This window comes from Tenrec ecaudatus, unplaced genomic scaffold (assembly GCF_050624435.1).
Source record: "Tenrec ecaudatus isolate mTenEca1 unplaced genomic scaffold, mTenEca1.hap1 Scaffold_180, whole genome shotgun sequence".
Lineage (NCBI taxonomy): Eukaryota > Metazoa > Chordata > Mammalia > Afrosoricida > Tenrecidae > Tenrec > Tenrec ecaudatus.
The window spans coordinates 5,240-149,418 of record NW_027458078.1 but is presented as its reverse complement, the minus strand read 5'-3'; the positions used below and the strand labels follow the sequence as shown (position 1 = coordinate 149,418).

Genomic DNA, 144,179 nt, shown 5'->3' with positions numbered 1-144,179 from the left:
TAACTAGAAGTGTGTGTGTGTGTGTGTGTGTGTGTGTGTGTGTGTGTGTGTGTGTGTGTGTCAAAAACCAAGGTAGAGAAAAATAAAAGAGAAGCTAATCAAAACATAAAAAAGGAAAGGAAGGGAACTGGAAAAGTAAATTAAAATGGAAAGAATAGAAGTAGAAGCAGAAATAAAGAAGAAAGCAGAGTGCAGAAGTGATTAAAATAAATAAAAGGAAGTGAAGGAAAAGGAAAAACAAAGAGAAAACGTGGGGTGAGGACCTTTTTGTATAGGTCACAGCCTCTAGGGGGTTGAATATTGATTCCAGATGGAGCTTGGCAGGCCTATCTGTTTTCTGTGGTCCACGCACCTGATCCAGTAGGGTGTTTTTACAGCTTAGGTGATAGCTGAGGGGAATCTTTCTGGTAAGAGAAGCAGCTGGGTCAGAATGGCTAATCATGGGGGAACTTTCCACGTGTCCAAGAGCAGCGAGGGATCCAGCATTGTATTTTTTGCTAGTGCTATGAGGAGAATCTCAAGCATTTCTGGGCATGGGGGTGATAATCCATCTCTAGACATGGGGATGTTAAACCATGAGGGCATAGCTTTGTCTTCAAGCAGAAATGGACTTACAAGGATATCTCTGTCTGGTGTATGGGTGAAGGTAGGGGCTGGCAATTGTGATATCAGGAGGGTGTGGGAAACAAGTGAGGATCCTTTCTTAGTGCCAGCTACCAATGTGCCAGGCTTCTGTCTGGATGGAATGCGTCAGGCTAGCTGACAATTCACCTGTCTGTTCTTGCACCACTTTTGTTTCCCTTCATCTTCTAGTTAGTTTTCAGTCCACTTTTCTATAATTTCTTCTGAAGCTCAAGGTTCCAAGATTACCTAGTTTTACTAGATCTCTTGTATCTTTGTTGTAAGTTGTCTGTATAGTTATTCATTATACCTGATATCCTTAATACATAAGTTCTTCTTTTTTAAAAAAAAAATATATACTAGTTACACTCCTGGAAAATTCAGGGTTTATTAAAGTTGGGCAAAAAACCACTTCTGTGTTTACAAGTTTCTTATTGAATTTAATTTAAACTATACAATTCATTTAAGTAATTCTGATTAAAATACCAATAGCTTTAACAAAATTTGAATAAAGCAATAAATATAGTAAAGTTAACTTAATTCCTTATTAACTACTTGTTACTGTTGAGTTGATTATGATCTATCACTGTTGGAATTTTAAAATAAGCTATTAGTTTGTTTTTTATTGATGTAAAATATAATCCAAGAGGTTATTTTCCAATAATTTCTTTTCTGTGTCCCTTTTTTCCCTCAGCATTTTTTACCTCGTTGGAAGTGTGAACAGTTAATCAGACAAGGAATTCTGGAACATGTGCTGTCATAGCTTCACATTTAGACAGAGTCCAGCTCTTGGAGACATCTGTACATCTTTCCATCTACCTGACACCACTGTTTAATTGTTAAAATTACAGGCATTCTTTATGTAAAACCAGAATTACTTGACTACATAGTTTTAGTGCTCATTTCTAAGAATTTATTAGAATCCTAAGAATTCTCATCCTTGCAGTAATCTCTATCCATATATATAACATTTTATATTAGTGGTTTGTTAATTACCTTTGAGTCTTTTTCCTCTTTTCCCCCCAAACACAGTTGCATTTGGCTGTACAAGAAGAAGGCAGACCCTCATGGGTCTTACATTCGGCAGGGATGCTGTAGCATTCCTGGTGAAGCCAAGAAGCCCAAGATTCTTGAATATTTATTAATGTTTCACACAAGCAAGTTACGATGATGTGTAAGACCTCTTGCTATATTTAATGTGTAACCACAATTGTTTATCATCTGATTTGCGAAGGCAGACAGTAATGGCTAGCCTGGCACATGACTATCAATAAACTTGTGCATCAGCAACAACTAAATGCCATAAGCAAGGTAGCTTAAAACAAAGGGAAGTTTATTCTCGGTTCTGGAGGCCAGAAATCTGAAGGCAAGTGTTGACAGCACCTTGTTCTCTCTCTGAAATAAGGGAGGTCCGTATATCGTTTTTCTCAGCTTTTGGGAACTGCCAGCAATTCTTAGAGTTGCTTAGCTTGTAGTCAATCATTCATTATCTATTTACTTGTGTTTTTGGATTCAAATGCCTTTTAAAGATACCAATCACCATTTTGAAATAACAGTGAAAGCAAATAATAATTTATAAGTGTATGTATATATATAGGTAGATATGAGTTGAACCGGTGGTCTGTGGGAGTATACCTGTGTGGCAGGGACTATTTTGATATACTTATTTGTACTGTAAATATGTCAATATGTCCACGTATGTGATAGAGCATACAGGGTACAAAGTTATGAAAACTTATTCATGTCCAAAAACACCTTCAAGTTCTGAGGCACTGGACTGGAAGGGTAAAGACCATAGTTTGGAGACTGTCTAGGTCAATTGGTGTAACAGTCTTTAAACCAAATGTTTTGCATTTTATTTGGATGAGTAGCAGTTACAGGGAGTCTTATAAGCTTGCGTGGTGACCAGTTAAGTTCCAACTGTTAGTCTCTTTCCATTTGGAAAAGAGTTGAAATCAAAGACCCAAACAATTAGGTTAAAGAACTATTGGACCACATGAACTCCTACCTCCTGAGGGGTACCAACTCCCACAATCAAACGGGTCCAGTTGTGTAATTGAGGGGTAAAATTAAAGAGACAACAGACAAAATAAAGTATACAATTGCTCACCTTCAGGACGGCCATGATCTCAACAGCCAGGTCCACACACAGAGAGAAAATGTATCATATTTCTAATCATGCTGTATATACATTTTGAGGACATTCAAGCCCCCTAGTGACAGGTAACCATATGCGTAACAGGAAGGGGCTGTACAATAGGTTTATGCGTGACAGAAAGGGGACGAGCTAGGAATACACACACAATAGGAAGGGGGAAACACTGGGGATACACCTGTGACAAGATACCCGCTAAGCAGCTGACCTCCAAGTGTACAGTCATTTACCATGTGTCATAATAAGGTTGTGACAACCTGGGGAAAACCTTTCTGTATCCCACAACCTCTCTAACCTTAAGACGAGGAGAACTGGAAGGTTCCTGGCTACCACTCTAGTAAAAATCGAAGATCCTGAACAGAGTAGGAGAGAAAAGACCAGCTTCACTGGTCTGATAAAGACAGGTAGAGAATCCCCTCTCCCCCTAAGACTATAACCCTTAAACATCCGTCAAACCTGAAAATGAACCTATTCCCAGAGATCATTTTTATACCATACTGGACAGACCTGTAAAATAGTAACACTTGTGAGGACTCATGAGAACAAAGTATACTGACAATCATATGAGAAGAAATGTTGCTAAAAGCCAAGTTCAGAAGGCAGGAAGAGGTTGAAATGGGAACCCAAAAAGGATGTTTAAGGGATTACAACTAATGTCACAAAAGAAACAAATTAAGAATTGTTGAATGCGAAACTAATTCTGTAAACAGGTACAATGATGAAGTGTTCTTTAATTAAATAAAAACTTAGTATTAGATTGTTGTTGCTGTGCATGTTGGGTGCTGTTTAAGATTTTCAACTCAGCAACCCCATAAGTGTTTGTTGGGACTGTAGTTTTGGTCATCTCTACTATATTTTAAATTATGAAATGATGAAATGTTAAGTAAGTGAGTAAAGCTTTTCCAAAAAGTCATGTGGAAATAGAACTAAAAGATAATCAAGAAGGACTTCTGCCAAGATTAAATAGACACCGAGAGATTGAGACAGAGTCACAGAACAGAGGCAGGGTTCAGACAAAAATGAGTGAAAGAGAAAGATTTTATTGAGGGAAAAGAACTCCCAGATGGATTCCGCAACCCAACAAGAATAGGTTAAGGAAGTCGCGCATGGTGCTAGGGTGGCAGGATATATACATATTATATGAGCTTAAAGGCATATGGGCCGGTAAGGGGAAGGGAGGTTCTTTGTACTGCGGCTGCAAGTTTCGGAGCAGGAGATGACCTATCCATAAATCATCTTGTTCTCAGCAAACTTGCTTCCTGGCACGCTGGGGGGGAGTCTGTGTTCTGCCCGGGGGTAAGCTTTGTGACATGCTGGAGGCAGCTGCTTTGAAGTTCAGCAGGTCATTTGTCTTCTTGAGAGGCTGGTGCAAGGGGCTGCCTGGTCCGGACCTGGCCCAAACAGACACACTACCAAGATCCTGTACAAGAAATATGTGAAAGACCAAATAAAACACGAATGAAAATCCAGGGACCCTCAGTTTTAGAGGAGAGGATAGAGAGATTATTTGAATGCTGACTACAAGAAGCTGAATAAAATCTAAATATGAAGACACGAGACTAGTAAATTCTCAACTGACATTACAGCACATCCATTATGAAATTTGTGTTTAATGTGAAATCATCACTATAATCAACATTGGAAGATTTTCTTCTTGTACCCATTGCTGTTGAACATTATGAAGTTTTGTGAACAGGGTTTGATCAGAACAATGAGCTGACAACTGCCCCATATCAATAGCTGGCAGCCCAGGTGCCCAGCCCTCCCCCTCCCCCCACCCATTTACCATAGGAGTTCTACCTACAGGTGGGGGCCACTTTTTGACTAATGATAGTGGCCAACATCTTCTAAATCTGTTCTCAACTGCACTCCGCAGTGAACTGAGAATTATAGTCATTCCCGTTCTGTGTCACACCCATAAGGAGACAGGTGCTTAGCACCTAACAACATATAATCACCAATTAAGTACAAATAGTACCATTACAGTACACTGAAAAATTCAATTTCATTTCACCCAAAGAAACAATTCACCAAAATAAAGATCTAGAAACCCTTTCTAAGGAAGAAATGTCATGGGAACTTCCTAATAGTTAATAATTGGGCATTTTACATAGAGAATATTGCAAGGCAAACAAAACTTTGGGAAAATTCAGGGACGACTACAATAACAAAATTAATGAAACATTAGAAATTATACCAACACAGCAAATTAAAATCCAAAAGATTACAGAAGTAGGTAGCATTGAAGGTAAGTCAATGAAATGTAATCAAGAAGAAACATTCATCAAGAGAAGACAAAGCTCATTAAGCTGATCATTTTTAGGTGCTATTTAGTTGGTTCCTCATAGCAACCCAGTGTACAAAAGAGCAAAATACTACCGTCCTGTGCCTCTTCACAATTAGGTTTGAACTTGTAACCATTTTATCAGTCCATTGTGAGAATCTTTTTTACTACCCTATTTTAACAAGTCTGATGTCCAACATCTTGAGACAATATGTTCAAAGTATGTGAAATGAAATCTTGTCATCTTTACCATTAAGGATCATTCTAGCTGTATTTGTTCTAGAATACTTGTTCTGCCTGTCCCTGGTCTTCTCACTGTTCTTCATCAATACCATGATTCAAATGTATCCATTCTTCTCTGGTCTTAATGCCCAAATGCCACACTCTCTTGGGTCAGACAGGTCTCAGTCTCAAAGTGACTCCCTTGCTCTTCAACACTAAAATGTCTTGTGCAGCAGATTTGCCCAGTGCAATACTGTTTGTTTTCTTGACTGCTCCTTCCATGGGCATTGCTTGTCAATCCAAGCAGAATGACATTTTAGATAATATTAGTCTTTACCATAATGTTGACTACTGATTATAAGGGTTTTGGTTTCCTTTGCATTGAGTTGTATTCCATACTGAAGATTGCAACCCTTGATCTTCATCAGCAAGTGTTTCAGGTCCTCACCTGTAGCAGTTGAGGTGTCATCTGTATATTGTAAGTTGTTAATAAACACTCTCTCCAATCCTGGGCCTGTCTTCATATGTTCTTAGATTATTATTTCACCATATATTTTGATTAAATATGGCGAAAGAAAGCAGCTCTGACATGAATATTAGCTGCTTTTAAACAGCCCCATATTGTTCTATTCCAATGAATGCCTCAAATACCACTTGGTTTGTACAGGGATGATCAAGGGTTGAGGAATTCCCATTTTTCCAAATGTGATCAATAGTTATGATCTATGTACCCTGTTACCTTTACAACGCAAGTAGCAACAGTTGTTATCTTTGTTCAGCCAAGATCCATCTCATATAATCAATGATAAATCCTTTGTTCCACATCCTCTCCTGAATCTGACTTGAATTTCTGGCAGCACTCTGTTGATTGTAACCATTGATGAATTTTTTTCAGCAAAAGTTTATTTAACAGATATTAATATAAGAAGTTTGATAACTTCTGCAGTCTGTTGTGTCACCTTTCTTTGACGTAGGCACAGATTTTCAGTTGGCCTTGTAACCTTGTGCCAAATTTCTTAGGCATAGACGAGCCTGTATATTACTTCGCTGAAGAAACATTTCCATTGACCAATTGCAGGAACTTTATTTTTTGCGAATGCCTTTGATAGGGCTTGGACTTCTTCCTTCAATACCATTGGTTTTTGATCAGAAGTTACCTCTTAAAATAGCTGAATGTACTTTTCAGTACAGTGAGTGTTCTTCCCATCATCTTTGGGTACTTCCTGCTTTGTTCAATATTTTGCCCATAGGAATCCTTAATGTTTAACTCAAGGCTTGGATTTTTTTTCTCAGTCCTTCAGCATGAGATATGTTGAGTGTGTTCTTCCTTTTTGGTTTTCTAACTTCAAGTCTGCATATTTGATACTTTGTCTCATTAATCTGCCCTTTGTGATTTTCTGTGAACTTCATTTCTTAAATTTATTACAGTTGATCTATGATCAACTGCAAGTTTTAGGGTCTCTTCTGATATCTGCTTTATTTTCTTTTTATTGGCATATTGCTTTCTTATTATATAACCTTGTCATTTATTTCATCCCACAGCATATCAGTTGTCATCAGTGTTGTTAATATTTAATGCTGTTCTTGATGTGTCTATAAAATTGAGGTGGGATATATGCAAGGTCATATTGGGGCTTTTGTGGGCATGTTTTAATTTTCAACATCAACCTGAACTTTTATGTGAGCAATTGATGTTCTGTTTCACAGTCAGCCTTTCGGCTGCTATTACTGAGCTTCTCTGTCATCTCTTCCCATGGAGGTAGTCAGTATGAGACCTATCTATACATTCTGTATGCTGTCTATCCAAGTACACATTATGTTGTTGAAAAAGGTATTGCATTTAAGTCCATCTCAGTAAATTCTATCATGCAATCAGCAACTTTTGTTTCTCTGAAGCCATAGTTTCAAACTATTGTCCCTCTTTGTTCCAGCTCTCATTCCAATTATCAATAATGCATCTTGATTATATTTGTGATCAGTTCAGACTGAAGTTGGTAGAATTCAATTTCTTTATTCTTAAATTAGAATAATAGTCATACTAATTGGGCTTCCTTGTAGGTATATAGATATTTTCATATTACAGAAAGCATTGTACTTTAAGTTTTGAAATTCTCTTTAATCCACATTCACACAATTCAATAGTTCAGTCATATCAAGAAGAATTGTACAATCATTACCACAATTTCAGAATATTTTCTCTATACCCCCCCACTCCCATGGTTAAATCATCTTTAAATTGAGTTGTGTAATCACCTTGAGTCCTAGTACTCACTCCCCCTCCCACCTTCATTGTTTACTTCCGAAATAGCCTCACCCTCCCCAATCCCTGCTCACCCACCCCTATATCTCCTAGAAACCCTTTCATCAGTTAACTATATTTATCCACTCCTGTGCTTCAACTGGTAAATCCAACAGAAATAATAACAAAAAATAAAATGATATGGATAAGACAATAATATATAAAGACAAATAAAAAGCACCACCATCATTTTTTTTTTTTCCTAACCCACCACCATCAATATTTTAAAGGCCAGGGAAGAAGTTTTTATCATGGAGTAAGCAAGAGATCCTTACACCTAGAACAAATTCAGGATGGATCTAGAAGGTCAACTGATCAAATCCCAAGTTTGATCCAGCATAATCAGGATGACAATGATTTTTGTTTGGTAGTAAGTATTTCAGACCTTTGCCTGTAACTAGAGATCTGCCAGTGGCTTAATTTGTCTTGATATTCTGCAGATGGATTTTGGGCTCCCACTGTCCTCCATAGCCTTCCACAAATTGGGTGTTCATAATTTTAGGTCTGATATTACTTCTTTCATCATATTTGAGTTTATTGTCATCTTTGACTCATACGAGCTGGTTTTCTTCCATGTTGGCTTAGTGGACTCCTTACTTAGATGGCTTTTTATTTGAATACACACCTTAAAACCACAAACACGATTCCACTTGAGAGCCAGGCACCATCTGCTTTCTCACCACAATGCGTAGGACACTCTTCAGTGATCTTTTCATGTGAGTGAGTATTGAGCAGGGCCATGTTTTCAGAACTGACTATTCTTGGGCTGGAGCTAGACTTCATTTGGGGCCCATAATCTAGCTGCTTCTCCCGGGGATATTCATGACTCAGGTTTACTGTGGTGGTTGTGTGTGTTAGTCCAGGTAGAGAGATCCAGGGAGACACTCGTGTATAAAAAAGAACTTTATATAAAAGAGCAACTGTATATTGAGAAAACATCCCTGCCCAGTCCAGATCAAGTCCATAAGTCTGATATTTATAAGTCTATAAATTCCTCTTCAGACTCAAGCAACACATGCAATGATGTTGAATGAGGAAAATCACAGGCCAGTGGGTGAAAAATCCGGATCCAGTGGTGGTGGAAGCATCTGAGCGATGTCATGGGTCTCCATATGACTCCTCCATCTCCAGGGCCCTGGCTCCATCAGTGTAGCTCCCAGTGGCTTGTCAACAGGAATGTCTCACAGGGAGACAAACAGAGTGAATCAGATACATAAAACCTTAAGAGTAGAAACAACATTGTCAGAGATGGTGCCAGAAGATGAGCCTTCAGTCCAGAAGACACTCAGTATGACTCCAGGAGAACTGCCTTCACAAAGTAGAGTCTATTGTGATGTGGGTGGAATACACCCTACATGAGTAAAGCCTTCAGGACCTTCATTTACTGATGGGACATGACTCAAAAGGAGAAGAGATAGCTGAAAACACCAATTACCATATATGCTTGAGTGTAAGCCACGTTTTTTGTTTTTTAATTTTAACAATTTATTAGGGGCTCATACAATTCTTATCACAGTTCATACATATACATAAATCAATTGTATAAAGCACATCTGTACAGTCTTTGCCCTAATCATTTTTTCTCCTCTTTTCTTTTTTTACATTTTATTAGGGACTCATACAACTCTTATCACCATCCATACATATACATACATCAATTGTATAAAGTACATCCATACATTCCCTGCCCCAATCATTCTCAAGGCATTTGCTCTCCACTTAAGCCCCTTGCATCAGGTCCTCTTTTTTTTCCCCCCTCCCTCCCCTTTCTCCCATCCCTCATGTGCCCTTGGTAATTTATACATCGTTATTTTGTCATATCTTGCCATATCCGGAGTCTCCCTTCCCCCCTTCTCTGCTGTCCCTCTCCCAGGGAAGAGGTCACATGTGGATCCTTGTAATCAGTTCCCCCTTTCCAACCCACTCACCCTCCACTCTCCCAGCATCGTCCCTCACACCCTTGGTCCTGAAGGTATCATCCACCCTGGATTCCCTGTACCTCCAGCCCTCATATGTACCAGTGTACAGCCTCTGTCCTATCCAGGCCTGCAAGTTAGAATTTGGATCATGGTAGTTGGGGGGGGGGGAAGCATCCAGGATCTGGGGGAAAGCTGTGTTCTTCATCGGTACTACCTCGCACCCTAATTAACCCATCTCCTCTCCTAAACGCCTCTATGAGGGGATCTCCATTGGCCGACACTTGGGCCTTGGGTCTCCACTCTGCACTTCCCCCTTCATTTAATATGGTATATATATACATATACATATACACATATATACACATACATACACACTCTTATATCGTTGTTTGGTTTTTTTTGCATGATGCCTTATACCTGGTCCCTTGGCACCTCGTGATCGCACTGGCCGGTGTGCTTCTTCCATGTGGGTAAGCCACGTTTTTCAGTACATTTTAATGTAATTTTTGTGGTAAAATTAGGTGCTTCGGCAGATATTCAGGTCATATACTTGAGTATATACAGTAATGGAACTTAGAATGTAGGGATTTAGGAAAATTGAGAGTTGTAAAAAATGAAATGGAAGATAGAAATAGATATTCGTGGTGTTAGTGAACCAAAATGGACTAGCATTGGCCATTCTGAATCTAAATGTAGCTTGCTGAGAATGATAGATTCAAGAGGAATAGTGTTTCATGCATTGTCAAAAAGGACATTTCAAGATCTAGAGTATAATGCTGTCTGTGATGCAAAATCTATCCTCATATATGGAAATCCAAACAATTGTGATTATTCAAATTTACATAACAACCGTTCAAGCTAGTGATACAGAAATTGAAAATTTCTACCTATGTACCTATGTCTCCATTCTGTAATTTATCAAACATGGGAATACTGCATAGTTTAAAATCATGAAAGGTGTTAGTCAGGTTTATACTGTCTTACCATACTTACTCAATCTGTATGATTAGCTCGATTATATGAAGAATGTGACACCAGAATTGGAGGAAGGCATATTAACAAACTGCAATATGCGGATGACACAACCTTGCTTGCTGAAAATGAAGAGAAATGGAAGCACTTGCTGATTAAGGTCAAGGATTGCAGCCTTCAGTATGGGTTACTACTCTATAAGGTAAACCAAAATACAACTGGACCAGTAGGTAACAGCATGATAAATGGAGAAAAGGTTGAAGTTGTCAAGGATTTTGTCTTGATTGGATCCACAATCAATGCTCATGGATGCAGCAGTCAAAGAAATCAGAAGACATGTATTTGGGTAATTGAATATTTTGAGTACCAAGTTGCGCCTGACCATGCCGTGGCATTTTTTTTCTTTTTTTACATTTTATTAGGGACTCATACAACTCTTATCACCATCCATACATATACATACATTAATTGTATAAAGTACATCCATACATTCCCTGCCCCAATCATTCTCAAGGCATTTGCTCTCCACTTAAGCCCCTTGCATCAGGTCCTCTTTTTTTTCCCCCACTCCCTCCCCTTTCTCCCCTCCCTCATGTGCCCTTGGTAATTTATACATCGTTATGTTGTCATATCTTGCCCTATCAGGAGTCTCCCTTCCCCCCTTCTCTGCTGTCCCTCTCCCAGGGAAGAGGTCACATGTGGATCCTTGTAATCAGTTCCCCCTTTCCAACCCACTCACCCTCCACTCTCCCAGCATCGTCCCTCACACCCTTGGTCCTGAAGGTATCATCCACCCTGGATTCCCTGTGCCTCCAGCCCTCATATGTACCAGTGTACAGCCTCTGTCCTATCCAGGCCTGCAAGGTAGAATTCGGATCATGGTAGTTGGGGTGAGGAAGCATCTAGGATCTGGGGGAAAGCTGTGTTCTTCATCGGTACTACCTCACACCCTAATTAACCCATCTCCTCGCCTAAACGCCTCTATGAGGGGATCTCCATTGGCTGACACTTGGGCCTTGGGTCTCCACTCTGCACTTCCCCCTTCATTTAATATGGTATATATATACATATATACACATACATATACACATATATACACATACATACACACACTTACATCTTTTTTTTGCATGATGCCTTATACCTGGTCCCTTGGCACCTCGTGATCGCACTGGCCGGTGTGCTTCTTCCATGTGGGCTTTTTTGCTTCTGAGCTAGATGGCCGCTTGTTCACCAAGCCTTTAAGACCCCAGACACTATCTCTTTTGATAGCTGGGCACCATCAGCTTTCTTCACCACATTTACTTATGCACCCATTTGTCTTCAGCGATCCTATCATGGAGGTGTGCAATCAATGATATGATTTTTTGTTCTTTGATGCCTGGTAACTGACCCCTTTGGGACCCCTCGATCACACAGGCTGGTGTGTTCTTCCATGTGGACTTTGTTGCTTCTGAGCTAGATGGCCACTTGTTTATCTTCAAGCCTTTAAGACCCCAGTCACTACCTCTTTTGATAGCCGGGCACCATCAGCTTTCTTCACCACATTTACTTGTTCACCCACTTTGACTTCAGCCGTTGTGTCGGGAGAGTGCGCATCATAGCATTCCAATTTAATAAAAGAAGGTATTCATGCATTGAGGGAGTGTTTGAGTAGAGGCCCAAGGTCCTTCCGCCACCTTAATACTTGACTTATAAATATAGACACATAGATCTATTTCCCTATCCTCCTATATATATTTGCATATACATGTATTTATCTAGACCTCCATGAATGCCCTTTGACTCCTAGCTCTTTCCTCCATCTCCCTTGACTTTCCTCCTGCCCTACTACCATGCTTCATCGCCACCTGGGCTAGAGTATACCTCTTCTCTAAGCAACCTTACCCTTGATCATTTCCCACCAGGCCTGCCACTCCCCCTTCTCTACCATTTGGGGTCCCATGTTTTTCCCTTGTCCCTGGGTTTGTTAACACCACTTCCTTATACCCCTCTACCCCCCCACCCCAAGTCCCCCCGGAACTGTCGGTCCCGTTGTTTTTCCTCCAGATAGTTCATCCAGCCTGTCCTATTCAGACAGACCTGTGGAGACACTAACATGCACGAAAACAAGACAGAGGAAAACAAAACAACAGTATACAACCAGGCAACAAAACAACAAAAACAAACCACTGACAAAGAACAGAACAAAACAGTTCACAAGAGAAAAGCTTGTAGTTAGTTCAGGGATCGTTTGCTGGCCCTTAGGAGCGTTTTCCAGTCCAGTCTTTTGGGGGCCATGGCATTTTTAATCATCTCATTCACATGTAAAAATTGGACATTGATTAAGGAAGATCAATGTAGAATCGATGTATTTGAATTATGGTGCTTGTGAAAAATATTGGAAGTAATTGGACTGCCAAAAAACAACAACAAATCTGTCTTGGAAGAAGTACAGCCGGAATGCTCCTTAGATACAAGGATGGCAAGATGTTGGACATTGGACAGGTTTTCAGGAGAGACCAGTCCCTGAAAGAATGCTTGTTACAGAAAAGGCACAGCAAAAAAGATGGATTGACATGACTGAAATCATAGGCTCAAAGAGAAAACGTGTGTAAGGATGACACAAAAAACAAGCACTGTTTCCTTATGTTGTCGATAGGGTCACCGAGTCTGAACTGACTGGGTGGCACCTAACAAAACAAGATTGAATATATGCCATCAGTTATATCTATTTTTTATGTTCAAATAAATCTTTATTTTTTTAAATCATTTTATTGGGGGCTCATACAACTCTTATCACAATCCATAGCACATCAATTGTGTCAAGCACATTTGTACATTCGTTGCCCACATCATTCTCAAAACATTTGCTCTCCACTTAAGCCCTTGGCATCAGCTCCTCATTCCCCCCCCCCAACCCGTCGCTGCCCTCTCTCTCATTAACCCTTGGCAATGTATTATTTTGTAATATCTTGCACTGTCCAACATCGCCCTCCACCAACTTTTCTGTTGTCCATTCCCCAGGGAGGAGGTTATATGTACATCCTTGTAATCGGTTTCCCCTCCCCTCCCCTCCTTCCACCCTCCTGGTATCCCCACTCTCACCACTGGTCCTGAAGGGATCATCTGTCCTGGATTCCCTGTTTTTCCAGTTCCTATCTGTACCAGTGTACATCCTCTCATCTAGCCAGATTTGTAAATTAGAATTGGGATCATGATAGTGGTGGGGAAGGAAGCATTAAAGAACTAGAAGAAAGTTGTAAGTTTCATTGTTGCTACAATGCACCCTGATTGGCTGTCTCGCCCCACCCCCCAACCCTTCTGTAAGGGGATGTCCAGTTGTCTACAGATGAGTCTCTCTTGGTTCCCTAATCTGCACCCCCCTCGTTCACAATGATAATATTTTTTGTTCTTTGATGGCTCCTACCTCATCCCTTTGACACCTCATAATCCCACAGGCTGGTGTGCTTCTTCCATGTGGGCTTTGTTGCTCCTCAGCTAGATGGTCGCTTGTTTACCTTGAGTCTTTAAGACCTTAGATACTATATCTTTTGCCACCATCAGTTTTCTTCACCACATTTGCTTATGCACTCATTTGTCTTCATCGATTGTGTTGGGAAGGTGAGCATCATGGAATGCCAGTTTAATAGAACACAGTGTTGCATTGAGGCAGTACTTGAATGGAGGCCCAATGTCTATCTACTACCTTAATACTAAACTTTGAGGGCCCCCCAGTCCCTTCAAACCTTGTGGATCTGTGCCTACTTATCTTTATGATGCGCCTCCTGCGACCCAGCAGTGTTGAATTTCCCTCTTACTAGCTCTCCTGGGTTGATTTCTGTGGAGTCCCTCTGGTATGTGTTACTCAGTCACCATCTTCCCTCCAAGATAGTTTTTTTAAAAAACATTTTATTAGGGGCTCATACATCCAAGATAGTTTTTATTGATTGTGTTATTAAACTTTTTTTGGTCTTCATTGCCTTTTTTCTTGACATTTTTTTTTCTTTGAGAGTGGTGTATTGAAGTCTTCTGTTCTTACTGTCGATGTGTCTTGGTCCTTTTTCAATTCTATGAGGATCTGATGTATTTCAAAGGTATTTCATTGAGTGCATAGATGACTATTAAAGTTATGGTTTTCTGAGCTATTTTTCCCTTTATCAGTATGTAGTATTCAATCTTTTCTCGTTATGTTGTTTACCTTGAAGTTTATCTTCTTGGAGATTAATATTGTTACCCCTGCTGAGTTTTGTTGCTGTTTGCTGGGTATGCTTTTGTTCCACCTCTGATTTTTAATGTCTTCAAGTCTCTGTTTGTGAGGTGTTTTTCTTGTAGGCAGCATATTGATGGGGCTTGCTTTCTTATCCATTCAGCTTCTCTCTGTCTCTGTACTGGTGTATTTAGTACATTAACATTCAGTGAAATTATTGACATGTATGTGTATTTGTTTCCACCATTTTGGTTTATATATGCGTGTGTTGTGTGTTTGGATGTGTATTGTGTTCAGTTTCTTTGTTCTTCCTGTGTCGTTCCCTTGCTCTGGGTGTTGTTCCGTGTGTGCTGGTTTTTGTGAGGAATTGTCTTGAATGTTGGTTTCAGGTTTGTGTGTTGTTGCTGTTGGTTTTTTTGGCCACAGTACTTCATTGAGTATTTTTTGTAATGGTGGTCTTGCTTTTGGCTTTTCTTGTCTTGAAATAATTGTATTATACCACCATATTTAGTTGCTGAACCTTTGTGTGTAATTGATCTTTTTCTCTAGGTGCTTTTAGATTGTTTGTTGTTTCCGTTCTGATGTTTGACATCTTGACTACAATATGCCGTGGAGTTTGCCTTTTAGAATCTCTCCTGGCTGGGGTTCTTTTGGCTTCCTAAATAATCGTCTTTTTCTCTTTTAGACATTGAGCAAAGTTCTTTGGCTGGCGCTCTTGGACTATTCTCTGTGTGGATGTAACTTTGTTTGTTTCTTCCTCTTCTGGAATTCCTACAAGATGCAGGTTGTTCCTCTTAATGGTGTCCCACATTATTATCAAGCTTTTCTCAGTCTCTTTTGCATTTTTTGGTTATTTGTCCTTCCTTTAGATTGGAATCTATAGATTTGTCTTTCAGTTCACTAATTTGGGTTTCTATCTCTTCAATTCTGTATCTCTATTTTTTTTTACAGCCTCCCGCTTTTCCTTTATAGCAGGGGTGTCAATCTGGCCCTGTCGGCCGCATGTAGCCCCTGAGGAGATTTTTTTGTGGCCTGCGATGCTCTGAAATAAAATGAAAATAGAAAAAAATTGTTATGAAGAAAATAGCACTTAGGGGAGATCGAGGCAATACCGTACACACAATTCCCTCATTAACCCTTTATCTGAAGATGAGTATACATGTGGCCCAGTGCTTTTTGGGGGGCCTGTGGATGTGTATAAATGCACTGACTTAGTTCCAGTGATGATTGGAAGCGATCTGTCTGCCACTCTCAGTGTCACATAATGTAAAGAGATCCCAATAGTGAAAAGGTGAAAAATAGCACTCTGGGTTGTGCTGTTATGATCATACCTAGCAGCAGTGCTAGTGACCATTTTTAGAGGGAAGCCATTACAATTGTGCATCACGTTTGTCAGCTGCCCAAATCTTGGTGTTTTTTATTAGTTACCTTGTTATATTTTCCGGTCACAACATAAGACGTAGTGAAAACTAGTAGGAAAGCACTGTCAAGTTAAGGGTAAAACAATAATTTTAGTTTTATAAATACATTAAATAAAATAAATATTTAAATAAAAGCTATTATAGTATTTTAATTATCCTATCCATATTCCTGAATCCTCACTTCTAAATAGAAATTGAACAAAATTTGTAAATGTGATGTGGCCCATGTGAATCTTGCCTGTTGCACCAAATGGCCCGCTTTTTAATTGAGTTTGACACCCCTGCTTTGTAATTCTGCTATTTATTGTAGTGTTTGATTTTTGTGTTTCTGTTTGTTTCTCTAATGAGGTTATAGCTTTTCTATTGTTTTATTTTTCCTTTCAGACTTCTTTCAGCTGTTGCATGAGCACAAACATCATTCTTTGCATTCTTTTTCTGGGAAATCCATAACTTGTACAGTTTCAGGTATTACATTTAAGTCTGATTGCTATTTGGTTATTTGTTTATGTTTCTCTTGTTTTGTGTGTGTGTGTGTGTGTGACTAATATCTTCTGTTGTTTCCTTGTCATCTTGGAGTCTATTGGGAGTGTTATGTAGGCGATGTTATTTGGAACTGGTTAACTCTATTAGGTGGTGCAGTAGAGGGCTAATGGATAGTTTGTATTAAGTGTCTGAGGGAGGTTGCTAATTTATGTGTTAAGGGAGTCATATGAAATTTGGGGAGGAAATGTTATGAGTGTTGGGAGAGTGAAAGAAGCAGTAGGTTAAAAAAGAGGGTGGAGGATCAGGTAGTGTTATATAGTAGGTTAAAGGAAGGGGTATTTGGCCCTGAAATGCCTCATTTGCAACGATGGATCAATGGGTACTAGTATTTGAGAGCAAAAACAATTTTAAATATTGTGATAGTAGTATTAGTCTTTGGTTTTATGAGTCTGAAAATGTAAGAAAAATTTTGATGATCAGTACAGTGAAACTAAAAGACAGGTTAATGATGTTATGAAGTAAAACTTTGGATATTTAGACTAAATAAAGGAAAATGAAAGAAAAGGGGTAAGAGATGACAGTTTTAATAATAGTAATAGGAAAAATCATACTAGCATAAGATGCAGGAGAGCTGTTAATGTATGTTTGTCCGGGACACTAAGCTTCACACAGAGCTTAGTCTCTGTTGTGGGTGCGAACTAGTAGGTAGATGGGGTGTTAGGGGTCTAGGAAATAAACCAATGAGATCGGAAGGAAAAAACATAAAGTAATATATCATACAAATGATATATATAAACTCCCTTATATAAATTCCTTGCCTGGGCTTGTAAAACCTGTTCTGCCTGCCAAACCTGCTCCAGCTTCTTGTTTTGTGATGCAAATACTTAGTCAATGAGTCAGGTGTATGCAATCCAGGTATGTGTAACAAGTAATATGAAAATAAATCCTCAGAGTGGCCCAATTATTTAAGGTACCAGGCCTTTGGGGTGTCTTCCGATCAGGGGTTGTGCTGAGTGGTACCTCAGGAGGGGGCTGGAGCTCTTGGTGTTAATCACTTAACACCTGCTTTCAGCTGCCCTGTTCTCAGCCCTGTGAGGCTCAGTAAGCTGTGAAGTACCCACTACTAGGAGTGAGTCCTAGATGGGGGATCTCCACTGGCAGTCTTCTGGTCTTGGCAGGAAGCCAAAGAAATTTATATTTTTATTTTCCCTGGTCCCAGTCTGGTCACTTCGAATTATGATCCTTTTGCTCCATCACACCCCACTGGCACGTACCCCCCACCCCCTCAGCTAGCTTCCCAATTCAAAGACCCGGGAATCTCCCCTCAGGCGGCCGAGGAGTTGCCCTAAGCGGTTCTAATTGGCTGGTGTTTCTGCTCTCTCGTTGTACTCTATTTGTGTCTACCTATCTTTATGGTGACAATCCTGTGGTCTGGAAGTGCTATCCCTTTCAGTAACTCTTTTGCGCTGTTCTCTGCAGTGTGTGCTGCTTGGTCATCCTCCTCCTCCCAGCTGCCCCTCAATCCCCTCTCAGGTGCTGCTTATCTCCTCTTGCTGCTCTCATTGTCTTTCTTATTTGAAAGTTCATATCCCCTAGGAGGAGTCATCAGGCTGTAACCTGTTTGATAGGTGGGACTAGTGCTACAGTTTCCCACAGGGTCACGTTGACATAACATCTAACTGCCACAACAGCTAAAGGCAAACTGCTTGTGCTGCTCCTTTAAAACTGGAATTGAGAAAAACACATTTGCCCAATTAGTAGCTGCTATCAGATACTAGAAGAGATATTAATCTACTCAAGCAATAAAACCATTTCTGGGACAGCAGCTGCAATTGGAGTCACCACCTGGATAAGTTTCCAGGCACCCCCTGCCATTCTCAAAGATCCATCTGTTTTTTGCACTGACCAAATTGACAGGGACAGAAGAGGCATTTTCTGCCTGCAATATGGGAATTAACAGAAGACCTTGTGAGAACAGGTTAGTAAGCAGGTCAACCTTGAAGCTAGGCCCTAATGAATGTCCTCACACAGCAGTGCTGCTGGAGATAAATCTGACAGCATACTGATCCAGAGACAAAAGCTGAGATTGCAATTTAAAGAGCCTCAAGGGTGGTCTAAATAACTAATTAGAAAGCTAATTGTACATCTGTGGAGTGGCAAACTCCTCCCCTTTAAAACTGTCTTTTAGAAACTAGGAGTCTTCCCCTAGACAATGAATGACCCTTCTTAATTTGTGAAAGGGGCCCCCACTACATTCCGGGAGCAAAGCATATTTTATCTATGCTTAAGGTATCCTTTTCACCATGCCAGAAGGACTCACATACTTTCTTTGGAAATGATTCTATCTATGCTTTAATAAAATTGTTGCCCAGCCTGTGTGATCACAAGGTGTAGATGGGATCAGAAAGTGTTAGGGAGCTAGAGGCAGAAACCTCTACCTCTACCTGCCAAGGCCTCCCTCCACCCTTACAGACTGTGGGAAGCTGCTCCAGGCTGGATGGCATGAATAAATTCAGGCAGTTGAGACGAAGCCAGTACTCTCGGGAGGACCTCAATCTAGGCCAGGTGAGCTTAATTGAGTCAATGGAGTCAACCAGTACTGTCAACCACGCCTCCCAGTGGAGGGCCCTGAAAAGTCAGAATTGCAAGGAGATGACAAGCAATTCTCCAGGTCTCCAGACCCCATATGCTAATTGCCATACATTCCTCACTACCCCTGTAAAAACCCTCGCCCCCAGCTGCTGAATGGGACTTCCCTGACCTGTCCGCCTAGGTCACGAAACCTCGGCAGGGAGCCGCAGGAGCCGCCCTACTGCCCCACCTAATAAAGCTATTTCTGTTTCTGCTTTCCTTGTCCTGTCAGTATGTCTGTCTTCCTCCCTGTACCTCAGTTTCACCTTTACACTTCTATCCTTTATAAAAATTCACTTGGATCACAAACCAGGCTTCGGTGTGAATTCATTCTCATGGGAAGCCAATGACCCAGGTATTTCCACCTGAGGAATCTAACAGTATCAGACATCAGGAGACCCCAAACCATCATATGATGTGAATGAAGGGAGTCGGATGGAGACTCAAAGCCCATCTGTAGACAATTGGACATCCCTCACAGGAGGGACAAGTCAGCCAGAGTGCAGTACAGCACCAACGAGACACACATTTCTTTAGTTCTTTAGTGCTTCCCGCACCCCACCCCACCCACCTATCATGACCCCACTTCTACTTTACAAATCCCAGTTCTAGCTTACAAATCTAGCTAGACCAGATGGTACAGATAAGAGCTCTTGTCACACGGGATCCAGGACAGATAAACACATCAGGAACAGTAATGGGAGTAGCAATACTATCAGCGTAGGCCACTTAGGGGGAATGTAGGGGGAGAAGGGGGAGAAACAGAGAATTGATTACAATGATGATGTAGACATAACCCCCACACCCTGAGGGGGACAAACAACAGCAATGTGGGTGAAGGGAGACAGAAGATGGTGTAAGATAGGAAAACGATAATAATTTATCAAGGGTCTTGAGGGTGGGAGGGTGGGTGAGGGAGGGAAAAAAGGAGCTGATATCAAGGGCTCAAGTAGAAAGAAAATGTTTTGAAAATGATGATGGCAACATATGTACAAATATGCTTGACTCCACTGATGTATGGATTGTTATAAAAGAGATGTAAGAGCTCCTAATAAAGTGATTAAAAAACCCCACACTAAAAACTGGCTTAACCGCTGCTGGTGCTTGTGTGTGTGTAAGCACAGCTTATACCTGGACCCTTACAAACCACATAGGTCTAGAGTTTGCTAGTCCCCCCATAGACAACAGCTCAGTTTGGAAGTAATGGTCTCCAGCCCTATATTCTTCAATTCCTTGATGGTGCAATCTTTGCACCCTGATCTTTGCAATCCCTCCAGGAAAACATAATTGCGTTGGCTTTACCATTTTCCTAAGTAGAGGTAGCTTTACTAGCTTCCACTCCTGCCCCTGCCATAGTAGTCCATGTTCTAGAGTCAGGTAGCCATATGGGGTACTGGCAGTCAGTGAGTCTGTCTATTCCATTTATGTGTTCTAGAACAGGGAAATTACTATAGGATAGGTTTGGGCTCATACTGGATCCCCTGTGAGATCAACCTGAGCTAAGACTCCATTATAACTTGACCTTTATATGCTCCTAGTCTGATTGTGGGACCTTAAAATTTAGGGTCACTTAGATTAATGTCAGTTTGGAGCCAATGTCCAGTAACCATCCCCAACGTCTGATTATTTCCTTTCTCCAATGAATTGTCACTTATAAAAGGCGCAGTTTCCACTGGGCAGGCCTGGGAGAAAGGCTAACTATGCATTTTTTTTATTAGTGTAGTGGGTGCCTTCCTCAAAGGGACCTGGCTTCCCCGTAAATGAAGGGTTTGTGAACTGGCTCAATTTTTGGGAATTGATCGAGCATTTGCGACTCTATATCTGGCTATTTGAATTAGACTGCTATTCAACTGGCCTAGAATTTTTCAACTTGTACAGATCAATGATAGATTTGGTAGGTTTCTCATTTATTTCACTCCTAGGGACACTCTGCTTAGGTATCCAATGCCATACAAATCAGGCTATTCTGTTACTACTTTGACTCTGCTAACCATTTGGCAACCACACCCACCTTGTCTCTGTTAAATGCTACTGCTTACCGCCTACTACCATGGGACCCAATCAGCCATGTTATGTGCAAACGTCTTAATTAGGGTATTTTCCACTGTCAAAACTGGCTCAAAATAAAATATCAATCACAGCAGTCTTTAGAGATACTTAAGATCCCTTCAGAAATTTGTTTCCCACTGAGAGAAAAGGTGTGTCCTCAGTGCATTCCATTTGTGAGTCTATGGGTCTGCCCTGAAACACGCCCATTCCCTTAATCCTCTAAAGTATACCAAGCTAGGTCTGGTACTTCAACTTAACTTGCTCTAAGCCACTGCAGAAGCTTTGCTTCAGTAAACCAAACAGATAAACTATTAGATTCTGTCCTAACGTCTGGTGCTGAAACACTGACTGAAGGATCAGTGCTTAGTTGGTCCACGTCAACACATTCAGAGTGATGCAACCGTTCGCTCCTTGCATCATCATCTCACTCCCGCACACATTCCTCGGGTCTCTGCCTGTACATACTAGAAAATGCTAGCAGTCCTTTAAGAGGATAGCACAGCTCTTTCTGGATCAATATTTGGAGGTCACCTTTGGGATTACTGAGACAAGTTTAGAGGCAGTGTCGAAGCAGGCATGAGTGTCGAAGGTGTTTCCCAGCAAGTGTCAGCATTATCTTGCAAGGCATCTGCTGCAGGGAATGCTCCAGATACAACTCGAGGTTCCCTATCAGCAGGGAAAGTTGGGCTAAGCTCAAGTGCAGGTGGAGGGGACAATGGCTTTACTAATGACGGATTAAACTCTTCAGATGTGAGTGGTAGTGTTGTTGGCTGAAGTAACTCAATGGCATGTCAAGGATCCATGTTCTGATATTTCTGAGAATAATCTTTCCATGTGTCCCTATGATGGTTCGATTTTATATCAGTTTGATGCATCTGTGTGAAAGTATGGGTAGAGTTCAATCTCAATAAGGCCCTCTCCTTGGAGGAGGTGCCCAATTTAGAGAGATGCCATGGACAACTTTCCTTCCCTCTCCCTCCATCCTGCTTACCTTGATTCTGCATCTCTAGGATTCATGGCCGAGCCGGCCTGCTGATCATAGGAGCTGCAGTGCCCTGCCCTCTTCCTGCTGACCTTACATCCAGATGCTCTTGCCCCTACTGGCCTGTGATTTTCCCGATTCCTGCTTTGCCTTTGCTTCATTGGCTGGAAGCTGGGTGAGTCTAAAGGGGACTTCATCTAGCATCTGACCCATGGACTTGAGTTGAACTGGGCTGGGCTTCCTGATGTAAATTTATTTTTGCTATAAAGTTATTTGAGTGTAGTTTGATTTATTTCTCTAGAAAACTCAGCGTAGCACAGTCCTCTCCACCGTAACTTTCAGGTTCCCATTTAGTCCCAATCCATGCTCTCCTGTTAACATCAGAAATCATTCTAAGTAGAGGGTTCAGTTAGTGTTGTAATTCAGCCACTCTTTTTTTTTTAGATTTAGTACTTTTTAAAAAAACATTTTATTAGGGGTTCATACAACTCTTATCACAACCCATACATATACATACATCAATTGTATAAAGCACATCTATACATTATTTGCCCTAATCATTTTCAAAGCATTTGCTCTCCACTTAAGCCCTCTGCATCAGGTCCTCTTTTTTCCCCCCTCCATCCCCGCTCCTCCCTCCCTCATGAGCCCTTGATAATTTATAGATTGTTATTTTGTCATATCTTGCCCTATCCAGAGTCTACCGCCCCCCACCCTTCTCTGCCGTCCATCTCCCAGGGAGGAGGTCACATGTGGATCCTTGTAATCAGTTCCCCCTTTCCAACCCACTCACCCTCCACTCTCCCAGCATTGGCCCTCACACCCCTGGTCCTGAAGGTATCATCCACCCTGGATTCCCTGTGCCTCCAGCTCCCATATGCACCAGTGTACAACCTCTGCCCTATCCAGTCCTGCAAGGTAGAATTCGGATCATGGTAGGTGGCGGGAGGAAGCATCCAGGATCTGGGGGAAAGCTGTGTTCTTCATCGGTACTACATCGCACCCTGACTGACCCATCTCCTCTCCTAAACCCCTCTATGAGGGGATCTCCAGTGGCCGACAAATTGGCTTTGGGTCTCCACTCTGCACTTCCCCCTTCATTCACTATGGTGTGTGTGTGTGTGTGTGTGTGTGTGTATATATATATATATATATATATTGCATGATGCCTTATACCTGGTCCCTTTGGCACCTCGTGATTGCACAGGCTGGTGTGCTTCTTCCATGTGGCCTTTATTGCTTCTGAGCTAGATGGCCGCTTGTTCACCTTCAAGCCTTTAAGACCCCAGACACTATCTCTTTCGATAGTCGGGCACCATCAGCTCTCTTCGCCACATTTGCTTATGCACCTGTTTGTCTTCGGTGATTGTATCATGGAGGTGTGCAGCCAATGATATGATTTTTTGTTCTTTGATATCTGTTCCCTTCAGGACCATGCAATCACACAGGCTGGTGTGTTCTTCCATGTGGGCTTTGTTGCTTCTGAGCTAGACGGCCGCTTGTATATCTTCAAGCCTTTAAGACCCCAGACACTATCTCTTTTGATAGCCAGACACCATCAGCTTTCTTCACATTTACTTGTTCACCCGCTTTGGCTTCAGCAGTTGTGTCGGGAGGGTGAGCATCATAGAGTGCCAATTTAATAAAAGAAAGTATTCATGCATTGAGTGAGTGCTACTATCTACTTTTTTGCGACACTTCGCTGTAGTACCTTTATCTTCAGTGATCATTTCATGAAGGTGAGTACTGAGCAGGGCCATGATAATTCTTTTTAAGTGTGAGCCCCCAAACCATTCCTGAATCTATGCTTTTTAAAAAATTTGCTAACTTAGGAGTTAATACAAATGTCATATTATTCCATAGTTCAATCACATCAAACAGAATTGTAAAATTGCTGCCACAATCAGTCTCCACACATACATTTCCCTCCTAGACTACTTGACATCATCTCCCTCTTACTTCCCCCAACCCTCTTTATCCTCGCCCCCCCACAAACTATTGTTATATTTTCTTTCTCAAAGTCTCTGGGTCTCATTTACTAAAAAGCAGAAACAAATAACAGCTTCAAGAAAGTGACCCCCATGGTGCTGCACCCCTGAGACACACCTTAATATACCCAAGCACATGCAACACACAGTAGAGGGGCTGTCACAAGATTTCCAGAATAATAGATATCTTAACCTAGCATAAAGGGGGTTGATGTAACATGACCTTATTTGTCCACCAACCATCAGTACACCACTCTTGGTACAGCTGTTTTCTGCTTCCTCAGGCACCATGTATTTCCAGCTTACGTCCTCATGTTACAAGTGTGTCTGAGGTAGAGTCTAGTTCACCCAGTGGGATTCCCATATGGGGCTCACTGATGTAGCCTCTGGAGCATGCATGCACCCCAAAGATCCAGGATTTGGTGTCCCAGCATTTTATGGCACCTGGTCTGCTTTCCTGGGATACCCCCCCCCCAGATGCCCTACACCAGTTCTGCCCACCCATTGCATGCCACTGAAGACACCTCCCATTTATTGTTGCCAAGAGCATCCTCAGTCTTTTGTCCCCCACCTGGAGGTTAGCTCTCCCTCCCCTCCCTGCAACAGGCATGCACCTATGTACCCCCAAATTTGACCATTCCCTTTCATCTCCTGTGCGGCACCTCTCATCAGTAAACCCCATTCCTCCGACGGGGCTACCTCCCTCTCTGGGAGACCTCACCACAGATCTAAATGGCTACTATTCAGCGAACAGCCACTACCCCCTCGCACCCTCCATTTGATCCCAGCTGTCGTGAGGTGACCTCCGGCCAAGTGACCTACACTATACTCACCAGGAGCAGATGAGTGGAGGTCATTGGCACTGGTCCAGCTCGTTAGCGGCCTGTCTGACCCCAGCCAGACGACTGCATGGCCTGCACGCTTGAGCTTGCGCCCCTTCTGCTGCTTGTTCCTGCTGCTCTGGACTCACACAGTGTTTGTCCTTTCGTGCTTCACTCGCTTCCCTCAGCATGTCTTCCAGAGCCCTCCACGACGTGAGGGGTCTCATTGCTATTCTTCAGGCATGCGCAGTACTCATCATGTTTATGTACCAGAGGTTTTTTATCCATTGTTGGGAATGGAGGCCGCTTCTAGCAATTGTGAGCTGTGCTGTGATGAACATGGGGGAGCAAATGTCTGCTTATGATGTTTTTTATTTCTTTGGGGTATATGTTCAGTAATGGTATTGCTGGATCATATGGTAGTTCAGTTGCCATCTGTTCTAGGTATCGCCATACTGCCTTCCTGAGTGTCTGTACATATTTACAAGTCCACCAGCAGAGGATAAGAGTTCCTATCTCACCACACACTCTCCAACATTTGCTGTTCTCAGCTTTTTTACTTTAACTGGGCTACAGTTATGGGTGTTAGGTGGTATCTCATGGTTGCTTTGACTTGCATTTCCTGGATAGCTAATGACTGAGAGAACTTACTCATATGTTTATTAGTTATTCGCGTATCATCCTTTGTGAATCATCTGCTCCGGTCCTTTGCCCACTTTTTCATAGGGCTACTAGTTTGTTTTTCTTGCCACCTTGTAAATTCTGTAGATTTTAGTAATTAGTCCTTTGTTATGTCATTACTAAATATCTTTTCCCAGTCTATGGGTCTTTTTACTCTTTCAATGAAGTCTTTTAATGTATGCAAGTTTTTTATTTTTTAATATGTCCCACTATTTTGTTTTCTATGGATTGTGTCAGCTTTGTTATTTCTGATAGCCCATCTACTGCACTAGGGTTCCTAGTTTTGTCCCAGTTTTCTGATCCTGAGAGCTTTGGGTTTTACATTTAGGAATTTGATCCATCTTGAGTTTGTTTATGTGCATGGGTGAGGCAGTGGTCTTTTTTTGTTCTTCTGCAAGTGGATAGCCAGTATTTCCAATAGCATTTATTGAAGAGGTGTCTGCTTCCCATTTAATGTTTTTTAGGCCTTTGTCAACAATAAGTTCTCTGTCTGTGGAAGCTAGAGGGTAGACAGGTGTTATTTTTGTGAAGGGAAGACAATATAAAACAAGAGATTGGCAAAAAATATTGGAAATGAAAAGACAATGGTAGATTTAACGAGTTATTTAATGTAAAACTGATGTCTGCTCTATAAACCTTCACCTAAGTAACAATAGAAAATATTTTTAAAAACTTAAAAAAATTCTCTGTCTCTGAATTCTATTCTTTAATGACTATTTTAACACAGACACACACACGTTCTATTTTGTTACCATTAGACTCACAGTTTAATGATAAAAATTACATTAAAACAGAACAGAAAAGTTGGTGAAGGGAGACGTCGGACAGTACAAAAAAAATAAAAGGAATTTTTTTAAATTTAAGTTTTTTAACAATTTATTGGGGCTGATACAATTCTCTTCACAGTTCATACATATACATACATCAATTGTATAAAGCACATCTGTACAGTCTTTGCCCTAATCATTTTTTTCTCTTTTCTTCTTTTACATTTTATTAGGGACTCAAACAACTCTTACCACAATCCATACATATACATACATCAATTGTATAAAGCACATCCATACATTCCCTGCCCCAATCATTCTCAAGGCATTTGCTCTCCACTTAAGCCCCTTGCATCAGGTCCTCTTTTGAAAATTTTGTTTTTTAAAAAAGTGACTTAAATAAGAAAACTGTGCATGAGCAGCCAGTAGTAACTATTGGTCTCTCTGCACTCGGAGGAAACAAGAGTGAAGTCAAAAGACATGTTGAATACAATTATTACAATAGAATGATGAACAACCCAAACATTAGTCTCTATAATCTTGAGCTTGGAAAACCTAAATGGTGCCTGACTCCCGCTACCTATTACTCTGAACACAATCACATTAGAAGGTCCTCAATGGAATGGGGGTAAAATGTGGAACAGAACTCATGATCATAAAACAGACTGGGTTTACTGGTTGAATGGAGTCTAGTAGCATACCCCAAGAATATAACCAATGTCCTCTAGGCGTGGAACTGAAATGACCTTTTTTAAAACCATCAACAGCTTAAAACCCAAAGGGCAGCATTTACCCAATGACAAAGTCCAGAGGGTTACTAAAGAAGGAGTGATGGTTAGAGAAAGCCCAGTGGGGAAGTAGGATGGCACATGGAAGGTATTGGAGTGGATGTGCAAAATCAATGTGTATGAATTTTTCGATGTAAAACTGATGAACTTCTCTGTAAACCTTCACTTAATTGGTAATAAGTATACTTCCCTTCCGCCACCCTAACAGTTTCAGAGTCTCAAATGTTTTCGTGTGTTGTATCTTCATTTTCATTTGACTCTAAATATTCACTGGTTGTTTGTATAATGGTTTAATTTCCATATAATTGTGTATTTCAGTTTCATTGTGTTACCAAATTCTGTTTACATTCAATTGTGATCAAGAAATATACTTTGTCGCAGTCTGCTCCAGCAAGGGGACAGCATGCCACCAGCTGTTGTCAGTTGTCCAGTTCCCTCTGTGTCCCATTAGCTTCCCCCAGGGACGTCATCCTCCGAGCCTGGCGTGCCAGCGTGGGGTCTAGTCCCGCTCTCTTTCTCTTCCTCTCTCCTGGCTTGCCTCTGTGTGGGTGTGGCATGCTGGCTCCTCTCCCTAGCCTGTAGCTCTCTCTCTTCATGCATCCTTCCATGTGACCATGCTGTCCTCATGGTTTGGTGCTTCATAGTAGGGTCTACATGCACTCCAGGCTGGGAAAGGCAGCTCCTGGACAGTCTTGAAGGCCAGCGAAGAGACCCAGGATTTTTGTATAGTTCTTTTCTCTTTTTAAAAAATTTTTCTTATTGATTTACTATTTTTATTTTAAAAAATCATTTTGGGCTATGTCATAGTCGGTGTACCTACCTATATAGGTTAGGTATGGGAGGCATGCTTGAGGTGAGAGCATTGGGACCAACGGTTCCAGGGAGACCTGGGAGGTCAGAGTGGTGGAGGAAGGGGGTGCTGAGCAGGCTGCGCCATGGACAGGGGAACAACTGGGGTGTCAGAGCCAGTAATGAGGATATAGGGATCCAAGGTGGGGGTGGTGGTAATGTTGGAGCAACAGCAGACTAGCTAAGGGGGTTACCAAGAGGCAGAAATAAGGGGAAAGTGGCAGTGGGACATGAGGAAGGTAAAAGGCAACAGAGGAAGGACCAAGGAAGCAAAGCAATGGATAGAGGTATAAACATAGTGGTGTGCATATGTAAATACATTAATCTACAAAAATAGAGGTATTGGCCCATGTACATATATTTATATGGCAATACCCTGAGGTAGGGGATGGACTTTGGGCATCCACTCATATCCTCCTTCCATTCAAGAACACTTTGTTCTATGGGGACCCAATGCCCATCTGTAGACAACTGGACATCCAGTTGCAGAGCGGTAGTGGGGAGATGAGTCACTCAGGCTTCAGTGTAGCAATAACGAAACTCACAACTTTCCTCTAGTTCTTAAACACTTTCTCCCCCCAACTATCATGATCCCACTTCTACCTTGCAAACCTGGTTAGACCAGAGGATGCACAGCGGTACAGTTGGGATTTGGAAACAGGGAATCTAGGACAGATGAACCCCCTCAGGACCAACAGTGAAAGTGGTGATACCGGGAGGGAAGGAGGGGTAGAAAGGGGAAACCAATCACGGGGATCTATATATAACCTCCTCTCTGGGGAATGGGCAACAGGAAAGTGGGTGAAGGGAGACGCCTGGCAGTGTAAGATAAGATAAAATAATAATTTATAAATTATCAAGGGTTCATGAGGGAGAGGGGAGCGGGGAGGGAGAGGGAGAGAAAAAAGGAAAATGAGGAGCTTATTCCAGGAACCAAAGCGGAATGCGAAGTTTGAGAATGATGAGGGAAATGAATGTATAAGTGTGCTTTACACAATTGATGTATGTGTGGATTGTGATAAGAATTGCATGAGCCCCAATACATAAATTTTTTAAAAAAGAGAAAGTTTTGTTCTAACCAGTCAGCAGCATGAGATGTTTACCCTCCTGACACAATCGCTGAAGACAAAATAGGTGCATAAACAAATGTGGTGAAGAGGGCAAATGGTGCCCGGTTATTAAAAGATATAGTGTCTGGGGTCTAAAAGGCTTGATGTCACACAAGCTGCCATTCAGCAGTGAAGCAACAAGTCCACATGGAAGAAGCACATCGCTGGTGCGATCATGAGGAGTCATAGGAACTGGGCATCAGCAGACACGTAACAAATAAAAACGAGAGGGCTGGAGCAGAGATCCAAAGCTCATCTGTAGATAGTGGAACAATCTCCCCACAGAGGGACCACAGGGAAGGATGAGTCAACTTTCCTCTAGTTCTTAAATATTTCCTCCCCACCACTATCATGATCCCAATTCTATCTTAAAATCTGGCTAGACCAGAGGATGTACACGGGTACAGAAAGAAACACAGGGGATCCAGGACAGATGAACCCCTCAGGACTAGTGGTGAGAGTGGCGATAATTCAAGGGTGGAGGAAAGGTGGGATAGAATGGAGGAACCGATTACAAGGATCTACAATATAAGCCCCTCCCTGAGGAACAGGCAACAGAAAAGTGGGTGAAAGGAGATGTTGGACAGTGTAAGACATAACAAAATAATAGTAATTTATAAATTGTCAAGGGTTCATGAGGGAAGGGGGTGGGGAGGGAGGGGAAAATGAGGAGCTGATACCAAGGCCTCAAGTAGAAAGAAAGTATTTTGAGAATGATGATGGAAATAAATGTACACATGTGCTTGACACAATGGGTGTAGATATGGATTGTGGTAAAATGATTAGAAAAGAGAGAAAGGAATATAGTCATTGTACAAAAAATAAGAAAAGAATATAAGCCAGGTGACATTCCACCATTTCCAGATCTAGCTCTTTCTTTTTTATTAAATCAGTTTTTGGGGGGCTCGTACAACTTAAAAAATAGTTTTATTGGGGGCTTGTATAACTCTTATCACAATCCATAAATATATCAATTTTCAAGCACATTTGTACATTTGTTCTCATCATTTTCCCTTTTGTGTTCAACTTTGAGTGACTTTCTAGTATCATTCCTTCACATTTCTCACGTTGGAGGACTGGCTTTAAGTTTTCTTGTATGGGAGTCTAATAGCTATGAACGCTCAGCTTTTATCTTGGAATACTTAACTTTTTTTTGAAGGACAATTTTTACAGTCCTTAATTTTTGAAGGACCGCTTTACAACTTGTACAGTGTGAGCATTTTTCATAAAACAAGTATGGATAGATATAATCATATTTATCATATGAGCAAGGGGAACACTGCGGAGCATGTTTGGGAACATGGCAGGGCTGAAAGAGACAGGTTTTGTGCTACATTTTATTCATTCCTAAACAGTGTTATATGAAAAAAGAAACTTTTAATTAAAAATATCTTTTGAAAGAAGGGCTTGGCTCCCCTCCTTGACCCCAGTGAAAAAGCCTATCACTCATACCTGGCCTGCCCTCAAAAGATCAGGTGATATTTTTACATCATTTACCACAATTCATATGCATTCTGATTCAACCCAATAATTGCAGCAATACCGTCAATGTACCATTTGAGTTCAGTTCCCAATCTGCAGGGGGAGAGTGCAAATCTTGGAGGTCCTGCCTATCTCTGTTCGATCAGTAAACCTGGCATCCTTTAGGGTTATGTTCTTAACTTCTCCCCCACTCTAGACAGAACCTTCTGTTGTGATCCTTTTCATAACACTTGGTCATGGTAGCTGGGTGCCGAACAATGTTTTCAATTTCTAGGTTGTGAAGACTGACGTTTTCCTGGTCCTTCAGTCTGGGCACTTAATTCGGAGACCTGGGTTTGCTGACCTGGGTTTGACCAGAGCCTGAGCTGAATGTCTTTGGGTTGAGGCTCATAGCAGAGTTGTATGCCACTTCGGGTGTTTATTAGCATACCTGAAACTCTGTAATGTGTCCTGTTAAACACCTACCCTGAGCATTTCTCTTGGCACTATAACTTATTGAGTTATTAAATTCTTTCATCACGCATTTTGTCTGTGAGTTTCTGTTTAGCCGTTGCAATGGATACATGCAAAAGTAAAAGAGTGGACACTAATCAAGACTATATAATGCATATATAATAAATGTACAAAGAGACCAGGAGACTTACTTACCATCTTTGGGATAGTGCGTGCCTTTAGGACGAGTAAAAGGTTGCAATCAATAGAATACGACCTTCACCTCTATCTAAAATATTTTATATCTTTTAAAAAGAAAAATTTCAAAATATTATATTAAATGTATCTAGTTGATGGGTATATGGGTTTTCTCCTAAAACTGTATTTTCTAATTATTTGAGATATTTTATAATTGAAGAACAAAGGACAAAATTGAAATATAGATATTTTTTAATTGAAAAACTGCAAATACAGTGACTCATTTCACATTACAGTAGTACATTCAGATAAACAAATGACCATCAATTTTGGTATAAAACTATATTTTTATCTTTTTTTAACATATAGTTCAATTCCCAGTGCAAAAACACTCCAATGAAAAAAAGATTAATGTACAATAAATACAAGCCTACAGGTGTAACCACAGTACCAATATTTACATGTGGTAAAGTGGTTCCAAACGAACAAGAGTCCTCTCCTTTATTGTCTAGAGGACACTCTGCTTACAGAGGGAAGCCCTTCTGGAAAGTCTGCACTCAGCAGCCATTGGGAAGTGTAACAGAGGACAGAGCTGAATAACCAGACAGTAAAGCTCTTAGGTTCAGGGTAATGGTTTCATGGGACATACCATTAGTTGGCTTATTAACATGTTTGGTGCTTCTGTTCTACCTCCTCCTTCAGTTGTCAGGCACAGTTGGTGTCGATTCATGTGGAACAACAGAATCGAATAGAGTAGGATTCTGGAATGCATGGCTAATTAGCTGCCTCCATAAACAATGCCCTCCTTTGTCACGAGTCCAAATGAACTGCATGGTGCCTGGCTACCACTGCTGAGCATTTTGATCAAAGAGTTCAGAGAAGGATCCTGAACAAAATGGGGCAAAAATACAGACAAGAATAGAAAATTCTCATAATTCCCAACTTTCTGGAGCCATGGAGGGTGGCTGAACTCCTAAAACTATTGCCTTAAACCAGAAATGTACCATAATGTCTTCTTGAAACCAAGTAATAGTTTGGCTTAACTAGTAAAAAAAAAAGTCTGCTTTGAGCTTGATGATCTTTTAACAACTATGTATGTGGAATAAAATGGAAAACAACTTGAAGTATTTGCCTGGGACTTTAAACAAAAAACAAAGCCAACCACACTGCCATGAAATCAATTCTGATTCACAATGACCTTACAGGACCGAGTAGACCTGCCTCTGTGCGTTTCTGAGACCGCAACTCTTCATGGGAGCAGACAGCCATGTCTTTCTCCCAAGTCTGTTGGATTTAAAGTGCTGCTTTTGTGGCTAGCAGCCCAGCGCTGTCATCACCATGCCACCTGGACTCCCCTGGAACTCTAAGGGGAGTGAATTTATGCTAACAGATGAGCAACAACTCAAAAATGCTGAAAATGGCTACAGACCGGAGGAATATAATCCGTATCAGCAAACTGTATACATTAAAAACTGCTGAAGTGATGTATGTTTTGTTGTGTGTCTGCTTAAGAAAACATAAATGAAATTTAAAAGGAAAAATATGATAAAGCTGTCTAGAGCCCTACTTTACATTTTAATCTTTGAAGCCAAAGTCACTACGAATTGTAATTGACTCGATGGCAATGAGAGCTTAAGTCGAAAATGCAGTATTGGAACTGCATTATCTTAACCCACTTTCTCTGTCAGGCCTGACCAAGTGTTTCCATCATGTTTTCCCAGTGGTAAAATTGGGAGTTTTATAAAAATGTGCTCTTGTCCAACACGTGTATGTTCCCAGGATCTGGCACAGAGCAGATGCTGCTGGAACGAGCCAGACACCACAGTCGCCCTGTTTCTGAGGACCATGGCCAATAAGCTGCAAGTGATTAAGGCATCACAGTGGCTCAGGTTTTAAGATTTCCTTTTCAGAATGAATTCCAAGAAAGCAAGCAGTCTTTACACACAGAGGGATGCCGGAGAAATCTTACTGATTAATTTGTTGAGAGCTCTGAGTTTTTCTTCCAAGATGAGGCTGTTTTTCTCAGCTCCTCTTTGTTTCTCTTCAGTAACCTGGAGGGCTTTTAGCAGGTGTGCGTTCTCCACATAAAGCTCCTTGAGCAGCAAATTGGACTTCACGCTGTTTTCAAACTAGAGAGGGAAGAGAGCCACCCATTACTGTGAGTGCAGGGAAGGGGTACATGCTCCCGACCCTGTTCATTCCACGGTCGTTGAAATGATAACTTTAGGTTCTTAAGGATATAACAAAAATATTGCGTGTATGACACTTCTTGTTACCCTGAAGTGAGACCTCCAACTGAGGGTGTGATGAATTATGTACTGGAGAAAATTTAAGGGAAATTGTGGGAATCAGTTTAACCGGAAGACCCAAGAGTCACAAATCAACAGTTCTCAGAAAGGCTATTGTACGATACAATAATGAATTGCAAAGAATGACAACAATTATTGGTTCTTTACTGCCCTTTGCCCTAGGAATCACTGTGGCCCTGACCCCCACTGCTGTTTCCTGGGTCTGAGCTTTCTGCCAAACCCATACGGTTTCACAGATGTGAATGACAGGAAACACTAGCAATGACCTCATTCAAAATACAAGGGCACAAGAATCCCAGCATGGGGTTCAGTCAACACCAAATATCACTTGTAGAACATAGTCAGTAAGCGCCCACATGCCAGGTCTTGCTCTAGCACTAGCGAAGCAGTGGTGAACGTAGTCTCTGGGCTGTGCGCCACATATGCTAATGAGAACCAAACTTAGTATGCCATATGGGGGAAGTGCTGAGAAAACCAAGCAAGGAGCAAGAGGGGGGCAGCTAGTTGGTTGAGGGAACTGTAACGACTAATGTAAACCTCAATTTGACTAGACTATGATTCTCATCAGTCTGACAGGTGCTTTTTCATAATGGAATCAACTTTCATTTTTGTGATCTGATATGAACAGCCAATCAGTTGAAAGGGAAATTGCCTCGGGAGTGTGGCCAGCTTCCTTTATCGAAGTGGAAGTTGTGGCAAAGTTTGCTCTCTTTCTTGACCTGCACTCTAGTTGCCTGATCTGCAGTTCCTGTGTTATAAACCTGAAGAAGTCTCCAGCCTAACCAGCAGGTCGTGGATTCACCAGTCCTACAACCCCACAAGTCATCAGAAATCCTTAGCTTCCACTGGACACATACGGTAGGTTTGGGACTTGCCAACCTCTACAACTGCATAAACCCCTACCATGCAGCAAATCTCTTTATATGTATGTATGTGTGCATCTCACTGATGCACCCCTCTCGAGAACTCAGACTTAGCTATTTGGCACCAAGAGTGATTCTAGAAGAACAAAACTCAAAGAATAAGTGGTAGTTACATCATTTCATGTCAACTTGAAGATATATGAAAGTGTAAGGGTAGAGTTTAGTCTGTCAATCAGGTCACACCCTGATGGTGACTCTCTGTGGGCGAGACGTTCTCATAAGCAGGGTCCTGGGCACCTCCCCCACTCTCTGTGCCTTCACTTTCCTGGCTGCTGCAAGCACTACGATACGGTCAGTTGGATCCACATAACTACACCCACTGGCCTGTGATTGTCCTGCATTCTGCATCATTGCATGTGACTTAATGAGTCTGAAGAGCGACTTATAGACTGAAGAGCTGGACTGGGATGGAATGTTTTATTGATCCATAATTACTTCTTGAGATAAAACTTTTTCTTATACATATATGAGTATCTCTGGATTTGTTTCTCTAGTCAACCCGGCCCAACACAGAATGCTTTCTTTCTTTTTTAGTTATATACTTTCCTTGGGAACTCTTACATCTCTTATCACAATCCACACAATCATCCATTGTGTCAAGCACATTTGTACATCTGTTGCCATCATCATTCTCAAACATTTGCTTTCTACTTGAGCCCTTGGCATCAGTTCCTTGTTTCCCCCCTCTCCCCAGTCCCCCTCTCTTATGAACCTTTGATAATTTATAAATTGTTATTTTGTCATGTCTTACACTGTCCGACATCTTCCTTCACCCACTTTTCTGTTGTCTGTCCCCCAGGGAGGGGGTTTTATGTAAATCCTTGTGACTGGTTCCCCCTTTCTATTCTACATTCCCTTGACACTCCCGGTATCACCACTCGTCCTGAGGAGTTCATCCATCCTGGATTCCCTGTGTTTCCATTTCCTATCTGTATCAGTCTACATCCTCTGGCCAGATTTGTAAGGTAGCATTGGGATCATGATGGCGGGGGAGGGAGAGGAAGCATTTAAGAACTAGAGGAAAGTTGTATGTTTCATCATTGCTACACTGCACCCTGACTGGCTTGTCTCCTCCCCATGATCCTTCTGTGAGGGGATCTCCAGTTGCCTAAAGATGGGCTTTGTGTCCCTACTCTGCACTTCCCCTCATTCACCATGATAGGATTTTTTGTTCTTTGATGCCTGATATCTGATCCCTTCGACACCTCATGATCACACAGGTTGTTGTGCTTTTTCTATGTGGGTTTTGTTGCTTCTGAGCTAGATGGCCAATTGTTTACCTTCAAGCCTTTAAGACCCCAGATACTATATCTTTTGATAGCTGGGCACCATCAGCTTTCTTCACCACATTTGCTTATGTACCCATTTGTCTTCAGCGATCATGTCAGGAAGGTGAGCTTCATGGAATACCAGCTTAATAGAACAAAGTGTTCTGACATTGAGGGAGTACTTGAGTGGAGGCCCAATGTCCATCTGCTACCTTAATACTAAATCTATAACTATATGCACATAGATCTATTTCCCAATCATCATATATAAATATATTTACATATGTACACACCTGTACTTAGACCTCTATAAATGCCCTTTGCCTTGTAGTTCTTTCCTCTTTTTCCATTTACTTTTCTCTTGTCCCACTATCATGCTCAGCCTTCATTTGAGTTTCAGTAATTCCGCTCAGTTACATTGTCCTTGATCAAGCCCTACTAGGCCTCTTACACCATCCTCGTCACTGATTTTGGAGCACTTGTTGTTCTCTTGTCCCTGGGTTTGTTAACTCCACTACAGCATGCTTTCTGAACTTATTCTCAAGTCTGGCTGGATTTAAAAGTACTAATTGCTCGACTTCCAATAGTAAAGAGGCATAGTAATCCATGGCATGAGGTGGCAATAAAGACAAGCATAATATCCCCACCATTAGATCAAACATCTGTGAGAGACAATGCTGTGAGTGACTACTATTTCATTATTATCTTTCAACATTTTTGTTACACCCACAAGCATAGTGAAGCTGGCTGGTTCAGCTTTCAGATACACAACGCGGAAAGAGAAAATGATGAGTCCAGAGCTTCAAAGTCCTGGCTCAAGCAGTACATAAAGGACCTGAAAGTTGCTATTTGGGTCTTGAAATAAAGTCTTATTTCTTGTAGCAGTGTTGAGATTGCTGAAAACCCATCCAGAGTCTTATCCTCACTACCACTGAGTTGGCTGCAATGCACAGTGACTGCACAAGCCAAAATCGAATGTCCTCGAGGGCTCTGGGGGCTATAAATATTTATCGGAGCACAAACTTCATCTTTTACCTGGGGCATGGCTGGTGCTTTTAAAATCGCTGACCTTTAGCTAACAGTCCAGTTTGTAACCCACACACCACCATCATTCCTGAGTCCTAGCTGAAGAATAGTTAATTACACCATCAACTGAATCCCTTATGTTGAAAGGTTTGACGGGGAAGATGTGAGATCCTGAAAATTGAGATGGGAAAATGTGGACAATAAAAGGATCAAGCTAGGGACATGGAGCCCTTATTGTTGAATTACCTTTTTTTATTTTCAGAAGGACCAGCCTCCTGCCCCCATCTGAAGGGATTAACCCACCTTCTTTGCCTGAATCACCTTCGAGAGTAAAATCAGCCCTCTTATCCTCATCTGACCATAGTCCCACAGCTGTGTCCCAGGAATCTTTGTATGAGGCAAATGCTTTGCAAGATGCACTTTTTGCTTTTAGAGCAATAACTAGTGTGAAGTCCACTGTCCCGTGACACGACTTCTTTGAGGCATAAAGTGTGGCCCAGGAGGAGGTATGGCATACTCCAGACAGAGACTGCTTGCTTTTCCTACTGAACACAAGGAGAAACAAAGGCCTCGGGATTAGGTGTGGGAACTGTGTCAGTCTGAGTGTAGTGCTATGAGCCTGCCAAGTGGCAAGTCTTCATTCGATGTTTCAGCTCACGGCGTCAGAAAAGTACCTAGTAGTTACATTGTTGCGGGACGACAATGAGGACTATGAAGTGGCCTACACTGAATGAAGTTGAATTGCTTTTATATACTGGAAAAGGGATCTAAAAGCTGAAGTAAATTGGAATGTTAGAGTAGATTTATCAAGATGGACATACCCACACATGCAGGGGATGCTTAGAGGGCTCTATCAATTCCAAGATGAGCAAGTGTATAGGCCCACAACTCCTATGAATCCTCTGAGGTAGAAATCCACTACACTGTCAGAATATAGATAGTTAATATTTCTCAAAGGATCCCTATGGCACTAAACTGACACTCATTCTAGGAGGCCCAAATGTCAGCTCATGCCTATCCAACAGTGGGTACAGTGGTCTCTGAAATAATCCTGTAATAATCTCTCCAGGTCCAGAATATGCAATTGGCAGAATTTTGGATCCCTGACACATGGAGAAAGGGTTATTACAGTAAGAAAGGCCAAGTGGAAGCCATTAGAACTTTCCTCAAAGAAATATTAGACCAAAAGCAGTATTACATTGCTGGAGAACCTGCAGAGATTAATGTCACCATAAAGACTTGAAGAATGGAGGGGGATGATTTCCACCACAATCTCATTCAACTTACCTATCTGTCTTGTGCAAAAAAAAAAAAAAAAAAAAAAGGATCTTAAGAGAGTGACAGTGAATTGATATAAACTTAACCAGTGGTGGCTCTGATTGTAACTGCTAATCCAGATGTGGTTTCACTGCTTGAGCACATTAGTACATTTCCTGGAAGACAGCACATAGCTATTGCTTTAATCAATGTCTTTTTCTTGATACCTGTCAGAAGCAGTGTACCTTTAGCTATCAAGGTCAAGAATACAAGGGGGCTTCAAAAAGTTCTTGAATGAGATCAGGTCCCTTAAGGGTAGCATTGGTGAAGAAATTAGATGGTGCCCCACTAATCAGACAGAACAGCATCTGGGATCTTAAAGGCTTGTTTCCAAACAAGCAGCCATCTAAGTGAGATGTCAACTAATCCACATGGAAGAAGCACACCAACATCTGTTATCCATGGATTGTAAATTATATAATCCAAATCGGAAGAAGGGAATAGTATCAAAGCTTAGCAGGCGAGATTCTGGTTTTCAGAAGGGAATGGATGAGAGCGGAAGGCCAAAATACATTTGCAGGAGCTACTCAGCGAATAAGTCTCCAGTGATTTTCCGATGAAACTGAGGAATGGGAAGAACCTGGTTACCAGATGAGAGTACTGAAGATGACTATAGGAAATTAAAATGATAACTCTGACTTGAATAGCTAAAATCTCGAACAGTTAAAACTATGGGGGTTTATTTCTGTTGTATTTTGTCATCGTGGTTAGCCGTCTCGATTCTTTGTTATGTTTTTGCTTAACGCCTGGCCTGCAGTTCTAGTTCATAAACCTGCAGACATCTGTTCCTCTGCTACCCCATGAACCAGCAGAGGTCTCCAAGTTGCCACTGGACCCACGGATATGGGACGTGCTAACCCCCCCATGTGTGTGAGTCACGAAGTACAATTTTCTCAATATATTTACATACATGTTTTACTGGTTTTGCTTGTCTACAGAAACCCCGAGGCTGTTCCTGTAAGATGACATGTGAACGGAGTTCTGAGTAAAATGAGAGTCCAGAGACTATCCCAGTTTTTCCCAAAGGGGGCGGTACTGCCCGTTGGGTAGCAGTGAAACAGTCCAGTGACGATGTCTGGGCCTCAAAGCATCCAGGGGCGCTACACAAGCAGACACCCAAACCGTATCCTGAATTAGGGGCAATAGTACAAAAGATTTTAATGGTCAGGTGGACAATGAGTGATTTTTTTTTCCTGTAAAAAGGGGTGGTAGGCCAAGTAAGTTTAGGAATCTAGGGGCTATGTGAACACCAGGTAGCAAGAAGAGAGATTACAAAGACCTTGCAGCTGGTCAGGGCCTCGGGTGACTAGGTAGCAGCAGGCAGCCACCATAGCTGAAGGTGTGTGCTCCTGAGGAAACATAGACAGGAAGTCAGGGCAGGAGTGGACACTAAATCTAAGAGAGCCTTAAAGGACACCGTGACAAGGTTGACTTTTACTTTGAAGAAGATGGGAAGGTGTGAGGCGCGGCGAGCTGAGATCTCAGAGGTATTGCAGCGCCTGTGCTAAGAAGAAATCAAGGCCGGTATGCAAGGCAGAACCAGGAAGGCCAGAGAGAGGGCATAAAGTGAGGGGGTGTGGACCAGAGTGAGATCAGTGGGGTACGAGTGCTTGGAGTCTATATCCATTCTGAAAGCTGAGCTGCGAATTAGGTGTAGACCCAGGCAGGGGGGACGAACAGTGGCTGAGCCATGAGAGGAGCATGGAAGGGAGAGAAGCAGGGTTGTGAGCACAGAGTCTTTGAAGGGCATTTAAAGAGCAGAGAGGAGGGCTGAGGGCTAGGCCAGAGGGCCAGGCTTCTTTACAATGGGCTTACATACTTATGGCAAGGAGGGCTCCCAGTGAGTGGGGGAATAAAAAAGAGCAAGGCAGGATGGAAAGAAGAGGAGAAAGGGGACTTAAGAGGAGTAGGGGAGGGACAGGAGGAAGTAAAGGAACAGTAGAACAGTGACAGGCATGGTGCCTGGCACTCGGTAGAGCAAAACCTTTTACAGGGCCGAGACTATTTTCCCACAACCATGAACAGGGAAGTGTAAGTGTGTGGGTGCCTATTTATGGCTGTCTGGTGATCAGGAAATGTTACCGGTATTTAGCACCTGTCAGGAAGGATTCTCAAGTACAACACATGTGATATTCCACCAGTGAGCAACATGCTTCCCCCAATGCTAATCTGTTTTCTACTTGAGGTATACGATGGGGTACCCCGAAAACCTGGAATTTTGTTTCAAAGCTTTGTATTTAAATTTTTTTACAAAACAACCTTATCACCTTCAAAGTACTCTCCATTACACCTAATACATTTGTCAATTCTGCGCTTCCATTCTTGGAAACATTGTTTTTTTTTTTTCAAATTCAGCTGTTTGGACGGCTGACAGCACCTCTCTCATTTTTTTGCTTCATCTCTTCTATATCATCAACTAGCTGTCCTTTCATGTTCCTCTGCATTGGTGGAAACACAAAGAAGTTGCATGGAGTGAAGTCAGGTAAGGTGCATGGGACAAGAGAGGCATGCTGTTTCTTGTCAAAAATTGGCACACTGAGATGGCATGTGAGCAGTTGCATTGTCATGATGGTAAAACCAGTCCCCCATCTGCCACAAATCAGGTCTTTTTTGTTGCACATTGTTACACAATATTTTCAAAACCTCTAAATAGAAAGTTTGATTAACAGTCTGACCTAGTGGAAGGAACTCTAAATGCACTATATTATGGACATCAAAAAAATCAAATGAGCATAATCTTGATCTTTAATTTCACTTGACGAGTTTTTCTTGGGCAAGGTGATGACGGTGTCTTCCCCTGGCTTGACTGAAGTTTGCTTGTCACCAGTAATGACCTTGAGAAAAGTCTGGATCACTTCAGAGTTGTTCTTTCCAAGAATGACTTGTTTCCAGTTGACACTCCTTCTTGGTGGCCTGTCACAAATCTTCTGTTAAACTTCACTGAACTAAGCTCCAAGATAGTCGATAACTTCCCCATCTTTTTAATGGTCCATCATTGGTCTTCAAGCAAAAGTGGATGAATTTTTTGGACATTTTTGTCTGTTTGGAAAGTTGATGGACATCCAGAATAAGGTTTGTTATCGATCGACATTTTACCTTTTTGGAAATAAGAAAACTACTGGTACACTTGAGTTTTTTTCAGAGTGCTATCCTTGTAAGTTGTATTCAACATCACAACAGTTTCTGTGACATTTTTCTGGAGCAGAAAGCAAACTTTCACAGCCACACGCAGTTCTCTTAAATGAGCCATCACAAAAAACAAGGTGTGAGCAAAACTGCTTTTATGAAAAAATTCACTGTGACCAGAGAACCTTCCCAGGCGACGCCGCTGGGTGCACTAACTCAGAACAAGTTGCTCGATGCTCAGCTAGTAGGAACAATGCATCCTATGAAAGCTCCACAGAGTGGAGTTTTCCTGTTTTTCTTTTTTACCCACTCATATATGTTAGGTCATGATTAAGGGGCTGCTCAGATACCTTATCTGTGCAGTATAGTCTCCCCTAACACCCTGACTCTACAGTCCAGGAAAATGTGTTTTCTTCAAAGCCCTTGGCCAACTACAATCTTATTATTAGCTCTCATCAGCTCTAGAATTTAAGTTCCATGAGGGCTTATTTATCTCAGGTCTACCTAGAAAAATGCTTTCCTACACAGTAGGTGCTCAGTAGGCAATGTGCTGAATGAAGGATGCATGAATAAATCCATAGCCTTCCTGAGGTTATGTGGCCATCTCAAAAAAGAAACCTTAAAATGATACCCAAAAGAAAATAAGTACAATAAACAAGCTAGTTTTATATATATAATAGAATCTTTTATTGACTGCTATTAATTATGAATCCTGTGGAAAATTACTTCATGTTCAAGTATAAGGTGTTGACTGAGGCTCAGTCTGAGGGGTAACTAATGAACATGGCCTCTCGGAGTCTGTGACCAGACAGTCTCTTACTACACCAGCTGTGTGAATACCCAGGAGGTAGAAGTGTGCAGATATAAGATGTTTGTGAGGAAATGACAAGAACTTATCACTCACCTGGTCCTTCTGCTCATCTACTTTTTCTTGTAGAAGCATTTCCATATTCTTTAAGATCATTTCCACTTTATCCACTTGCTTTTCTGTGGTATTAAGTTGTTTTTCATGTATTTCCTGACAAAAGGAGGTTACAAATCAAAAAATTATGTTTTAAAAGAACTAACTTCAAGACATTTAAAATGGTATTTGGGCGAAATGTACACATCTACAAGTTACTAGCTACGAGCCTCTGTCTGAACATGGGATGCTAACAAGCTCTGTCAGGAGTATAGGTGTGGCGCAGGGCGTAGTGTTTTGCATAGGAATCCGACAGTGGCAGTTTCTTACATAGGCTTACAAAAAAACAAAAACAATGCCATCAAGCCAATTTGACTCACAGCGTCCCTCTATAGAGTTTCTGACAGGATTTCTTTATGGGAATAGATAGGCTTATCTTTTTCCCTCGGATCATCTGGTGGATTTGAACTGTCAATCTCGCTGTCAGCAGTCCAATACTTATCTGGTAATGTAACCACTATTCCATAGGCCTGTCATATGTTTTAGCAGTTGTGTTCCTAGGTATTTACTCAAATGAGTTGAAAATCTGTATCCACATAAAAGCCTGCATACAAATATTTATCGTAATTTTATTCATTATTGCCCCAAACTGGAAGTAATCAAGAGGTCCTTCAACAGGTCAATGGCTAAACAAACGAGCATATCTGTATCATGGAAATATTATCTAGCAAAAAAAATAAATGAGCCATCAAGCCATGAAAAAAAATATGGAGGAAACTTAAGTACTTATTAAGTACAAGAAACCAGTCTGAAAAAGCTACATAATGCATGATTCCAATTATAAAGCAAAATTAAAGAGACAGAAACAAGGTCAGCGACTAGCAGGAGTTCAAGGAACAATAGAGGAACAAACAGGTGGAGCAGAGAATTTTAAGGGCAGTGAAATTATTCTGCATGAAACTTTAATCTTGGGTACAGGGCATGCCTACGGGCAACCCTAAGCGTCATCCTGAATGGGAACAAGAGACAGCAGTTAATAACGAAAACTGATGCTGTGGAGTTAGTTCTAACTCAGGGCAACACATGTATTTGTCAGAGTCGAAGTGCTCCATGGGGCTTTCTTGGTCATGATCTGACTCTGTAATTCTAACATCCCAGAAAACCTGATCTGATCTGTAACCACATGGAGTTTCTTTCTATCTCGTTATTTATTTTTCAATATGAAAACCGTTTGCAGTAGTGGTCTCATACAATATCTGTCTCTTGTGATTGACTAATTTCACTCAGCATCATGTTCTCCCGAATAATCCATATTATTGTTTTGCATCACATCTTTTAAAACAGTTGTATTAGCACTTCACCCACGTCATACAATTCAATCAGATCAAGAAAAGTTGTCCAATTGTTACAATATTTAATTCAAAACCTTTTTCTTCTTCCTTGTACTCATTGTAATTCATGTACTTATTTTTTTCTAACTGTGGCACAAATATACAGAAATATTTTCCAATTGCACAACTTCTAGTTGTATAATTCAGAGCGAGAAGAGGCTCAATAATATTCTTCATGTTGTACAACTATCATTGTTATCCTTTTTCAAACTATCGACCACAGTGACAGAAACTCAATGCTCCCAAAGCAACAGATCTTTCCCCTTCACCCATGGTAACTGTTGGTCAAGTTTGGTTTCTTTTTTTACAGTATTTTAAAAAATCATTTTTTAGGGGCTCATACAACTTTAAAAAAATTTATTATTATTTTTTAAACAATTTATTAGGGGCTCATACAACTCTTATCACAATCCATACATATACATACATCAATTGTATAAAGCACATCCATACATTCTTTGCCCTAATCACTCTCAAAGCATTTGCTCTCCACTTAACCCCTCTGCATCAGGTCCTCCCAAGAGCAACCTCACTGGACACCCCTCCCCCACAATGTCAGCCCTCCCTCTTCTCCCCTCAACAGGCATGCACCTATGTTCCCCCAAATTTGACCATTGCCTTTCTTCTTTCCTGTGCTGCCCCTCGCATCAGTAAGCCCCATTCCTCTGACAGGGCTGATTCCCTCTCTGGGAGACCTCACCCCAAATCCACATGGCTACCTCTCAGGGACCAGCATCAACCCCACCCCATCCATCTGATTCCAGCTCTCATGAGGTGACCTTCGGCCAAGTGACCTACATGATACTTACTTTGAGCAGATGATGTGTGGCTCTTTAGCGGCCTGCCTGGTCCCCAGCCAGACGACTGGATGGCCTGCACACTTGAACTTGTGCCCGTTCTGCTGCATGTTCCTATTATCGTGGACTCACACAGTGTTTATCCTTCTGTGCTTGACTAGCTTCACTCAGCATAATATCTTCCAGATGCCTCTACAACTTGAGGTGTTTCATTGTTGTTTTTAGGGATGTATTCCATTGTATGTATGTACCAGAGTTTTTATCCACTCTTGTACTGATGGTAATGTAGGCTGTTTCCAGCTTCTTCCTGCCCACCCACCAGCTTTTTGCTACTATGAACTCTGCTGTGATGACCATAGGGGAGGGAAACATCTGTCCGTGATCTGCTTCTTATTTCTTTGGGGTACATACCAGCAATGGTATTGCTGGATCATATGGTAGTTCAGTTGCCATCTGTTTTAGGTATCGCCATACTGCCTTCCAGAGTGCCTGTACATATTTACCAGTCCACCAGCAGGGGATAAGAGTTCCTATCTCACCACACACTCTCCAACATTTGTTGTTCTGTTTCTTTTGAAAAATCATTTTATTGGGGACTTGTACAACTTATTGTAATCCTTCCATTGTGTCAAGCACATTTGTTCATTTGTTGCCATCATCATTTTCAAAATATTTTCTTTCTACTTGAGCCCTTGGCATCAGCTCCTCATTCCTCCCCCTACCTCCGCCCTATCCTCCCTTTCACATTCTGGTTTTTTTTAATTGGGCTAGTTATGGGCATTAGGTGGGATCTTATGGTCATTTTGACTCGCATTTCCTGGGTGGCTAGTGACAGGGAGCATGTATCAGTATACCAGTATCAGACTGTTTTGACAACTGTGGCTGTATAAGTAGGTTTTGGGGTCAAGTAATGTGAGATCACCTGCTTTGTTCTTTTTCTTGGGGAGTTCTTTGCTTATCCTGGGTTTCTTCCCTTTTTATATGGAGTTAATAATCAGTGTTTCCATTTCTTTGAAGAATGATGTTAGAATTTGGATCGGCAATGCATTTTATTTGTAGATTGTTTTAGATAGTATCAACATTCTCACAATACTGAGTCTTCTGATCCACAAACACGGAATATGCTTCCATTTGTGTAGATCCCGGTTGGCTTCTTATAGTAATGTTCTATAGTTTTCTTCGTACAAGTCTTGGTTTTTGGTTAAGTTTATTCCCAGGTATTTCAGCTTTTGCAAAGGATACTGATTCCTTGGTATCTTTTTCTGTACCCCCATCCCTGGTATAGAAGAAGTCAATTGTTACTCTTGTATACTGCTACTCTACTAAACTCCTCTATGACTTCCAGCTAGTCTCTTGTGGACCCTTTAGGATTCTCAATATATAAAATCATATTATTTGCAAACAGTGAAGTTTCACTTCTTATAATGAGATTCTTGAGGCTCTTGCTATCTATATTTTCAACTTGTCTTTTCAGAAAGGTTGTAGGAATTTACTCTCTTTTTAAGATTTAATTCCTTTATGCTACTCTTCTAAATAAAGCAGATTTATAAAAAACTATGATATTCCATGTTCTTTTCCCCTAGGCTTCCTGGCTATGTGTGGGGCAGTGTATGTCTCCATATCTTTAAGTTGTTGCTCTCATATTCCCACTCTGCACTGCCCACTCACCTGCTCTTTCACCTGGTGACCAGCCCGATCCATCTTCAGTGTCAGCAACTGAACGGGTACTTGATTTTTCTCATTTTGAGCCTTGTGGACAAAGGCCTCCTCACCCAGGTGAAGGATCCTATGGTTGAGCTGAGATAACTGATCCTTGTATTTCTGACTCTAGAGCAAAAAAGGGTAAAACAATGATTGAAAACAAAAACGAAGCCCCAGCAGATCCTTTCAGTGGTTAATGAGGGGTAATTTTGTCTCACTGTGGGACGTGGCAACATCTGGAGGCATTTTTCATGGTCATAATTGGGGTAGGTAGGGGTGGCTACTGACATGTAGTAATGCTACTAAATATCCTACAGTGTATAGGACAGCCCCTATACAGACTTATCCAGTCTCACACAGCAATGATGCTGAAGTTGAGAACTCTGCTTTATTCCTGAGAAGAAGTGAGAATACATCTAGACCATTAAGAACATTCAAACCACTGTTCTGAAGGCCTCCCACTTTTATCTAAGTTATTTAAAACATCGTGTTAAGAGGGGGGGGGAGGAAGAAACTTAAAGCATATGAATCTCTTCAAAAGGACCTCTGACCTGTCCCTGATATCCAAATCTATCTGGCAGTAAGTTGTTGATATTCTCAGTACCACTGGGCCAGGAAATTAGAGTGTCTGACAGATGTCCTCTTGGTGTATACACAAATGGCCGTGTGTTCCAACAGTTGCTAGAAAATTTCTCAGTTTTTCACCATAGAGATTTCAGTTACTGTCAACCACTGGTCAGGAGCATCTTTCAATAAATTACAATTTAAAAGAATCAAATTACATTTTTGTTGGATTGCCTTTCTTTTTTTCTCACAACAATTAGTTTTCAGGGGAGAGATCAACCACAGTTCCAAGGTATTCCCACGTTGGTGTGAATACCTATGGTTCAGCAATGAGCAGAATCATATCATTTTTATCTTGTAGGTTTAATACGCACACACAAGGGTAAGTATAAAAGCATTGTATAATAGAAACTTGTTAAAAATGATTATGGAAACATATGTATGAAGGTGCTTAACACAATGAATGTATGTATGGAATGTGATAAGTTGTATGAGCCCCCAATAAAATGATTAAAAAAAGAAACCTTAATTAAACAAAACTATCAAAATATGAAGCTACTGTTTCATGTCATATCTTTATCTATGCCTATATGCTTCTGAAGTGTTTTCATCTTTCTATTCATTTCCCAAAGAATTCTCACTCTTCAATTTATGTCATGTCAAATGGGAGTTTTGTCATGTTCAAGGGATGCAAATCATGTTCGTTTTAAATGTCCTCTGAGCTTGGGAACACAGAGCAGTGTGGAAGGCAGATAAGGCTGCGTCAGGTGGATGGGTCGTTCCCAATGAGGAGCTCGTCAGACAGTCCTTGCTACCCTCCAGGAGGAGCAGGTATGGCGCCGTAACAAAACACACGCCGTGGTACATTTTCCTGTCCTTCTTCCTCCTCCCCAGCGCAGCTTTCCATTCTCTTCAGATGTCTTCCTGAGAAGTCTCTGTGATCATCCTTGAGAAAATATAAAGAGGATTCCTTTGAAACCCAGAAAGAGAGTCTCCAAAGCCTTCTGAGGTGACTTGCCTTGAATTCATCTTTGAGGTCTTCCCGACCTTCATTAAAACGCTAAAAAGTATTGTGTTATGTGGAGCAGCAGCATTCCTGTAAACTTGTGGGAAAACTTAATTAATTTGGGAATATTCACTTGAGTTTTGTTAAAAATGTGATAGCCCTGATGTAAATGAAAATTGATTTTTTAAAATTTATGTTTTTCCCAGATCATTTTATTAGGGCATAATCCAGACATCATACCAATAGCTCTATCAGATCAAGCAGCGTTGTGCAATTACTGCATATAATCAATTTCTTCCTTTTCATACTACGTGATATCAGCTCCCCATTACCTCTTTCCTCCCCATCAATACACCCCAAGAACTCTTACTCCAGTTATTACCTCTACAGATTCACCCAATCTGGGTTTGATAAACCCCCAAACACAGAAAGATACATAACAGAGAATCAAGAAAGGTACCAAAATAACAAAATACAGCAGAGATAAGACCTAATCTAGAAAACAACAGCAAAACCCAGAAAATATTAAAAACTAGATAAAAGTCAAAGTGTATCTAAAGGGAGCTCAAATAACAAGATTTTAACCATTCAAGCCCTATTTATCATTTTAATTTACTATAATCGTCTTTCCAATACCAGCTGCCTGATAACCAGGTTATTCCTATCCCTCAGTGATAGTCAGAGGGGGGCCACTGGAGGCTTATTCCCTGTGGAGAACCTGAACATGTATTTTGGGCTCCCACTGTCAGCCATAGCTTTGTGAACACCAGAATTTCACAAATTTCAGCTCTGACAGCACGCCCTTCTTCAGATCTGGTTTATATAATTGATAATCCTTGGATCATCGATGATCGTGTGCTTTTTCCAGGTGAGTTTACTGGCATCTCACTTAGATGGGTGCTTATTTGAAACAAGCTCCAATTATTTCCAACAGGGTTTTGTGGAGACCTTGGGTTTTTCTCTCTCTATAAAATCATACCATCTGCAAATAACTAGAGCTTAATTTCTCTTTGCCCAATTGCACTCCCTTAATCTCTTGTTGCCTTTTGATTCTGGCTAGGATCTAGCACAATGCTGAATAAAAGTGGGGATAATGGGCATCTTTGTCTGGTTCCCATTTTCAATTGCAATGATTTCAGCTTTTCTCCATCCAGTATGATACTGGCTGTTGGATATTAAGACATGGACTTTAGTATATTGAAGAATTTCCTTATATTTAATTATTGTTTTTATTAGGAATGGGTGTTGGATATTGTCAAATGCTTTTACTACATCCATCAATATGATCATCTGGTTCTTCTATATTTTGTTTATATGGTGGTATGAATCCCATTTGGGCATGAAGTATTATTATTATTTTGATATGTTGTTGAATTCTACTGGCCAGGATTTTGTTGAGAATGTATGTTCATGAGAGATATTGGCTTGTAGTTTTCTATTTGTGTGAGGTCTTCCTTTCATTGTCATTGGTTTAGTAATTTTTTCTCCATCTTTTGACTCTCAGTCTGTTTTTGTCTGTGAGTTTGAGGTGTGTTTCTTGAAGGCAGCAGATTGATGGATCTTGTTTCCTAATCCAGTCTGCTACTCTGTCTTTTGACTGGGGTATTTAGCCCATTGATTTTCATTGGTATTAATTCCAAATGCAGGTGAGTTACTATCATATTGTATTATCTGTGTTTGGGAGGGAGGAATCTATTCATGTCCTTGTTTCCCGTCTAGATCTACTGTTTTGGGTGTTGTTTTAGTGTGTTGACTTCTGGAAAGAAGCACGGACTGTGGCGATCTCATAATGTTTTTGTGCTGTTGATTTTCTGACCATAGAGATATGGTTAGTGTTTTCGGCAATGCTGGTTTTGTTTTTATGAATTCTCTAACTATTTCTTTGTTTGGGAATACCTTTATTTCTTCTTTATATGTGATATATCGCTTTGCTGGATACAGGATTTTGGTTGGCAGGTTTTTACTTTGAAAGTTTGATCTATGTTGCTCCATTTTCTTATTTCCTGCATATTTTCTGCTGAGAGCTCTGAGCTTATTCCAATCTGATTACCTCTGAAGGTGACTTTTTCCCTCTCTAGCTGCTCTCAAGATTCTCTCCTTTTCCTTGAAGTTGAATATTTTGACTATCATATGTCCTGATGCCCTCCTATACATGTCCCCTACCCCCACCCCCCGGGTCTAACCTCCTTGGAGTTCTCTCTGTCTCCTGAATGGTTATTATCTCCTCCTTTATAGTACTGGGGAAAATTTCCTCCACAAATTCTCTTACTAATTTATATGTAGATTTGTTTGTTTCTTCCTGTTCCGGTATTCCAAACAAGACATTCATTACTTCTGTTCATGGTTTCTCACATCATCCTCAGGTTTACTTCAGATTATTTTACTCTTTTGTTTGTTTCTCTCATTTGCTGAAGTCTGCATGGTTGTCTTCAAGTTCATAGATTCAATTTTCATTTTCTTCCATTCTATTGTTCAGTTCTTTTTTGGGGGTAATTATTTTATTGGGGGCTCATACTACTTTTATCACAATCCATTCATACATCCATTGTGTCAGCACATTTGTACATTTGTTGCCCTCATCATTCTCAAAACATTGCTTTCTACTTGAGTCCTTGGTATGAGCTCATTTTTTACCCTCCCTCCCTGCCCCCCTTTCTCATGAACACTTAATAATTTATAAATTATTATTAGTCATGTCTTACACTGTTCAACGTCTCTCTTCACCCACTTTTCAGTTGTACATCCCCCAGGGAGGGGGTTATATGTAGATCATTGTAATTTGTTCTCTCTTTCTACCCCCACCTTCCATCCACACTCCCAGTATTGCCACTCCCACCACTGGTCCTGAAGGGTTCATCTATCCTGGATTCCCTGTGTTTTCAGTTCCTATCTGTACCAGTGTACATCCTCCGGTCTAGCCAGATTTGTAAGATAGAATTGGGATCATGATAGTGGTGGGGAGGAAACATTTAAGAAATAGAGGAAAGTTGTATGTTCATCATTGCTACACTGCACCCTGACTGGCCCATCTCCTCCCCGTGACCCTTCTGTAAGGGGGTGTCCAGTTGCCTACAGATGGGCTTTGGGTCCCCAATCTGCACTCCCCTCATTCACAATGATATTATTTTTTGTTCTTTGATGCCTGATACCTGATCCCTTTGACACTTCATGATCACACAGGCTGGTGTGCTTCTTCCATGTGGGCTTTGGTTGGCCTAGAAGGCCACTTGTTTACCTTCAAACCTTTAAGACTCTAGATGCTATATCTTTTGATAGCCGACACCATTGACTTTCTTCACCACATTTGCCTTCAGTGATTGTGTCTGGAAGGTGAGCATCATGGAATGCCAGTTTAATAGAACAAGTGTTCTTACATTGAGAGAGTACTTGAGTAGGGGCCAAATGTCCATCTGCTACTTTAATACTAAACCTATAAATATATGCATAGTTCTATTTCTCCATCATCATATATAAATATATTTACATATGTACATGCCTATATTTAGAGCTCTATAAATGCTATGTGCCTTGCAGTTCTTTCCTCTATTTCCTTTTACTTTGCTCTTGTTCATGTTCAGCCTTCATTAGGGTTTCAGTAATTCCTCTCGGTTACATTACCCATGATCAAGCCCTACCAGGCCTCTTACACGCTCCTCACCACTGATTTTGGATCACTTGTTGTTCTCTTGTCCCTTGGTTTGTTAACCACTTCTTTTCCCCAACCTTCCCCTCTCTCATGTCCCCCTGGAACTGTCAGTCCCATTGTTTTCTCCTCCAGATTGTTTATCCCACCTATTTTATCTAGATAGACCTGCAGAGATAATAATATACACAAAAACAAGACAGAACAAAACAAAGCAACAAAAGAAAACAAAACAACACCACCAAAAAACAAATGACAAAAAAAAAGAAAAGCCTGTCAATAGTTCAAGGTCTGTTTGTTGACATTTGCGAGTGTTTGCTGATTGAGCCTGATGGGGTGCCATGCTCTGAACCCAAAGTCTATTTTTGATAATGCCTCGGGACTTCCTTGCTCTGCTTCCCTTGCTGTTCTGTTGCATGCCCTTCATGTTTTGCCTCAGTGTGGTGGGGTCAGATCGGTCTAATTCCCACACTGTGTCTCCAGTGTTGTCCCCTATAGGGCTATGGGTCAGTGGGGGATGTCCTGTCTCATAGTGGGACCAGCCATATGGTCCTCTCTGTGCATTGGCTGTTCTTAGTGGGGATATTGTCCTTAAGGCTTGGTGGGCCAGGATGTGCTCCAGTCTCTCTTCCTCCCCCTTCATTTGCTTCGATTTGCTCTGATCAGACATGTCCCTCTCTCGGAGCTGTAGCTTCAATGCTATCCTCTGAAGTACTTTCTTCTGGGGGCAAGGGCTGCTGTCCATGTAGTTGGGATTGGGGCCAACCCCTCAGACCTCTCTACTGGTTCCTTGCTTCATGCCAGTATGTTGCATTCACATCTTGGAGCATGGGGTAGAAGTCTGGTCCTTCTTTCCCGGCGACGATATGAACAAGACCCTCCCTTTGGATGGGTTAGTTCCCTGTTCCCCAGCTACCCATTTATTTCATTTTCTTCCCCCCTCCCCAACCTTTTTAATTGTCTAACATATGTATCCCTGGATTTGGTCTGGCCCCTGCCATACTACCACCCCAGGAATGTTTGTATACAGTAGCTTTTTCCTTATGTCCCTTTTGCATTTTTTTAAGTTTACCTCAGCGGACTCATGTTGTATTTGTGTTTTGTGCTTGGCTTACTTTGTTTAGCATCATTTTCTCCAGTTTTTCCCATGTGGCAAGGTGCTTCATGCATTCATCACTGCTTTTCAGTGATGTGTAGTACTCCAGTGTATGAATGTACCATAGTTTTTATTTAAATCATTTTATTAGAGGCTCATACAACTCTTAGCACAATCCATACATACATCAATTATGTAAAGCACATCTGTACCATAGGTTTTTAATCCATTCATCTGTTGATGGAAATTTGGGTTGTTTCCAACTCCTTGCAATTGTAAACTGTGCTGCGATGAACACCGGTATTGCTCAGTTCTCATACAATGTTTTTTAATTCTGTTATCTCATTGTTTTGTTTCTCGGTTTCTTTGGGGTGTGAGGTTTTTAGTATCACACTTTCTTCCTTTTTTCAGAATTGATCCCCAAATCTCTTGTATGGTCACAAACATCATTCACCTGTATTCTCTTTCTGGTAATTTAAGGTCTTCACTTTCTGTGTATTCCAATGAAGTTGCGTAATCTTCAGTTGTTGACTTTTGTTTATCTTGATTTTTTGTGGTTACTACTGCTGACTGTTGTTTGCATGGCATAGTGATCCAACTGTAGATGGTATGTAAGGTTCTGGATTGTGTGTGAGTAGGTGGAGGAGGGAGGGGCAGGACTTGCTCTTTGGGTTAGTGGAGAAAGTTCAGATAGGGGCTGGAAATTGTATTCTGTTGAGATGAGGAAGAAATGATAGAGCTGACTGGGTAGAAGGAATAGGAGATAGGAATACATGAGTAGGATTTAGGTGACAGAAATAATCATAAGTGGTGTTCTGGTTATAGTGGTTTTCTGATAAATTAAAAACGGGGATTTTAAGGGGTCTGCTAGTACTTGTTAGTTTATGTGAAAGTGTGTCTCACTGTTAAGATTCTGGCTGAGACTGGCTGAATTCCCAAGGAGGTTCTAACTGGTGGCAGTTTCTAACATTTTATATTTTCTTTTGGTTGAGGTTTTTCTCTGTTTTGCTTTGTCATTGTTTGTGCTTTGTGTGATTTTCTGTGTATGAAATCCAGGCTATGTAAATCTCTAGAGACAGTAACTGGAGTGATAGTTGGCTAGGGGCATGGCAGGAAGGTTGCGGGAAGTGGGAAGCTAACAATGAGTGGAAGAAGGAAGAGTTCTGACATTGATGGTGCTGATGACTGCACAACTCTTACTCTTGTACTTCTGCCAAAGAAGCCTCATCTCAATCTAATTATTATCAATGACTAGACAAACCCAAACTTCAAGACACGGAACAAAACAATTGCATGTAATATTCAAAAGTGCCATGGTCTCCAAAATAAAGAATAGACCGAGAGAAAGAGACAAGAAGACATGATATAAATGCCACATGTGATTCTAAGAATTATCAGGATGGCTGGCAGCACCAAAATGGGGTATCCCTGACGGCAGTAATGTATCCACACGAACTTTCTGATTTTTGACAAGGGAGGTAGTTACTGCATTCTGAAATCGTTGAGGAACAAAGTCCTCTATAATATTCGAAAATAGTTTTTAAAGAAAGAAAGAAAGAGAGAAAGAAAAGTTCATTAGCTTCACATCAGGTGGTAATACTAAACCTGACTGTTGATCATTTCCATTTCAAGGCAGGCCTGATATTTCTCTTTCTTTAAAATATCAATTTCTTTCCTGTTGAAAAAGCAAAATTAACAATATCATTGCCAATTAATGTGTTTTCTTCTTCTAGTAACAGTCCACCATGGCTTGGACAAAAAGGCCCACCCCTACCTCCCCTCATATTCTACGGCCCAGATCCCTCTACACTACTGCTACTGCTATGATTGATAATAGTGGTGATGGTTCAATCTTGATCCCAAGCTCCTAAAGCCAGAAGAATTTAGGAAAGTTTACCCTTAGGACTTCAAACCGATTCATTCCAGTTCCAACCCCTGTTGATAATTTGAATTTTTGACCTAAATATACTGAATCACAATCAATATTTTAGCAAAGTTCTCAGGCGATTCTTTAATTTTTAAAAAAGTTCTATTGATACATAATTCACATATATACAATTCAATAGTTCAATCATATCAAGATTGTATAATCATCACCACAATCAGTTTTGGAACATTTTCTTCATTCTTGTACTCGTCGTTATTAGCTTTCCATTTCCTTCTAACCAACTGTGTGAAACTCCCAAAGAACCAGTAATCCAGTTAGGGTCTGTATAGATGCACCTATTCTGGACTTCATCTATAGGAAAACATACTTTAAAAACAACAGAAACAACTAACAATAACAAAGTAAAACAGACAAGAACATTTAGAAAAGAAAGCAGAAAGTATTAAAAACTGGAACAAATTAAAAATGGAACTTAAGAGAGATCAAAAGACAAGGTGCCAAATTTTAAACTAACTGCATCTCCAATAATCCCCTTTCCAATGCATTTTACATGCGAACAAGGCTGGTCCCATCCTTGGTCTAGGGTCAGATGGGATTCGTCAGGTGACTCTTTTTGAGGCGGAAATGAAAATTTTCAGCAGGGAGGGTGAAACCAAAGCCAGGTGTCACCTTGGTTTGTGCTGGTAACTGCCAAGGTCAATGGTATAGCCTCCCACACCCCTTAACGATTCAGTCTTAGAAACCCTCTACAGACTCAATGAGAGTGGGTTTAGTTTTCGCTTGCAAGATTTTGCCAGATTGTACAAAAGGAGCATTCTCCGTGGCAATCCTTAGTCAAGCAAATTACTACGGATTTAGCAAAGTATGGAACTAGCCACCCAGCAACACAAACACAAACCATCTTACCCTCACTGCGATCTGCTGGGAATGGAGTCTGGTAGTAAACTTAGGAGAAAATGGTTTCAAGGGAAGACCTCCTGGATTTCAGAACTGTAATGATGCAAATCCCCGCTGGTCCCTTCCCCTGCCATCCATATTCTGACCGTCATGGCTACTCCATCAACTATGCTCCATGCTCGCAGCAGGTCAGAGTTGACTTTATCTTGAACTTCTTATTTGGAAGAAAAATCAAAAGGCAGACTGCCCTTGGATATGGCTACAGCAGTGAAAACTCACTGACCAGTGTTAGCACTCCACTCCCTGTCCCTTGTTCCTGCCTCAGTGTCCTAGGGCCCAGACCTACCCCTAATGCCGATATCTACATACAAATATAAACCGTGGTGAAAAGTCCACCTGAAATTATTACTGAGTCATGAACATAGATATTGTATTTGTCTAGGAAGGCCCTAGGATCATTTCACTGTACTAAACTATGTCCACCTGTCCTCACCATCAGGTGTGATGCGGAGTACTTTCATACAGGGAATAAGGTGGTATGCCACGATGGCAGAGGTAAGAAGGATGGGTGTAGCAGCTGCTCACTGTGGGGTGGTCAATGCTGCCACATACATACGTGTTCTACCTTTTACGTCTGAGACCAGGCATTCAGGTATGAGAGGGGCTGCCTGCATGTGGAGGTAGGCCAGGGCCCTTTACATATGTGTCATGTCATGGTCAGAGACCAATTAGGTTCATCCACTCTTGGCTTTCTGGAAAGTGAGGTTGATTTGAGAATACGCCCCACTTTCTATCTCAGTAACTTCTACACTCACTTTACTGAGAGGAAACCACTCATTCTGCTATGTGAAAACTGGGTCACAAGCTCAAAGGTCCTAAGTTGAACCTGGACAAGCCTTTACCTCTGTACATCATTTGTTCTTTCTGCAACTTTAAGTTCTTGCTGAATCCTTCCCAATTCATTTGTCAACGATGTGTTTTCTTCAGAAAGCCTCTGTAGCTCGGCTCTGCAAGCACAATTGACAATCAGAAGTAAGTTGGGAACCATGTGCCCATGGTTGGTATCAATGCGTAATACTGAATGTGAGACCTTGGGGCATTCCAAAAGCTATTCCCTGCTAGTGAATCCCGGCAGGGATCTAAGAAACAAGAATGACCAGAGCTTAAAATATATGCACACATTTTCCTCTTTAGTGAGACTGTCACCTGCTATACTCCAAGGTCATCACTGGAAGGAAAAACTGAGGAAGAAACACATATTGATTTATGGAGCGGCCTGATGCACAGTGAATACCTCAGCAGAGAAAGGCAGGTGTCACTATCTACTCCATGACCAAGGCTACCCTGGGCCACATTATTTCCTGACAAACAATTCTTAAAGAATCTCTGCCAAGACAACACAAGTGATTTATGACAGGCAAGTATTTTTACCAACAAAAAAATCCCTAATGAGCTTTGAACCCATACTTTCTGTCCTGAACACATGTCGATATTTATCCCCCCAACTACGTCTTTGTCTGGCATCTTGTTAGATTCTAATTTTCCCAATCTAAGTAATGCTTATCTTATGCATTATGTTCTAGTATCAAGCACAAATATGTCTCATCTGACTTCATTTGATCTCATGGGGCACTAAGGGAAAAATAGAGAAAAAGAAGTCATGGGAACTTTAAAAGCAGCAAAGGGTTTAGAGTAGGGCTGTCAAATAAATGGGACATGAAATTTGAAATGGTCACTCTGGCTCTAGTATGGGAAACAGACTGATTCTAGGTGTGTACACTGTGTTAGGTGGAGGTGGAATTCTACTTTTGGCTGCTTGGAGCGCAGATACACTGAAGATTGCTCATCCTATCTGCTGAACAATTAAGAGACTATGTGAAGCCAAGTATGTAACTGCCCTCACAGAAGTAATGGAGAACACACTCAGAGCAGAACACAATGGATGACTAGGGGCTCCGAAAACGTAGACAATTGTGTGTGTCAAGAGATTCCACCAAGAGTCAAAAGAGAAGCTAAAGGCTGTGGAATTTCATATTGGACAATGACATACTGGACAAGAGACTCATCTCTAAAATTTACAGAAAATTGAGTATCTCAACAGAAAGAGATAGGCAATCTAATTTAAAAAATGGTCAAAGGATGTGAACAGATCCTTCACCAAAGAAGACATTCAGGGGGGCAAAAATATATGAAGAAATGCTCTTAATCATTAGCCATTAGAGAAATACACATCAAAATGAGATACGACCTCACCCCCCAAATTAACTGGAAGGTTAAAAAAAACAACAACAGATAACAACAAATGATGGTGAGGGTGTGGAAAGACTGGCACTTTCATACACTGCCGGAGGAACTGGGAAATGGTGCAGCCACTGTGGCAGGCAGTATGGTGCACCCTGAGAAAGTTGGGAAGAGAAATACCATGACACATCAATCCCTCTACTTGGTATGTGTCTTCGAGAAATAAAAACTATGACACAAATAAATAGATACAGACCCATGTTCATCATAGCATTATTCACAATAGCAAAAAACAGGAACAATCTAAATGCCCTGCAGTGGAAGAATGGATGAACAAACTTGGGTGCAATAAACACACAATGAAATGCTATGCAACGTCGAAGAATAACGATGCACCTGCAAAGCCCTCACAGAGGGATGGACACGGAGGACAGTACGCCGAGTGGAATTAGTCAAAAACAAAAAGGACAGATATCGTATGAGACCACCACTATAAAAATCAACTGTAAGTTTTCTTATGGAAATAAAAACATTCTTTGATGGTTGCAGAGGATGGAAAGGAGGGGGGGGAGGTGCGGCTAGAACACAGGCAAGTGATAGCCTGGGCGGAGGGGAATGCAACACACAGGAGAAACGATGGAGGCAGGCAGGCGAGTACACCGGTAGTTTGCAAGAGTGAGAAACTACAGACGCAAACACTGTTAGATTCAAAGTCCTACAACAGTGGGGGATTGGGGAATCTACAAGTGAGTACTTGGACATACACACAGGCTGAACAGATAGGAGACTTTTACAAACATATATGTGTGTGTGTGTGTGTGTGTGTGTGTGTGTGTTTAAAAGAGAGTATTTGTATATTTACTTTTACTGCAAATATATCCATGAATGTGGTGGGGCGAACAGAGGACAAAATTATGACAACTTCTTAAATATAAGCAGATACTCTGAAGGAATAAGGTACTGGGCTTTGGGGGAGTGGTATCACAATAGTTGCAGGGGACAAAATGATCCATTAGCATATCATAGTTCACAAAGACAGTGCTCTACATTCTAATCTGGTAAGTAGCAGCGGTCTTAAAGGTCTCTGAGCAGCCGTCTAGGGTGCAAGGACTGATCTCTCCCTGTCCAGGGCAGAGCAGCGGGGTGGCAGTTAAACAGACACAGGGAAAACACTTAGTCGAAGGGACAGTGAGAACACCGGTCTCCACAATCCTGGGCCCAGAAGAACGGGGTGATACCTGGCGCCACCACCACCAGCTCTGCATAAAATCACACTAGAGAGTCCTGGAAAGAGAAGAAGAACCTGTCAATCAAAATCCTAAAAGAAACCAGGCTTACTGGTCAGACAGCGTCTGGTAGGGCCCCTAAGACCGTGCTCCCTTGGGTCTGGACTTCAACTCACTACTGTGTTAGAAAAGTCAACCGTTAAAATGAGATGGGGAGCATTCACCCAAAGACAGAAGGCTAGGAAAGGAGGAGAAAAGGACACAGAAAACAGGGAAGTCGTGGACTAAGGGAGGGCATATTAAGAGGACTGGAATGAATGAATGGCATCAAAATATGTATGAATTGCAGAGTGTTAAAGTATGATCTGCTCTGTAAACCTTAATTCACAATAAAAACTTCATTAAAAAAAAGAGTTGTAGTTGAGTTTTGCACAAGACTCATTGTTTCTTATGTCAATAAAAAGGTAAACATTATTATATCTTAAAATCTAAAAAATTCCATTCCATACAAACATATTGCATTGACCCAGAACTTTCATAGCAGTAGAAAAATGCAGGCAAGAGAATGAAAAATAAAGTGCAAATGAAATAACTATAGCTCTAAGCAACAATATGGAAGAATCTCACAAACAACATATGGTAAGAAAGGACGGATGGTATGCTTCTTTTATATAAAGTGCAAAAACAGGCAAAATTAAGGAGTTAGAAGTCAGGATACTGGCTATGTGTGGGGAATCCAGGAGGGTTCTATTTCTTGTTTTGGGTGCTGGTAAAACGATCTGATCAATTTCTTATAAAATCATAGCAGTACACTTTTTTATTGCATATAACATTAGAATATTTTAAAAAATACACACCTAAATACACCAAAGATATGTGATCATGAATGTATCAGAGATCAAAAACATCCAGATCACTGCTGTGGTTGGCAGATTAATGACCTCCTAAAGACTGTTCTGGGAAGCCATGGTGGTGCAGTTGGTATTGTATTCATCTGCATTTCACTCTAGGTTGCTAACTGGAAAGCCAGCAGCTAAAAGACCCACCCACTCACTGCTCTAAAGGAGAACGATGGGGCTTTCTGCTTCTATCAAGATTTATAGCCTCACAAACCCTAGGGATCAGTTTTACTCTGCCCTTTGGGGTGGATATGAGTCAGAATTAACTCGATGGCAGTTGGTAAAACATTATTCATGTTCTAATTCCCGATTGTGAATATTATGTTACATGGCTAAGGGGAATTACAGTTGAAGATGAAATTAAGTCTGCTGATCAGCTGACTGTGAGATAATGAGATTATTCTGGACTATTCTAGTGGGCCTATTGTACAGACTAGGGTCCTTTTAAATGAAAGAGGCAGAAGAGGCACAGCCTTAGATTCAGCCAGCCATTGGACGCTTTGAAAAGTGGAAGAGGCCACGAGTCAAGAAATGTGAGTGGCTTCTAGAAGGTGGAAAAAGTAAGTACATGGGTTCTCCTTAGAACCCCTTGGAAGGGGCACAACCCTGATGACACCTCGATTAGAGTACAATTTAGCTCTCAGTTCTAGCTAACATGCAACTAAGCTGTCAAGAAATTAGCTAAATTTTAACCTATTTCTGACCTGTAGCGTCTAGAACTGTAAGATATTAAATCTGTGTTGTTTTAAGCCACTCAGGGACATGGGTCCATCTATGGAAAATATTGGGAAAGGCCTTCCTATATCCCAGGCTTTTGAGATAGAGCATTTGCCAGCCAAAGTCCTCAAGCGAGAAGGCCAGTTCCACCTGTGGCCTTTCAAGCAGCCTGCCCAGCTGGTGGAATTAAGAACTCCCTCTCAGCTCAGCTTTCTCTAGAAGGCATTGGCTTCTGCGGCCAACATCCGAGTGTCCCAGTCAGTTCTTGGGGCTCTCACAGAATTCACGAAGCAGTAGATCTGCGCCAAGGACACTTTCAATAAATACACACAGTGGGACTAAAGGAAGGTGCTTGGAGCTGGCAGGCAGAGACCTTCAGAGACCCCAAAGGAATGAAATGGGGTTCAGGGCAGTCTTTCGTGGGCCCCGTGAGACAAGCACAGATTTCCTGCCGACAGAGATAGTGAAAACCTGAGTCTAAGCCACAGCAGTCCTCTTGGTGAAGTTCTGGGGGTTTCTGTATGGAAAATTTCTCTTTTCGCATTCACACAGCACCTAGCAACACCACGGCCCGAGTACAGGCCAGACTGGGCTTGTAAGCTTGGGCACACCTGGGCTACGTGGTATTCTCCTGGTGCCGAGTCTACCAGCCTGCTAGGAGGAAAGGGGGTTATGCAATCAAGTCATCAGGGACTGAGATGACTCAGTTCCACTTGTTTAAGAATGGATAGAGGGCAAACCTGTTATTCTCTCTCGAGTCTGCTTCTTTCTCCCTAGCCAGAAGCTTATCTTCCAGCTGTAGGAGCCTGGTTTTCATGTCATTCTTTTCTCTCTCCAGCACAGTTTCTACCTTCTGTTATCGGTACAGCATCTTCTAATTTCTGCTGTCCTGTCCTAGTGGTCCCTACCCCATGCTCACCTTCCAAGACACAGAGGCTCCTAGAGGGGCAGCTTGTGTCCAGCCATGTCCAGTAAGGGCTGCTCTGTGGCTTTGGACTCCTGCTGCTCAGATGATCTTTGCTTCTGACCAGCAAGGCTGCTAGCCAAAGGTACGGGTTTCTCCAGGAACATGGGCCTTGCCCCTCTAGGGGATAGCATAGATCACCCATGTCTCTAAAGGAGCAGGAGCCACCTCTATATCATTCACCAAGATGGGATGGCCCTGATAGTGAGCTATGCAGAGGGTCCTCTGGGCTGTGGGGCTGCTCTCGGGACCGGGCTCTGGACAGGATCTGCAGTGAGATGCCTCCCTGGCATACGCAGGAACTCAGCCTCTCCACGTTCTGACCCTGCTGGTCCCGTCTCCTTTCTGACTTCTGTGGACCTCAGCAGGCCTGGAGGCAGTTGCCTTTCCCTCCTTCAAGAAGGCTTTCAGCCCCTCTGCCTCCAGGGAAAGCCCTTTTAATTGCTTCCTATATGTGGTTTCTAACTTTTCAAGTGCAAACACTTTGCAAATTTTAGCTTGCTCTTTACTCATCAGCCCTCCCTGCCACCCTCCACCTTCCACCCCCCACCCAACTTGCGTTGCTGCTTCTTGCACTGGGCTAGCATCTCCTTCTGCCTCTCTTCTCTATCCCTTGTCCAAGTCCAGCTGGGCTCCCATGTCTGTCACTAGCTGCAGTTGCCTCTGAAGCATCTTTTTCTTTTCACAGTCCCATTGCTGTAACAAGTGCGCTGCTTCCATCCACAGGAGTTTCTGGCTCAGTTCAGCCTTTGCCCCCTTTCTACAGAAACTTTCACATGGACCTGGCTCAGAAACACGAATGTCACATGTATCACAGGGTTAGAAAGGCCTGCCCAAGCGCACGTTCTAAGTGCACAACTCCTCGCTACTCGTGCCAGCTGCGCTCAGAGAGTGCATGCACAGGATCTAGTTGATAATGCAGCAGACACGACTTGTCAAATGGGACTAAATTTACATTTAGACGGATTAAAATGGAATAAAATCAAAGCTCAGATTCTTGGTCACATCAGTCACTTTCAGTGACCCCATGTGGCCAGTGGCTCCTGTAATGGGCAGGCAAACACAAGATATGTCTATCACTACAGAAAGCTGTATTGGGCAGTACTGGCCTAAAGTTTAGTGAAAAAAAAAAAAAGTACCTTTAGTCGAAATTACTCTAAAAAGTATTTTAAACATCTAGGAAAGATGCCTTTAGAAGCCCCAGGAAAATAACACTGAGGTGGAGTGAGGCCCAGCTGAGAGCAGTCAGCCTGGGAGAACAAGAGTAACTCAGCTCATCAGAGTCATGCAATATGGCTCGACTCACAATCATGACATGGGGTGGGAATGGGGTGGGAGCAGCCTTCCAGCCAGTTAAGGAAACTCCTGGGACCAGACATGTCCCTTTGCTGCTTCTTAGAGCCTGAAAGGGCTTGGGAATAGTGGCAATGGTCTATAAGGTGTTCTGGACAGTAGCCCGCCCTTTACCAGACAGTTCACAGGTTCAGATACTATGAAGCAAAATTCTCAGGAGGAAGCTCTGGATCATCCTAGCGGGCAGTATGTGTTATTGCAACGCCCAGGTCTGAGGCCACTGTGTGGTCATCTTTTGGGGAACAGAAAGGCAGGGTACAGAAGAGGGTACAATTCAGTTGTCCAGGATTTTCTTTACCACCCATACTTAAGCTGCCTCAATTTCCTTGCACCATGACAGAAAGGCAGACTGGCTCTGGGATCATCAACCTCCCCAGGTCACAGGACACGGGAGATGGCTTGATCCACTGTGGTCATCGTAGTGCCACTTCTAACCCGAGCCATGTTCCCAGCTAAGAATGCTTCCCAAGGAGGCTTTGCAGGTCTGGTCAGCAGGGCTCTAGCCCGCTTGGTGTCCAAGTTGGCGAGGGCCAAGATTCTCTGTGGGAGAGTGAGGTCATGATAAATAGGCATGGGCTGGCAGCAACCAGTTATCATTCCACTAAGTGAAACCTACTTGATACGCTCAGTTTTCCAAAGAAATCTTTCATTGCTTTTCTTTGTGATGACACAGCAACTCGCTGCCATGAAACCGATTCTAACTCCTATGCTCTGCAGGATGGAGCAAACTGCTGCCGAGGCTCTCAGATGGTCCCTCTTCTTGGAGGAGCAAGTCTGTTTTTCTCTCACAAAGCAGTTGGGAGGTTGGAATCACCAATCTTGTAGTTAGCAGCCTGATGCTAACCCAAAGCCCCAGCAGGGCTCCTTTCGCTTAGGACAGCTTTGAAAAGCTACCTTCGCAGATAACTGGCCTCCCTATTGCAAAGGAGCTTTTAGCCTTTTTCTCCATTTGCCCACATACTACCGCGTGCACTGGAAAATTAGAACATGACATTAAATAAGGAAGATGCTTTGCTACTTTGTTCCTTTGCTACAGAGAAGTCTGAGGCAGAAAATAAATATGAATGTGTTAAAAGTAGTCTACAAACTAAATTACTTCATAACTTAAGTTTTAATATATATATTTCTAATTTAAGTTAAAACAACTCATACAAAGCCCTATTTTTTCCTACCTTCCTCTCTGTGGCCAGAGAAAAACTACCCACTTAGCATGCACTGCAGTTGAGTCATTTCCTGAATTAAATATCTAATGTGGGTTTTTGGGAAGAACTTCAGACTGAAGGAGGACCCAGAAGAAAACAGGGCAGCAGACCTGATTTGTGGTAGTCCGTGCTGGTGTCTCAGGCGTAGCTTCTCGTCTGGCCACTGAGCTAAGGTGGCCAACTCCTTGGGGCAATGTGGGCCCCCACTCCTTATCTCCCACAGCTGCCCCTGCAGGCTGCAAAGGGCATCCTGAGACTGTGCATGGAGCGCCTCTCTAGCATGCTGACTTCACTTTTGAACATAAGCTCCATTTCCCTTTTCTCCTTCTCAAAGTTTTTCTTCATTAGTTCAATTTCCTGCTTGTAGTTTACCTGGAAAGAGAAACATTAGCCCCTGACAATATGACATGGAAACAGCAAGGTTGTCGGGCATGCCAAGGAGCTGAGGCCTGCAGAAGTCAGGGATGAAAAGGCAGCGGTGACATCCCCAAGACTCAGTGCTCAAGATGTAGGCACAGCCTTGTCTGGACCAGTTGGATAACCTCCCGTGGGAGAAGATATTGTCTGGCCGTTGGCTGGCAAGCTCCGTTTAGGTAAGTAACTTGCACCCAGGAGCTCAGAGGTCCCGGTGGAAACAGGGTGGCTGGCTCTCTGAGTCCTGAAAGTAGAAAGAACGCGGCACATGGCAACTGTGTGCGAACATTCTCTTAGTCACCATCTAAGGAGAGGCAGGAGCTAACTTCATCTGAGAAGACCTTGTCAGCCAGGGTAATCCTGGCTGAGAAACTATGCAGCATCCCACGAGAGGCAAAGCCAAGGATAAGTTATGCTAAGAATGAGGTAGGTGGTGTGAATTCCCACACAGCAGTTGGCAGGGCTGCACTCAGCATGCCAGCCCCCAGCGACTTTGGGCCAGGCACTGACAGTCATTTCTGCTTGTATTTCCCTCAAACTGTCTTCTTAGTGCCCCCGCTCACCAACCAGAGAAATCCAAGGCAGCTGCCTGGAGAAGGGTCAGCACTAAGCACGGCTCTCTGTGCACAAAAGGAAGCCCCAGGCTCCCCCTCGGGCACCCCTCACACCTACCTTCGTCTCCAGCTGGCTCTTGACGTCTTGGTAACGTTCTTTCACCTGCTCCATCATGAGTTCCGTTTCGAGGCTCACTGGAGTAGGAGCTGTAACGCATGTGAAAAAGCCTGCGAAGAAGAGGAAATCTCAGCTTAGCTCAGTGAGGACATTACAGGTTTCTTACAGCTTTCCTATTCCCAAGGGACAACAAAGCACAGATTCTACATGTGCTTTTTCAAGGGAAAGGCAGTGATGGTGGAGTCCTGCCGCACTGGCGTACAACAGCACGCATCACTGGTGATCTGCTATGTTGTATCCATGTAGAATAAAGGATCTCAAACTTATTTGGTCAGCTGTCCAATTTTCAGAAAAATAGTTACCCAGCAACCCTCTGGCAATTAACTTTTATACAATAGCCCATCCCTAATCCAGGATAGGGTGTAGGTTATTTGCTTTGGCAGCTCCCACGGATTATTCCAGTGCCCCCCAGGGGGCAGCATTGCCCACATTAGGAAACACTCATTTAGAACCATTTCACACTTTCACCAGAACAGATTGCTCAGGAGGCTCCTGCAGCCCATCACACCCTTCAAGTTCCTACAAAGTGGCAGTGATATCGTGTGAAGGGACTTCAAAAAACCTCCAGAACACGGAAGAAAAAGATAATGGAATTGTCCATGAATGTAAGGCCCCCTTGTACTTCACTTCAAGTTTATTCCTGGTGATGCCAGGATCATAGAGGAGGTGGGGAGATGGAAGAAGTGGGGTGACCTGGTGACACATGCCTCTGGGCAGTGTGATGCCTGGGAATGAGCCTCACTGTGTATGAAGGTGGCCAGACACACCTCATGGCCTGTTTATTAGCTAAAGACTTCAAATTGGCCTCCTCCTCCTCACACAAATAATGCTGGGTTTCAGGATATGTAGGAGCTCTGGTGGCATGGTGTTTATGCATTGGACTGTGATCTGAAATGTCAGCAGTTTGAAACCACCATCAAGAGTTACAGTCTCAGAAACCCACAGGGGCAGGTCTCCCATGTCCTATAGGGTCATTATGAGTTGGCATCAACTTGATGGCAGTAAGTCTGTGTGTTGCTCGATAAACTGGTCAGATGATTGCTGAAGCCAAAATGGGTGCATAAGCAAATGTGGTTGAAAAAAGCTGATGGTGCCTGGTTATTAATAGCATATGGGGTCTTAGATGCTTTGCAGTTAAATAAGTGCCCAACTAGCAGGTAAGAAACAGCCCACAAGGAAGCACACCAGCCTGTGTGATCATGAGGTGTTGAGGAGAAATGGTATCAGAAGTTCAAAAGATAAGCAACCAAATTGATGTGAAGGGGCATGGATGTAGTAGAGACCCAGAAATCACAGCCCCTCTGGTAATTGGACAGTCACGCTCAGAAGGGACACAGGAAGGGATGATAAATCCAGGGTGTGGTATAGCGCTGATGAACTACATAATTATCCTCTAGTTCCTTAATATTCCCTCCCCTTATGATTATGGTTTTTATTTGTTTTGCCTCTTTAATCATATCAGATTTGATGTAGGTTCATCATATATTTAATATCATTTGATACATGAAAGCTAAGATAGATAACCCTTCAGAAACAATAAATGGAGTAACGGTTCCCTGAGGGTACGGGAAGGGGGGAGGAGATAACAGGGAGCTGAGAGCACTGATGACTGAATAACCCCACTCAATGGGATCGAACAACAGAATTGTATGTGAGTGGATATATTGGATGTGCAAGATATGGAAAAAAATAAAGTAAGGTTTCCTGGGGCGGGGTATGGTGGGCAAAGGAGGGAATAAATGGGGAGCAGATATCAAGGAGTTCAAGAAAAAGAAAATGTTTTGAAACGGATTGTGGTAGCAACTGTACAACACTGTTTGATGTGATTTAACTATGGAATGTTATACTTGTAAGATGTCCCAACAAAATGATTTTAAAATACAATAATAATAATAATAATAATAAATAAAGCAGTCAGGCACATTCCATACGTGTGGAATGAGGAATGGTGCTTGAGAGCACTGCAAGGACTCGCTTTCCGACCTGAATCACCACTCCGCACACCAGGCACACAAGGCACATCTTTGAACTACGTGTGTTGCTAGGGCTTGGAAGAGAGCTGGTCTGAGACTCAGAATTGCATTTATGCCATGACTCAGTCTTCATTTTGCAGTGTCAAGGATGGGACGTGGCAAAGTCATCCTCTACTCTCATTGTCACCCTGAAAATGGTGACAAACTTTGACATAAGGGACAAGACAAAAACCTGAATGAGAACCTCTGGAAAGAATTACTTTGCCTTGGAAACTGAGAACTGTCAACTTGCGCAGTCACCTGGGCTGACAGGAGGTCCGTGAGGCTGGACAGTCCACATCACTAGGCTTACTGCAACCCAGCTTCTTACTATTCTCTCAGCAGCAGACAAACATCGGAAGGGTCAACTGAGCCTTGGTGCTGCTTCTAAAATGGTTTCCATCAGAGGGATGGGAGGACAGTACATAAAAAGGCCACATTGTGAAACTGCTAGGTTTCATTAGCGATGGCATGAAGCCTAGGTCTGTGATCTGGTGCCGCAGTCCCCAGTCTCGAGCAGACCCAAGACTTCAGGGCCTTGTCTCCCAGGTTTTGGGTCAGTGGTTCGTGCTGAGGGCCATAAATTCTGTGTAGTTGAGGGGACACAGTGTCCATTTCCCTGGGGATGGCTGACCTGTCTGTTGTGTGGAAGAATACGTAGGATGCCTTAAATGGATGTCACAGCACCCTTGGCATCTCTGGATGTGGTGCAGCTGGCTGTGTCAGGCTCCATCCCACATTTCCCAAATGAGTCTAATGGCCTTTGGCTGTTGACTCACAGGATTTCAAGACACCAATCTGCCATTTGCAGGTGAGCAGGTTATGTTGGGGTCCAAAGACGCTGTACCCACATTCAGAGAAAACTTAAGGTTCCCAGGTTGGCTCTTTTAGCTATAATTCATTTACATTTTATTAAATAAATAGCTTTAGAGCACTACAAAACTGGGAGGGAGGAGGATGCAAAATGCTTGACTGCCAAAGATCCACAGGTCAGTGTCCACAGATCTCCCTGGGGTGAGGGAGTGGCCTGTCAGTGTCCACAGATCTCCCTGGGGTGAGGGAGTGGCCTGTCAGTGTCCACAGATCTCCCTGGGGTGAGGGAGTGGCCAAAACTTAGCACACAAAACCACTGTGTATCAGAGCTTTGGCAGCAGGGCTGAGAGACTTGCCACGGTGTCTGCTGATGCACAGTTGGGGGCACTGATCCAAGAACCAACCCCTGGCTATACAGGACTATGACAAAACTCTAGGGCAGCTGTGTTACCTCCTTGTTCTTGTCTTTTGAAGGAGCTGAGATTAATCAAACACAGTCTACACTGTAGGTGGAATTTGTCATAAACCTCAGCACTAAGAGGATCCTGAAGCCAGAGATATCTACTTTTAAGCAGATATGCACGCCTATGCACACAGGTCCCAACTGCTTCCAGTGCTTGACCTGTGTCCTGCGCAGGCGCCGCTGGCACAGGTCTATTCTGACGAATTCTGACACTCAAGGGGACAAATCTCAAGCTCTCTCTGAATATTAGGGAGTCATTAATATGTTTTAGATATAATTTATCTCTTTTATTAAAAGAGTTTTCACATCAACCAGCTTACAGCTCAGAGGACAATCTGTATAGAGACTGGTCTGTGACCTGGGCAAAGGAAATATAGCTCCTTTATTTACTGTCACATACCCTCACTCTCTCTGTCTCTAGCCTATGCTGAAACCTCACCACCAAGTCCCTTCATCTTAATCACAACTCTGGAGGTGGCTTTGGAACATCTACGAGTGATGGACATGCCTCTGATGAGGTCATTGTGAGATCACATAACTGCTGCCATTTCATTACAGTTGATAAAGCCCCCATCCCCTTCCATAAATTCCCAGCTACAAGGAACTCAGCCGGGTGGTGCCAGTGTGTCTGGGGCAGGTGTTTGTGCCTCAATATACCCTATGATGCTTGGAAGTGGCCCATGACACAAACTACGGGTAGGTCTGAGAGATAGCCCAGTTTGCTGGAACAAGGACTCCACCCTTTCCCCAAGAAGATCCTCTACCTTCGGAGCAATCTGCTGGGGGCAGGCATCCATCTGGCCGGAAACTAGATGGGCTACTCTGTGTCTTGTGCATCCATGTCTGTAGGCCTTCCAGCGCAGCCTGCAACTCATCATTGTGGTCCTGCAGGTCCTATAAGCAGAGTAGAGATGGCCCTGCAATCCCCATGCTACACAGCAAGGCCCAAGGAGCAATGCAGCACCGCAGGGTCTGCAGGATGCCCAGTGGAAAGGAAATTCAATTCCTGACAGCAAACATGTAACATTCAAACTATAAGTTTCCAACTATGCAGTGAGTTAAACATGACAGGGATAATTCAGCTTTCTTAAATCCTACATCGCCTTCTATCACTAGAATCATAGCAGGGGCTAAATTTTTTTTTAAAGTGAAGTGAATGTGGAGGAGAAATGCAGATCACCAACACCTGACTCAACAGGAATGTGTGCAAGTCCACCACAGTGATGGGGTATGGCCAAGAAAAGCAACTCACTGGTGTCCTTTCTCCAGAGGGTTCTGCAGCTTTGACTGTCAAGGCGTTGCCATCATCTTAAAACAAAATGCCACCCAGCAGAGCAGAAAGGCCACATGGATGGCTGAGGCCCAATGAGGCACATAGAGTGGGGGCTGCAGGACAGACAGGCAATGCTGGGAGGCTGCCCTGAATCTGCACCTGGCTGCAGTGGTCTGTCTGCACAGGAGTTGAGGAAATGCACTGTAAAAAGCACACTTGGTTGCCAGGGTTTAGAGGCGAATCTCCCAAGACACAGCTCTCACTTGTAGATTTAAGGGTAAGAAGGCAAGAAGCGCCTGTCTGTGGGACTATCGTGGTGTGAAGTCTCTTGGCATGGCTCTTCTGTCTAGGTCTTTGTGATTCCCATTGATGATTAGGTGGGACTTTGCAAATAGGGCATGTCTAACACAAAACAGAGTGGACTGGTTCATTTTCGTTGCCACTTCCCTGGCCATAGGGATGTGTTATCTTAGAACAGGAACAGAGAGGAATCCCATGAACTTAAGGGACAAAGAACTACCAGTGGAGAACAAATGAGATCTCTGTCTAAAGACAAGAGGAACCAGAGGCTGTGAAACAGAAATTACTGGACAGACTGAAAGAACAAGGCAAAGTCAGAGGCTGAGGCAAGGAGACACGGGACAGAATTGAAGAGCAACACAGAGACTAAGGACTAGAGAAAGACTTGATTGAGGCGAGATGATACTGTGGACCAATGACTGTATCCTTAGTGTTTTCTGATCTTGGCTTGTAGTAACCCATTAAGTTCTCTAAAAAGCTCCCTTAATTGTGAGTATTGCCTGTGAGCTCTGTGCGACCAGTGCAATGGATTATAGAACACAGCACAAAAGTAGAATGCTGTGGAAGAAACAGTTACTATCAGAAAAGGGTAAAGAATGATGGAGGGTGGAGGCATGTCTGATCTCTATTTTGTGGCAATCGGCCTTGATTGATGGAGCTACGTAGGATTCTTCTCCTTGATGTAGCCAGAGGTCAGCTATGCACTCCATGCGGTTTACTCAGGGACCCTAGATCCCTTCGTGAAGGAATGTGAGGTGTGTGGTCACTTTCCCTTTTGTGCACCTGGGGATGGGGGACTTGGGACTCTTCAGACCTAATGAATACGGCAGCAGTGCTCCCAGGGACTATAGGAGTATGATTCTACCTGGTTTCTCCTTTAGGAAACGTACTCTGGAGGGACACTAGACATTGAACTGTGAAGAAGCCCAAACTGGCCCATCAGGCAGCCACATGGTAAGCGAGCTTTCAGACATTTCTGGTCTAGCCAGTAAGGTGTGTAGCTGAGGCCCCGGCATCATAGGGCAGAGAAGAAACATGTTTGTTATGCTATGTCTGAGTTCCTTCCCACAAAATATAAAATCTATGAGCATATTTAATTGCTATTTTAGGCCATTAAGTGTTGGCGATAATTTCTTATGGAGCCATAGTAACTGGAATAACATGTATGAGTGAGCCACAAATAGCTCATGGAAATAGGATTAAAAGGTAAAGGAATTTCCCATGAATTTTTGAAGCCCTTTTTCTGTAATTTACAAAGGTAAATTACAGTCTCTTGAGGGGAAAAGTATATTAATTTTAAGTGGGAGAGAAAAAAAAGTTCTCACAAAAATCTGTTAAGAAATGGATGGTAGAGACTTCCAGGAAGATGGCGACTGAGTAACACATAGCAGAGGAACTCCACAGAAATCTGTGCAGGAGAGTCACTAAGAGGGAAATTCCACACCACCAGGTCGCAGAAGGAGCATCAGAAAGATAAGTAGGCAGAGATCCAATAGGTTTTAAGGAGCTGGGTCTTTTGGCTTACCACAATGGAGGCCAGCTAGGGTTTGACCTTAGCCTAAGGTGACCAGACGTACCGCTTTTTAAACATTTTTTCTCGTGTCTATGGTGTTTTTAAAAAGTCCCAATTTTTGGAAAGAATGCACAACAAGTGAGGGTATATACGGTTTTCGGCTGCCATGTGGCAATTTCACCAGGATATGAGTTTTATCAGTGGTGTCCCGCTATACCAATGTTAAAATCTGGTCACCTTACCTTGGCCCGGCCACTGTCTTGGCTGGAGCCAGGATCATTTGTAGGCAACACAGGGGCTTTATCTCAACACAGCCACAGTTTGACACCATCTCAGGGCAGGGATTAAACCCCTCCAGCCCCATGGTCAAGGATCAGGTTCATTTATATTGATGCTTCAGTTTCCCTCTCTTCTCTCTATTCCCCCCTATCCCCCTGTCTCAGTGGGCTGTTTTTTTTTTTCCTTCTCTTTTTTCTCTTCCCCTTTCTCTCACACAGCACTGCCAACATCCTGACCACTACCCTTAGCCTAGGGCATTAATGCCTGCACTCAACCCTGCTGGGCGAGCTCCTCCCTCTGCAGCATAACCGGAAGCTGGGAAAGCCCACCCACACTCCAACAGGGGATATCCTGCCCAACTTCTTCCCTGGAAAAGCCCACCTGCCGGTCCTCTGTAGTGCTTAAGACATGGCTGGAGAAATTCGGCACCCCTTCTTTGGGGGAAATCCTGCCTGTGTGCCTTGGGGAGCTCCTATCCATCCTCTGTGGGCCCACGTTACTGAGGGAGCTTCCTCCCGCCTGCTGTAGTGCCTCACAGACTAAGAAAGCTTATCAAACACTCACCAGCTTTCCACGGAGCAGTGGGAAACTCTGCCTAACCTACGCAGTGATCTACCTGATCAGGGAAATTCCGCCCACCATTCACGGTGCTCTATACCAAAGCAGGCAACCAACCAGATTTCTGTGACACTCCTGTTGCAGCGGGCAACTTTGCATGCCACCTGTGACAACCCAAGCCGTCATGGGCCACACCATCATGGATTCTTGTGAGATCACCCAGTAAAGCACCATCCTCGTGGATCCACAACAACCCAACCAGCATCTCCGGAGAGGCCCATCCAACTTGTTGACTAGGGAAAGAGTGAAGCCACAGGAGGACAAAGTGGTTGGCTAATTCCATAGTGAAATTAGCTGTAGCAGTTCGAAGAAGCTTTCCTACGAGTCTCCCAGAGAGAGCCAGTGCTCTTTGACTCCCTGAAAAATGGCACCTGGCTCCTCTAAAACAAACAGCAATCAGGCCCAATGACCTCAACAAAAAAACATGAGAAACAAACTTCAATGGCAGAGATGTCCTGAACCGAACGACATGCATAGAAGAAGCAGATATTTATCTGCCACATAAAGAATTTTTCAGAATACTTCTTGCAGTAATACAGGATATGAGAAAAACAATACAGAAAAAAGATGAAATGAAAGAGGAGATTAAGTCCATACACCAAAGGGAAATACAAGAGATCAGGGAAGAGATAACAAAAACTAGTAGCAGACACACAGACCTCGAGAATCGACTGGAGGAGGCAGATAATTGCACCAGTGACCTAGAGGACAGCCAAGGAGACTTTAAATGCGAACAAAAATCTAATAAGATCATTAGTGAAGCTGAAGAGAACCTAAAAGCTAGGTCTGATGCTATGAAGTGGAACAACATTAGAATTATTGGATTACCAGAGGAAGACACCACAAAGAAGTCAACTGCAACAGAGAGGAAATTCTTGGAGGAAAACTTCCCGAGCTTAATGAATGAAAACCTGGCAACCATTCAGGAGGCTGAAAGAACACCAGTCAGATTGAAACCCAAGAAGAAATCAAGGCACATCATACTTACTATCCAACTTTGAGGAAAAGGAGAAAATCATGAGAAGAGCTAGGGAAAAACAAGCAATCACATAGTTTCCCAAATAAGAATATGCTCAGACCTATCATGTTTCCCCAAAAGTCAGACATCCCCCCAAAATAAGACCTACTTACAGTTTTGCCTCGGGCTGAAATATAAGGCATCTCCCAAAAATAAGACCTCCCCAAAAATCAGCACCCCCGAAGCTACCGTAACTCTGGACTCTGCATCATAGTGGTGGGCACCACCACGCAGCTCACTATTGGCTGCAGCGCAGTCAGAGCAGACAGGTAGTACGAGGTCTCTTTTAATAAAACAATAAACGTGTACCACATTCTTCTCCATGGAAAAATAAGATATCCCCTGAAAATAAGACCTAGTGCATCTTTGGGAGCAAAAATTAATATAAGACACTGTCTTATTTTCGGGGAAACAGGGTATCAGAGAACACTATGAAGAAGAGAAGAGAGTTGTTGAGTAACATTGCAAAAATTGAAGGAAAATAATGCAAACCCAAGAATACTCTACACAGCCAAATTATTGATCAAGATAGATGAAGAAGTAATTGTCTTTTAGAGAAGGAAAAACTCAAAGAATACATTAGAAGAAACCCAGCCTGGATCCTTGTCGATCCAGTATAGGCAGAAGAACAGCACTCACCAAGCATAAGTAAGAGACTGCCACAGAGAACAACCTCACCCAGAGGGAAACAAAGAGAAAACAGCCCCCAAGATAGCATTGGATTAAGGGTGAAAAGAAGTCAAGAATGAAACACACACACACACACTACATTAAAAAGAAAGGGAGGTGGGAAAACACCCAACACAAAAGGTGTAAGATGACATCACAGAGTCCACGGATGGAAATAATACCCCTGAATATCTATGAACTAAACTCAGGCATTAAAAGACTGAGGCTAGCAGACTAGTTTAGACTAGTTTAGAAATACAACTAATCAATCTGCTGCCAACAGGAGACACATGTCAAGACTACAAACAAAACTAGGCTGAGAATCAAATGCTGGAGAAAAACATACCAAGGAAACAGCAATTAAAAAAAACCAAGGGTTGCAATCGTAATCTTGGATAAAACTGACCTCAAAGTGCAAACCATAAAAAGAGATGTGGAACACTATATATTGCTCAAGGGAACAGTAGGCAAAGAACCACTAAGCATTGTAAACATATTCCCCAAATGACAGACCTGCTGAATACGTCAAACAAATGCTTCAAAATATGAAAAAGGAAGTCACAGCCTCAACAATTATAGTAGGTGACTTCAATACACCACTCTCTGAGAAAGAAATATCACAGGGAAAGAAACTCAACAAGGAGGCCAGAGATCTAAACACTACAATTAGTCAATTTGACCTGATATATATTTACAGAACTTTTCATGAAAATACAAAATATTTCACATTCTTTTCAAGCCCACATAGCACATATTCGAAGATAGACGACATGCTGGGGCATAAGTCAAATCTGCATAAATTTAAGCACATTGATATCATATAGACTTCTCTCACTGACCACTGTGCCATAAGGCTGGAAATCAGCAAAAGGAAGATGAATAAAACAAGGCAAACAATTGGAGGATGAATAACTCTCTACTGAAAAAGGAGTGTGTACTGGCTCAGATCATAGATGAAATTAGGAAATTTCTAGAAACCAATGAGAATGAGAATAAGACGTACCAAAGCTTATGGGACACAGCAAAGGCAGTTATCAGAGGAAGTTTCATAGCAATACATGCACACCTGAGAAAGGAAGAAAGCCATATGATTGATATGCTGGCACAAAATTTACAGCAACTAGGGCTGAGTCAACAGCACAATCGTGCTAATAGCAAAAGAAAAGAAATAATAAAAATCAGGGCTGAGATTTAGGAGAGGGAAAATAAGAAAACTATGGAAAAAATTAATGCTGCTAAAAGTTGGTTCTTTGAAAAGATAAACAGAATCAACATATCGTGGGTAAACCTAACCAAAGAAAGACGGGAACAAATTTCAAAAGCAAGAATGAGGGATGAAAGAGGGGACATTACAACAGACTCTAATGAATTCAAAATGACAATTAAAGAGTATTACGAAGGACTGTATTCCAATGAATTCAACAACTTGGAAGACATGGTCAAATTTTGAAAAACAATCCCTCCCTCGAATTTCCCAGAGGAACATCAAGAATGTCAATAGACCCATAGCAATAGAAGAAATAGACAAGGATATCAAGGGATTACCAACCCCAAATTCCCTGGGCCAGATGGCTTCACAGGACAATTCTACCAAGCATTTAGGGAAGAAATGACACCAATCCTACACAAAATCTTCCAGAACATAGAAAAGACGGCAACCTCTTGAAGCAAGTATAAATATGATACCCAAACAGGGCAGGAATCCTACAAGAATTGAGAACTACAGACCAATATTCTTAATGAACACAGATGCAAAAATTGTTAACAAAATACTTGCCAATAGAATACAAATGTATATAAAACGAATACCATATATACTTGAATATAAGCCGACCTGAGTATAAGCCTAGGTACCTAGTTTTTACCTGGGAAACTAGAAAAACTGATGACTTGAGTATAAGCCTAGGGTGGGAAATGCAGGATGTGAATTAACACAGAGACCAGAGGGGAGAGACGGAGCGCAGCCACGGACACATCCTGACCAGTTCAGCTGCCAGCGTAAGTGAATCACTATGGGTGCTTCTGCAAATTGGAGCCTTCCACGTCATAGGATGGCTCTGATTGGTTAGATGTGAGTAACAAACATTCAAAGCCCTGAAGTATCAGTGGGGCTTTGAATGAACAGCGGAGGAACGACAATCACCTGTGAGATATTACACCTCGTATAAGTTAAACCCCAGTTTTTCAGCACATTTTTTGTGCTGAAAAATTCAGCTTATACACGAGTATATATGGTAATTCACCATGACCAAGCAAGATTCATACCAGGGATAGTTCAACATACGAAAGACCATTAGTATCATGTGCCACATTGACATGAAAAACTCTAAGAACCACATGATAATATTGATAGATGTGGAAAAAGCATTCGACAACATCCAACACCAATTCCTTTTTAAGACACGTCAGGAGATAGGAATGGAAGGACAATTCCTCAAGACCATACAAGCTATATATGAAGAACCAACAGCCAACATGGTAGTCAATGCAGAAAAGAGGAACACAATTCCACAGAAAAAGGGTCCAGACAAGGATGCCCCTTGTCCCCACTCTTATTTAACATCGTACTGGAGGTTTTAGCTCGCAGCATAAGGCAAAGGAGAGACATCAAAGGTATTCGTCTGGGGAAGGAAGAGGTAAAACTATCGTTATATGTAGATGACATGATTTTATAAATGGAAAATCCCAAAAGATCCAAAAGGGGCAGAGTGGCAGGATACAAGATCAACAAACAGAAGTCCACTGGACTGCTATACATATCAGCTAAAATAACAGAAGAGGAGGTCAAAAAGGTGGTACCCATCACAATAGCCAAGCACAAATTAAAATATCTAGGGAAATAGCAGACTAAAAGAACAAAAGATTTATATGAGGAAAACTATGGAACACTATTACAAGAAACCAAGAGTGATTCAACAAATGGGAGAATATCCCATTTTTGTCGATCAGAAGACTCAATATAGTAAAGATGTCAGTTCTCTCCTAGGCACTATATAACTTTAATGCAATCCTGAGAGAATTACCCTCATCTTTCTTGAAAGAAATGGAAAAACTGATTACCAAATTCATATGGAGAGGGAAGAAGCCCAGAATTAGCAGAGACTCCCTAAGAAGGACACAGTGGGAGGGCTTGCTTTACCTGACTTTAGCACATATTATAATGCCATCATGGTCAAAACTGGGAGGTATTGGTATAATGACAGATACTTAGACTACTGGAAAAGAACTGAAAACCCAGAAATAAAATCATCAGCATACAGACAACTCACTTTTGATAAAGCCCCCAAAATATCAAAAGCAGGTACCCTCTTTAACAAGCGGTGTTGGAAAAAATGGATATCTACCTGCAGAAAAATGAAGCATGACCCTTATCTGACTCCATGCACAAGAATAAACTCAAGGTAAATCACAGATCTTGAGGTAAAACTGCAAACTATTAGGTCCATCAATAAGGGAACTGGGACCAATCTGAGAATTTTGGCATTGGGAATACATGGGATAGCAGAAACAGGGAAGGACACAAATGCACATGAGTCACAAATTGACATGTGGGATACACTGAAGATAAAACATCTGTGTACATCAAAATAATTCACCAAGAGAGTAATAAGAGAGCCCACGGACTGGGAAAACATCTTTAGCCTGACACATCAGACAAAGGCCTTATTACTAAAATCTACAATACTCTGCTAGTTTCCAAAGAGAAAAAAACTAATTGCCCACCGAGGAGGTGGGCAAAGGACCTGAACAGCAGTTCCACAAGGGTACAAATCCGAATGCAAGGAGTTGGAAACAACCCAAATTTCCACCAACAAATGATTGGATTAAAAAACAGTGGTATATACATACAATGGAGTACTACACATCACTAAAAAGCAGTGATGACAAATACTAAGAGGACGCCTGGCCCTCCCACCAGAAGAACTTATTTCAAAAGACGGCATTGAATCTGCAGCTCCAGGAGAGGGACATATCTGATGGGAGCACATGGGTGATGATGAAGGGGGAGGAGGAGAAAGTGGAGCACATCCTGGCCCACCAGGTCTTGAGGACGATTATCCCGATTAGAGCAGCCAGTCCACAGAGAGGACCACATGGCCAGCCCCACTATGAGACATGACGCCCCTCACTGACCCATAGCTCTACCGGGGACAACACTGGAGACACAGTGTGGGAACTACGCCTGATCTGATCCCGCCACACCGAGGCAAAACACTAAGGGGGTGCAACAGAATAGCAAGGGAATGGAACGGCGAGGTCCTCAGGGAATGATGAAGGTGGACTTTGGGGCTAGGGTGTGGTACCCCAATTGATTGAACTGGAAAACACTCCTAAAGGCCAACACACAATCCTTGAACTAACTACAAACTTTTCTTTCTTGTGCTTTTTTTTGTCATTGATTTATTGTTGTTGGTTGGTTGTATATTGTTCCTTGGTATTTTTATGTCTTGTTTTTGTGCATGTTATTATCTTCGCTGGTCTTTCTAAATAAGATAGGCTGGATGAACAATCTGGAGGATAAAACAACAGGACCGACAGTTCAGGAGGGACATAGGAGAGGTGGGGGAAAAGGTAGTGGTGTTAACAAACCCAGGGACAAGGGAACAAGTGATCTAAATCAGTGGTGAGGAGGGGCTGGGAGGCCTGGTAGGGCATGATCAAGGGTAATGTAACAAAGAGGATTTGCTGAAACCCTGGTCGGGACTGAGCATGATAGTGGGACAGAAGGAAAGTCAAGGGAAATAGAGGAAAGAGCTAGGAGACAAAGGGCATTTATAGAGGTTTAGATAAAGACATGTATATATGCAAATATATTTATATATGAGGATGGGTAAATAGATCTATGTGCATATATTTATACGTTTAGTATTAAGGTAGCAGAAGGACATTGGGCCTCCACTCAAGTACTTCCTTAATGCAAGAATACTTTCTTCTATTAAATTGACATTCTGTGATGCTGACCTTTTCAACGCAACTGCTGAAGACAAAGCGGGTGCATAAGCAAATGTGGTGAATAAAGCTGATGGTGCCCGGCTATCAAAAGATATAACGTCTGGGGTCTTAAAGGATTGAAGATAAACAAGTGGTCATCTAGCTCTGAAGCAACAAAGCCCACATGGAAGACGCACACCAGCTTGTGTGATCACAAGGTGCCAAAGGGATCAGTTATCAGGCATCAAAGAACAAAAAATCATAACATTTTGTGCTTGCCTCCATGATATGATCGCTGAAGACAAATGGGTGCATAAGCAAATGTGGCAAAGAAAGCTGATGGTGCCCGGATATCAAAAGGTATAGCGTCTGGTGTCTTAAAGGCAAACAAGCAGCCACTTAGCTCAGAAGCAACAAAGCCCACATGGAAGAACCACACCATCCTGTGCGATCACAAGGTGTTGAAGGGATCAGGTATCAGGCATCATCAGAACAAAAAATCTTACCATAGTGAATGAGGTGGGGGGCGGGGTGCAGATTGGAGATCCAAAACCCATTTGTCAGTCACCGGAATCCCCTTGCAGAGGGGTGTAGGGGAGGAGGCGAGCCAGTCAAGGTGTGATGTAGCAACAATGAAAAATACAACTTTCCTCTAGTTCTTAAATGCTTCATCCTCCTGCACTATCATGATCTGATTTCTACCTTGCAAGTCTGGCTAGACCAGAGGATGTACACTGGTGCAGATAGGAACCAGAAACATAGGGAATCCAGGGTGGATGATCTCTTCAGGTCCAGTGGTGAGAGTGGCACTACTAGAAGCGTAGAGGGAGAGTAGGTTGGAAGGGAGGAATCGATTTCAATGATCTGCATTTGACCTTGTTACTAGGGGGTGGACAACAGAAAAGTGGGTGAAGGGAGATGTCGGACAAGGCAAGATATGACAAAATAATAATTTATAAATTATCCAGGGTTCATGAGGGAGGGGGAAGCGGGGATGGAGGGGACAAAATGAGGACCTGATGCCAAGGGCTTAAGTGGAGAGGAAATGTTTTGAGAATGATGAGGGCAATGAATGTACAAATGTGCTCTACACAACTGATGTATGTATGAATTGTGATAAGAGTTGTGTGAACTCCTAATAAAACAATTAGGCCTCCACTTACTCAATGCAAGAACACTTTGTTCTATTAAATTGGCATTCCAGGATGCATACATTCCCGACATGATTGCTGAAGAAAAATGTGTGCATAAGCAAATGTGGTGAAGAAGGCTGATGGTACGTGGCTATCAAAGCGTCTGGGATCTTAAAGCGTTGAAGATAAACAAGCGGCCATCTAGCTGAGAAGCATCAAAGCCAACATGGAAGAAGCACACAGCCTGTCTGACCACAAGGTGCAGAAGGGACTGGTTATCAGACATGAAAGAACTAAAAATCATATCAATGGGTGCCCACCTCCCTGATACGATCAATGAAGACAAACGTGTGTGTAAGCAAATGTAGTGAAGAAAAGTGATGGTGCCCAGCTATCAAAAGATATAGCGTCTGTGTTCTTAAAGGTTCTAAGATAAACAAGTGGCCATCTAGCTCAAAAGCAATAAAGCCCACATGGAAGAAACACACCAGCCTGTGTGACCACGAGCTGTCGAAGGGATCAGGTTTCAAGCATCAAGGAACAAAAGATCATATCATTGAAAATGTGGGTGAGTGCAGAGTGGAGACTCAAAGCCCATTGGTAGCCAATCGGACACCCCTTAGTGAAGGGTTGTGGGGAAGAGATGAACCAGTCAGAGTGCAGGGTAGCAGCGATGAAACATATAACTTTCCTCTAGTTCTTAAATACTTCCTCTCCTCCACTATCATGATCCCAATTCTACCTTACAAATCTGGCTAGACCAGAGGATGTACATTGGTACAGATAGCAACTGGAAACACAGGGAATCCAGGACAGATGACTCATTCAGGACCAGTGGTGAGAGTGGCGATGCCTGGAGGATGGAGAGAATGTGGGGTGGATAGGGGGAACTGATTACAAGAATCTACATATAGTCTCCTCCCTGGGGGAGGGACAGTTGAGAAGAAGGCGGTGGGAGACATCGGACAGTGTAGTATATGACAAAATAATCATAATTTATTAATGATGAAGGGTTCATGAGGTAGGGGACAGTGGGGAGGGAGGGGGAAAATAAGCAGCAGATATTAAGGGCTCAAATAGAAGGCAAATGTTTTGAGGATGATGATGGCAACAAATGTACATATGTTCTTGACACAATGGATCAAGAACATATTGTGATAAGAATTCTATGAGCCCCCAATAAAATGATTAAAAAAATAAGAAAAAAAGTAGTGATGAATGCATGAAGCACATTGGAAAGAATTGGAGGAAATTATACTAAGCGAAGTAAGCCAAGCAGAAAATGAGAAGTACTATATGAGTCTGATGAGGAAAGCTTAAAAAAAAAAAGTGCAAAACGGGCTTAGGGAAAAAACTATTGTATATAAACATTCCTGGGTTCAGGTTCAGGGAGTATGGCAGGGACCAGACCAAATCCAGGAATACATATGGTAGACAACTAAAAAGGAAGGGGAAAGAGAGAAAAAACAAAAACAAATGAGTAGTTGGGGAACAGGGCACTAACTCCCCCAAGGGGAGTGTATTATTCATATCTTCTCAGGGAAAGAGGGACCAGACTACAAAGCGGTGCTCTAAGATGTGAATGCAACATACTGGCATGAAGCAGGGAACCAGTAGAGGGGTCTGAGAGACAGGCCCCAATCCCAACTATGTGGACAACCACCCCTGCCCCCTGAAGAATTTACCTTAGGGGCAGCACTGAAGCTACAGCTCAGGGAGAGGGACATGTCTGATCAGAGCACACAGGAGCAAATGAGGGGGGAGGAAGAGAGAGTGGAGCACATCCTGGCCCACCAAGACTTGAAGATGATATCCCTGCTCAGAGCAGCCAATAGCTAGAGAGGGCCATATGGTCAACCCCACTATGAGACATGACATCCCTCACTGGCCCATAGCCCTATAGGGGACAACACTGGATACACAGTGAGGGAATTATGCCTGATCAGACCCCACCACACCGAGGCAAAACACTAAAGGCGTGCAACAGAACAGCAAGGGGAGCAGAGCAAGGACGTCTCGAGGGAATACCAAAAATAGACTTTGGGGCCATGGTGTGGCACTCCATCAGACTCCACCAGAAAACACTCCTAAATGTCAATAGACCTTGAACTATTTTCTTTTTTGTTGCTTTGTTTTGCTCTGTCTTGGTTTGTGCATAGTATTATCTCTGCAGGTCTGTCTAGATAAAAGAGTCTGGATAAACAATCTGGAGGAGAAAACAATAGGACCGAAGGTTCCAGGGGACATAGTAGAGGGAGAGGTGGGGGAAAGGAAGTGGTGTTAATAAATCCCAGGGACAATGGAATAACAAGTGATCCAAAATCAGTGATGAGGAGGGTGTAAAAGGCCTGGTAGGGCTCGTTCAAGGGTAATGTAACTGAGAGGAATTACTGAAACCCAAATGAAGGCTGAGCATGATAGTGGGACAAGATAAAAGTAAAAGGAAATAGAGGAAAGAACTAGAAGGCAAAGGACATTTATAGAGGTCTAAATACAGGCATGTACATATGCAAACATATTTATATATGACAATGGGGAAATAATCGATCTATGTGCATATATTTATAGTATTAACGTAGCAGATGGACATTGGGCCTCTACTCAAGTACTCCCTCAATGCAAGAACACTTGTTCTATTAAACTGGCATTCCACAAGGCTCACCTTCCCAACACGATCGCTGAAGACAGCACAGGTGCGTAAGCAAATGTGGTGAAGAAAGCTGGTAGTGCCTGGCTATCAAAAGATATAGCACCTAGGGTCTTAATGGCTTAAAAATAAAGAGGCCATTTAGCTGAGAAGCAATAAATCCCACATGGAAGAAGCACACTACCCTGTGTGATCATGAGATGTTGATGGGTTCAGGTATCAGGCATCAAAGAACAAAAATATTATTATCACTGTGAATGAGGGGCAGTGCAGAGTGGGGATCCAAAGCCCATCTGTAGGCAAGTGGCGATCCCCTCACAGAAGGGTCGCAGGGAGGAGATGAGCAAGTCAAGGTGCTGTGTAGCAATGATGAAACATACAACTTTACTCTAGTTTCAATGCTTCCTCCTCCCCACTATCATCATCCCAATTCTACCTTACAAATCCAGCTAGACCAAAGGATGTATACTGGTACACACAGGAACTGGAAACAGAGGCAATCCAGGACAGATGACCCTCTCAGGACCAGTGGTGAGAGCGGCGAAACAGGGAGGGTGGAGGGACGGAGGGGTAGAAAGCAGGAACTGATCACAAGGATCTACATATAACCACCCCCTGGGGGACAGACAACAGAAATGTGGGTGAAGGAAGATGCTGGACAGTGTAAGACATGGCAAAATAATAATAATTTATAAATTTATCAAGGATTCATGAGGGAGAAGGGTTAGGAGGGAGGGGAAAAAGGAGGAGCTGATACCAAGGGCTCAAGCAGAAAGAAATATTTTGAGAATGATGATGGCAAGAAATGTACAAATGTGCTTGACACAATGGATGTACGTATGGATTGTGATAAATGTTGTACGAGCCCTCAGTAAAATGATTAAAAAAATAAAAAGCAATGGATGGTAATTAAAATAGGAAAAATCCCACAAAGAATGGTGTCTTGCTAGGCACCCGGTTGAGTAGTACTACCAATCCCATGGGTGTCAGGGTAGAACTGTGCTTCACAGGGTTTTCGATGGTGATTTTTCAGAAGTAGATCACCAGGTCTTTCTTTCAATATCCCTTTCAATGTGGGTGGACTCAAACTGCCAGCCTCGCAGTCGGCAGTGGGATGCGTCAACTGTGTGCACTTGCAGCTCATTTCCCTTTCCACTGGGCAGCACGGATCTTGGAAGCAGCATCCACAGTCATATTTATCTGGTGGCCTGCTTCTTGTGTGGTTCTTCTTATATTCCAAATAGGTATTCTGAAAATGTCCACTGCTGATAACAAGTTGATTCTGACTCACAACGACCATATAGGGCAGAGAACTACTTCTTTCGGTTTTTGAGGTGGAAAATCTTTACAGGAACAGACGGCTTCATCTCGCTCCCACAGACTGGCTGATGGGTTTGAACGACTGACCTAGATTTTAACAGCACCCAAACATAGCCACTAAGTACCACTAGGACTCCTTTAGACACATCCCTACCACTCAGCAGTGTGAGAAAGCTGATGCCTGATATACAACGAGTCGAAGTCTCTCTGTCTTGAGATTTACTAACACAAAACCTAGGAGCATAGTCCATTACAACTGGTAGAGATGTGTGGAGCCTGAGCTAGAGCAGCAGGGCCTTAGCACGTCTACTTGGTGGCTCTCTGGAAGGATGGAAGTCAGACTACTGTTTTTAAGTTATCACTTGCTTAAGTGGGTGGCTGTGGATGTTGAAGGTGATAAGGAATCTGGGGAAAGTCTTGTGAAGTAGCAAGTCCACTAAGGTCTATCACAGCATTAAGAACAAAGGACTCTGGGTTTCTTACAGAGGCCACAGAAAGCCATTATGGTGTCCAGCAAAATACACAGCAGAAAAAAGTATCAAACCAAAGATAGCGGGTTACCATCTTATATTTCCTTTTATCAAAGGCAGCCTCACCAGGAAAATCAAGATGGACAGTTGGGGAAAAAAAGAAAAAGCTGAAATGATGCTTAAAGAGAAAGAACATTTGATAAATCCATTGTAGTGTCCACAATAGCAGTAAAAACTGCCACTGAAAGCGATCTGACTAAAATCTTATATTTGCCAAGGGCAGCCTCATCGAGAAAACAAAGATTACCAGCTGAGAGAAAGAGAAAGAAAGTTAAAATGATAGCTAAATTGGAGGAAAATTCAGCGACAAAGGGAAGAAGCATGGTTGTTGTGCTTTGCAATATGCATTGTAAATTACAGTGAAACTTTACGCTAAAATTTGGAAAAGAATGGGCGCTACGCAGGGGGAAAGGTCATGCTATTTCTCCTTCTGTAGAATGAGTGTAAGACACTGAGTTCAGCCAACAAGCAAGGATATCCCTGTAGCAATGAGCCCATCTGGTAACCTAATCGACCTCAAGAATCATTCTCTTGTCAAATGAACCGGCAGTCATTGGAGAAATGGCAGATTCTGGGGTAAATGGCAGCAATGTACAAGGTAAATCTGGAGTATCTCAGGAACCACGTAATAAAACAACCAAAACAATGATGGTGCAGTGCAAAAACTTAGCAGATAGGTTGACCTGTCTGGCACAATTTGAACACCAGAAATCTAAGCACAGTAATGAATTATAAACCTTTGGTAATAAATCGGAAATTCTTTAATTCCATAACAACAGGTAAAAACCCACTGCCTTCAAGTTGATTCTGACTGTTCGTGTCCCTATGGGAAGAGTAAAACTGCTCCCCATGGTTTCTTGGTTTCTTTTTTTACCCTAGAGTTCTGAGAGCGTACATGTTTATGGGAGCAATAGCTTGATCTTTCCCCTACAGAGAAAGATGGATGTGAATTGCTGACTTGTGGTTAGCAGTATCACACCAATCTGCACCACCAGGGCTCCTTATACCAATATGTGACACACGCCAACCGATAGATGGCATCGCCCTACTTTAATTAAAAAGGAAACAACAGAAAAGCACTAAGTCAAGGCATTTCTTTGAAACAGGGAAGAAGAGTCCCAAATAACCAGAAGCCTTGGGAATTTCGCAATACCAGACCAGCCCTACATGTACTTAAGGAAGTTTTCTAAATGGAAAGGAAAGAACATTAATCAAACACTCAAATGTACACAAAGGGGGAGGAAGGAGTCAGACAGAGATCTCAGAAAATAAGTACATATTACGACTACTGGATGTAGGGTGTACATTACTGTCACTGGAGGTTCACCAACAGAAAAAGGAGAGGGAACAGTAAACCAGGAATACTTAATATTTCACATTCATTGTTGATTGCATGCTAAATGTTACTGTAATTGCATGTTGTATAGTATAATATTTGTAGTAACCACTAAGAGAATATGTAAAGAGGAATTAAAGCTCATAACAAAAGATGCTAAATACAAAAATTAACAGGAAAATTGATAAAAAGAGAAACCAGATAAAAGAAACTCAAAACCCAATTAGCTAAAAGAATGAAGAAAATGTAAATAGCCAAAATATTTACACAAAAGGCAGAGTGATAGACTGGATAAAAAACATGATTCATCTTTTGTTACCTACACAAAACACACATTCACATTAGGACACAAACTGACTGAAAATAAAGGATGGAAAAAATGTTCCGTGCAACCAGCACCCAAAAAAAGGAGTGTGGTCATACTGATAAAGGCTATTACATAATAAAAGGGCTAATACTTCAAGAAGATACAACAATTATTAGCATATATTCACCTAACCTGTCCAAAAACATGACACAAACACTAATATCAAAGAAAAAAAATTACAGTGCCGCTATTAATATTTGTAGATTTGAAACCTTCAATTTCAGTTCTCGACAGAACATTTAAAAAGTGAATCAATAAGGACATTAAGAACATAAAGAAAATCATAAGCCAATTTAACTTAGAACACTCCATCCATCATCAGCAGACATTTTCACAGGATAATTTTTCCAGAACCAACTACAGATTAGGCCACAAATCTCAAGTTTTAAAACATTAAAATCATACAAAGCATACTTTCTGACCATAATGGTATGAAGTAAGAAATCAATCACAGGAAGAATAAAAATGAATAATTATTATTATACCAAAATTAAATATTGTACGACTAGAAAACAATTTCTCTATGTAAGAAATTAAAAGTGAAATAAAAATATACTTGGTATCAAATATAAAGGAAAGCACAGCATACCAAATCCTTTGGGACACAGCACAAACCATTCTCAGAGGGAAATTCATAGCAATACATGCCCATATTTAAAAAGATGGATGAAAATCAATTGTTTAAATGAAAACTTGAACAAAAAGGAAAGGAAGAGCAAGAGGCCAAAGATACTAGCTGAAATGAATAATAAATACCAGTGAGAAAGAAATGAAATAGAATACAGTTAAACAACAGAAAAAAATCAATCAAACCAGAAGTTGGTTCTTTGAAAAGGATCACTGAAACAAACTACTGGATATACTGGGGGGGGGGGGGGAGGGCAAATAATCCAAAGAAATGAATCTGGAGACAACACAACATATTCATTGAATAAAGAATCATAACACTATGAAAAAGAACTGCAACAGATTTGAAAGTGCAGATGAATGGGACAAATTCCTGAAAATATACGACATACCTAAACTAATATGAATAGAAATAGGTTTAAGCAGAGTAATTATGAAATAAGCAATTCAGAATGTGATTAACCCCCTGCTCCACCCCTTCAAAAAAGACCAAAAATATATATAAAAAGAAAAGTCAATGGCAAGATGGCTTCACTGGGATATTTCATAAAAAATTCAGAAGTGCTGACACCAGTTCTATAGAAACTTTTAAAAACATTAAAGAAAGGGGACTAGAACATGTCCAACTGAACACATACACACAAGTAGATCCTTATGTAACAACCAGGATAGACTAGGCCCTAAGAAAAGACAGGTGGCCTGTGATCTCAGACAATGGCTTGAAAGTGAAGTAAAAGGAGGCTTCCATATATCAGAGACTGTGGGAGCAAGCAGAGAAGGGAAGGAAAGAGCAGGTCCACTGAAGAGGCGCCCAGTGGTCTCCTGCTACCCATCTGTAGCTCCATTCTGCACTGCTGGCTACAGCAACCCAGCTCCACTCCTCAAAGACTATCATTGTGAGCAGGGTCCAAAGCTTCACGTGTAATAAGCACGCAGGTCCCATGTGGCTTCCAGCTCTCCAAGCAAGCTGGCCTGCACAGTTCCCGGAGCATAGGTCCCAAAGGACCAGCCTAGGCTATCCCAAGGACAAACTTGGCACCATGATGGTTTTCCTGAAGATTGCCTGTGCTTTGACGGACTATGTTAAGAAGCTCTTGGCCTTAGGGAAGAATACACTCAAGTACAGTGTTCCTCCCCCTCCCAACTTTTCTTAGTACAGCCTTTTACTGCCCAAAGCCTTTTTTCCCTCCCCCGTCCCTCTTCTATTATTCATTTCTGGCACTACTCAACAAAGTCATCGACTCCCACAAAATCTAGCAGCCCTCCCAACCGTAATACCCGGCCACGATGCTGCAGTGGCAGCAGTCACTCCTGATTCATCAGAAGAAGGATTAACAAATGAACAACACTCAGATCTCAAGGAATTTTCTTAAAAAGAACAGGCTCTGAAACTATCATAAATTGAATTCAGAAAAATGTTGTCATGTACTTTCAACAAAGAGTTTGCGAGAACAATGGTCAGAATAGAAAAGCTAGATATCTTCAACAAAAACCTCTAAAAAGAAATGCAGAAAATATTAAGATAAGAGAATTAGGCAACAATTTAGAAGAACAGAGTAAGAGAATTGAAGAAATGGAAAGCTGAATTGGTGAGTTTGAAGGCATATCTCTTAACTCCAATTTATGAGTGATACAATCAGCTAAAAGAACAAAAGAATCTGAAGAAAACATAAGAATGAAGTAGGATTCTATCCATATAAGAAATTCCGGAATAATACTTCCTTAACAGAACAGAGGAGGAGAAAATAATTCTCCAGGAAGCAGAGAGAACCCAAAACACCACAGATCCCAAAAGAAAACACTGGAACATATTGTCGTTGAAATTTCCAAGACAGAAACAATTAGCAGGCTGAGAACAGCTTGGAAAAATTGTTTTAATTCATTTACAAAAACACTTTTATTGGCATATGACTCACATGTCATACAATAGCTCAATTATATTAAGATAAATTGTAATAATCATTATCACCACAATCAATTTTAGAACATTTTTTCTTTATTGTATTCATGTTATTTCACCCAACCTCCCCTGCCATAGCCCCCAAAACCATTGTCTATATAGATTTAGTTATCCTGGATTTCATATACAGAAAAATGTATTTTTAAAAGCCTAACAACAATAACAAAAAAAAAACAGATTAAAAAAAGCTCTAGAAAAGAAAGCAGAGGTTAAAAGAACTGGAATATATTTAAAATGAGTCAAAAGGGAGATGTATAAATTTTAACTTAAATACATCTGCAATAACCAATTTTACAATGCTATCTGTCTGATAACAGGGCTGTTCACATCCCATGGCTCTGGTCAGAGAGGATTCCCCAGAGCTTGCAAATGTTATCCACAACCTTAAAACCAGGTGTTCATAATTGAAGCTGATATCATTCCCTCCTTCAGATTTGAATTTCATGAGTTAAAATCCTAGGATCTTACAGGCTGGTGTGCTTCTTCCACATGGACTTAGTTGATCCCTCACTTAGATGGCTGTTTAAGACCAGCTTTTAAGACCCCAGATGCTATTTTTTTCTGATAGGTGGGCACCATCTAGTTTCTTCATTACACTTTCCTATAGCATTCATGTCTTGAGTGATTTCTTCATGAGGACGAGCATCAAATAAGGCCATTTCATAAGAACTAATTGTACTTAGATTGAGGCTAGAATTAAGTGCAAGCTCAAAATCCATTCACATATTTATGGTTCATCTGGCTCTGGTTCACCTCAGAGATATAATTGTTATTTTCTGTTAGAGAACATTATCAATCATCCCCTTGGGCATAAGGCAATTTTATTGATAGTGTAGTTAATTTAGCCAATGGTATAGAATTTAAAACAAAAATATGTCTTGTAAATTTAAATTTTATGTTTTCTTCCCATTGTCTCTCTTTTGTTGCCTTTAATAGATATTTTTATTAATTTATTTCTATTACCATCCTTTTTGTCTTTTTTCTCATATTTTTCTGTGTTACCAATGTTCTTAGGAACCAAGACACCGCTCCTCTATCTGTCTCTAGGTGGGTCCGCCCACATGCAGATACACCCACATGTGAGTACCGTGAGTGAACATTGTTACCCATGCTGCACCATGCTTTAAGACAAAATTTCATTTATTTGTCAACAGAAATAAATATTTCAAACAAAACAAAACTGTAAACCAATATCCCTTATGAATATAGGGGCAAAATCTCAAAATCCTGGCCAACAGAATCCAACAATCTATCAAAAAGCTAAGCAAAAGAACCACAGCAGGTGAGATTGGTTCCAGGGATGCAAAGATGGTTTGAAATGAGAAAAATAATGAATGTGATCTACCATATAAAAAAGAAAAACAACCACATGAGCATTTCAATTGATTTAGAAAAGGTATTTGATAATATCTAACAGCCATTCTAGATACAAATACTAAAAAATAGGATTCGAAGGGAAATTCTCAATGAAATCAGGGACATATATGAAAAACCAACTGCCAGCATCTTACTCAATAGGGAGAAACTGAAAGCACTCATTCCTCTTTCAGATGGAATTACACAACAATGCTCCTTATTAACACTCTTATTCAACATTGTACTGGAAGTTAGCCAGAGCTATCAGGACACAAAAAGAAGTTTCAAAAATCCAAATGGGCAAAGAAGTAAAACTGTCACTATTTGCAGACGATCTGATTCTATACATAGAAGGCACCAAAGGCTCAACAAAAATATTGCTAGAAAATATAAAAAGATTTGGCAACATGGCAGGAAACAAAATTGACATATAATAATCAACAGGATTCTTGCATACTAACAAAGATAACTCCGGAAAAGAAAACAAGGAATCAATACCATTTACAATAACCACATAAAGATGAGTCTCTTTAACAAATGGTGCAGGAAAAATTGGATTTCGACTTGCAGAATAATTAAATAAGACTAATGCCCCACACCCTCACAAAAACATATAATATGGATCAAATATCTAAAAATAAATACCAGAAAATCAATGAGAAAACATGGACAAACTTAAGAGTCCTATTGCAGGGGATACACAAAATGTCAAATATTAATGAAGGATACACACGTAACAGAAGACAAAATTGAAGTCTGGGACTTAAGAAAAGTAAAACAAAAACTTCATCAAAAAAGTAAAAATGTTATATACAGATTTGGAAAAAGATTTTGGCAATGATATACGTAATTGAAACACTTCAATAAGAAAAAGATGAATAGGTCTGTGTGGCAAGATGGTGATGGAGTAGCATTCCAGAGGGACTCTGCAGAAATCAGTGGAGGAGAGTCATTGAGAGGGAAATATCACTCTTCTGGGTCACAGGCAGAGCATCTTAAAGATGAGCAGACACTAGGTCTTGAAGAGCTGTGGGGTTTGGGCTACTACTGTAGAGGTTGGCTATGGCTTAGCCTTTCCCCTGCCACAGTCTCGGCTGGATCTGAGCTCTCTTGGCCAGCACAAAGGCTTAACTTCAACACAACCACAGCTTACTGCTGCCTTTCAGCAGGGTTTAAACCCCTCCAGCCTCACAGTCAGGTGACTGGGGCTGTTATTTCTCTCTCCCTTCTTCCACAGTCTAATTGGCCTCGGTACCCACCACCTGGTCTTTTTTCTTTCTTGTCTTTCCTTTCACATGTCACTGCTGGGCTCCAGGTCACTGCTCTTTGCCTAGAGCAACTGCATCCATCCTCCACTCAGCTGGGGCAGCTCCTGCCCACTTGCCCTCTGTAGCCTTACAAGCAGCTGGGGAAATCTTGCCTGTCTTCTGCCACACCTCAAATGGGGGAATCTCCCCTTAAAACATCTAGGAGAACTCCCATCAACCCTCCAAAGCCCTGTAAGCAGATGATGGAAATCCCAACCACCCTCCACGGTGCACCATGTGGCTGGGAGGGTCCCAGGGCCCCTCCCCGTCCTCTGTGGTCCCACATGGCTGAGGGAACTTCCTCCTACTTGCTGCCGTGCTTTACACAACTTAAGACAGCTCTGTGTGAGCCCTCTCCAGTGTGCCACACTGTTGTGGGAGCATCTGTGTGACCTATATGGGAGATCTTGCTACTTGAACAATTCCGTCTGTTATCTGCAGTGCTCTACACTAAAGTGGGCACACCCATCAACACTATGTGGCAATCCCGCTGCAGGAAGCACCCCCGCACTTCCCCTGAGGTGTTCCAAGCCGCTGTGGGCCACACCACCATGGCTTCCTGTAAGATCATCCAGTGCAGTGTCATCCTCCCCAGTCCACAATCACCCAACCAGAGTCCCATGAGAGGACCATCCAACGTAACGTCTAAATAACAGGATACGGGTTGGCTAGGTAAGGAGTAAAACCACAGGAGGAAAAAGTGGTAGCCTGACCTAGTACATTTAGCTGCAGGCAGTTCAATGACGCACTCCAATGAGTTTTCCAAAGTAGGAGACCAGTGCTTGTTGACTTTCTGAAAAATGGCACCAGGCTCTTCTAAAACAACACAACACAAACAGCAACCAGCCACAAAAACCTCAATGAAAAAACAGGAGAAACAAAAGGCAATGCCAGAAGTCCTGAACATAATGACATGTATAGTAGAAGCAGACATTGATCTGCAAACAGAAAGCAATCTTCAGGATTTCTGCTTGGAGTTATACAGAATATGAGGGAAGCAATATAAAAAAAGGATGAAATGATAGAGGAGATAAAGGCCACGCACCAAAGGGAAATAAAAGACCTCAGGGACAAGATAACCAAATCCAGTAGTGAATTCACAGACTTCTCCAAAAGACTTGATGAGGCAGAGAATTGCACCAGTGGCCTAGAGGATAAACAGGCAGACTTCAGCAAATGGGAAAGGCAGTTAGCCAAGATAATCAAAGAAACTGAAGAAAAGCTGAGAGCCATGTTTGATGCTATGAAGAACAACATCTGAATAATTGAACTACCTGAACAAGGCACAACAAAAGAGTCAATGGCATAATAAATAGTGTAGAAATTCTTAGGGGAAAACTTCTCCAGATTAATAAATGAAAACTAGGCAACTATTCAGGAGGCCAAAATAACACCAGCTGGACTGAATGCCCAAGAAGAAATCACCAAGGCATATAACAGCTATTCTATCCAACTTAGAGGAAAAGGACAGACTCATAAGAGCAGCTAGGGAAAATAGAAACAGTTACCTATAAAGGAACTCAAACAAGAGTCTGTTGAGACCAATCAGCGGACACTGTGAAGAGGAGAAATTGAAGAAAATAACACAAACCCAAGAATACTCTATCCTGCCAAATTATCAAGATAGATGGAGAAGTCAGAGTCTTCCCAGACAGGAAAAACTCAAAGACTACGATAAAAGAAACTAGCCCTACAAAAGATCCTTATCTAACCGGTATGGGCAGAAAAACATCACTCACCAAACAAAAACAAGAGACTGCCACATAAAACAACTCCACCCAGATGTAAACAAAGAGTAAACAGCCCCCAAGATAACAGTGGCAAAGAAAGGCAGAATGAACCACACACAAATGCACAACACACTGATAAGAAAGGGAGGTAGGAAAACATTCAACACAAAAGGTACAAGATGACATCACAGAGTCCACAGCTGGATATAATAACCCTGAATAACAATGGACAGAACTCAGCCAATAAAAGGCAGAGGTTAGCAGCCTGACTTAGAAAACACAACCCCTTGGGCTGCTACCTATAGGATACACATCTTATGATTACAGACAAAAATAGGCTGAGAATCAAAGGCTGGAGAAAAATATACCAAGAAAACGGCCATTCAAAAAAAAGCAAAGGTTGCAATCCTAACCTCAGATTGTAAAAATAGTTCCCAAGGTACAAGCCATAACAAGACATAAGGGGTAGGGGCACTATATAATGTTCAAGGGAACAGTAGATGAAGAACCAGTGAACATAATAAATATATTCATGTTCAACGCGACGTCCACAAAATTTATCAAACACTCCAAAAGATGATAAAAGAAATCACAGGCTAACAATTATAGTAGGTGACCTTAATACACCATTCTCTGAGAAAGATCACAAGGAAAGAAGCTTAACAAGGAGGCAACAGATCTAAACATTATGATTAAATGACTTGACCTGATAGATATTTTCAGAACGCTCCACCAAAATGCAAAAACACCCTCATATTCTTTTTAAGCCCCCCATGGCACATACTCAAAGATAGACCACATGCTGGGACATAAGTTGAATCTGTGTAAATTCAAACATAAAGAGACCATACCGACTTCTCTCTCCGACCACTATAACATAAGGCTGAAAATCGACAGAAGGATGATGAAGAAAACAAGGGAAAAAATTGTAAGAAAAATAACTCTCTTTTGCAAAAGGAGTGGTTACTGGCTCAGAAAGATATGAAATTAGAAAATTTCTAGAAACCAATGAGAATACAGTTACCAAAACCTTTGAGACAGCAAAGGCCGCTATCAGAGAAAGTCTGATAGTAATATGTAAGCACATGAAAAAGAAAGAGACGTATGATTGATGTGCTGACACAAAACTTACACCAATTAGAGCAGTCAGCAGAATAATCCTACAAATTGCAAAAGAAAAATAAAAAGGGCTGAGATTCATGAAAGGGAAAACAAGAAAATTATGGAAAAAATAAATGCAGCTAAAAGCTGGTTCTTTGAAAGGATTAACAGAATCAAAAGACCATGGAAAACCTAACCAAAGAAAGGAAGGAACAAATTTCAATAGCAAGGATGAGGAATGAAACAAGGGACATTACAATGAACCCTAATAAAATCAAAAGGGTAATTGCACAGTACTATGAAGGACTGTACTCCAATGAGTTCAACAGCTTCTCACTCCCCGCTATCACGACCTCAGTGCCGCTTCCCAATCTAGACTAGACGGGAGCATGCGCATAGGCATAGGCAAGAGATAAAACTCACGACACATGGAACCAGGAACAGGAATGGGAATAGAGACAACAAAAGGGTAGGGGGAAGGGGGGCGAAGTGGGGAGAGAGGAGACACCAATAGCAATGAATAGCATATAATCCCGTACCCCCAGTCAGGGGGGAGAACAACAGAAACTAGAAGGGAAGGGAGATGGCGGTCGGAGTAAGATTTGAAAATAATTAACAATCTACAATGTATCAAGGGGCCACGAGGGTTGGGGTTGGGGGAGGAGAAGGGAGAGAAAAAAAGAGGAGCTGAACCCAAGGGCTCCATGGAAAGTAAATGTCTATAAAAGAAAGACAGAATATATGTACGGATATGTCAGATACAATTGATGTATAGATTGTAACAAGAGTTGTAAGAGCCCCCAATAAAATGATTAAAAAACACCCACACAACAACTTTGTTTTTAAAGAAAGATATACAGTAGAAGAATAGCAGCCGTCAAGTCTGGAGCACTGGGCCTGGTTTCTTGGGACATTCTTGTGGCTATAACATGAGGCCACTTTTAGATATCAAGTTGACCTTCCACACGCAGCAAGTAGACGTCATCAAATTTGAGGCTTTTCAGCAGAATCAAGGCTAAACGTAGAAGCCCGGTCTCTTCAAGAAGATACTCTCAGTGGTCTCCTCTTTCAACCTCCAAAAGGAGGGCCTGAACATGGCCTGCTCAAACCTCAGCCACTCTCATAGCCATCAGCTAGGTTGAGCTACACAGACACTGGTCACCTACAGTTCTGTCCATTCTAATGGTTGAACACCACCCTCTTAGCAGGTACAATGAGACAAGAAGTAGAGTTCTTTGGACTTTTTTGCACAAGAGGTCTAGAGACCTGCTGATGCAGCCAGAGGGTCATGCTTTTAGAGAAAACCCTAAGTTCCCCATAAGCTTTGACCCTGCCCCAGTGTAGAAATGGTTGGGGAAGAGGATGGGAATGAGCAAAGGTGAAGGTTTGGGTACCAACAACCAAAATGCTGGCATGTAAGACCCAATACAAGATTAATATGTGACTGCTCACAGCAGTCAAAAGAGTGAGTGCAGTAGAGCTGAGGATGGTGAGGGAACCCCCCGGCCCAGCCCCCCAAACTTCCCTGGCACATACCCTGCACTTGAATTCATACTCCTTCAGGATCGCCATGAACTGTTCTTGAGAGAAGAGTGCAGTGCCATCTGGTTCCAGCTGATGTCAGACCCAGAAAGAAAGCAACAATACAGAGAATGGTAAGGCAGGTCCTCTTGGGCCAGGTTCCTGGGGCCACCTCCTCACTTTCCTTCTGGGAATCTAACTTCTACTTTCCAGTAGCTCTAGAAAAAAGCATCCAGTCTACCTACTTTCAAACTTGTTTAAAAGGTCTTGCCACCAACAGCGTTTTCTTAGGACCCGGAGCCTGTGGTGGCTGGGATGCACTTCTGCCTTGTCTCTGGTGCAACTTCTCCCTTCCCAGCAACGTCCTTAGGGTAGATGACACCACGCTCTAAGTGCTCCTTTGGCCTCTCTGGCTAATCCCAAGTACTATTAGTGGGTCCTGGCTTTATCAGTACAGAGGCCATACTACGCGGGGTAGCACTAGGTCACAGTGACTTGTCATGAAAAGGGGAAAGAAAAAGATATTATATAGATTTCTCTCCATTACAGGATTTTTGTAAGGAAAAAAACCAAAGTTCTATCACCCAAGTATCATTTTCAAGACATGGCCCACACTACTGACCATGATTCTAGTTGAAAGACTCAGAATAAGCAGAAGCACTTGCCTTGTCCTTCAGCACAAACTCAAGGTCATTCTGCAGTTTCAGCACCAGCTTCTCTGAATCTGACTACTTTTCCACAACTTCAAAGATCTCCTTCTGCAATCGACTGTTTTCCTAAAAGATTCAGGCCAGTGGTTTAATAGCTATATAACGCAAGCAATGACGCAATGGTAACTTTCTCACCTTTCCATAAGGGAGAGGTGTTACAGGGAGGCAAGCTGCTTTTCCTTGAAAGAGTTCCTGTAGTGGTGGAGGGTGTGAGGGCAGCTGTGTTGAAGTGAAATTACTTGGAATGGCTTTTCTATTCATGTCTTTGTAACTCCCACCAAATTTTGGGGCCATATCAAGCAAATAGGGTATGTGAAATGCTAACTGAGGGAATTTGTTGGTTTTCCCATTGCACTGTGTATATAAGAGTGAATGATAACAGTTGCAGACAGAAACATTCCATGTTAATCAAGATGGAAACACCAGGAGTGAGCACATGTAAGATCCTTGCCTGAAGTAGTGGAGGCACCAGAAGTATCAGAGGCCAAGGCACTGAGAACAGAAGACAAAGCAAAGGAGCAGTGCTAAGCTCATGAGGTAGAGGGCAGAGGTGCAACACTAAGAAAGAGATGCCTACCATCGTGGGTGAGAAGAGGCAATGCAGACCAAAAAACCTGTTTCCTTAATGTTCTGTAACTGGTTAGCTTCCTTAAGCAATTCTATAACCATGAACATTGCCTGTAAGTTTTTTTGAAGACGTTGCAATACATTATTGAACCCAACAGAGAGGTAGCGTGCCAACTGAGGGATGTTGGTATCAGATAAGGGTAAAAAAAGGATAGAGGGTCAAGGCATTCTGCCTTGTGGCAATTAGCTTGGGCTGGTGTGGCATTGGAATCTCCCCCTTCGTGTAGCTAGGAGGTCAGACGTACGGCATTTCATCAGTTGGTGTCAAGAGTGGAATTAACTGCAATGGCTCCAGGTTCATGAATGCATGGGGTTTTACAAAAGAAAGGTCAGGGTAAGGGAAGTGAAAATTTTGATTCTTAGATTATTCCTTTGGTTATTCTTACTATGGACTGCTGAAAGGACAAAATGATCTGTCTTGGAAGAAATACAGCTATAGTGCACCTTAAGAGTCTAAGATGGGCACACTTTGGACATGTCAGGAAAGACCAGCCCCTGGGGAAGACATTATGTCTGATAAAGTAAAGGGACAGTGAAAAAGAGGAAGGCTCTCGATGCGATCGATTGGTACCATGGCTGCAACAGGAGGCTCAACGGGAAAAACTGTGAGGATATTGCAGAACCTGGCATAGATGCATAAGGTCGAAACCTACATGATGGTACCTACCTAAAACAATGGCAGTGCTTGAAAGAAATGTAAGAGGTGTCAAGGGCATGAAAGTGCTCTGGAGTGGCCTGAAGGAAATACCAGGCTGGTTAAACAAAACAGTTAATAAGAAGGCCAGGGTTTCCTGGATGTACCCTAACAGAGGCCCAAGTCCGTAGACATACGAATGGGATAATCTGGGTGGAGAAAAGAACATTGAACTGAGTGTTTTTAAAAGGATGATGTATTTGGGTTTATGTGTTTAGCTGACTGTTGGATAGAGGTTTCTCCTGACTAGTGTTATAAATAGGTATCATGTGCGATAGAAACAAATACTCAGTTTTATGATTACAGAGAGCTTGTATGTTCACATTCAGCCTATTCTTATTGGATTTGTTAAAAGGGGAGTTAGGAATTTTCCCTGAAGAAATGGGTTTTTGTTTTAAGTCCAAGTAGAGTATTGGAGGCCTGTTGGTGTAGTAGTTACGCACTGGGCTTCTAACTGCAAGTTCAGCAGTTCAAACCACAAGACACTTCATGGGAGAAAGATGTGGCTTTCTATTCCTGTAAAGAGTTACAATCTTAGAAACCCACAAGGGCAGCTCTACCCCCTGCCCTATAGGCTGAATGGGAGTCAGAATTGACTTAACTGCAGTGAGTTTGGTTTGGTTTGGTTTGGAGAGAGCAGTGAAAGCTCTCACCAGTGTGGATGGAAGCCTCACCCAGAACCTTTGCTACCAGTACTTTTGCACTTATTTGCAAAGACATGCAGATCCACCCAGAACAACTGAAAGAATGAGTAGGAGAAAAATCGGTTTGGCCTTTTGAATTTTGAGCTGCCTGCCTTTAGAGTCATCTTAGCAGGGAGAAGTGTGTTCCTCTCAGAGAATGGCTCCTGACAGACTGAAGTTAAGGGAGCTGGCGGCAGCCTAGTATGCTCACTGTGCTGACACTTGGGTCCACTTGGGTGGGAGTGGTGGAACTGCCGCACTGATGACACAGCCTGCATTTTGGCATGTTCTATTGGCACCTGCTGATCTGGCCCCAGAAGCTAGAGATGAGAGAGAGGGGCTGGCTGGTCTGAAGTTTGAAAATGTGAGTGAAGAGGGGAAGACATTGGGAGATTTCATGAGTTGTGAATTATAAAGCTGATGATCAGGACCTAGGCCATGGGGAGTTAGGGTTGATGAGAATATATGAATTGGCCAGTTAATCTAAAGTACAGGGAGGTGTGTGTGAACTCCCAAGCTTGATACTGGTACCTATTTGATCTACCTTGGATTCTAGGGCTGAGTTGACCAGAACCCAAATGAATGACAAGATAAATGTTGACACTATGATCTGGCATACATTGCTCTAATTTGATGGCTTTCCCTGGATTGGATTATATTTATGGAAACAGATGCTCAAAGTTTAAATCATAAATAAAGATTCTTCTGATCAAAAATTTGCTTGTCTCCTCAGAGAACTGGTTGTTAGGGATTGACAATTTAGCAATGGGATATCTAAAATAGGGAGTGGTAATGAAGTAGCTGGTTTACCAGTTTTTATGGGTGTATTAGTATCAATATGAAAAAGAAAAGAAAAAGAACAAGTCAAGGGAAAGTCCCCATTGAAGAGTGTCCTCTTTTCACCATGGGCTCAGGTAAAAGGAGGCGAGGAGAAGATGCTGGTTTGATGATATGACTGAAGTACGAGTGACTGTTAACAGGGTCACCACGACTGTGAAAACAAATCCTAGATGTCAGTGGGCAGGAGGCAATTCTTCATGTATTAAAGGAGCAATGTCTAGAAGAGCCAAAAGGTAGCCCGGGGTGAAGTGAAATGATCCAAAGGGCTCTTCTATCCATATCTTTGTAACACTCATCAAATAATTGGGTGGGACTAGGCAAATCGGGTATGTGAAACACTCATAGATGGGTCGGACAGTGATGCCCTTGCACGGCATCTCAGTAGCAGAGAGAGAGAATCCTGTGTCCATCAAGAAATAAGAGCCATCAGTGGGGCACATGTGAGATCCATGCCGTAAGTCGTGGAGGCAGCAGAAGCCCTGGCACTGAGCACATGAGACAGAGCAAGGAGCAACACTGAGACCACGAGGCAGAGTGGTAGGCTTCCTGGCCCATGGAACAAAGCAGAAGCCAAGGGACTATGCAACTGAGAGGCCTGGGACCAGAGAAAGAGGTGGTTATCAGCATGGTATTGTAGACAAAAGACCTGCATCATTAACATTTCCCTGATTAACTCGATAATTGTGAATATTGTCTGTGAATTGTATGTGGTCACTGAAATAAATGACCGAATCTAGCTAAGAAGAGTGTTATGGGAAGGTTAGGGATGGTTGGCGTTAGAATAGCATAAAGATGGTGGGGGGAGGCATCTTTAACTTCTGCCCTGTGCCAATTGGCATTGGGTTGGTGTTGGAGTCTCCTCTTCTGTGTGTAGCCAGAGGAGGTGCGTGGTGGCCCCCATAACATTTCTTTAGTAGACCAGCTCCTAAGCCAGACATGCAGACACTGAAGTGCCCAGTGCTTTCCCACTGCCGCTACTTCTCCCACTTCAAGAGCTCAACAGCAATAAGCTAGGAAAGAAGATTAGAGACAAATGATTTCAGGGTGTACTTCTAAATAAGAGATCTGAAATAACATCAATGCAGTCCATATATCCAGTCAGGGAAAAGTCCAGTGTTTACAGACACTTGAAAGCTGCAATGACGAATCAGAAGCATGTGGAATTACTTCTGAGACACAGTGTATAACTAAGAGGTAAGGCTCTGCTGAGTGCTCCGCAGGGTTGAAAAGCCAGGAGCTGGAGTAAGGGAGACAGACATCAAGGGAGGGAGGACAGGTAGAAAGGGAGAGAAAAAAGGAGCCAAGATGAAAACGGAGAAGGCAGGCAGGCTGGAGTGCAAAAAGGACTGGGAAGAAAGTCCACCGAGACAGTCAGCTCAGCTACTTCTGCCTCTCACCTGCTATGCCATCCTCTCCCCAGAGGCCTCACAACTAAGACAGGGATTCAGGGCCTTCCTGTCTCTCCTGAGAAGTAATCCCTGGGGATCAAGTGCCGGCTGTGGTAAGGACTGGGTGGCACACACCCATGAACCTCTCAGCTCCTGGAAATACAGTGGGGCTCCTGCTAGGTGAGCTTCAGGTCCTGGCTTTTTTTTTTTTTTTTGCTAAAGCCACAATATGTTCCTGGTCTCTGGGGATGCAGGGGTGCCAGATGCTGTTGCAGACCTTCCCTGGCCCCTATCTACCAGCTCAGAGCTGCAGGCAATAGCCACGAAGTAGCTATACTACCCTAGAGCTGGCTGGGGCAATTGTCAGGGAACACAGTTGTGAGGAGAAAATCAAGCTTTATGTACTCCCAGCTTTGTGCACATGCATTTTCTTTGTATAGCACCCTCATACCTTTAGCACCAATGATAGCCTCTCTTGCAAGCAGGCTTCCTCCCTGCGCAGGGCTTCAAGGTCCTCCTCCAACCTAGCCCTCTGCATGCTGGTCTGCTGCCAGAGCAACTCTTGTTCCATCTCCAACTCTGAGCGAAGCAGGGCCAATTGTCCACAGTATCCCTGCTCCAGGTGTCTACAATACCCACAAAGGAGAGACTGAGGGTACCTTTTGGGACACCTCCTTAAACTACCTCCCCAGTGTCACACATGGCCTGGCCTTCTGGAAGATTGTATATCTACTGACAGTTTTAGACTTTATAGCCACCTGTTTGATAGAAAGTATGAGTGTTCTGAAGGCAGGGACCAGACACTGGACACCACATTCACTGCTGGTCCTTCCAGGAGAACATGACCCCACACAGAGGCAAGGTGCCAAGGGGCCAACCTTTTCACCACGCCAGGACTCTGCATCATTTATGACGTCTCTCTCACTCTCTCTGTTTCCTGAGGCACATGATTGGGCCTATGCACAGTCATCAGAATTAGGAAGCTCGACATATTGTGTTGGTCATCCCTCCATGCTAGACAGGGCTCATTACCATTCTCAGGTTAGAGATGAGGAGACCAAAGGACTCAGCTTACCCAAAGGGCAAGGGGCTAGGGGCAAGGAAGCAGGATTCTAAAAGGGCATGCCCCACAGACATCTTGCCCACCAGTGAAGGAAGACAGACCAGGGAGCAGGCAGCCAGTGTTCTGACTTCTGGCATGAGCCAGTATGAGAGAAAGAGAAATGTAGAAGATCATTTCATGTAGCCTCAGCTGTTTCCAGCAGAGCACCTTCAGTAAACAAAGGATTCAGGAAGGTGAATCACTAGCTGAGTTTAGCCACCTCTGGCCAAGACTTTTCTCTCAATAGGGGTGAAAAAAACCTTCTCCCTGATGCAGTGTGGATATATATGTGGCTAGGTTTTCTTACATCCTTTTCTCTGGCCTTGAAGCCATCACCAAACATACCATACAGAGTTCCCCCTAAGACTGTTCAGTATGAAGGGTGATGAGAGGTAAGACTGAGGTGTTGGGGTACCTTCGCTGTGTTGAGTGCTACCTGCTGAACTCCTGAAGCTGTTTGCAAAAAATATCTTACATAACACCCATCACAAGCACAAACAATAGTTAAAGGTCTTCCTTGAGCTGAGGGCAGGTCCAACGGATTGAGCAAAGAGAGTAGAGGTAGGGTAGAGACGAATGTCTGCAGCCCATAGGCATATAGAATGTGAAGCCAGTGCATACTGCACCAGCCCCACCCAGAGTTCAGTTGATGCTTCTATTGTACCCTCATCTTTCAAGGAGTCTTGTGATAGCTAATTTCATGTGTGCCGTTGGGTAGGCCATGGGGCCCCACTGCTTATTAACATATTGGCTTAGTATTGCTATGAGGGCATTACATATGATTAGCATTTAAGCCTGTCAGTCCTCAGTAAAACAGGTCATGATCCATGATGTGTGTGTGTGTGTGTGTGTGTGGGGGGGGGGGTTATGCAATAAGTTGAAGGTTTTCCGAGCAGACGTTAAGGTTTCTGGAAGGAGAAGGATGTTTTAAGACCGTAGCCATCCTGCAGACAGTCTCCAACCTGCCATCTGACCGATGGATTTTAGAATTGCCAAGCCTCACAACCAGGAGGCAGTTTTCTAAAATAAATGAATCACGTGTATCCCTCCATGTTTCCACCCATATGAACACCCATCTATCGTACTGACCGTGTTACTCTGGAGGCCCCTGACTGATGGTACAAAACAAAAAGTCACATTTTCTGGTTTCTACTGGCTCAAGTAAGGCCTTCAATGAACCAGAACTATAGCACTGCCACTTGGGTAGCAGCTATTTGTCCTTCACCCACCCTCTGGCCAGGGTGTAGGGACCAGATTGGGGACAGCTGCTGTGATTCTAGAGGGCTACTGTGCCAGGCTCTGACCCAGAAGCTGTCTCGGTGGCACCTACTTGATCCTGCGTTCCGTGAGCTGTTCCATGGCAGAGTGGCAGTCATCCATCTCTGTCACAAACTCCAGGTTCCTCTTCTCAGCCTTCTCCAGGTCCTGTCTTGCCTTGTCTCGCTCCTGCACCATTTGCTTCATTTGCCCCCTGCCCACAGGAAGGAGACACTGTCAAATGTAGCTACTACTCTGTCAGCTTCCCACAGAAGCACATACCGTTGCAGGGCCCTCAAACTCTGGGTCTGCATAAACGACAAAAAACAGCCAACATGATGGTGTTGAGTGCGGGCTAGCCTTGTCTTTGAGTCTTTGAAGAATGGTTCTCTAATGGTGTATCCTGACATTAAATGACTTTATTCGTTTTAGTTTATATTATTGTCGACTTGCTTTTGAATTGAGGTTTTTTGGTGTTTATTTTGTTTTGTAGGATTTTCTGTATATGAAATCCGGGATAGGTGATCTATAGAAACAGCAATTAGATTAATAGCTCCTTCCGGTTGTGGCAGGGGAGACTGGGGGCTATGGGGAGTTAATAATAACGGGTACCAGAATGAAGAAAATATTCTAAAACTCATTGTGGTGACGCCTACACAATTCTTTTAAAATATGTCTAAACCACTGAATTGTATGATACATGACTTATATGCCAACAAAACTGTTGGAAAAGTTATCTTTCTATAAAATACTATCAACTTTTGTCCCTGTGAATCTATTTAGCAGAACAACATGAATAACCCGTTGAGTGAAAGCAGAGCTCTGTTGTAATGGAACACGGTGCCAACTGCCACGTTGTGCTCAGTGAAAAGGTCTAAGAAGCAATTTTTTTTTTGTGCGCTTTCAGTCAATTGGCTTAAGCCTGGGGGCCCCGTGGGCTGGTCTGGAGAACATTTGCACCTCCATAATAGCAAGAAAAATGTCAGTCACATAAGTTTTAAGTTGGATTCAGCTGCTTGGGATATTATTAAGGGGATTAGGTTAGGATTTTGAGATCTGGCTTTCTAAGCCTCTCACCAAGTATGCAAGACCTGTGGCAAGAATAACCGTAGGCGGCCCCTTGCTCATTAGGCCCTATTAGGAAGAGGCAAAGCGTCTCTCCCTACACCAGAGACCCTTTTCCTTGTCCCATCACAAGTTGCCTATAGAGGGTGGTGGGGGCAGGCAAGGCAGCAGCCCAGACCCTTGCCAGTCCCGGACCCCTGAGAACAAACCACACCCCTAGCCTTGAAACAACCTCTCCCAGCCTGTTACTGGAGGTAGCTCAGCTCCTGGTGGTAGGAGGCCAGGGCCGCTTGCTGAATGACACCAGTGACCATCAGGAGCTTGTTGTCGATAGCCCAGGCCAGATCCAGAAGGTTCACCTTCTCATCCACACTGAATTCGAGGCTCTAGAAATAAATCCCAAGGGACATTCAAGATGAGTTTAAGTCTCTCAACAATTTGACTCCAGACTCCATTTTCCTTGGCTCTCCCATTTGCCTGAGACTTTTCCTCTTGGGGCCGCTCCCACTCCAACTCCTAGGCTGTCAATAGGAGATCCCACTGTGCCTGAGCCAGGGACACATGAGGAAGAATATGACTCCATGCATAGTACTTCATGGGGATTAATAGCAAGAGAGGGGCCCTTCCCCCCACCTAAACCCAATAATTATAAAGGCTGTATGGAGCTATAGAGAGGAGACTTTGCCCAAGGCTAAGGGCACTGGAAGGAGCTCTGGTGGTGTGGTGGGTAATGCAATAAGATGTTAACTTCAAGGTCAACAGTTTGAACCACCCCATTTCCCTGAGGAATAAAGTAGAGGCTATCTATTCCCATAAAGATTTAAATTCTTGGAAACCCAAAGGGGTAAGTCCATTCTGCCCCCTAGCATCATGATGAGTTGAAATTAACTTGATAGCAAAGGAAAATTTGGAAGCAGTTAGAGATGAAAGGGTACTGATACAGGCACTTACAGAGAGCAGTGGCTAAATTAACTCTGCCAACTGCCCACCACTGTAAGCCACTAACATTCTTTCTTAAAAAAAAATCATTTTATTTGGCTCATACAACTCTTATCACAATCCATACATACATCAATTGAGTAAAGCACCCTTATACATTCGTTGCCCTCGTCATTCTCAAAATTCGCCTTCCGCTTGGGTTCCTGGAATCAGCTCATTTTCCTTTTTTCCCTCCCCTTCCCTCCCCATTGCCCCCTTCCTCATGAACCCTTAATAATTTATAAATTATTATTTTATTTTACATTCTCCTTTTTTCTTATGCCACTTGGAGTTGAGTTTTTACCATTTCAAGCTAAAAGAATTCTGGGAGAGACTCCTAACGTAATATATGTAAAGAATCCTGACACATATTTCATATCTCCATAATATCTATCTATCTATCTATCTATCTATCTATCTATCTATCTATCTATCTATCTATCTATTTATCTATCTACACACACACACTGATGATTTGTATTGGTAGAAAAATTATGTATCAGAGGACATGAGCCATGGTCAAAAGTATTACAGAAAATGAAATCTTCCTTCTCTCTCAGAATTTTGAAAAATAAACTTAAAAAGAGATGTTATGTGCATCTTACCACCCACATATACAGAATGAAACAATGAATGTTTAAAAATGAATCTTTGCTATATTTATTTTAAATTGACTACTGCACAGTGTGACACTAAGTCCAAGAGCAAGAGCTACACCAGGCTAGTCTCCTGGGCCAGTTGCAGAAGAAATGGAGGAGCATGGGCAGGAAACCCCCATGGCTTCCAGGAATGCGAGGCTGGCCTGTGGAGCCAAGTGGCACAGTTCCCACCTAGGTCTTTTTTGATCAAAGGACTTGGCAGAATGCATGCCCTTATGTAGTGGTCAGTGCTGACTATACACATGCACCTTCTCTGACTCTGATGCCACCACAAAAGTGTGCTTGTTCCAACGCCCGTCGGAGTGCTGCCTTGTCCAAGCAACAAGCCTGAAAGGTTAGCATGGCAAAGGGGGAAGTATCTAATACATGAAAACCTACCTTCAGAGTGTTTTTATCACTGTTGTTTTCTCTGTATTTTATTTATGCTCTTTCAAAATTAAAATTTTTATATATTAATAGCCAAAAAGAAAAGTTTCCCGAGAATTTCCCTGTCTGGGATTCTCTGTTGCAGCAGGAGTAAGGAAGCCAGAGAGCAGAGGCCAAGCACAGTAACCCTCTCGGGCTCCCACCCCACCCTCAGCCCATTCTCAGCGGAGCAGCTGTGGCCATCCATTTCCAAACCTGCAAAATCTCCTTGCCATTTTGAATGCCCTCCTGGGCCCACAGAGCCACCACCTGCTCAGGGCATGCAAACCCAGTGCCGTCATCGATGCCGGAGAAGAGGTGCCGGTCTGAGCAGATGGACACGAGGGACGAAGTGGTCGTGTGGCAGCTGCTCTCCTCTGTGGCCTGTACACCAGGGACCAAGAAAGTGCTGTGAGCACGCACGTCTGTTCAGCCCAATCTCTTGTTTCTCGTGTCCCCCACTGCACAAACCTGCACGCTGCCTAGCAAGAACAACCTCACCAGTTATCGCTCTCTTCACTTTCTAGCAAAGGTGAGAGGGCTGGGCACAGCGACGTGATTCATCAAAGCAGCCATGACTGCTCTGGAGCCAGAAGGCAGCAGACAGGGCTTTCTACTCCCACAGAGAGCTACAGGCTTGCAAACTGCCAGGGCAGGCCTACTGTGTCCTGTATGGTCGCTATGAGTCCACACTGAGTCAATGGCAGTGAGGATGAGTGTGAGTTGGGTGTGTAAGTGCAGCCCGTGAACTATCCGCATCTCTCTGGCATGACGAACAAGGTACACAGGGCCTCACAAAGGAAGAGCCTAAAGAGGGGCTTGCCATCATGGAGAAATTCCTAAGAGGCTCCAAAAGCAGAGAGGGCTTCCCTGTGTGTGAAACTGCACATTACTGGGAATACAGAAGCAAGCAGCTTTCAGCTAAGCAAGCTAGGGGAGTCTTACGATGATGGTAAAGTCTCTCAAGCGGAAAGCTGACCTGCTACGTTCAGATATTCTATAAATCCACAAGGGCAAGAAATATTTCCCTTAAATTTTTTCTACCTCAGAGCCCTTTCCAGTAAATATGTGTTGTCAGGAATCCCTGGGAGTAAGAATGAGTGTTCTCCACGCCTTCAGGTCATCACATTTCTGCTCCAGGCATCCAGCGCTCCTGCCTCCCTCAGAGTAAAAACCACCTTGCTCCAACCTGCTCATGGCTCTTCAGCTACCCTCTCCTCACTGCCTTGCTGGCTGGGATCTGGATCTGGGACCCTCAATACCTTGCTCAATCACCCTTAACTCCTCTTTTCTGACACACCGGCTTGCTGGCCTCCAGATAGAAGGATACCTAGCTATTTTTCAGCCCTTTCAAGTCCAGCCCCACAGCTTAAATCATGCTCCTCTTGCTCTTTCTGGCTCATCCTGGACTCTTTCCGGTCCCTTCTCTGATGACCACCAGGCTTGTCCTGGCTATACTCTCCACCCTTCATCCCTCATCTTCTCCCAGCAGTACACTTCCTGAGTCAGGCTCAAGGGAGCAGAAACCTCCTCTGCCTGTACTCACTGAGTCACCAATTCTCTAATGAAGGAGCTTGTTCACCGAGCTTACTAAGCTACGCTGGGTGCTCTGCGTGCCAACTGGACAACACTCTAGAGCAGGTATTTTACTCTGTTTGCAGGTGGAAGAGGGCACCATGGCTATCAATGGAGAGTCCCAGATACTCAAATGCATCTGGAACTGCTATGAACCCTCTAGCCACTTACTCTAGAAAATATGAGGCTCAGAATGGGTTTCCCCTATACCATGTCCACCTGATTCTCCTGCTGTCATATATATATATATATGACATCAGTACAGGGCTAGTATACCTGTTAGTAAGTAGGTTATCTATCTATCTATCTATCTATCTATCTATCTATCTATCTATCTATCTAACAGGTATACCACATGACATGGTCAAACATCACACTCTATAGCCAAACTGTGGAGACACACACAAGATATGGCACACTCTACTTTGAAATAATACAGGAGACTCTACCACCCTGGCCTCCTTCCAGTTTCTGCCCTAAAATGACAGTGCAAATGGGCAATTCTCAGGTGAGAGGTATCAAGAGAGGGGTAGGACTTTGTGCTCCACAAACGAAAGACTGAATCCGCCCACTCCTCAGTTTGACATTCTACGCCCCAAAGGTATTATATACTGTGTATACACTCATATCTCTGCAGTGAATTTAGTGTGGGTGTGTAGAGAGTGCATGTATATGAATATACTGTGCATGAATGCATACAGAATGTATAGTGAAGGGATGTGTAGGCACTGTGTTTATGATGTTTACGTACACTAGCAGTGTGTGTGGTGGGCATGAGTTTGTGTGCCTTACAATTTGTGTGCATATAGTAGGTGGTACCCCCCAAAAAAAACCCTGGAATTTTTTCCAAAGCTATGTATTTAATTTTTTTCCATGTACCAGTGACCGGGCTATGGAGGCTGCTGAAAAGGAACAGCCCCATGCATGCATCCCAGGATCGCTCTGGCCCATTGCCATCGCTGGAAAGCTGTACCTGCCCAACAGTGCCCAGCAACCATGGGGCATGCATTTAAATTCTTTTACAAAACAAACTTGTCACCTACAAAGTACTCTCAATTACGCTTGATACATTTGTAAAATCTGCAATTTAATTCTTGGAAACATTTTTCAAACTCATCTGTTTGGATGGCTGACAGCACCTCCCTAGTGTTTTTCTTCACTCTTCTATGTCCTCAAATAGTTATCCTTCCATGTCCCTCTTCTTCGAGGAAACAAAAAAAAGTCACACAATGCAAGGTCAGGTGAGTAAGGTGCATGGGGCAAGAGAGACATTCTGCTTTTTGCCAGAACCTGGCACACTGAGATGGCTGTGTGAGCAGGTGCATTATCATGGTGGCAAAACCAGTCCCCTGTCTGCCATAAATCAGGCCTGTTTTTGCCGCACACTGTTACGAAATCTTTTCAGATCCTCTAATAGAAAGCTTGACTAACAGTCTAACCTGGTGGAACGAATTCCAAATGCACTACAAATCGACATTTTTATCTGTTCGATAAGATGATGGACGTCCAGAATGAGGTTTGCCATCAATCAACATTTCACCTCTTTTGAAATGAGAAAACTACTCATACACTTAGAGTTTTTCCCATAGCACTGTCTTTCTAAACTGTATTCAACATCACAACAGTTGCTTTGGCATTTTTCCTGAGGAGGAAACAAAGTTTCATAGCTGCATGCTGTTCTCTTAAATTCGCCATCATGAAAAACAAGGTTCCAGTGAAACCGCTTTTACAAAAAATTCACTGTGACCAGAGAGAACCTTCTCAGGTGGCGCTGCAACTCGGAGTTCTCAAAGAGGGAGAAAAAGTCATATTAGGAAAGGTCTACTCTGCCCAGCACAATTCCAGTTCTGGGAGGGTACCACCTTGTATCATGTGCATATATAGTGTGTGTGTATAGTTAAGTGTGTGTGTGTGTGTGTGTGTGTGTGTGTATGACAGACGCATCTATAGTTTGGGTGTATACATGTAGCATTGACTACATGTATCAGGTGTGTATATATAGTGGGTGTACATGTATACAGTGGATGGGTCCAAACTGTGTGGATATGTGTACAAGTGTGTGCTGTATGTAGAAATACACGTGACAGGAAGAGTAGATGGCTATGACAGCAGGATAATGGGTCAAGTTGCTGTGCTGAAAGACCTGTTAGTCTGGGTAGATTAGAAAAACAAATTCATAGACACTCATAGGTGTTAAGAGAAAGCTTTATACACAAGAGCAATTGAATATTGAGAAAAAATTTCACCCCAAGTCCAGATTAAGTCCATAAATCCAATATTAGCACATATGTCCAATCCCAATCTATAAAATCCTCCTCAGACTCACGAAACACATGCAATATGCCAAATGCAGGAAGATCACAGGCCAGTGGATGGAAAGTCTTGTGGATCCAGTGGCATTATAAACATCTCAGGGCTGGCATGAGTCTCCATGTGGCTCCATGGCTCTATCTGCCATCAGTCTAGCTTCATGTGGCTTGTCCGGAGGAGGATGAAGCACCTATCTGTATCTATCTGGCCTCTGTATCTATCTGGCCTCCAGTAAGCTATTTATCTCAGTGGCACGCCTAAATGAGGTTATCAAGCTGTGACCTGATTGACATGCTAGACAACACCCCTCAACAAGTTGACACCAGAATATGTAACTACCACAGACCAACCTTTGTCAAGTTGACACTTTTACACAACTTTTTACCCATACATAATTCTTAACAAAAAAATAATAAAATCATATCTGTAACTAACAAGATAAAACTAATAAGTGTACCATTCAGTATGTGCCATCCTCATTTAAACATATTATATAAGTGACAAAACAATATTCTATGCCTAAGCATCGCAGTTAAGGAACACACACTTAAACCTATAATCCTATGTACATATTCCAGCACCTATGAAAGTTTGTAGCCAACCACTTCATGCCTTTATCATCTCCATTTTAGGTATAAAATTTCTATACTGCCCACTTACATCAGCCGTGTTCTGAGGAACCTTCATCCCAGTTAGAACCTTGTGAACTCCCCATCCATAGTAAAGTCAAATCAGGACAGGCTATCCATGAAGTCTGCAGCAATATCTCTACTTCACAGGCTCAAACATCTCTTCATCTGGTCGGATTCTGGTCAACTCAATGTGGGCTGCTTCACTCAGCGTCCACATGGTGCCCATTGGTCACCTCGCTTCTAGACCATGGGCACTGTCACAAATTTTCAACAAGCCTAGCCCCCTTGCGCTAGATCATGAATTTCAGACCAGTCAACCCACTCTCGTTTTCTCTTCACGTTCCTGAAACAAGGTCCATGAGTGTCAGTGGCCAGACTCAATCTGTCTCTTTATTGCTGCATTTCGCCCACTTCCACTCAACAAGTGGATCTGGGTGGTCGCCTAGCAAGCAGTTCAGCCTGCCCACAGGCTCCCTGTAATATTCAGCCCCAGAGAGTAGTTTTCTTCATGGTTCCAGATTTTTTCCCAGCTTCTGACAAAACCACGAGTTCAAAATTTAAATATCCAAAGAGTTCCCTTTTTTCCCCCTGTCAATCTGTCAACAGCCCTTGGCAAGTCTCTTCACCCTTAAATGTCCTCAACACTGAAGACACTTTTCTTTTCAGAGCTTATTTTTTCAAAGCCTTCTTTGCGGGTGTGTCCTAAACCCATCTAACAATCCAGTTTTAATGACGAGAAACAAGTGGGCTTACAAGCTCTCTATTTTCAAATTTCCCAATAATCATTTCTATCAATCATATATCAATAATAATAAACAGAAAAAAAATCAGTATAAACAGAGTAGCATCAGATCCTAAGCTCTATTCGTAAAACAGTCAAATTCGATGCTTATTTAGTTATCTTACTCATTATCTAAACGCTTCTATTGATAGAAAATATGGCATTAGGCCTCTGACAGCATCAAGCCAGAGCCAGGGTTCATTATTTATTTTTATTTTTTAAAATAATTTCATTGGGGCTCATACAACTCTTATCACAATCCATTCATACATCCATTGTGTCGGGCACATTTGTACATTTGTTGCCATCATCATCATTCTCAAGATATTTTCTTTCTACTTGAACCCTTGGTATCAGCTAAGCATTTTCTCCCTTCCTCCCCCACACTCCTGCCTTCACGATAATTTATAAAGTATTATTTATAAATTATTATTTTTTTCTCATATCTTACACTGTTCAATGTCTCCCATCCCCCACATGTCTATTGTACGTCCCCCAGGTAGGGGGTTATATGCAGATCATTGTGATCATTTCTGCCTTCCCTCTTGTCCCACTATCATGTTCAGTCTTCATTTGGGTTTCAGTAATTCCTCTTGGTTACATTGCCCTTGATCAAGCCCTACCAGGCCTCCTACATATTCGTTGCCATCATTTTTGGATCACTTGTTGTTCACTTGTCCCTGGGCTTTTAACACACATGTCCTTTCCCCCACCTGTCCCTCACCCATGTCCCTGCAATACTGTCAGTCCCGTTTTGTCTTCCAGATGGTTTATCCTGCCTATCTTATCTAGATAGACCTACAGAGATAATAATATGCACCAAAAACATGACGGACCAAAACAAAGCAACAAAAGAAAACAACAACAAAAAAACAAATGACAAATTAGAAAAGAAAAACCTGTCAATTATTTATCTGTTCAAAGAAACAACTTTTAGCAGCACTAATTTTACCATAGTTTTCTTATTTTCCCTCTTCTGAATCTCAGCCATGATTTTTATTATTTATTTTCTTAATCTATTAATAGGTTTGTCCTGTTGACTCAGCTTTAGTTGCTGTAAATTTTGTGCCAGCATATCAATCATAAGTCTCTCTTCCTCTTTCATGTGTTCATGTATTGCTATGAGACTTCCTCTGATAACTGCCTTTGCTGTGTCCCATAAGTTTTGGTACATCATGTGCTCATTCTTGTTGATTTCCAGAAATTCCCTAATTTCATCTCTGATCTGGGCCAGCACACACTCCTTTTGCAAGAGAGTTATCATCTTCCAATTGTTTGTCCTTGTTTTCTTCATCTTCCTTTTGTTGGTTTTCCAGTCTTATGGCACAGTGGTCAGAGAGAGAGGTACATATATCAATGTGCTTAAACTTATGCAGATTCATCTAATGCCCCAGCACCTCTATCTTTGAATATGTGTCATGTGGGCTTGAAAAGAATGTAAATTCTTTTGTATTTGGGTGAATAGCTTTGTGCACATCTATCAGGTCAAATTGTCTAATTGTAATATTAAGATCTCTAGCCTCTTTGTTGAGTAAAAGCCCTAGGATAAGAGGAGATGCCTGGAGGTTGGCACTGGTGTGTGAGATTAAAAGGAAGAGAAAGAGAGAGGGAAAAAAAGAAGAGCCTGTTGAAACTGTAGTGGGAAAGAAGGAAGAGTGAGAAACAAAAGTAACAATATAGCTTAACCCCATCCCTGACCCTGGGGCTGGAGGGGTTTAAACCCTTCCACAATTCGGAGTTGAAGTGTGGCTGTGTTAAGATAAAGCCTTTGTGCCAGCTCCAGATGATCCCGTCTCTGGCTGAGACAGTGGTGGGGCTAAGGTTAGACCTTAGCCAGCCTTCACTGTGGTAAGACAAAGCCCCCAGCTCCTCAAAACCGAGTGGATATTTGCCTGTTTATCTTTATGACGCTCCTCCTGCAACCAGGCAGTGCACAACATCCCCCTTAGTGACTCTCCTGCGCTAATTTCTGCAGAGTCCCTCTGCTATGTGTTACTCAGTTGCCATCTTGCCTGAAGTGCTCCCTGCCCCTCCAGCCAGCTTTCTCTCAGCCATTTTGACCTTCTGTCAGCCATTTTCACTAAGCAACTCTGAGAAATTCAAGGGGTGATTTTGTCCCCTGAGCTCAAAATATACATTAATCACATTTTCACCATTTCACACAAGAATAACCAAAGACTACAACCAATGAAAAGAATCCAAACTTTAACTTCCCATGTTCTTTCCAGAAAACTATCCAGTAAACTGCATGGCCATATCTGACTTCTGGCTAGCCAAAGAAGCACTATCATGAAGCAGAGATCAAACAAACATCCACTCTCCATCTTTATGATTCTTTTATCTAGTACTCCACTCCCAAGGGACCATAATGTGTTAGTCTGAGTAGACTAGAGAAACAAATTCATAGACACCCATCTGTGTGTAGAAAGAGCTCTATATACAAGAGCAGTTGAATATCACAAAAACATCCCACCCTAGTTCAAATCAAGTCCGTAAGTCTGATATTAGCACATATGTCTGACATCAATCTATAAAGTCCTCTTCAAACTCACCAAACATATGCAATGATACTGAATGCAGGAAGATCAGAGAGTAAAATATCTTGTGGATCCAGTGGCAGTCTAAGCATCTCAGTGCTGGTGTGGGTCTCCACGTGGCTCCTCCAGCTCTAAGGCTCTGGCTTTCATCAGCCTAGCTCCATGTGACTTGTCCGAAGGAAGACGATGCAGAGACTGTGTCTATCTGGCCTCCAGTGAGCTATTTATCTTCGTGGTGGGTCCAAATGAGGTCATCAAGCTATGACCTGATTGATAGGCTAGACTCTACCCCTCCACAAGTTGACATCAGATTGTGTAACTACCATAGGACCCATACTTCAGTGGTATTCGAGGTTACAGAACTCTTAGGGATCCTGCCCTTGCAGGCTCAGGGGTGCCACTTTGAGATCCTTATCCTACACTAGCTTCCAGCAACACCTAGGTCTCCACATTTGGACATGAGTTACCCTTGTTTCTGTATCTTCCCTAGTTCTTAGCCTCAGTGCAACTTACCCTGGAGAAAATCCTTGACAAAGAAGAGAAACCCATTTCCATGTTCAAATCTTAATCCACAAACAGGGATCACACTTCACTTGATGTGGGTGTCTCCTGGAAGACATACCTGCCTGCCTAGGTCATTTCCCCAAGATTCCTCCTTACAAACTCACACCTCTGGCCAGAGAGCATCTGTTCAGGAAGGTGTGCATGGCACAAGAAGCGGTACGGCTCTATAGCCACTATCTTGATTCTTTAATGCCAACTATGCGCACATCCATCCCTAGGTCAGTGTCCACATTAGTCTATACTTCAGATGAATACAAAGGGAACATGGGGCTGCTTCTGCTTCAAGGAAGTCATATCTGCCAATTAACCCAATCAGTGACATATAAGGGCCATACTCTGATTTTTTTTAACCTTATATGGCCTGAAATCTCTCCTTAATGCTCTTGAATATCTTCTTCCTGCATTCTTGTTGATTTTAGAATGAAAAACTTATGCTCTCAGAAGTACCTACTCAGTGGTGAAGAATATCACACTGGTTTTACTCTGCCTCCCACACAACATGGGAGTCAGCCACATCCTTGTGCAGAAAGCAAGAATTCCTTAGAGCAGTCTGCTCTGTGGTGGGAGAAGGAATTTCTTCTGTTCGGAAAGTGCTAACCCAGCAGTCACTGAGCAATGCTATGATTTAAGGAAACTGCCTAAATCTGTTCTGTTTAAAGCTGCACGGAGACCTGGTACTTCTGCAAGACATAAAACCCAGGGATAGGAGGGAGGAATCCAGGCTCAGGACCTAAATCAAAAGGGCTGCCCGAGGGAGATGTTGCAGAATGCTCTTTGACATTGCTCTCCTGCTGCATCATGGTATGAGGGAAAAGGGATTTCCCTACTGAAATGTTCTCTATCCCACAATTAAGAATGGCTGAAGCTGTCATGTCAGACACTACTTGGTCTTATAGAACAACACCTGGGAGGCAGGCATCACAATTGCCCCATTTTATAGATGAGGAGCATGAGGCTCAGAGATGAGCATGCCATCCAGGGACATACAGTTATGGAGGTCTGTGTGACTCCAGAATCTCAAACACATATCTCTGTTACTTATCCCTCTTGAACCCCTGGACAACAGTCAGGTGACTCAGAGAGGACAGGTTTGTGAAAGATGCTGACGGTTATGGTTGCAGTCATCAGAAAGATAATACTTAATGTGGTTCATAATTTATTTGTCCTATTTTACCTGGTAATGAGTCCAAGGATCACTCAGTTCGATGGGAGTAGAAGATTTCGGAAGTGAATTGGGTCTATGACTGAACAGGCTAAGCTGGAATTCCTCAAGACTTACTCTGCCATCTCCATCTTGATCCAATTTGTTAAACAAATCTTCCATTTCCTAAACAAAAGTCATACACCTGGATCAGAACACATGTTTTGCTTGATGCAGAGGTTCCACAAACAGGCAGCTCAACCCAGATGTCACCATTGGGACTCCTGCTTCTCCAAACTTTTGGATCAAGCATTCAACAAGGACAGCTTGCTCATCTTCATCCACATTCAAAATTGTCTAGGTCCCAACTGGCTGTATTTCCAAAATATTTTTCCTTATCAGTCTCAAGGGAAATCTATACTACCATGTCTGTTTTAGTTCCATAATCAGTAGCTGAGTCATTCAAACTGCCTGAACTCCATAAATAACTTATTTCCTATCTGCTGTGGCTGGGAACTTGCAGTATGTTGGTGGAAGATGTACCCACAAAAACCAGCCTGGCTCCAGTGGGTCACAGGATAACAGCAGCTAGGCCAAGAGCGCTTTAATGAAGAGTGAGGACTGCAATATAACACTCCACCTCTATTCCCATCTGATGAGACTACAGACAGGTTCTAAAGAGGCCTTACTTGGCCGTAGTACAATCAGCCTGGCAGGCAGGGAACGGTGATCTTGAGTGACTGTGTCTAAGAGTGCCTGGCACAACTGCCCTACAGTGGTGAGAGTTTATCACAATGGGGGGGGGGTCTGAGATATATTCTTTGACAGGAGTTTTGAAGCCAGTCAAGAGTTTTAATGAGAAATTGATATGTCTGAATCATAGTCTAAAAGAGGGTGAGAGTTTTCAGACCAAACATTTCAAAGAAAAGTGGTTGAGACAGGTCAGTCTCAGGCTTTCTCTCACCTCTTTCTCAAGGTCTTGTAGCCCAATGGTTTGACAGACCAGAGTCAGCTCTTGCATACTGAGGAAACCACTGCTGCCAACGCCAAGCTCTTCCCAGATTATCTGGGCTTGGATCTCAGGGGTATGAAAGGAGGGGCTGCTGAGCTCCAGAGGGCTCCAGACTTGAAGTTGGCCTGAAATAAAGGGAAGATAGTTAAACGTGGTACCACTTGAAGAATTTAGGAGAAGTGTACCAACACCAGTAAGGTTTTCTAAATTAAGGAGGAACAACTGGATAGAGGGATGGATAGATACACGACAGGACATGATGGACATATATATATTAGGTAGAAAGACTCTAAACTTATTTTAGTTGTTGTTCAGTGCTACTGAGTCATTTCCAACTCATAGTGACCCTAAGTACAACACAACGAAACACTGCCTGGCCCTGTGCCATGCTCACAATTGTTCATATGTTCAAGGCCCTTGTTGCAGCCACTGTGTCAATTCATCTTTCCGAGGGCTTCCTCTTTTCATAGTTACTGGTCTCTCGTGATAACATGCACAGGGAAAGAAGATGAAGTCTTGGCATCCTTGCCTCTAATGAGCTTCCCTGCTCTACTTCTTCCAAGACAGATTTGTTTTTTGTAGTTTGTGGTACTTTCAATATCCTTTGCTAGCACCATAGCTCAAATGCATAAATTATTCTTCAGTCTTCCTTATTCAATATCCAATTTCCATGTGTACGCAAGGGAAGTGAAAAGGTTCATGAGGGAACTGAAATGATACAGTCAAAATGGTATCATGGCTTGGGTCAGGCACACATTAGTCCTCAAAGTAACATCCTTACTTTTTAACAGTTTAAAGAGATCTTGTGCATATTTATCTAATGTATCGCATCATTTAATCTCCTGACTGCTGCTTTCATGAGCACTGATTGCAGATCCAAGCAAGGCGAAATCCTTGATAACTTCAATCTCTACTCGATTTATCAAGTTACCTATTGGTCCAGTTGTGGGGATTTTGATCTATTTTATATTGGGATGTAATCTATACTAAAGGCTTTAATCCTCGATCTTCATCAGAAATTACTTCAAGTCCTCCTGATTTTCATCAAGTAAGATCATGTCATCTGCACATCACAAATTGTTATTATGTTTTTCTAATCATTGCCATTCTTCTTCATGAAATGCAGCTTTTCTGATGATGTGCTCAGCACACAGAGTGAAGAAGTGTGGTGAGAGGACACAGCCCTGATGCACACCTTTCCTGATTTTAAACTGAGTAGGATACCCTTGTTTGTACCCACAACTGTCTCATGGTCCATGCACAAGTTTTACATGAGCACAATGAAGTGGTCTGGAATTCCCATTCTTCTCATGGCTATCCAAACTGTTATGATTCACACATGAGATAGTTTAGCCTAGTGAATAAAACACAAGCAACCTCTGGTGTACTCTGCTTTAAGCCAAGATCCACTGACATCAGCAATGGTATCCCTTGTTCCACATCCTCATTTAAATCTGGCTTCAATGTCTAGCAGGGTCACATATGGGTGATCTCTTTATAAAGACACAGTACTTATGGGTGGTATTTATTAGTTTGGGGGCTAATGTGTTATTTAGCTATAAAGAGACTTCAGGGTGAGTTTTGGTTCAAGGTTTAAAGATTATTTCATATCAATAATGTTAAGTCTTCCAGATCAGATCTATCTTTTATTGTTTTTATATAATAGGAATTTATGGTTTTATTATCAGGAGCCATCTACAATGGTACTAATTAGGTAATGGTAGCCATCTAGTTCTTCTGGTCTCAGGTAAATGTGGATGTGATTTTTGGATTGGATTCTTCTTCGGGTCTTTAGTTTCCATCTTACTCTTTGGTTCAGTTTAAGTAGAACTCTAAGTTGTACCTTAGGTGACCAGTCATAAGCTTTTGAAACTCCAGAAAAAATTCAACAAACTAAAAAGTAGAACATAACTTCATAAACTAAATTATACTGAATGAATGAGATGTCCCAAAAGACTATGGCTTTAATCCTTCAAATCTAAAATTTATTTATCATTCTATTGGGGGCTTTTACAACTCTTGCAACAATCCATACAACCATTAGTTCAAGCACATTTTAGCACATATGTTGTCTTCATCCTTTTCAAAACAGTTTCTTTCTACTTGAGCCCTCGGTATCAGATCCTCCTTTTTTTCCCCCTCCCTCTTCCACCCTCCTATCCTCATAAACCCTTGACAAATGATAAATTATTGCTATTTTCATATCTTACACTGTCTGCTGTCGCCCTTCACTAATTTCTGTTGTTCCTCACCCTAGGGTGTGTGTGTGTGTGTGTGTGTGTGTGTGTGTGTGTGTGTGTGTGTGTGTTTACATTGATCATTTGGATCAGTTCCCCCTTTCTCCCTCTACTGTCCCCAACCCTCCTGGTATCGCTACTCTCATTATTGTTCTAGCCAAATTTGTAGGTAGAACTGGGGTCATGATAGTGGGGCTGGGGGAGAGAAGCATTAAAGAACTACAGGAATGTTGCATGTTTTATCAGTGCTATACTGCACCCTTGCTGGCTTGTTCCTTCCTTGTGAATCTATGGTGAGGGAATGTTCAATTGTCTACAGATGGGCTTTGGGTCTCCCCTCCCTACCCCAGTGTTTGAATCAATATGATTGTTTGTTTGGGACTTTCTGATGCTGGATACCTGATACTATCTACATCTCATGATCACACAGGTGGTGTGCTTCTTCCATGTGGACTTTTTTCGCTTCCCAGCTAGATGGCCGCTTTTTTATCTTCAAGTCTTTAAGACTCTAGGCACTAATATATTTTAATAGCTGGGCACCGTCAGCTTTCTTCACCACATTAGCATATGCACCCATTTTGTCTTCAGCGATTGTTGTCGGGATGGTGAGCATCACAGAATGCCAGGTTATTAGAACAAAGTGTTCTTGCATTGAGGGAGGACTTGAGCCATGTTGAGTAATGTCCGTCTGCTACCTTATTATTTAACATATAAATATATGCACATAGATCTATGTCCCTATTGTTATCTATAAATATATTTACACATGTACATGCCTGTATTTATGCATCTAAAATATCTTTTGCCTCAGTTATTTCCTCAATTTCCTTTTACTTTCCTCTTGTCCCACTATCATGTTTGACCTTCATTTGGCTTTCAGTAATTCTTCTTGACGACATTGCACTTGATCAACCCACCAGGCATTCTACAGCCTCCTTACCATCGATTTTAGATCATGTGTTATTCCCTTGTCCCTGAAAACCCCAAATCTTAATAATGAGTTATTGGGTTATATATAAGAAATATCCATACTTGTGTCTATGTGTTTTATTACACACATACAGTCAAATACTTGCATTTATTTTAATTTTTAAAAATAATTTTACTGGGGGTTCGTACAACTCTTATCACAATCCATTGTGTCATGCATCCATTGTGTCATGCACATTTATACATTTGTTGCCATCATTATTCTCAAAGCATTTGCTTTCTACTTGAGCCCTTGGTGTCAGCTTATTTTGTCCACTCCCTCCCCACCCATCCTCCCTCAAGAACTCTTCATAATTTATAAATTATTATTATTTTGTCATGTGTTACACTGTCCAATGTCTCTTCCACCCACTTTTCTGTTGTTCACTCCCCAGGGACGGGGTTATATGTACCTTGAGATCAGTTCCCCCTTTCTACCCTACCTTCCACTTGCCCTCCTGGTATCACTACTCTCATTATTGGTCCTGTGGAGTTCATCTGTCCTAGATTCCCAGTGTTTCCAGTTTCTATCTGTACCAGTGTACATCCTCTGGTCTAGCTGGATTTGTACAAGGGATCATGATGGGGGTGGGGGAGGGAAGCCTAAAGAACTAGAGGAAAGTTGCATGTTTCATCATTGCTATACTGCACCCTGACTGACTCATCTCCTCCCTGTGGCCATTCTGTAAGGGGATGTTCAGTTGCCTACATATGGGCTTTGGGTCCTCCTCACTCCTCCTCCTCATTCACAATATGATATTTTGTTCTTTGATGCCTGATACCTGATCCTATTGACACCTCATGATCACATACATGCATTTATATAAACACCTAGCTCAGTAGGTAGACCAACATTGACTTAATACTTTAATGCCTTACTTGCTGTATTAAGATATGTTTTATTCTGGCAGACCTGAATGGCATTATCAGTGAATATTATTGCAAGTTTTGCCTGATAACCAACTCTACTTCTTTAAGTAAATAGCATCCAGTCAGGTAAGGATTTATTCTATAAAAATGAATAATCTAGATATTGAGATATAGTTAGCCTACCCTTATTTAATCTCCCTCTCTCACTAGTGTTCAAAAAATTAGTACCATAGCTTAATTAATGACACTATAAACAAAAGGTCCTATGATCCATGGAGAAGATTGATATCATTTGCTACCATAAACTAACAAGGATATCTCTAAGGTGAGCCAGAGGCAAATTAAAAACATAGATCTGGGAATGGATTTGGGGCTCGCACTTAATTTTAGCTCCAGGCTAAGAACAATTATTTCTGATGACATGGCCCTACTCATTACTCACCTTCACAAATGAAACACAGAAGATACGGTTGCATAGCGAAGTGCAGGGAAGAAATTAGATAGTGCCAGGCTATCATCATCTGGTTCTTAAAGGGTTGTTTTCAAATAAGCAGCAATTTAAGTGATATGTCAACTAAGCCCACATGGAAGAAGCACACCAACATCTATGTCCTAAGGATTATAAATTATATAATCCAGATATTAAGGATGGAATACTATCAGAGCTTATATTGTGAGATTCTGGTGTGTAGAAGGCAATGGATGACATCAGAAGGCCAAAATATATTTGCAGGATCTACATAGGAAATAAGCCTTTGGTGATTTCCTTCTGACCATAATTGAGAGATGAGAATAAGCTGGTTATCAGACAGAGAATATTGGAGAGATGACTGTTGTAGATTAAAATGATAAACCTGACCTGATTGGTTAAAACTTTGCCACTTGATACATTTGACCTTGATTTGGTTTTTAATATTTTCTGTGTTTTTTTTTTAATATTGGGTTTTATATCTGTTGTATTTTGTCATTGTGGGTAGCCTTCTTGACGCTTTTTATGTGTTTTTCAATGTTTTTTGGTATATGAAACACAGGATAAATGAAGCTAGAGAAACAACAATTAGAATAAGGGTTCCTGGGGGTGCAGTGGGGGAAGTGGTGGGTGGGGTGCATTAGTAGGGGGAACTGATATCAAGGAGGAAGAAAAGACTCTGAAGTGGATTTTGGTCACAATACCACAATGCTGTTTAATGAGATTGAACTATGAAATGGTATGATGTCTGTATTAGCTCCTAAGAGAAGATTGGGGAGGGGGGGAGATTAAAAAAAAAAAGCAACAACAGAGATTTCCGGCAAGATGGCGATGGAGTAATACATACCAGAGGAACTCTGCAGATTTCAGCCCAGGAGAGTTGCTTAGAGGGAATTTCAACACTGCTGGAATGCAGGAGGAGCATCATAATGATAAGTAGGCTCAGACCCACATGGTTTTGAGGGGCTGGGGGCTTTTGGCTTACCTCAGTGGAGGACGGCTGGATTTGACCTTGGCCCTGCCACTGTCTCTGCTGGAGCCTGGGACCATTTGGAGCCTGTACAGCGGCTTGGTCTCAACACAGCCACAGTTTGCCACCACCCACCTCGGGGCAAGGACTGGACCCTTGCAGCTCCTCTCTGTGCCCCCTCAGTCTTGGAGGGCTGCACAGGGGCCTTTTCTCAACACAGCCACAGCTTGCTGCTGCCGCCTCAGAGCAGGGACTAAACCCTTGCAGCTCCACTGGCGGGGAATCGGGACTCAGCTACATTTGTTACTTTGTTTCCATGTCTTCACTATATCCTCCCCTCCCCTGCCCCCCACAGGCTCAGCGGGCTTGATTTTTTTCCCTCCTCTTTCTCTTTCTTGGTCTCTCCAGACCACTCCCCTTAGCCTAGGGTATGTATGCCTGGGCCACACCCAGCTAGGTGAACTCCACCCTGTGTAGCTAGGGAGGCTGGGAAAGGGCCTGCCAACCTCCACCAGGGGATACTCTGCTAAAACATCTAACAGGGGAATTCCTACATGTGTGCCTGGAGTCCTAAGGTAGCTCAGCCAACACTCCTCAACCTTTCAAGCTGTTGTAGGAACCTCTGCCCAACCTCAGCAACACCAAAGCAGGCAACCCACCAGCCTTCTGGGTCACTTCCCTGAGAGGGAAGCTATAGGAGGATAAAGTGGTAGGTTAATTCCATAGTGAAATAAGCTATAGGCAGTTCGAAGAAGTTCTCCTGCAAGTCTCCCAGAGAGAGCCAGTGCTATACAACTCACAGGAAAATGGCACCTGGCTCATCTAAACCAACACAAGGCAAACAGCCATCAGCCCAAACGACCTCAACGAAACAACGGGAAAAACAAAAGGCAATGCCTGAAGATGGCCTGAACATAATGACATGCATAGAGGAAGGAGACATTGAACAGTCACAGAAAGGAATTTTCAGAATGCTACTTGGATTCATAGAGGATATGGGGCAACAATACAGAAAAAGGATGAAATGATAGAAGAGGTAAAAGCCATAAATAAAAGAGAAATACAGGAGCTTAGGGAGGAGATAACAAAAACCAGTAGCAGACTCACGTAACTCAAGAATCGACTGGAGGAATCAGAGAACTGCATCAGTGACTTGGAGGGCAGCCAGGCAGACTTTAACAAATGCAAACAAAAATCTAATAAGATCATCAGAGAAGTTGAAGAAAACTTAAGAGTGATGTCTGATGTTATGAAGCGGAACAACATGAGAACTATTGGCTTACCGGAGGAAGACAACAAAGAAGTCATATGCAACAATAGTGAGAGAATTCTTGGAGGAAAGCTTCCCCAGCTTAGTGAATGAGAACCAGGCAACCATTTAGGAGGCTGAAAGAACCCCAGCAAGACTGCATCACAAGAAGAAGTCACCAAGGCACAAAAGAATTAAATTATGCAATTTAGAGGAAAAGGAGAAAATCATGAGTGCGGCTAGGGAAAAACAAGCAAGCAATCACATACAAAGGTTCCCAAATAAGAATATGCTCAGACCTATCAGCAGAATCTATGAAGAAGAGGAGAGAGTGGAATAACATATTCCCAAAATTGACGGAAAACAATGCAAACTCAAGAATACCTTACCCAGTCAAATTATCTATCAATATAGATGGAGAAGTAAGAGTCTTCCCAGACAAGGAAAAACTCAAAGAATACGTTAGAAGAAATCCAGCCTACAAAAGATCCTTGCAAACCCAGTATGGGCAGAAGAACAACACCCACCAAGCATAAATAAGAGCCCACCACATAGAACAACCTCACCCAGAGGGCAAAAAGAAAACAGACCTCAGATAGCACTGACTTAAATATGGAAAGACTTCAAAGGCTGCTGAAGTAATCTTTAAAAAAAAAGGCAAAAGAGGCATAGGGAAAAAGCTACGGTATACAAACATTCCTGGGGCAAGGACCACATAATATGGCAGGGACCAGACCAAACACAGGGGTACACATGGTACACAACTAAAACGGAGGTGGGGTAAGAAAAAAAATAATAATAAAGAAAAGGGTAGCGGGGGCACAGGACACTAACCAACCCAATGGGAGGGTACTATTTTTGTCTCCATAGGGAAAGAGGGACCAGATTTCAACCCGGTGTTCTAAGATGTGAATGCAACATGCCGGTGCGGAGTAGTGAATCAGTGGAGAGGTCTGGGGGGCTGGCCCCAACACCAACCAAATGGACACCTGCCCCTCCCCTCAGAAGAATTTATTTCAACGGACAGCACTGAATCTACAGCTCTGGAAAAGGGACATATCTGATCAGAGCATATGGGAGCATATGAAGGGGGAGGAGGAGAGAGTAGAGCACATCATGGACCACCAGGCCATGAGGTTGATATTCCCAATTAGAGCAGTCAGTCGACAGAGAGGATCACATGGCCAGCCCCACTATGAGACATGACGTCCCTCACTGACCCATATCTCTACAGAGGACAACACCAGAGACACAGTGTGGGTATTGCACCCAATCGGATCCCACCACATCGAGGCAAAATAATTAAGGGGTGTAACAGAACAGCAAGGGAATAGAGCGGCGAGGTCCCCAGTGAATGCTGAAGGTAGACTTTGGGGCCAGGGCATGATGCCCCAACAGACTGGACTGGAAAACACTTTTAAAGACCAACAAACAATCCTTGAACTAATTACAAGTTTTCTTTCTTGTTGTGTTTTGTTTTTTCTCATTAGTATGTTGTTATTTTGTTGTATATTGTTGCTTGGTTTTGCTCTGTCTTGTTTTTGTGCATGTTATTATCTCCACAGGTCTGTCTAAATAAGATAGGCTGGATGAACAATAGGAGAAAACAACGGGACCAATAGTTCCGTGGGACATGGGAGAGGGGGAGGTAAGGAAGTGGTGTTAACAAACCCAGGGACAAGGGAACAACAAGGGATCCAAATTGCTGGTGAGGAGGGTGTAGGAGGCCTGGTTGGGCATGATCAAGGGTAATGTGACTAAGAGGAATTGCCGAAACACTGGTGGGGACTGAGCATGAGAGTGGGACAGGAGGGAAGTCAAAGGAAATAGAGGAAAGAGCTGGGAGGCAAAGGGTTTTCATAGAGGTCTAGATAAAGACATGTACATATGCAAATATATTTGTACATGAGACTAGGGAAATAGATCTATGTGCATGTATTTATAGGTTTAGTATTAAGGTAGTAGAAGGACATTGGGACTCCACTCAAGTACTCCCTCAATGTAGGAATACTTTCTTCTTTTAAATTGGAATTTTATGATGCTCACCTTCCCGACACAACCGTTGAAGACAAAAAGGGTGAACAACCAAATGTGGTGAAGAAAGCTGATGGTGCCTGGCTATCAAAAAATATAGCATCTGGGGTCTAAAAGGTTTGAAGGTAAACAAGCGGCCATCTGGTTCAGAAGCAATAAAGCCCACATGGAAGAAGCACACCAGCCTGTGCGATTACAAAGTTTCAAGGGATCAGGTTTAAGGCATTATCAGAACAAAAATCTTACCATAGTGAATGAGCAGGGGAGTGCGGAGTGGAGACCCAAAGCCCATTTGTAGGTCACTGGACATACCCTTACAGAAGGGTCTTGGGGAGGAGACGAAACAGTCAGGGTGCGATGTAGCAACGTGAAAAAATACAACTTTCCTCTAGTTCCTAAATGCTTCCTCCCCCCACCCCACTGTCAAGATCTGAATCCTACCTTGCAAGCCTGACTAGACCAGAGGAGGTACACTGGTACAGATGGGAACTGGAAACACAGGGAATCCAGGGCAGATGATCCCCTCAGGACCAGTGGTGTGAGTGGCGCTGCTGGGAGCATAGAGAGAGAATGGGTTAGAAAGGGGGAACTGATTTCAAGGATCTACATGTGACCTCCTCCCTGGGGGACATACAACAGAAAAGTGGGGGTAGGGAGATGTGGGACAGACCAAGATATGAGAAAATAATAACTTATAAATTATCAAAGGTTCATGAGGGAGGGGGAAGGGGGGAGAGAGGTTTAAAAATGAGGACCTGATGCCAGGGGCTTGGGTGGAGAGCAAATGTTTTGAGAATGATGAGGGCATTGAATGTACAAATGTGCTTTACACAATTGATGTATGTATGGATTGTGATTGGAGTTGTATGAGCCCCTAATAAAATGATCTTTTAAAACAAATAAGTAAATAAATAAACAATCACTGACATTAAAAAAGAAAATAAATAAAAAACACATATAGATTACATTGCTAAATGTCATCAAGTCAGTTTTGACTCATAGTGACACTTTGTACAACATAAGGAAACACTGCCTGGTCCTGCACCATCCTAAAACTCATTTTACAGCCACTGTGTCAATTAATCTCAATGCGAGTCATCTTTTCTGTTTACCCTATACTTCACCAAGCACAAAAACCCTACTCTGGTGTAACTATAGGAAAAGAGCTCACAGGAAACTGGTGTTCCAGAGGAGAGAATCCAGATCTGGGTTCAGTATAGCAGTACACACACACACACACACACACACACACACACACACACACACACACACCACAATTTTTGCTTCTCTGGAGAACCCGGTGTAAAACATTTGGTTCCAAGAGTGATTCTAGAGAAACAAAGTTGTACAGATCAATTTTCTCAATTGGTTCCCAAGTCTGATCAGGTTTGAAGGTATTAATAACTGCCCCCATGAGTATAAAGGGCACTGTGAAATCGTGGTGTGCGGTGTGCTGTAGTGGTTACGCATTGGGCTCACCTCAGTGTCAGCAGTTCAAAACCACCAGGAAGAGAAAGATGAAGCTTTCTACTCCCATAACTAGTCTCAGAAATCCACAGAGGGCAGTTCTACCCTGTCTGACAGTCACTACTCGATGCACGCAGTGTATCACCACCCGCACATCAGGAATTGGTGGAAATTGATGCTCTAAGTGATAGCATGTTTGATATTCTTCTGCAATTGTTTCGGGGTAAGCAGTATGGAGAAGCTGATTATTTATCCTACTTACAAAAGATAAATTGGTAGAAGGAAAGACATGAACTCAGGACTTCAGAGTCAAAGATCAAAAAATGCATAAAAGACTTCAAAGTTTACATTTATTCTTTAAAAAAAAGGTTTTCTTTTTGTGGTAACAGAGGTGATATTACTGAAAAAATAAACTCAAGAGTAATATCCTAAGAATGATGAATTATAGTGCCAACTCAATTCTCAACCTCAAATGCTGTTAAATTGAGAATATTGATTGGGAACAAAACGGACTCTTACGCCTTGGGATGGGGAGATACAGGCAGATAATTAAGAAGACGGGTGGATTGAGCCCCCAATTTCCATAATGTTACTTTAGCTAAGAGCAGATTGTTTCCATCTGAAGAGATTGCTCCATCTTAATTCATGATCAGTAAAAAAAACTATTATCCCTTCCCACCACATGAAAAGATTAACTCAATAGTGCATGCTGATATGAATCCTGGGCATTTACTGGAGCCTTGCTTGAGGAGATGCTTTAAAAGATACTGATAAATGTTTCCAGTTAATGAATTCACCACCCATTATTGCTTCTAGACCTAAGACTAGACTTATGTTCCAGCAAGCTCTAAAAGATGACATATACATGGTGACCCAGGCAGAGGTACACTATACTCCAAAAGAATTTTCAGAAACGTAGAGAATATAGATATAAGAATGGCTAATAATGGTGTGTAGAACATAAAGTTGGATCAGTCTTAGTTTACTGATATGGGCCCACTAAGTGCAGAATATAAATTTAATGTTTCAATCTAAGACACTTTTTGGTTGATTCAGTGAAGCTGATTCGTGGGTTGTATGATGGCATAAATAAATCATGCTCAATGACAAGTCCAGTCAAAGTATATTGTAGCAGAAGGTATCCACAAGATTAAGGAGTTGGGCATGCTATAATGGATTAATCAGGATGGGTCTACAGACGCACATGGAGTAGAACTCACACCTTTACTGCAAGAGGAGGGAGCCCAATTGCAAATGTAGTCCCAGCATCTCTGAAGATTGCTATTTTATGTAAGTCACATTTCACTGTGGAAATGGACTTATTGGAATAGTGACACCTAACTACACTTGGGCTGATTGGGTTGCAGGGAAGTAGGGGCCAAATGGCAGCACTTAATTGACAGAGACAGGTGGATGTGGCTACTGTAATGGACAGCTGAGTCAAAGTGGGAATCAGAACAGCTTGACTGTCATGGACTCATGGTATTGTCTACTCAGGCAGGAAGTCCTTGGGAGTGAAAAACATAGGAAACCTAATGAATATTTACTTGATCTGTCTAAGCAGAAAAAAAAATCTGGGTCAAGTGAACAGCAGTGAAACTCAAATGATTAGAAGAGTCATAATTGTTCAATCATTCCCTGAGGTGAGATAGTTTACAGACCCATAACCCATTAAAAAGAGCAGGGGCTATGTTTCCCTGTGGAAGGACCCCCACTATAATGACAAAATTTTCTGTTATTTTTTTGTCAGCCTTCCTCAAATGGATCATCAGCATTTTACAAGAGTGAGTGTTCACTGTGGGAAAAGAAATAATTAGATTTTTTTAGGGATTATTGGACACTGGCTCTAACTGAGACCAATTCTAGAAGGCCTAAAACATCACTGTGACCCACCATTTGGTGTGGGGGCACATGGAGGTCAATATTGTAACGGAGTCTCTTACTTCAAGTTCATCTTCAGGTGGGCTGGTGGCTCTCCAAACCCACCCTGTAGCAAATGAACCAGTTCCAGAATCCATTTTGTGTAAGTCAGATTTACATAACTGGAATACTCAGCAGCTAGCAGAACATCCACATTGGGTCCCTGAGGTGGGGAATAAGGCTAAAATGGTAGGAAAAACCAAATGCCAAGAAGACGCCATTTAAACTGTCTAGGAAAATGGTAAGCTAAAAACAATATTGTATCTTCCCCCACACTTTCACCACTTACTCATCTCTCTCCCCTTTCCTTCATTTCACCATATTTTCCACCTTCTATTAGACCTCTCCCACATCACTAGACAAAGCCAACTAAGTGTTCACATCACTGGCACTACTACTAGGATTCTGAGGAAACAGCAATCAACCACAGAAAACCCAAAACATCAAGAAAAACAAATGTAAACAAATGGAAATTGCCCAGATCCAATAGAGAATTCTGAAAAAGAGGCCCTGGAACTATAAGAAACAGGATTCCGAAGAATGATTTAGACATGTAGGGAATACTCAGGAAAACAATAGAAGAAATCTTAAATCAAAGGGAATCTAAGAATATAAACAATGAGATAACAGAATTAGGCAACACAGTAAATGACTTGAGGAATAGATTTTCCTTCTGAAAAGGAAAATCAAATCAGTGAGCTCAAAGACGATCACTCTGACTATAACTGACAAGAAAAACCACCACCAAAAAACAACAAAAGAATCAAGAGAAATAATCTATGTCTCATTAAAAACCCTGAAAAAGAAGTAACAAAAATACATACAAAGAAAATAGTTTTGACAAACTATAAAAGAAAATTTGACCAACAACACAGGAGTACATAATTATTCAAAAAGTTAAGAAAACCAAAATGAGATAGAAGCTAAAAGAAAACCACCATGAAATATCAGAGCCAAATTCTCCAATTTGAAAAAAAAGGATAGAATCCTGAGGGCAGTTACAGAAAAAAGATGGGAGGTGGGGTCAGGGGAATGTATGTCTTGAAGAAGGCGACTACATTTCTATCAATGGTTAAACTGGCTGGAGAAAAACAATGAACAATACTCGTAAAGAATCCAATGGGAGAAAATGCCCGGTATTATGTTCCTACTTGGTTTCTATTCATCTAGTTTCCATCCAGACCTTGGTGAACCAGGCTATGCGCTGTAGACTACTGGGACCTTGAACTGTGTTTTCAAGGCACACATCTGTCCTACTGCTCGAACTGTTCACACTCACCTGTAGCCGTTTTAAGGAACAGACAGACTTTCTTGGACTTAATATTTATATGACTTAGTGTGAGAAGAAGCAGATGACTGCTATCCCAAGGTTATGGAATTGGTGGTCTTTGGACTGTGGTTCAGCTCTCTTGCTCTCAGGGTGCTCTATTAATGATGCCCATTCAATGTGGCCCGGGATTACCATATATTTACTGCTTAATGCCCTTCTTTTTTCTTATGAAATGTATTCATCTGATAGGGATGATTCTGCTTCTGTGAATTACTGCAAATTTTGTCTTATCACTGATCCCACTGCTTGTTTATAAATAGTGTCTTGTTATGGACATGTCATTAATTCATATTTTACAGTCTGAAGCCTATCTATACTTAAATAATTTTTCTTCAGCATTTTAAAATGCTATATAATTGGCTAAATAAAAGACATTACCTTATGCCCTAGGGGGATGATTTATAAAGTTCTCTATCATAAAATCATAATAATCTCTGAAGTTAACCAGAGACATATAAACTATAGATATATGAATGGATTTGGGGTTCGCACTTAATTGTAGCCCAATGCATCCTAGCCTGGCCCCGCTCAATGCTTGCCCTCATGAAGAGGTCACTGCTAATATGAGGGCTGTAACAGCATGTGATAAAAAAAACCAGTTGGTGCCCGACTATCAGACAGAATAGTGGCTGAGGTTTTAAAAGCTCGTCTTCAAACAGGTAGCTATGTGAGTGAAGCATCAACTAAGCCCACATGAGGAAACACACCTGCCTTTATAATCCAAGGATTGTAAATAACATCCAAATCTCAGGAGAAAATAGTATCAGAGCTTGAATTCTGGACATGTGGTTTACAGAAGGCTATGGAAGACAGTGAAAGCCAAAAATCCAATTGCAGGGTCGCTTGGATGGATTAAGCCTCTGGGGAATCTTCTTGGACCAAAGTCCTGGGATATTAAGAGCCTTGTTAGAGACAAAACACTGCAAAGTTGATTAAGTCCGTTGTACTTAGGTTACATTTTAATATCTTGCTATTTGATCTCCCTTTTGACTCATTTTAAAGTTGTTTCAGTTTTTAATATTTTGCTTTTTTTCCTATGAAGTTTTTCTCTGTGTTCTAATCATTGTTCTCCAGTTTGTCTTTTCAATGATTTTCTGTATGTAAAGACCAGGCTATGTAGATTCACAGAGGTAGTAACCGGCTTGATAATTGTGTAGAGCATGGTAGGAGTGATTGGTGGCAAATTAGGAACTAACAACGAGTTCATGAGAAAATGCGCTGAAATTCATTGTGGTGATAACTGCAGAAACGTTCTTAATAGGATAGAACAATTGAATTGTATGATAGGTGAAATATGAGGGAGTACCCCCCCACCACCAACCCCAGACCAGAATTGCGCTGGGCAGAGTGGAGCTTTCATAGTACCCATGTTTCCTGCTAAGTATGCATCGAGCAACTTGCTCTGAGTTAGTGCACCCTGTGGCACTGGGAAGGTTTTCTCTGGTCACGGTGAATTTTTTCATAAAAGCAGTTTTGCTTGAAACCTTGCTTTTTGAGATGGCCAATTTAAGAAAACAGTGTGCAGTGGTGAAATTTTGTTTCCTACTCAAGGAAAAACACTGCAGAAACTGTTGTGATGTTGAAAACAGCTTACAAGGGCAGTGCTATGGGAAAAAACTCAAGTGTTTTTCTCATTTCAAAAAAGGTAAAATATTGATTGATGACAAACCTCATTCTGGATGTTTGTCAACTTCCTGAATGAACGAAAACGTCAACTCATCATGCATTTGGAGTTTGCTCCACCAGGCAAGACTGTTAATCAAGCTTTCTATTTAGAGGATCCGAAAAGATTGCATAATAGTGTGTGATGAAAATGGTCTGATTTGTGGCAGACAGGGGACTGGTTCTGCCACCACGACAATGCCCCTGCTCACACAGCCATCTCAGTGTGCCAGTTTTTGGTAAAAACCAGCATGCCTCTTTTGCCCCACACACCTTATTCACCTGACCTCACTTTGTGTGACTTCTTTTTGTTTCTTTGAATGAAGAGGGAAATGAAAGAACAGAGATTTGAAGACAAAAGCAGAGATGAAGAAAAAAATTGGAGAGGTACTGTCAGCCTTCCAAACAGATGAGTTTGAAAAATGTTTCCAAGAATGGAATCACAGGTGTGACAAATGTATGAAGTGTAATGGAGAGTACTTTGGCGGTGACATGGTTGTTTTGTAAAAAAATTTAAATACATAACTTTGAAAAAAATCCATTTTTGGTAACTCCTTGTATCTTCCAATAAAACTATTTTAAAATAATAAATATGTAAATGGGGTTAGCCCAGATTCAGTTGTACACAGGTTAAGACTTGAGTCAGTGGTCTCCTGTATTGCTTGCTGTCCTTGGGAGTTATCAGTAGCTTGTCACCTGACTTACCAAGCTTGGACTTATTCGTCTCTTTAGCCACAGGCTTGATCTGCCAACCTTGAATTCATTTCCCTCTGTAGCCATAGACCTTTGTCTTTCAGCTCCTTTTGGGCCCATCAACTCCCAAAGCTATGACAGTCATGATAACCCTGCACCCTAACATCAGCATCATGGGCCTAGAACTTGCTCAACTTGGAATTTGCCTTCTTCTACATCTGTGTGAGCTATTTTCTTGATGAAACGCTCTCTATATAAGTATATCCGGAGAACAGGCTGTCCAGGGAGATTACCCACACTGCACTCTCCAGGAAACTATTCTTGTCACAGCAACACTTCTGACAATCCAGGTCCTGGATCTTTCAAAGTACCAAGCATGAGGTCATGGTTTTACCTTGTGCCTCAAATAACTCATTCTGAGGCTCTTTGGCACCATCAGGTTCTTCATCTGACTTGAAACTCTGTGGAAAAATGGAAAGGATACATAAATCCCTTGGAGAATATCAAAAGCAGTTGCAGAACACCAAACAAACATGTAGCACTGGAAAGCTCTTTTGTGTAACTGAAGTGGACATGCTATCTGTACACCAGCAGCACGTGGATCATAAATTCCTTATTGAAAGTGAGAATGCCAGAAGTGGCAATAGGGAGCATGTCGTACTTTGTGAAATCATACTTGGTGTTCCTACCCCCTAAGTCATCAGCACTTTAAGTGGGCACATGCAGTCAACTGTCTTGGTTACCTTACACCAAGAGAAAAGACGAGGACACCCAGAAGCATCTGATTCTGTCAAAATCTTATGGTGTATGTAGTGACCAAGTGAATACCCACATATGGAATCGGTGGAGTCCTGGTGACATAGTGCTTGAGCACAAGGCTACTAACTGGAAGTCAGTTGGTTTGAACGCACCAGCCTTGGAGACCCTTTGAAGCTGTTCTACTAAGGACGATGGGGTTGCTAAGAACCCAAGTAGGTTAAATGGTAGTGGGTTTGGGTTTGGGTTGGACCAAGACTCAGCATTCTAAGCAGGAGCAATCTTGAGGACTGAAAGCTGAGAGCAGACAACAGGAAGAGTCTACGGAAGCGATGAAAGAAAGAAGCATCGTGCTACCGATGGAGTCCAGCATGCGACAAAGGGACAAGGTAGCGCCTTCAGCTCACACCCTGTCCACTGTCTCTCTGGGGTAACTGAGGTCTACAGTGCTTAGGTGTCTTGTCTACCAGAGGTCTAGGGCCGACCCTCCAATGCTCTCACACCCTTGAATTTAAATGACAAGTCAGAGCAACACCAGTAAATTCAGTCCCACTTCCCTAATGCCTTCCACTCACTGAAAAACTAAAAATACCCTTTCCATACCCAGTTTTGAGTACCAAAAAGGCCTCAAAAATCAGAAGAGCCCCGATGAAGACAGAGTCTCATTAGCCCAGGAAATGATAATTCAACCCACACCATACTTCAGATCCAAATGTAAAGAGAACAGAAAGCAAATGTCCTGGGTTTATGGTGTAGCCCAACATAGCACATGCATCCATGAAAGAAAATTTAGGATTTAAACGTGTGCTTATTTGTTTCCCCCTGCCTTACAAATGTTTAAGATTAAAATCAATTCAGGACTCCAAGTTACCTTACTAAAGATAGGTTCTTGATATGGTCTCGTCTTTCAATCTGACAGCACATAAAGGAGGAACCAGTAACATTCTGGAATCCTTGAATACAGATCTAACAAGTATGTGATTTACTTAGGACATGTGATGCATCATCATGAATATGCTTCTTGACATGGAGTACAGTGAGGACCTGGCCCTTAGCAGGTGTCTGGGATTCACTCCAGGTACTTGAAGTGAGTAACTTAATGAACTGGGAGAAGGGAGCTGAAGCTAGCCCCCAAAGCGGCAGGGGAGTAGTAAGTATTTCCTGTCTTACAGTTTCGAAGCACTACAGTACTAGCGTCAGAAAGGAGTGAGAAACAAATGAAAACATTTCTGCTGTTGCAATGTCTGAAGGAGAGCACTCTTTGTCCAGGGTCACATGGAGACAACTAGACCCAGATCTTATTTAAAATGAGATCTTATTCCCCAATGGTAACCCTAGCACCTGTCTACTTAAAATTCCAGGGAATGAGACTCTCTCTGCTTACATTCTCTCACAACCATGTGAACTAAGATATTTACCTGATATTAGGCACTCAAGTTGGAGAAGGAAATTCTGACCCACCTCCACACTTTGCAGAGATGTTGCTCGGTGGAGCTGGCTGCTCAGGCTGCTCTGTCCTTGCTTATCTGCTGCATGCTTGACTTCATTCTCCAGTGAGCACAACTCAGGCTGGGTCCGACGACCATACCACTTAGGACCACTCACATGCTTCGGTAGGACAGCTTTTGAGAGAGAGAGAAAAGAAGAGGGAAATTTGGTGAGGAGCCCTTTAAATGAGCTCTCTGAGATTTGAATGTGTCTACGTTATCATGGATGAACATTTTTACCCAACAGAAAGCATTAAAAAGAACACAAGAAGCTGCTTCTCTGTTAGGTGTGAATTGGGTCTGAAGGCTAGTAATAGTGGATCAACTTTATGCTCTGCTTGAAGTTTTCAGAGTCTATTTTTGCTTTTGTTTATGCAATAAAAGGCTGAGGGGGAAAAAAAACACCCCCAAACCCTCTAAACCTGAAGCCCTAACTTTTTATGCAAACAGTAGGTTCTCCAGTAGTCTAACAATCTAGGGCTCTGGAAGCTGAAGATCATCTTCCAAACCTAAATGTCCTCGGAGTACATCTTAGCCACCAACAGAGGAAGAGAGAGTGGTGCGTGGGATCTGTGGATGTGGGACCAGGATACAGGCAGGCAGGTACCTCTGAAATTCAGAGCATGTCTGGTGAGTCTGGGACAGAAAGAGGCTTTTAACAGCTCTCTGCTTCCTTTTGAAATCCTTTCTTCTCGATATCTACAAAGAGTAGCTGGGACCTCTCAGCCAGAGAAGAAATTGATGCTGAATTCTCATGAAAATTGAAAGTGGAAGCTAGGAAAAAGAAATGGGGACTGGGGTGGCATGGAAGCCTGATCGAACAGGCCATGGCTTCAGAGCAGAGCCAGTTGAAGAGAAGGCAAAGAGACTTTCATGAGGTAGGGACGGGGCAACAAAACCAGATGCATATTTCGGTGCACATGTGTCTTTTGTCTCCCTACACAGAAGTCTTGCTTCATAGGGTCATGCGCCACCTCACTTGTTTTCTGCGGACATTGACCTTGGGGTTATGCAGAGCAGGAAGCTGGTTAAATCTGACTGCTGGTAGAATAGTGATACCACAGCAAATAGGAGTAAGGTGTTACGTTCGAGTTCTCATGTGTGAACGTATTAGGCATGGCACTATGCTGGTGTGGTGAGTTATGAATTGGACTGCAAACAGCAGTAAGAAACACTTGCACAACTACACAGGACAAAGATGGGGCTTTCGACTCCATTCTCGGAAACCCACAGGGGCCGTTCTCCTCTGTCTTATGGGGCCGCTATGAGTTGAAATCCACTCGATGGCAGTGAGTGCGTGTGACATCCAGGGCTTCCGACAGTGTGTGTGGTGGTGATATAACCTATCATACCACAAGAGACTTTTGAAGTAAAAGGATATTGTTAATAAGCATGATTGGATGACAGGTATCAATAAGGAATGGCTTGGGAAATTCTAAGGAAATGTGACTACAGCTTATAGGAAATACCAAGCAAGAGAGAAAAGTTTCCAAGTCAGTAGCTCCCTTCAAGGAGAAGTAGACAGGAGAACCATACCTTCCGAGAGAGAGACCACGAGTAAAGCGCTGCCCAAAGGGTGCGTGATAGAACACGTCTGGCTCCCTACGAAGGGCTCTAAAGTGGGTTTGTGTGAGTGGGGAAGCATCGATTTTTTCTAGTATCCAGACAGGGATCCCTTGGTGGTACAAATCATTTATGTGCGTGGCTATTTACCAAAAGGCTGGAGATTTGAGTCCACCCAGAGGAGTTTCAGAAGAAAAGTTTAGTGACTATGCAAACAGAAACCCCTGCCACCGGAGATCCTGTGGACCGCAGTCCAGTCTGACACCCGTGGGCCACCGTGACTCACAATCCAATAGACAGCAACTGGCTCCCCCCCACAATAGTTTTATTGAGATATAATTCACTTAGCACACACTTTCATAGTTCAGTCATAGTTTAAAAGAAGAGTTGTATACACATCAGCACAATCAGTTCTGGTGCAATCTCCCCACTCCCATATTCATGATTTGCTTCCCAATTCCCCTCGACACACCTGTATCCCCTTTAACGATTACATCATTTGTTGTCTCTATACATCTGCCCCTTCTGGGCTTCATAACTGGGACACATACTAAAAAAAAACACCCCAAGAATAAAACAGTGCACATTAAAAAGGGAAGAAAGAAAAGTCTACCGGCAATATTAAAATAAGCTAGAGCAAAAAGACTGTCATGAAACAAACAGGACTTCTTTAATTCAAGGACCCCATCAGGGTGTGTAAGAAGAAGGGCATTGTCAGGGAGGGAAAAAGAAAGCTGGTGACAGAAAATACATTTCTCCCTGGACTCATCAAACCCACCACCGGAACAGACCATCTGCCAACATCCTGCTCCGAGAGCCCAGCCCACTGCTGCACCGCCTGCCTGTGAGAATTTCCATTTGCTCCTTCAGTGCTGGCTCCACAACATCATTCCTTCCTTTATAGTTGCTGCCAGCCAGCATTTTCCTTAGAATAGTAAGCTGTCCAGAAAAACATGCTTTTTTCACAAGCCTTTCTAATGTTCTCAGAAGAACATCCTAGGATGGAATCCATATAATCCGAACTTGACGGTGGGATAAGCATCAGAGCCTAAATTGTGAGAATCCTGTGTGTAGCAGGCAATGGGAGATAGTGGAAATCCAAGATCCACTGGTGGAACTCCGTAGAAAGTAAGCCTCCAGAGACCTCCCCTATCTAAAATTGAGGGAAGAGAGGAGAGTGGTCACTAAACAAGGTGCTTGAAGAGAGGAGATAGAAAACCAAAGGCATAAATCTGACCTCAACAGTTAAAACTTCGTTAGTAGGTTCTCCGCCCCGCCCCCAACACCCACCCCTTTTGATGCAGGCTGGACCTGATCTGATTCCCAAAATTTTCAGTTTATATTGTTTTCTTCAGTTTTTGTTTGCTCATATTAGAGTATATCTCAGAGGAGTTATTCAATGGAGGTCACCTTCTTGAAGCTGTGTTATATGCGTTTCTGTTTTTCAGTACTTGAAACCTAGGATCAATGAACCTAGAGGGAGAGCATGTAGGATAAGGAGTTTGGGGGGAGGGAGTACAGTGGTAGATATGGGGTAAAAAAGAGATGATGTCAAGGAGTCCATAGAAAAAGAATGCTTGGAAACTGATTGTGGTAACAATTGTACAATTCTACTTAATGTGATTGAAATTTGGAATGATATATGTATTAAATGCCAACTAAAAAGAAAATGAACATCCTAGGAACTTACCACCTCCAAGAAGAAGAAATACAAAAATAATATCCACACAGGCCAGGAAGAAACAAGAGTAGCAAACGAGTGATCAAAATACAAATAAATGTGTCAGCTTCCCAGTATGTGATATTATGAGACTCAAACTCTCAGGTTTGGAAGGACCATAAGCTATTGCACCAAGTACTTTTTTTTTTTTGAGTCTGAGCAGTGGCTTTCCTTTTGCTACACACACGAGAATACCAAGAGTTCAGGTAATGGTGCTTTGACATTGAGACACTGGTTTGCTTTCTTTTTGTTGTTGTTGTTCAGAACACAACTGGACTTTTATTTGACACAGAACATAATACAGTTGCATGAGCACAACAAACTGAAAAGCCAAAGGAACAAAGACGTGGTTCTAGCAAGTCTTTTAATGAATAATAAAACATTTAAGCTTGATAGAAGAATTCATTTTTTCTAATGCCCATATGTGGCAGTTACATAACTTCCTGTCAACTTGCGAAGAGATGGAGTCTATACTGTCAACCAGGTCACAGCCTGATGACCTCATTCAGAGGCCCGAAGGAAATAAATAGTGCACTGGAGGCCAGACACATTCTTTCTGCTTCATCTTACTGCTGACAAGCCACATGGAGCTACACTGAAGGAGACAGAGCCCCAGAGCTGGAGGAGGCACGTGGAGCCCATGCCAGCGCTTAATGCTTCCACCACTATTGGATCCACAAGACTTACCGCCACTGGCCTGTGATCTCCCATTATTCAGCATCATTGCATGGCTGTGTGAATCTAAAGAGGAATTTATGGGCTAGTATTGACGTATGGGGTAACATTGGACTTATGAACTTGATCTGGACTGGGCTGGGATGTTTTCTTAATGTACAATTGCTCTTTGATATAAAGTTCTCTCTTACACACATATGAGTCTCCTTGGATGTGTTTCTCTAGTCTACCCAGACTAACACATCATACTTTTGTAATTCCCACTCTGTTGTTCAATGGACACACCTGCCATGTTTTGAGTCAGAGAGAGAGGCAGTGGAAATAAAAAGCATGCTTAGACTCCCAGATAACAGTACACTCTTCTGACGTGGCAAATGCCTGGTTATCTTGTCATTCTCTAAAGAGATCCATCATGTGGTTCCTACAGATGGCACAGTTATCAATCACAATATCCCAGACCCAGAGGGCTACTGCATTCCACTTTTTTACTTCGAAGCGGTTCTTGCTCACACCACCGGTGGTGCTGCTCGGGTATCCACATCCATCACTGCTGCCATTTTGGAAACGCACTGTCTACTGGCTTGGTTTGACAGGAATAGATTTACCAAGGGTAATGATAAAAATATATTGACATTATGTATTTAATAATGGTCTTTAATGGAAAGAGAAAAGGCAGGGGATCAGGGTTGTTCTTAAAAATTCAGGACATCTGGGCACTTAATGAAAGTAATTAACTCCAAGAGAGAAGTAAAATAATGTTGACCCGACAGGACTCATTCAGCTAGAGCTCCTGCTGCCAGACCAGAAAATTGGGAGGTAAGGTGAAGGAAATGGGCAGGTGGAATCCTGAAACTAAAACCAGGGCACTAGGGTCTCTCCTAAACCCCCTTTTTTGCATGTGATTTCCACTCACAAAGCAAACCAAGGATGCTTTAAAGTGCTCTAGCTTTGGCGAGCCCACGGGTACCAGCTGCGCCCTTGCTGGGAGCAGCGATTTCTCCAGGGCTGAGTCCTAAAGGGGACAGAATCCCAAACACGAGAACCCCATGCAGGAGCGGCAATGGCAGGTAGCCAGAATTTAAAGTAGAAGAAAAAACAGGTATTTACCCCAGGTAGATAGATTGTGGTGTGGAAGAAAATAGGCAGATAGTCGGAGTCCAGGGAGCAAATTTAGTTCCAATTGGCAGAGAAGGAAACATCCCCCCTGATAAGCTGGATCTCCCCGTCTGGGGGTCAGCCTGACAGCCCCCAAATCGGAGTACATCACAAGCATAATAATAACAAAAGAGTCAAATATATATTTTTGGTTTAAAACTCAAACCCAAGTCTGGTTGCTCAGCTCCAAGGAGCACATGGGCAGTGGGGGATTGGGGGGCTTAACATAAATCAGCATAAGAAGAAACCTAGCTAAGGAATGCCAGAACTCAGCTAAGAGCTGGGTGGCTTTTTGCATATCAAAGACATGCTGTAGCAAGTGTCAGCTTCAAACAGCACATAAGTACAGCCCAGAGACTTTGGGAGACAATTCAATTTGATTTTATTCTAGCTGGCCAGGGTAATAAAATAAAATAACAGAAAAAATAAAATCCATTGATCTAGTAGGCACCAGTAGACTAGATAGGACAATAAGCCCAACTTCCCTCTTAGTGATTCTACACATAGCTGGGGAGGCCCTGCCTGTCCTGGGGCCCTTGACAGGGCGGTGGAACACTCCAGCCCTCAGCCCTGCTGCAGTGCTACACACAGCACAAGGCAGGTACACCAGTGAACTCCAGCACTCAACTGACGCTTGGCCACGGGTGCGATCTTGTCTTTGAAGTAAACCCACACAGCATCTGTGGAACCCTACATCAAACAAGTACACCACCCCGCTACCTTGAGGAAGAGTTGGAACTCCTCCAGCCTCAAGGACAGGTGATCAAGTCCCAGTTACCTCCTTACCTACTACTCTATTTCTTCTCTCTCTATTCACTATCCCATATTTGCCACTGCAGTCAGTCTCAAAGAGCTCAGGTTTGTGTTGGGTTTTTCCTTTCTTCCTTTTCCCTCTTTCTCCTCTTCTCTCCCACTCTCTCCTATCATATATCCCTACTGGCTTCCAGGTCACTATCCTCCACTTAGGGCAAATCAACCCAAATAGCAGGAGGAACTCCAGCCTGCCCACCGTGGGAGTGCTGTACATCACACAGGGCACCTGGGACAAACATCTACAACACGCTGCTGAGGAAAACTCAGTTGGGGCTCTAAGGTGATCTTGTCAACTAGAGCAATTCTGCTCAGCACCACTGGGTCCCGGCATTGAAAGTAACACCAACCTGCCATTGTGGCGCAGGGTCTAAGCCCCTCTGGACACACATTCAAGCAATTAGGGATCAGCTATCTATTTATTCTCGGTCTCCTCCTTCTCTCTCCTCCCTCTTTACCATCACTGCCAATATTAGTGAACACAATTGGGGTTTTCCCCCCTTCTCTCTATATTCTCTTTTTCCTCTTTCTTTCTTTGTTCTCTTCACTTCTCTCTCTGCTTGTATGATTCTCACTTCGCCCTCTCACTCCTTTCACTGCTGGTTCACAGACCCCTACCTAGGGGAACCCTGTCCTCCCAGTGGGCTTTCTTTACAGATATTTCTATGAGCGTTGGTTGTGGATGGGTCCAAGTAAGATGAAATGCTTCATCATTTAAATCTTTTCTCTGTTTATCATGTTGCTTATTGGTTCAGTGGTGAGGATTCTTGTTCTTTTAACCTCGAGTTGTAATCCATACTGAAGACTATCATCTTTGAACTTCATCAGTAAGTGCTTCAACTCCTCTTCCCTTGCAGCAAGCAAGGCTGGTCGCCTGCATATTTCAGGCTGTTCTCAAATCTTCCTGCAATCCTGAAGTCTCCAATTCAGCCATCCAAAACTCAAAACAGCTCAATGCCATGGAAGTCAAGTCAATTCTGACTCGAGCAAACCTGTAGGCCAGGAAAGAACCTCCCGGAAGGTTTCCAAGGCTGTAATCTTTGTGGCAGCACATGGTCACATCTTTCTCACTCGGGATAGCTGGTGAATTCCAACTGTTGCTCTTTCGGTTAACAGTGAAGTGCTTAAACATTGCCCTACCTGGATTCCAAGTGTGAGCTAGCAGCCACAATTTTCTTCTGAGACCAAAGGGGTTGTTAGGTGTGAATTCTCGACCAAGGGTGGTCCAGCAGACCTGCTCAGTATTCGCCCAGTTGCAAAATCCATCAAGAGGATGCATTGTCATTATTTTTAATCACATAACACACCCAGGTGTAGCAGCAACCCAGCTTTGTAATATCACCCTGGTTTTGATAAATATGTACCATTCCTTGATAACGCTTCCAAATCCTTTAATATCCTGCAGCTCAGTCCCTGATGTCTGGCTTTAACAAAAGGTGTGAAGGGAGACCATATGTCAATAAACTCTCCCCGTCTGCCACAACTCAGCGCATAATCAGCTCCACGGTAAAATGCATGGTAAGTCAGTTATGCGCTGGCGGGGAGGGCAAGGGGCCCCTTTCAGGTTTGTCTTCTGATGAAGTTGACCAAAATGACTTCTTATTTCAACCTATTAGGAGAGTGAGAGTTGCCCCCCCTCCCTCGCCATTTTTCTTTTCTTTTCCCTTTTTGTCCCTTTCCCCTTGGAGGGACAGCCTGCTCTGCTATTCTGAAAGGGTTTTCTGTTTTATGCTGCGCTCTCCACTCCATTAAATCACCTTTCCTCACATTAAATACAGGTCTTCAGGGTGGTCAGAGAGCTTTGCTGTGAGGGATAATGATATAATGAGGATGACATGCATGAAAAATCATTTTTCAGCTCAATCCCAGGCAGACCACGGGGAAGCATGAAATGGGAAGGAGGAGAGGTGTACCTCACTGTAGACAAGAGCCAGGCTTCAGAGGGGGCCAGTCTCGACCTGGAAGGCTGCTGAAGGCTTCTTTACCTCACTCACTCATTCACTCATTCATTCAACCAGCTTGCTACTTACTTATTAAATGCCAGACCTTGGGGCTCTCTCACTGAACAAAAGAGACAAAAATCCCCCTTCTGTCAAGAAGCTTCCATAAACAGAGGCATTCAAACACTTCCTAGAGAATGTGTTTAAAGTCCAATTTACACAAAAGCAGAAGAAGAGACTGATGCGAGGGGTTTCACACACACACATGTTCATATATGACTCCCATTGCAGCGACAAAGTGTAGGACTCTTCCAGGAGACACTATTCATTGGAGTTAAATTGCTCCCCCCAACCCCCTGAGCTCTCGCTCTCTCTTTTTTTTCTTTCTTTCTGAGAGCAATTGCCCTTGGAAGGGATTAGCTGTTATCACTCTCTAGCACCTTAGTGTGAACTTATTTATTGGCTCCTTTTCCTGCCTAGATAGGAGGGGCCTCCAGGGCTGCTAAAAGCCAGAAAAATCCCAAAAAAGGCAGCAACAAGAGAGGCAGAGGACAATTGGGGCCAGTGTTTCTCATTTGAGTGGGGGGGGCATTTGTTAAAGATGCAGATTACACACACATACAGCACACACACACTTACCTGCCACCCCACCCGATATGGCCCTACTAAATAAGGATCCTACCCCACCATCTGTCCGGGAGCCCCTGAACTGGCCCTTCCCATGAAACAAGCCAGGGCCATTGAAAGTGACTCTTTAGGCAAAAGACCAGTGACTTAGGTTTTCCAAACCAGGATAAAGCCCATTTGTTAAGCACTTGCATATTAACCAAAAGGTTGATGCTTCAAACCCACCCACCGGTTCCTAGGAAAGCAGGCCTGGTGATCTGTTTCTGAAAGGGCACAGTCTTGAAAAGGATCCCTGGTAACATATTGTCCTGCTAGCCATAAGGTCAGCAGTTCAATCCTACCAGCTGCTCTGAGAGAGAAAGCTGAAGCTTTCTACTGTACAGATGTATAGTCTCAGAAACCTACCAGGGCAAGTATACTCTGCTGCCATGAGTCAGAATTGACTCAATGGCAGCAAGTGAGTGGATGGGCAGGGATTGATTGGGCACCAACTAACACTAAGAACAACTATTTTGGGTGGCAGTGACATTCTTCTGCTTTATCTAGAATCTGAACTCTCAGCGTCATTAACAATGGAGGCAACAGACAAATAATTATAAACTACAGAAGGGTAAAGAAAAGCTAAAGAAGTTACTTCTGTTTGGGGTTTAATTGTGTGCTTTTTTTAGCAGAAAATATGAACTATGAAGGAGCAGGGACTTGCTGGACTTAAATATGAACTGTAAGATCTCTCTCCGGGCTAGAGTTACATCTCAGTTCTTGGCTCTGCATGAGAAAGAATTCACGCCAAAGCCTGGCTCGTGATCCAAGTGAGTTTAATGAAAGTTAAAAGAAGTTTCAGGTTTTAC

The 144,179-nt window shown here is 42.4% G+C and overlaps 1 non-coding gene and 1 pseudogene across 1 annotated transcript; both read right to left on the bottom strand.

Moving 5' to 3' along the window:
• Window positions 1-46,038: 46,038 nt before the first annotated feature.
• Window positions 46,039-134,976, bottom strand: LOC142436144 (ninein-like protein; annotated as a pseudogene).
• LOC142436145 (small nucleolar RNA SNORA84) lies at window positions 108,623-108,754 on the bottom strand. Its single transcript, XR_012781806.1, has one exon. It is a non-coding gene; the product is annotated as a small nucleolar RNA SNORA84 (small nucleolar RNA).
• Window positions 134,977-144,179: the final 9,203 nt, after the last annotated feature.